This window comes from Kogia breviceps, chromosome 1 (genome assembly GCF_026419965.1).
Source record: "Kogia breviceps isolate mKogBre1 chromosome 1, mKogBre1 haplotype 1, whole genome shotgun sequence".
NCBI classification, from domain to species: Eukaryota; Metazoa; Chordata; class Mammalia; order Artiodactyla; family Physeteridae; genus Kogia; species Kogia breviceps.
The window spans coordinates 34683075-34827253 of NC_081310.1; the positions used below are offsets into that span (position 1 = coordinate 34683075).

At 39.1% G+C, this 144179-nt stretch overlaps 1 protein-coding gene across 2 annotated transcripts; it reads left to right on the forward strand.

Annotated features, from left to right (window-relative positions):
* The first annotated feature begins 27975 nt into the window (after positions 1 to 27975).
* On the forward strand, positions 27976 to 101322 carry PRRX1 (paired related homeobox 1). 2 transcript variants are annotated; one of them, XM_059083569.2, is made up of 5 exons: positions 27976 to 29018; positions 83593 to 83768; positions 88198 to 88379; positions 92184 to 92255; positions 97986 to 101322. In XM_059083569.2, exons 1-4 carry the CDS (start codon positions 28778 to 28780, stop codon positions 92236 to 92238), a joined length of 654 nt encoding a protein of 217 aa, XP_058939552.1. In that variant the 5' UTR covers positions 27976 to 28777; the 3' UTR covers positions 92239 to 92255; positions 97986 to 101322. The 2 variants fall into 2 exon arrangements, with proteins under 2 accessions (XP_058939552.1, XP_058939545.1); XM_059083562.2 differs by lacking the exon at positions 92184 to 92255 and having other exon boundaries at positions 27978 to 29018.
* The last annotated feature ends 42857 nt before the right edge of the window (positions 101323 to 144179 follow it).

Consider the following 144179-nt stretch of genomic DNA (forward strand, 5'->3'; position numbering starts at 1 on the left):
CTTGCCAAGCACTCAACCTTGGTCATCTCAGCTCTTTTCCTCCTGATGCAGATTTTCTGGATTTGTATAACTCATGTACCATGTTCTCATCATGGTAGATCCTTTGGTCTAGCATTAAATTTCCTAACAAATGCTAAATCTTTATCAACCTGATTTGTTTTCTTCAGGCATATATCACTGTCCTAAATCATCTTGTCCATATCCAGAATCAAAACAATACCACTGCTTCTTTATTATCTGTTTCATGCTCTCTACCCTCCTACCACTATGTAAGCTCCATGAGGTCAAGGATTTTCTCTTTTCACTATAGTATTCTCAATACTTTTAGAATGAATGAATGAATCCAGATGTTCTTTGCACAACCTCTGAACTTTGGAAAGCTAATTCTAGCACAAGTCTTTCCAATTAAAGTTCTATACCATTCTCACACCATAATATACAACTGAAGAGATGAATAAATGAATAGAAGAATGAATGAAGTAATTTCAAAACTGCTTTCCTCCCAATATTCCCTATTTTCAGAATGGAGTCGTCATCTCCTTTTATTTTTCTAGTCCAAGAACCTCAGAGTCATCCTAAATCTTTCTGTTCTCCTTGCTCTAGCATACCCAATTTTGTCAGTTCTACTTTCTGAATATTTGCCCTTCCTCCCCATCTCCATGACCATTGCCCTAGTTTATCTCCATCCTCTTCATCTTCTACATGTCTATCAGAGGGATAATTCTAAACACAAGTGCTATTATGTTATACTCCTGCCCAGCTCTGCCTGCAGCTCAGGCTGCATGACCTTGGGCAAGTAACTTAACCATGCTGTACCTTACAGAGGATTGTTGTGGGGCTTAAATGAATTAATATAATGAATAATAATAACATTTACAACAGAGCCTGGGATATGGTGACAGTCAATATATGTTACTTAGTATTTTTTATTAGAACTCAGTATTCTTCAATGAACTTGCATTGCTTATAGGAAAACAAAAATATGTCACAGCACAAAACAACATTTTTGCCAGGCATGTAAGACCTTTACTATTTGACCCTGCCCACTTCCCACGCTTCTCACTCTAAATTCTAGTAATACCAAATCACTTTGCATTCTCTATACATGACATGCTTCTTTATAACATTGCACACCCTGGTGTCATCCTTTTCAAACTTCTCTTACCATTTAAGTCTCAGCTTTAATGCTGTGTCCTCTGATGAACCTTGCCAGACATATCTTGATAAAGTCAGGTGCTTCCCTTAACTTTGTGTTTATGCCACTTACAGCTATTATCTTACTGTATTATTAAATTTTAAGTAGCATTTCTCATTCTTCAGTAAACTGTATACTTCTTTGGGGCAGAAATAGTTCATTTTATCTTTTTTTCCTTTTTCCTAGTACCAGGGTCTGGCATTTAGTATATATCCAACAATTATTTATTGAACAGATATATGAGTTACCTGGAATGGCCTATATTATTGATAGGGGAATAACATTTTGAATAAAAGAAAACCCCACCATTATTATTCATGACTCTCTACTGAGAAAAACTCCAATTCTGCATATTTAGTGATTTAAGTATGTAAGCTCATCTTTTGAAGAATCTCATAGCTTGTGATCTATTTTACCTTCATATATTCCTTCTCTAACACTCTTCCTTTCTTTATGTAGATACAAGTTTCTGACCTGCATTGTTTTCCTTCTTTCTGAAGATTTTCTTTAATATTCCTTGCAGTGCAGGTGTCCTGACAACAAATTCCCTCAATTTTTGTTTGTCTGAGAAAATCTTTATTTGTCTTTCACTTTTGAAGGATAATTTCACTGAATAAAGAATTCTATTTTGGTGGATTTTTCTTTCAACACATTAAGCGTTTCACTCTACTCTTTTGCTTACATGGCTTCTGAAAGTAAGTCTGATGCAATTTCTATCCTTGTTGTTCTGTAGGTAAGGTGTTTAAACTCTGGTTTCTTTCAAGATTTTTCTTTTTGTCTTTGATTGTCTGCCATTTCAATATTATGTACCTATGTGTAGATTTTAAATTTTATCCTGCTTGGTATTTTGTGAGCTTTCTGGATCTGTGTTTGGTGTGTATCACTAATTTTAGACAATTTCCAGTCATTATTGCTTCAAATATTTCATCTGTTCCTTTCTCTTTATTTTCTTTCTGATAGTCTCATTGTATGCATATTATACCTTTTGTAACTGTCCCAAAGTTCTTGAGTATTCTGTTCAGTATCATTCCATTCTTTTCATTCCTTTTTCTCTTTGCATTTCAGTTTAGAAGTTTCTATTAATGTTTCTTCAAGCTCTCTGATTCTTTCTTCAGTGTGTCCAGTCTATTGAGGAGCCCATCAGAGGCATCTGTCATTCCTGCTACAGTGTTTTTGATTTCTGGTATGTCCTTTTGATTCTTTTCTAGAATTTCCACCTCCCTAATTACATCACCCATCTGTTCTTGCAGTCACCCACATTTTTCTTTAGGGCTCTTAGCACATTAAACATAGTTGTTTTAAAGTTTCAGCCTAATAATTCCAACATTCATGTCATACATGAATCTGGTTCTGATGCTTGCTCTGTCTCTTCAAACTGTACTTTTTGTCTTTTAGTATGCCTTATAACATTATTTATTTATTTATTTATTTATTTTTTGTGGTACGTGGGCCTCTCACTGTTGTGGCCTCTCCGGTTGCAGAGCACAGGCTCTGGATGCAAAGGCCCAGCGGCCATGGCTCACAGGCCCAGCCGCTCTGCGGCATGTGGGATCCTCCTGGACCGGGGCACGAACCCGCGTCCCCTGCATCAGCAGGCGGATTCTCAACCACTGCGCCACCAGGGAAGCCCTGCCTCATAACTTTTTATTGAAAGCTAGAAATGGTGTACTGGGTAAAAGAAACTGAGGAAAGTAGGCCTTTTTGTGAGGTTTTATATTTATCATACTAGGAGTTAGGCTGTGTTTACTGTTTGCTGTAGCTGTAGATGTCAGAGGCTAAAATTTCCTATGTTGGACTTACAGTTGTCTTCCCTGTTGTCTTTGGGTTTCCTTAGAGATATCTTTTTTTTTTTAATGTCTACTGCTTCTCAGTAGAACTACAGGGAATATGCTGATATTTCCAAGAAGAAATGGCTGAGTGGTGCTCAGAAAGATAGAAGCACAGGTAATCTCACCAAGAAAGGGTTCCATGCTCCAAATATGTATGGCAGGAATCTACTGGTATTGAAAGGGTCATGCGGCCAGCAGACATTTAAATGGCTATCAATGTGGCAGAAAGATTGAAGACCACATGCCCCCTACCCAATATCTTCACCCTATGTAAAATCTACAAACTGTGACATAACCCAGGATGGAGAAGTCCAGGAAAGACTAATGCTTATGTTTTCTGCCTTATGGGTTGAAGGCTTAAAATATTAATTATATTAATTTATGATTGGAAAAACCCATTTGTGATTAAAAACTCTCCAGAAAGTGGATAGAGAGGGAACATACCTCAACATAATAAGAGTCATATATGACAAATCCACAGTTAATGTTATAGTCAATGGTGAAAAGATGAAAGCATATCCTCTAAGATCAGGAACAAGACAAGGATGTTCACTCTTGCCATTATTATTCAACGTAGTTTTGGAAGTCCTAGCCGTGGCAATCAGAGGAGAAAAAGAAATAAAAGGAATCCAAATTAGAAAAGAAGAAGTAACACTGTCACTGTTTGCAGGTGAAATAATACTATACATAGAAAATCCTAAAGATGGTACCAGAAAACAACTAGACTTCATCAGTGAATTCGGTAAAGTTGCAGGATACAGAATTAATACACAGAAATATGTTGCATTTCTATACACTAACCATGAAAGATCAGAGAGAGAAATTAAGGAAACAATCCCATTTACCATTGCATCAGAAAGAATAAAATACCTAGGAATAAACCTTGGAGTCAAAAGACCTGTACTCCAAAAACTATAAGATGCTGATGAAAGAAACAGAAGATGACACAAACAGAAGGAAGGATATACCATGTTCATGGACTGGAAGAATCAATATTGTCAAAGTGACTATACTACCCAAGGTAATCTACAGATTCAATGCAATCCCTATCAAATTACCAATGGCATTGTTTGCAGATGTAGGGGAAAAAAAATCTTAAAATTTGTATGGAAATACAAAAGACCCTGAATAGCCAAAGCAATCTTGAGGGAAAAAAAAAAAAGGAGCTGGGGGAATAAGGCTCCCTGACTTCAGATTATACTATAAAGCTATAGTAATCAAAGCAGTATTGTACTGGCACAAAGACAGACTTATAGATCAATGAAACAGATAGAAAGCCCAGAAATTAACCCATACATGTATGGCCAATTAATCTATGACAAAGGAGGCAAGAATATACAGTGGAGAAAAGACAGTCTCTTCAATAAATGGTGCTGGGAAAAATGGACAGCCACATGTAAAAAAATGAAATTAGAACATTCTCTAACACCATACACAAAAATAAACTCAAAATGGATTAAAGACCTCAATGTAAGACCAGATACTATAAAATTCTTAGAGAAAAACATAGGCAGAACACTCTTTGACATAAATTGCAGCAATACATTTTGGATCCACCTCCTAGAGTAATGAATACAAAAATAAACAAATGGGACCTAATTAAACTTAAAAGCTTTTGCACAGCAAAGGAAACTATAAACAATAAAAAGACAATCTACAGAATGGGGGAAAATATTTGTGAACGATGTGACCAACAAGGGATTAATCTCCAAAATATACAAACAGCTCATGCAACTCAATATCAATAAACAAACAACCCAATCAAACAATGGGCAGAAGATCTAAATAGACATTTCTCCAAAGTAGACATACAAATACCCAAGAGGCACATGAAAAGATGCTCAACATCACTAATTATTAGAGAAATGCAAATCAAAACTACAATGAGGTATCACCTCACACCAGTCTGAATGGCTATCATCAAAAAGTCTACAAACAATAAATGCTGGAGAGGGTGTGGAGAAAAGAGAACCCCCCTACATTGTTGGTGGGAATGTAAATTGGCATAGCTACTATGGAGAACAGTATGGAGTTTCCTTAAAAAAACTAAAAATAGAGCTACCATATAATCCAGCAATCCCACTCCTGGGCACATATATGGAGAAAGCCATAATTCAATAAGATACATGCACCCCAATGTTCATTGCAGTGCTATTTACAATAGCCAAGACATGGAAGCAACTTAAATGTTCATCGACAAAGGAATGGATAAAGAAGATGTGGTACATATATACAATAGAATATTACTCAGCCATTAAAAAAATAAAATAATGCCAATTGCAGCAAAATGGATGGACCTAGAGATTATCATACTAAGTGACATAAATCAGACAAAGACAAATATCATATGATATCACTTACATGTGGAATCTAAAAAATGATACAAATGAACTTACTTACAAAAAAGAAACAAACTCACAGACTTAGGAAACATACTTATGGTTACCAAAGCAGAAAGATGGGGCGTGGAGAGATAAATTAGGAGGTTGGAATTAACATTTACATACTACTGTATATAAAATAGATAATCAATAAGAATCTACTGTATAGCACAGGGAACTCTACTCAATACTCTATAATAATCTATATGGGAAAAAAACTGAAAAAGAATAGATATGTATATGTAAATTGAATCACTTTGCTGTACACCTGAAACTAACACAACATTGTTAATCAACTATACTCCAATATGAAATAAAAATTAAATTAAAAAAATTTTTTTAAGTTTATGATGGAGAAAACATTTGTTTCCAACCTGAATTTGTAGATATATTCACATTTTTATTAGATCCCTATGCTCTTCTTTAAAACAGAGGGTGCTTACCTACATTCAAATGATTTCAGAAAGTTTCTCCAATTCTCTTTGAATAGGATTCATCTTCCAGAAAATTAATAAATATGGAACACAGAAGACTTAGGCAAACTAGACTTTATTGCTGTAAAAACCACTTTGGATTAAACTCAATCTAAATAACTCAGTATAAAACTACAAGAATTCAAAAGGAACAAGATAAAACAACAAAATTACAACAAATAAGAAACTCAGAAAGGTCAAAAATGATAATATTTAACAGTATTATGAGCTCCTAATTATTAATTGTGTCACAACTTAGACTTGTGACACCTCATTACTACTGTAGTCCTCTTACTGTCCAATGTTCCTGCCCCTTCAAATTCTCTTGTCCTAAACATTACAGCTGCTATGGGCATCACATAAAAATTTGCTGCAATCATTGGCACTTCAGCTTAGTAATTATTCTAAGTTTTTTCTATCATCCTGGACTCTTTGAACTCCCTCAAAAATTGGTTCTCTTAAATCTCCAGTCTCCCTTACTTTTGGATCTTGGATTGCTCATCTGTTGATAACCCAACCTCAGACTATCCTGATTGTTACGGGTTAATTTTATTTCTCTGCTTCCCCTCCCCACCAAAGATATGTTGGAGTCCTATCCCCCAGTACCTCAGACTATGACCTTATTTGGAGATAGAGTCTTAACAGAGGCAATCAATCAAAGTGACTGGTGTTCAATATGACTGGTGTCCCTATAAAAAAAGGAGATCTGGATGCAGAGACAGAAACATACAGAAAGATGATGTGAGGAGACACAGGGAGAAGATGGCCATCTTTAAGCCAAAGAGAAAGCCTGGAACACATCCTTCCTCACAGCCCTTAAAAGGAATCAATCATGATGACACCTTGAGTTCAGACTTCTAGCCTCTAGAATTGTGAGATGACAAATTTCTGTTGTTTAAGCCACCCAGTTTGTGGTACTTTATTATGGCAGCCCTAACAAACTAATACACTGATCCTCATCTGACATCACGTTGGAATGCTGCTTCCGATCATTGTTCTTTGGCTCCAGGCACAGAAACCAAATGCAGGATGTCCCACCGCATAAAACACAGCAGCAAAACAATATTCCTTATGCTCCCTATCAGGAGAAGTAAACATAGCCACACCTTGGGCTTCAAGAACATTTTTCTTTATGCCTATATATGAGTAATAATTATCAGTCTCTTGCAAAACACATAATTCACTGTTATATTTACTAGCCAATGTTGTTAAAGATATTGTTCACCACATCACCCATATCCTTACATGGAATCCTGTGTGAGAAACTTGTTCTGAAATTCAGTGTTTCACAATTTGGCAATACCTATGAAAGTTAGAAATGTAATGATAATCTATGACTAAGAAATTCCACATGGCCCTTAAGGTGAATACAAGTTTGGATTGTCTAAAGATCAGGAAAAAGGCCGGTCTTAGTCTTTAGGTGCTTCAAGATGTGGATCTTTCTGAGACAGGTTGTTCTTCAACTTAGTGAACAATCAGGAGTAGAATAGAGTGAGAAATATCCCTAAAACATCAAATATTCTCTGTTTGACCTTCTTGGATACTTGGAATTTGGGGTATTTAGAATGAGGGTTTCAGTTCATCATAGATCTTGCCCATACCATGTAGCTGTGACTGTTCACTTTGTGGAGCCTCAGACACAGATCCTCAGAGTAAGAATAATGATATTCATACGAATCAGGTTACAGGGCCACAATACCCATCAGGTGTGTCTTTTAAAGTACCTCTATAGAATAGCTAAGATAGCACTCAAACTGTACATAAAACAGTAATGATAGACTGCTTATAAATTATTAATACGAAAGCTTAGAAACCTTATATGCTCAGAAGAAACAAACACTTTGCACCTGCTCCTGTAATCCTTACATAAGTGAAGGAAGAGCTGTAATTTAGACTGTTTTGTGGTTTCTTTGTCTTCTATCTGCCCCAAAGAAAACAAATACACACACAGCTGTTACAGCACTTGCTTTCTGCTCCAGAAGAGCATAAGTATGGAGTAGAAATCTTGACTGCTTGCAGACATTGCCTAATAACTAAAAAGTGACAAACACAGCAGGTCTCTCCTGGTTCCAGTAAGGAGGCAGTAATTCATTATAAAAGCAACTCTGCAGCTGCAGTGATGGCTGTTTTATGCTCATTTGTGCACCAGAGTCAGTCCATGCATAACTGTGTAAGTTTAAAGCTGAGGAAGTAACATCACTACTGTGGGCCTGGAGGTAGAAAGCACTATGATGATCCCAAATCAAAAGAGGAAAGTGACCAGTCCTACTGAGATAAAACCATTTTCCCAAGCTTGGTCCCATCAAGGCCAAGAGTGACTCCATTTGAGAGGTAGTGACCCGAGATTAAGTCAGTGCTGTTTTTAAAAATATATTTTTTATTTTTTATATTTCACAAACCAAAAATTTGTGAATTCCAGACCATGCCCAATTTAAACCTTTTCAAAGGGCCACAAAATTGCAATATAGTAAGGTGCTTGCTTGGCTGAGGTTGGTGATGTCCATGAATTTAACCCTTTTTTTTTTTTTAATTATTTTTATTTATTTATTTATTTTTTGCGGTACGCGGGCCCCTCACCACTGTGGCCTCTCCCGTTGCAGAGCACAGGATCCGGACACGCAGGCCCAGCGGCCATGGCCCATGGGCCCAGCCGCTCCGCGGCATGTGGGATCCTCCCAGACCGGGGCACGAACCCATGTCCCCTGTATCGGCAGGCGGACTCTCAACCACTGCACCACCAGGGAAGCCCTAACCCTTATTTTTTACTATTATTTCCTGTAGTAGTTATCGGTGGTATTGGTCAAAGATGTTATTTTTTTAAATCCCATTGATTATACAGAGATGGAATGTCCTTCAAAGTTCCCTTTGGAAAGCTCTTACTTTTTCTTCCTACTATAAAGTAAATAATCTTGTGATAATTTTTAAGAAGAATCATTTGACATAATATGAAGATATCAATCACAAGTGCTATGAAGCATTTCAGAAAAGCTCACTCATTCATTCATTCATCCAACCAGCTCTGATTAATTGCTGAGGTGACTTTGAAACTGACAGCTGAAGGAAGAGCAAAAGCTAATCTTAAGCAAAGTAGGTGTTATAGACAAGGATATGGCATAGGTCCTGATATGTGAAGAGAGGGGTAAGAGGTAAAGTTAATCCAGTTAATGAAAGGAAGTGTGCTAAACCCTGGGAGAAGAGAGATGAATAAGGACAAATCCCAGTGGGAGCTTACATTCCAGTAGAGGGAAATAGATATGTGAACTAATAAAAGTAATAGAATGTGATCAATTTTATGATAAGGTGAACGATGGTTCAACAGGGTCCAAAGATAGAGTGGTCAACTCTACCAGGCTTTCTATAATGCTTGAGCTGAGTCATGAAATATGGTGATATACTCCCCAGACTTTTCAGAGAATGACAAATGCTCTAGACAGAGGAAACTGAAAATGTGAAGGCAGAAGTTGAAATAGCTTGATACATTCAGGTTGCTGAAACTCACTCCATTTGGAATAAGGGTTCATTCATATAATCATTCGTTAAACAAGTTCCTTAGAATAGTGAACGAGATGTGTTCAGTCTATGCCTGCATGAAGACTACTTTATAGTGATGGAGGCAGATTTTTAAAGTACTATGTAAATAAATATATAATTACAAATTTTAAGTGTTTATAAAGAAAAAAGTGAGAGCTAAGATAGATATAAAGAAAGGGACATGAGGAGGAATAGAACTATTCTTTAAAGTCTAGGAAGTGCTCTTGTGAGAGATGACTTTTAAAGTGACATCGAAGAATGAACAAAAGCTAATCTTAAGCAAAGTAAGTGTGATGACCATTAGAGACAACTAAATGGCATAGGTCCTGATATGTGAAGAGAAGGGTGGGAGGTAAGGTTAATCTAGTTAATGGAAGGAAGTGCATGCCATCACTACACTAAGGTGTTTAATCTCGCTCTTGTAGGCAATACAGAACCACTGGATAATGTTGAAAGAGACAAATACGATCATTTTTGCTTTTTTTTTTGCGGTACGTGGGCCTCTCATTGTTGTGGCCTCTCCCGTTGCGGAGCACAGGCTCCGGACGCGCAGGCTCAGCGGCCATGGCTCACAGGCCCAGCCGCTCCGCTGCATGTGGGATCCTCCCGGACAGGGGCACGAACCCGTGTCCCCTGCATCGGCAGGCGGACTCTCAACCACTGCGCCACCAGGGAAGCCCCATATTTGCGTTTTAAGAAATCTACTTTCTTGGCAGGGTAGACAGGTATTGGCCATAAATTAACCAGTTAGGAAATTGCTACCGTGGTCCAGTCAATGGAAGAAGGATTACTGGAAGTGAAGTTAAAGAAGGAAAATAGAAGGTGCATATGACAAGCCCACATTTACTCAAATAGTAGTGAAATTCAGGAAATTTAAGGCAAAAGGAAGATCAAAAAACCAGAGGAAAACTCAGTGGATGTTACTTTTCATGAGACTTCTTTAGGGCCCCCTTTCTGACTCCAAGTATTCTTCTTTTGTGTGTGGTACACTGGCCTCTCACTGTTGTGGCCTCTCCCGTTGCGGAGCAGAGGCTCCGGACGCGCAGGCTCAGCGGCCATGGCTCACGGGCCCAGCCACTCCTCGGCATCTGGAATCCTCCCGGACCGGGGCACGAACCCGTGTCCCCTGCATCGGCAGGCGGGCTCTCAACCACTGCGCCACCAGGGAAGCCCCTCCAAGTATTCTTTTTCCTTGGTATCGAGTTTGCCTACTCAGCCTGCCTTGTTTACCAGAAGTCATTATAATTTTCTATTTTCTATTCTAAATATTTTGAAGTTATACTTTTAATTATGCCTAGGTTATATATTTTTACAAATTTTAATTTTCTATTAGTTGTAGTTTATTTTCATACTTTTCAAAAGGTAATTTCTAACTTTATTATCTTATTGTCATAAAAGACCTGTTTTATTTCTGCTTTTCTGTGGCATTCTTTTTGTCATAAACTACAGTAGTGATCGGCACTGGATTGTGATAACCACAATCAGTTCAACTCTTCTTTGTTGAATCAATCACAGAAGCCAATCTTTGACTGTCTAAGATTTATGTCTTCTGTTAACAGAATCCTGTACACTCATTAACAAGTTAGTTCACTCCTGCCTGAGATACAGAGGCAACTAAATTCAAAAGATATAATATCAGGCAACATTGTGTCTGCCTTCAGTGTCTGTAAGTTTTCGCAAGTATATTTTGGGTACTCAAAGTTTTATCACTAGCATCAAAGAGAATTAAGAATTGTAACCTGGCTCTATTCATTCAACAATGTTCTACTGTTAAACTTTATTAGTGAAACTTTTTTCAGCATACTATAGTTGAGTTTCTTCCCACTTGGGAAAAGGGAGAACAGTGTCAGCTGGGCATAGGGTGAGAAGTATAGGGTATCAATGACTGAATGGATCACCAAGCACTACTTGAAATATGCTTCTCTAGGCCTGTGTATGTGTGCATGTATTTGTGTGCACTTCCAAATATATTCCAAAGTATTCAATGTTAGTAATGCTATTTAATTTGTATTGATTTTAAGGATGATAAAGCAACATTGTCTTACAGCCTCTAAAGGTTCTTCTTTAATTAATAAATTGTATTATAGTTCCCCATCTGGTTTTCCTTCAGTCTGATTGGCTTATTGGAATAGACTCTACATTTTAGACATGTCCTTAGAAAACCTATGTTCTATCAGTGAAAATCCTGAGAAGTAATAATAACAAGAAACTTGATTGTATCTCTTGGTTCAGTTTTCCAAAAGAAAGCCAATTATAGCAATTTAATTAACTATCTTTCTCGTTCTTTTACCCTAACATGTCTACAGTTGTGTGTTCCTTCTTGGTGTTTTCATTGTAGCTTATGCATCTAAAATAGGGATAATGTATTTTAAAATATTATGTAATAGTATATAATATGTTATAAAACTACAAATATATAATCTATTTTAAATGTCATAAGAAAATAAATACACATAATATATAATAAACATTAAAATATAAACCTTGGGCTTCCCTAGTGGTGCAGTGGTTGAGAATCCGCCTGCCGATGCAGGGGACATGGGTTCGTGCCCCAGTCCGGGAAGATCCCACATGCCGTGGAGCAGCTGCGCCCATGAGCCATGGACGCAGAGCCTGTGCTCCACAACGGGAGAGGCCACAACAGTGAGAGGCCCGCGTACCACAAAAAAAAAAAAAAAAAAAAAATATATATATATATATATATATATATATATATATATATATATAAACCGTTCCCCCCCCCCCTATTTTCATTAACTTTCTATTTATTTGGAAATATCCATCTGCTGGAAATAGCAAATAGAAATGGAAAAAAAAAAAGACTAGTGGATATTCAACTCCTGACTACCAAAATGGGATTTTTGAGTCATTTTTTATGACAGTATTCTTAGAAGCCAAGCATTGTGGAAAGAGAAAATAAATCTCTAATTTTTTTTCTACTCTTTTTAAAACATCAAGAAGCAGGACAGGCTGACCTGAACATCAAATTCCCATGGGTAGAGAGAAGTCAGAAGACATACATCCTTTCCATACAGGAAAGTGAGCAAATTCTACTTCTAGCCTAAAACGTTGTGGGAAGAGAAGTTTAAAAGACATGGGAGGAGGTTCAGTTCCTCAGTAATTCTCCCCCACAAAGTACCCCCCCTCCATTTCCCAACTCCAAGAGATTTTCCCCCTTCTTCCTATTTGCAACTCTTGAAAGAGATGATCTCACATGGTGCTGTCTTGTACCAAAACAAAAACAAAAATAAAGAACAAACAAACCACACACAAAAAAACAAAAAACAATGGAAAGTCTTGGTTTGCTTATAAGACTTGAGCTAGCCCTCCAAATACTCCATCATCTCCTTTAGTGTATGAAAAAGATCCAGAAATTTGCATGCAAGGGGAGGGGAGGTAAGGAAAGCAGTTGAGCCATTGGGCTTATATGGTATTGCTGTGACAAGGGATGAGAGGACTTAACCAAAAGGATCCTAATCCTAGGAAGCCGAACACAGTGAGCTAAAACCGAGAGGGTTGTGCAATGCTAGAGTCAAACTGGAGCTTAATGAGCCAGGGTGGACCATTGGGGCCTAACCAGCTATGAGAAACAAAAGCACAACTTCATCAATAATACCTGTGAAAGGGAGGCCAGGAATAAATTCCAACCAGAAGCTTTGTCATACAGGACCTAGAAATCAACACAGGACCATAGATCTTATTTGTGGATCTTAGACTCTCTCTTTCCAGCCTCTTTGAGACTAGAAACCCCTTCCTAACATTCTCAGATGCTAATCTAGAAGAAAGCCAGGGGAATGGAAAGCAAGCTGAAAGATTGAGCATTAACATCATCAAGGATAACGAATTATCTTTGAGAAACTATTGAATCCCCAAGAGTCTGAGATACCATTACTTATTGAATTTAAGTTTTTCTTTTGGTCCTACTGGATGAAGAACTAGGGGAATAGATCAATTTTAGATATTAAAGAAATTACTTTTTTTCAGTTTGAAAAATATAGTGTTCAATCATTAACTCTGCCACACAAAACATTTTCTTAATATCTGTTTATCTCCCTTCTTAGATAGTGAGCATATTGTGGGAAGACCTGTTTTGTTGTTTGATTTTTTTTAATCTTCAGGGTTAGTAGGCACTCAGCACATGTTAAGTGAGTGAATTAGTGAATGAATGAGTATCTAGTGCAGAAAGGCCTGGGGGATTGTCTTACAAGTACCCATTTTCCTGGTTAGGATTTGAGGTAAACAGGCATGAAAAGTGCAATGAAGACAGACATCTTGTTGAGAAGTGAAGTTCTCGATGAAGAGATGAATCTTCAAATATAGAAAATCAAGCCTTACAAGGGTTACTGTGTTGAATTCTACTTGACCTTTAATCCCAAATGCCATTAAAAGCAACATAAGCAAAAAAAGAATGTTGGACTCTTCACTTCATGTGCTGTCTGACTCACTATTTATACTTTTTATTTGATCTTCAATAAAGCTCCCTTTACCTCATACATGAATAATGGGTTCGAGGTTTTTATTAGTCTTCTTGCTGCAGCAGGGTGCAGTAGCTGAAATTCTTCTTCAACCTGTACAAGTACAGATTCATTTTTCAATTGAAGCTGTTATCTCCAGAAAGAACATATTTCACCAACACATTCCAAGGGCAGAGTCATAATAACAAGTCTTCCCTATGGTCTAATAGGAATCTGGCTCCTGGCAGCTGAAGAAAATGCTGATGACAATATGCATCCTGATGTGACATGGCAAAGGAATCTTTCATTGCAAACAAAAACATGGCACCTTTCAAAATGGGGTGGGTGTGAATGTAGAGAAAAAATAATCTAAGTATGAATATCCTTTGATTTATAGGATATCTAAGCATACACTTCATAATTCTTTCTTTTCCATTGTTCTACCAAGAAAAATAGTAAGCCTGAATACTACAATACAAATTCTCTCTTAACTCCATCCCCAGAAATAAAAAGCAAAGACAGGGCCCCAAACATTCAGTGCTATCTTATTTGGGAATATGGACCCTTTGGTGAGATGGGCAAAGGGTCAGGCAAAGACATTCTCTTCTTCCTCATGATATTTCTAGTTTTTCAGTTGCCACTGTAGTGTAGGGTAACTCAAGAGGGTAAATTGAAGGCTAAAGGTAGGGAAACAGAGGGAGTCTTGGAACTAAATTTATACTAAATCTTACATTTACAGTTTCAGACCATTGAACTGGCATTTCTTTATGTCACTGATGCATACCAGCACAACACACCATTTAGCAAGGTAGTTAAGAGCACATGCCTGATTGTCAGAGAGAACCAGATACTAATCATGGCTGGGTGACTCTCCTGGGAAAATTACTTAATTTTGGTTTCCTTATCTGTAAAAGGAGATAGTAAAATCTACCTTCCAGTGTTATTGTAAAGATTAAATGAGATAATGGGTACAAAACACTTTGCACAGTGTTTGGCACATAGTAAATACTCATGAAATAGTAGCAATTATTACTATTATTACAGTTCTGAGGTTATGAAGTTGAGATCATCATGAACACCTGTAGAGCTAGGAGAAAATTGTCATGTCCTTATATACTTCAGACATCTGTTTTCAGTGCTATATACTTGGCATATCATTTAATTGAACACATAAAAGCATAGTTAAGAGTTTGCTAAATGTCCGAAGGTAATTTGTGAAAATATTTGATGCTTCTTAGACCAAGTGATATTTTAAGCATTTTTTTCTCATGATGCTACATATTCTTACAGAAATTCTCTGTGGAAGACAAATGGTAAATAAGTGGCAAGAAATGGGCCTCCAATTCCCTGCTTGAATTATAGTTTCTGTAAGCAACATAATATGATATGTCTTCAGCTTGTGACCTAGAAATGGAGGGAACCAACTTTTTACTTTTTAAAAAATGTATGGAACAAACGAAATGTGCTCTTTGTGTCTGGCATTTTTCCATCAACATTATATTTGTGAGACCCATCCATATTGTTGCATGAAGTATTTAATTCTATAAATATAACAATTTATTTATCCATGATATTGTTGTTGAGTATTTGGGTTATTTGCTCTTTGAGTCTGTCATAAATAGTACTGTTATACTTTTTAAAAATATTTCTTTTGGTACATGTTCATATGTTGAACCATCCTTGCATTCCAGGAATAAATCCCACTTGGTCCTCATGTACAATCCTTTAGATATGCTGCTGAATTTGATTTGCTAGTATTTTATTGAGAATTGTTTATTCATGTTCATAAGATATACTTGTCTGTAGTTTTCTCTTCTTGTAGTATCTTTGGCTTTTGGTATGTTGTGTTTTCACTTTCATTCATCTCTATTTTCTAATTTCCCTTGGGGTTTTGTCTTTGATCCACTGTTTGTGATTCAAACAGTGTGTTGTTTAATTTCCACAAATTTGTGAATTTTCAAGTCTTACTTCTGCTGTTGATTTCATCCTATAGTAGTGAGAGAACATAATTTAAGTAATATTTGTCTTTTTAAAGCGATTGAAACTAACCTGAAAAATGCCCCAGGTGCACTTGAGGAGAATGCATATGCTGTTATAGTTAAGCAGAATGTTCTGTATGTCTGTCAGATCTTGTTGGATTATTGTGGTAAGTCCTCTGTTCCCTTTCTTATCTTCTCTCTGGTAGTTCTATCTATTATTGAGAGTGGAGTATTGAAGTCTCCTCCTATTATTGTAGAGCTGTCTGTTTCTCCCTTCAATTCCATCAGTTTTTGCTTAATATATTTTGCACATCTGTGATTATGTATGCAAATGTTTATAATTTTACATATTCTTGGTGTACTGAAACTTTCCTTAATATATAGTGTTCTTCTTTGTCTCTTTTAACTTATTTTGATTTAAAGTCTATTTTTTCTGATATTAGTACAGCTACCCTTGCTGTCTTTTGGTTACTATTTGCATGGAATATCTTTTTCCTTCCTTTCACTTTCAACCTATTTGTGTCTTTGGAAAGTGAGTCTCTTATAGATGGCATATAGTTGGATCATGTGGTTTTATCCTTTCTGTCAATCTCTGCCTTTTTATTAGAGTGTTTAGTACATTTACATTTAAAGTAGTTGCTGATAAGGAGGGGCTTACTTCTGTCACTTTGCTATTTGTTTTCTATATTCCTTATAGCTTTATTGTTCCTCATTTCCTGCATTACTGTTTTCTTTTGTGTTTAGTTGATATTTTGTAATGAAACATTTAAATTTCTTTCTCATTTCCTTTTGTATATATTCTATAGTTATTTTCTCTGTGGTGACTATGGGAAATGTATTTAACATCCTAAAGTTACAACACCTTAATTTGAATTTATACCAGCTTAAATTTGATAACATACAAAAACTCTGCTGTTTACAGCTCTGTCACTACCTGTTCCAGTTGCTGATGTCACAGAATTACATCTTTCATGTTGTGTGCTCCAAAACCTAAACTAATAATTCTTTCAAATGCATTCATCTCTTAAACTATGGATAAGGCAACATGTAGATTTACAAACCAAAAGTTACAATAATACTAACTATTAGACAATAATTAAAAACATATTAGTCTCTTAAACCATGTGGAATAGAGAGTGGAGTTACAAACCATTGTTATAGTACTATCTTTTATAATCACCATGTATTTAACTTTATCAAGATCTTTATTTCTTCACATGGATTCAATTTATTGTCTAATTTCCTTTCATTTCACTTTTCCTTTGAGCATTTCTCACAGGGAGGTTCCAGTGGTAAAGACATTTCTCAAATTTTATTTATCTGGGAATGTCTTAATGTATCCCTCACTATGAAGGACAGTTTTGCTGGATATAGGATTCTTGGTCAATAGTTCATTTTTCCTTTGAGTGCTTTGAATATATTGTCTTCTGGCCTCCAAAGTTTCTTATGAAAAAATCTTCTGATCATCTTATTGAGTATCCCTTTTATGTGATGAATCTCTTCTTGTTGTTTTCAATATTCTCTGCTTATCTTTGGCTTTCAAAAGTTTGATTATAATGTGCCTCAGTGTGGATCTCTTTGAATTCATCTTACTTGGAGTTTGTTGAATTTTTTGGATGTTTATATTCATGTATTTCATCACATTTGGGAAGCTCTTTGCCATTATTTCTTCAAATATCCTCTCTGCCCATTTTCTTTCTCTTCTCTTTCTGGAACTCTAACACTGAATAAATGGTCTGCTTGGTAGTTTCACTTAGGCTCTGTTCAGTTTTCTTCAATCTTTTTTCTTTCTATTCCTCACATTTGGTAATTTCCATTGTCCTATCTTCAAGTTTGCTGATTCTTTCTTCTGCCTGCTCAAATATGCCTTTGAATCCTTCTAGTGAATTTTTCATTTCAGTTATTATACTTTTCAGCTCCAGGATTTCTCTTTGGTTTCTTTTTATGTTTTCTGTCTCTTTATTAGTATTTTCATTTTGTTTATACATCATTTTCTTGAGCATATTTAAGACAGTTATTTTAATTTCTTTACCCAGGTAATCTTCCATCAGGTATTTTATTTTTATTTATTTATTTATTTTTTTGCATTATGCAGGCCTCTCACTGTTGTGGCCTCTCCTGTTGTGGAGCACAGGCTCCGGACGTGCAGGCTCAGCGGCTATGGCTCACGGGCCCAGCCACTCCGCGGCATGTGGGATCTTCCCGGACGGGAGCACGAACCCGGGTCCCCTGCATCGGCAGGCGGACTCTCAACCACTGCACCACCAGGGAAGCCCGTCCATCAGGTATTTTAAAGGAACACTTTCTGACTATTTATCTTTTACTTTGAATAGGCCATACTTTCTTTTTTCTTTGTTTGCCTTATGACTATTTTGAAAACTTGATGTTTGAATCTTATAAGATGAAAACTCTGGAAATCAGATTCTCCCTTTTCCTGAGGGTTTGCTGGTCTTCATTATTGTATGTATGAGTTTGTCTGTTTGTTTGGTTGGTTATTTGGGGCAATCTCTGTTCCAAGGATCAGCCTGAGGTGTAAACCTAAAATCTCCTCTGGCCTTTTCTGAGCCTTCACCTTTCCTATGCATAGTCACTTTCTAATTTTCCCTGTATGTGCACTTGCTTTTGAATGTCTTAGGCTTTAGTGTCTGTCTCCTAAAAGGGAAAAAAGAAAGAATGAAGTGGGGAGAAAAGGCACTGGCCATTTAATTTCCTTAGAATCACTTTAGCTTGAGGGGAGGAGCTTGAACAATGGGGGAAATGTTACAACAGTTACCATCCTCCTTTTTGCACTTCTGAGATCAGAATCAGTGATCAGCATTTAGAGCACTGATTCTTGATATCTGGAGAGTAGGGTCCTTTTTGCCTACCCTTGCTTCCACAAGTTGTGTGTAGCTGCTCCAGCAATGTGTGCACAGCTGCCTGCCATGGGGCTGAGGCTAAGGTATGAGTAGTAGCTGCTACTGTGCTAAGATCTAAAATTGACTGAAATTAACCTCAATTTACTGTCCAAACCTTCCCCTGAAACTTGCAAGCCTTCAATATACTCCGGAGTTTTAAATTAATTATATTAGACAGATTCTGCCAGCAAAAGTGTTGTCAAGGTGGAGGGACAGTTTCTTGGTGCTTTCTACTCCTCCATTTCCCCAGAATTCTCTCTACTTCTCATTATTTTTCTCCTCCATACTTCAGTCTGGATATTTTCTTCTGATCTATTTTTCAGCTATTTCTCTCTTAAGCTGTGTCAAATATCCAGTTAAACTCATCTACTGCATTTTTGAGTTCACCTGTTGCATTTTTTAGTTCTATAAATTCCACTTGATTCTTATAGTTTCAGTAGTGGAATATTATATTGATTATTGTTATTTTTAAGTCCATGTCTGCTATGTCCAATATCTGGGACACCTATTTCTGTTGTGCATTGTTTCTCTTGGTCTTGTTTCTTAATATGTCTGGGTTTTTTTAAAATTCAAATGCTGGACATTTTATATGAAAATTATAGTGACTCTGGGTGTTATATTCCTCCAGAGAGGATTCAACCTATTTTAGAAGGCAAGAGAGAGGCAAATCAGCTCAATTTAATCTAGGACTGAAGTCAGTCTTTGGTAAGGTTCAGTCTTCATCTAAGTTTCTTGCATTCTTAGGGATGTAGCTTTCTATGTTTCCTAACAGAGGGCCCGAAGTGTTCTTGTGGATTCTCCTCCTTGATATGTCATAAACTTCAATTTTGGTCTCCCTGGCCTTTTTGAGTTGCCAAACTTGCTGATCTGCTTTTTATTCACATTATGTTATACTGAGCCTTTTGCCTTGTGCAGCTTAATTAGCAAACAGCTTGAGAGAAAAATGGTATTACTGTTCTTATTTGTCTCAGTCTCACTTTTCTATGAAGTCTCAGCCACCCCAAACTCTAATATGTCTTTCTCCATGGCCATACAAATGCATAAAGCTCTGCTGGATTATCTGTTCTTAACAGGTACTTTTTTTTCCTTTCCTTTCCTTTTCTTTTATTTTCTTTCTTTTCTTTTTTCTTTTATTTTCTTTTCTTTTTTAAGTCTCTTGTTCCAGTCCAAAATGTGGCAGAAAGTGGCAGACCACCCAACAATTAAGGAGGAATAGAGAAAGTTTGATTTACTTCCAAAAGCATTCTACTCTGGAACACGATTTTCAAGTCCTGACTGCCTTGGAAGCTCTTTGATATTTGGGGTGAGGAGGATATAAATAATTCAGATTTTCTAGTTGCTCTTAGAGGGAGCATTGTTGTTCTGCTACAAGCTACTATATAATAAACAAAAGTGGAAAATTTGAGCTTTTATTGAGTATTTACTATTTGCCAAGCACTCTGTTAGATCCTTACTATGTTATGCTACATTTTTTTTTCAGCAGTACCTTAGATGCTTAGACTCAGATATTGAGACTCAAAGGGACTGCATAACTTGCTCAAAGTTTTTAAGAGGCAGAATCAAGAAATATACTCCCAAGGTTTTTAAAGCTTCTACTTTTTCCATCATATTAAACTCAACATGGAACATAATAGACTATCTGGTAATGGTTACAGGTTAATGGTAGACTCCTGCTTTATGCCATTTGGTCCAAAATAACATAAAATTGGATATCTGAAATCCTGTATCATAATTTTCATAAGGAAAGCAAGACACCCAACAGTAAAGAAAATTAGAGTGATCACTAAATCTTACCCTTCACATTTTGAAGGAAATAATTCAGACTTCTGGCTTAAAGGAGCAGAAGATGCTCAAAAGAAAAATTACAAAAAGAGGAAAAGATAAAAGGTGAGTGGCAAAAGGAAGTTTTGTTTTTTTTAAAATCATGTATGTTGGTGAGAAGTGGTTCTGCTGTTTTAAATGCATAGCTGGACACCAGGTTTATGAAAAGTAAAGCTGTATTTGTATAAAAGAGGTGAATGGTGACTTAACAAAGTGTTGAAGTATTAGGTTCATGATCTGCAAAGTGTTGAAACACTACATTATTTTAGACTTTTAAAAAATCAGTTTTCTAACTTCCATTATGTAAATACTTCCTTCTTATCTGTAGTGATGAAAAGCAAGAAAAGAATGGCAGGAAAATGTGACAACTAGAGGTAATAATCACTGCAACTGGTATTATACATACACATTATCTCACAGCATCCTTTTGAGGCAAGCAAGAAAAAAATGTCACTGAAATTTGTTACCACTATTTACTGTGGAGCAAAACTTGAAGTAAGGCAGATCTGGATGTGTTTAACATGACAGATAAAAAATTTTTATCTAACCAAACAATAATATACCTAACCAGACAAGTGTAAATAGACAATAGAAGGTGCAACCAGCTTGGTTGTTGACCTATGAGCTAGTACTATAGGAAAAGTGGAGAACTGGGGGACAAGAAGTGAGAGACCTGTTCAGAAAATTAGAGATTTATGGAAGGACTCAGGAGAGGAAAGCAGGTGGAGAATGGGTTGTGCTTGACTCCAGATTTATGAGAGCAGCAAGTCCCAAAAGGCAATCCTAAGTGTCATGCCCACTGGGTAAGCACTAAAGTCAGCTAAAGAGCCTCATAAGTTTTAAATTGGCCAAATTTACCCAGGCCCAAGACGTTTTGTATCTATCCTAAAGATTCCACCCCACTTTTGCTTGGCTTACAAACAGAGCTCTAGGGCCCCAACGTTTAGGAACTTGAAGAGGCAATAAGCCAGCCTGGAACCTCAGCTCTGGTGTCTTACATAGGGCCAAGAATCCAATGAGCATGCAGGTTCTCTAATTATCAGTGTGGTAAAACAAACGAACAAACAAACAAACAAAAAACATCCACCAGGCTTGAGCATTTCCAGCACAGCATTGAAGGGTCAGCAATTGTTTCCCTGGCAGTGCTGTGTGCTGCTGTTTGCCTAGAACCATTCCCAGTTTAATGCTTCTCAGTCACATGCATTTGCCCAGGATTTTTCTAAAATAGGGAAACAGCAATAATTTAGCATCCTATTTTTTCCATGGAACCCAAAGGAACCTGTAACCAGGGCCATCTGAAGAAGGGAATTAACAGAGCAGAGGAAGGGAATTTACATTTGTTAAATGATGATTATGATAAGGCAATTTTTATGTTTTTGCTTTTTTTCTTTCTTAATCCTCCCAACAGCCATTTGTGGTTCATCTGAATCTACCTGGTGAGTAAGGCTTGAGTTCCTCAGGACAGAGAAGGTATGGCGTCTGCACATTCATATTTCCTCTGAGGGCATTTGGCAAGTCATCCTGACTACTAATTGTTATTATGTTAATATAAAGTGAACACACTATAATATTATAGCTATACACTCCCACATTAATATTGCCTATTCATTTGCTCCAGTGTTACTTAATCTTCAGCTGCAATTTGACAAGCACTTATTGACTTAGTGACAGGATTGATGCTAGTTAGATAACACAGGCAGAAATTAGTGGTTACCTGGATAAGCTGGAGGTCATATCAAAGAGGGAGGAATTTGGGGTAACTCCTAGGTTTCCTACTGGGGAAAAAGGCAGAGATGGGAAGATTAGGTTGAGTTCAGTTTTGGACATGCTGAGTTTAAGGTTCCTTAATGAAGTGCATGTCCATCAAGAAAATAGCTATTTTTTTTTCAGGGTTTACTATACGGTAAGCACTGTGTTAATGGCTTGCATGCATTCTCATTTAGTTCTCATAAATATATGTGGTAGGAGCATGGTTTATCTCATTGGAAAGATGAGTAAATAGAGGCATAGGAAGGTAAGTAACTTGCCCAGTTTGCCCAAGGTGACAGTGAGTAGATGGTAAAGCTTAAGATTTAGATATTAGACTCATTGATGAACGAGTGGTAGTTGGCCCATGAAAGTATATGAGATCTTTTAGTAACGACCTGTTTACCGGAAAGGACAGTGAGGATGAGGGACAGAACTCTGGATAATATCAATATTTAAGGAGTAAGCTGACGAAAAGGAACACTCTATGAAGGCCAAGAAGAAGTGGTCATTGAAATAGAGAACCAGGAGAAGAAATTTCAAAAAGAGAGTGCTCAATACTGTCAATTAGAGCGAAGGCATTTGGCAAAGGAAAGTCTGAGAGTACTCATTGCATTTGCCAATGTGCAGGTCCCCGGTGTCTTCAGTGGCACGTGCAAAGTCAGTGTCCAGTGGTTTGAGGAGGAGATAGCTCCAGTGAAACTGCACTAGGTCCTACACGAATATGTTGGCCCTCCCAAACTGCAACAAAATGAGCCTATTACCAGCTTGCTACCTGGAAATGTGTTTTTAGTCCTACTTCCTTTGATTACTGCAAAATCCCAAAATAATCCAATAGGGCTATTGGATGGAGGTGGGCGTGGGTAGAGAGCATTCACCCATGCATAGGAGAAATGTTCCTGAGATGCCACTTATGATAAGAAGAACCAGAACAGGGAGGGCAAAGGAGAGTTTTTTTCAAGTCTGGCAAAAAATCTCCTTTTCGGAAACACTAAAATATGAGAACCCTGAAGAATCTTTCATTTTACTCTTTTCCCTTTTTTTATTGCTAATGAATATATACTAGAATGTCAACCATGAGCAGGAAAGCATTTCCACCCCTATAGCATGTTATTTGCATGAGGGTGGTATTGTCTTGTTTACATGTCATGGAACCTACGACCTGTCACACGTGATTATCTTGTCAGCTTATTAACATGTCAGAGAGTACAACTCCTGGCTTCCACCTCAGAGGGGAAACTACTTGGGGGGGGGCGCATTCTGCTAGCCAGATGAGGCAGAGTTCTGCCAGCTTCCAGTGCCAGGGAAATCCTGGATAATAATCAATACCAAACCTAACTATGAATAGGACCACACAAGGGCACATAACTGGGAACCAAACCTCCTTCCTACTTTGCTCTGATCTCTTGGCAAGTTTCCTTACTAGTCCGAGCTTTGCTCCCACTTACTTGGGGAGGAATCTAGAAACAGGAATTATTTTTTAAAAGGATATAGGGCAGAAGGAAGGTCTGGAAAGCCACTCTCAGATCCTGGAGGGATCATGAAGAAGAGGGTTCTGGTTAATTACATGATCCAGGGCTTCACATTTTAATAATCATTGATTGATGGATGGAAGTCAAAGCAAAAGCCAGGGAAAGATCTACACATGTTTAGAGATTTTGAGTTAGAAATGCTCTCCTTCTAACTTTTCCCAAAAGGAAGTCACATGGTGAAAACAAAGTAGTGATTAGGTAACTAAACAGGCCACAGCATTCTCTGAGGACTTCTAAGTTCCCAGGCCAGGCCTGCCGCTTGCCTGGGAGATGAGCATGTGCTCCCAGCCACGGCTTCTCCTCCCCTGACATCTTTCTGCCAGATGGTCATTCTCTAATTCTAGAGGTGCTTGGCCCTCCTGGTTCCTGCAACCTGAGCCGAGAGAACTTTGATCCACGAATTTCCCCCTCCCTCCACCCCTCTGGCGAGCAGGGCCTGGCGCCTGGACGCAGGGAGAGGCCAGGCGTGGAGACCCTTGCCACTCTGAGAACAAGCTCCGTGGCCCGCCTCTATGTGCCCAAGGTACAGCATCTGCGCTGGCTCCGAGGGTTCCGTGCCAGCCTTCTCCCACCTGGCAAGCTGGCAGCAGGAACCCACGCCTTTCACCATTTACCCGGTGAATGCGCTCCTTGCTCATGAATCTCCCTGTAGGGTTATCCGGCTGGTTTTTAATTACAGTCCAGAATCTCAACAAATTACAAATGTTTTGTGTAAACATAGTAAGGATATGGATCCAATCCACTAGCAATTGTTAACAGAAAAAAATAAAAAGTAAAAAACTCCACAAAGACCTAAACAAGAAAAAAATATCAATTCTGCAGGGTCTATGCCTCAAGGATTTGCTTTCTTGGGGACCCTCCCAGAGCGTCCTCCCAACTCACCCCGCTGCCCCAGCTCCCTGCGGTGAGAACTCAGGGGCTTGGTCCCTGCAGTTGAGATGTACGGATACCCTGGGAAGGAATGGCCTTCTGGAGCGGTGTAGAGTCCCGGGAGCCTTTCCCGCAGGATTCCAAAATAAGCATTCCGGGACTGCCAGAGGGGCCCTGCCTCGTGTCTCCAGACCCTGTTTCAAGCTGGCATCTCTCTTCCCTTGGACACCCCGGGAGTCTGCCCCCTAGTTCCAACTTCTTCTGGTCTTGGAGGACACTCTGTCAGCCCTTCTCCTACCACGTAGTCCTCAAATGCCACCCCAATTCCTGGAGGAGGACTCCCGGGCCTCAGGACTCTAGCGCAGCTCCGAGAGCTGCGGCTGTGGCAGCTGGGCCATCCCCGCACAGTCTGCTGGTATTTGAGCTCTCACTCCAGAAGACATTTTGGGAAAATATTGTGCATAGAAATTTATAGATGTTTATATGTGTACATATACACACATGTATACGCATGTATATGTAATTTGGTCGACAAATGCTAAGCAAATGTGCCCGGTGTTTTTGTTGAAACCGTTAGCATCTTAGTTAGTATTGGTATAGTTGGTTGATATTATTACGAGTATGACAAGTGGATGATGTAAAGGGAGCGCCCGATCCCCTTGGAAAACACAGCGGAACACAAGTGTAGACGTCTGATTGTTTCCAACTGCCCGTATCTCCCCTGTCGCTACCTCTCGGTCACCAACCAGGCTGACAGCACACTCTGGACAAGGTAACTTCCTCCGAAGGGCGATCTCCCCTCATATGACTGAGATCAATGGGTTTTCAGGGGAAGCGGCAAGTCCTGGGGGTGTCAGAAGCCCCTTAGTCCCTTATCCAGACCTTTGTCACAAAAGGCAGTTAGGTTGGTATCAAGGACGAAAAGAAACATTAAAATACAACTGTGTAATGAGGGTGGAGAAGGAGGGAAAGGCTAGGGCCTGCTCCATTTTCTGGGAAGATTCGAAGAGGCTGACTCAGCTGCGGGGACAAACCCAGCCGTGCCTCGCGGGGCGTGGAGAGAAGAGAGAAACGGCCGGCCCCTCAGCCCTTCCACCTAAGCTCATGCAGCAGGACGCCGGGTGAAAACCTCTCTATGCGATTAAGTCACGTCCATTCCAGCCGGTGGCACTGACACATGTGCGCTCGGCTTAGGTGCGCGCAACCAACGGTTTTGGAAATCTCCGCGCAAGGCACCCGCCTCCAACGCTCCCACTCCAGCGGGCCCACCTGGGAGCTCGGCCGTCTCCCACCGGCATCCCGCTAGCCCTGCCGCGCAGCTCGCCCCAACCCAGAGGCGGACAGATGTTTACTGCTTAGAGCCCCGACCACTGGGGAGACGGAGCGACGGGCTCTGAGCACCACGAGGCGCTGGCTGGGCTCTGGGGCTCCCCGTCCGGGTGCGAGCGGGCCGCGGGGGAGGGCGAAGGGATGGAAAGAGGAGGGAGGGAGTGGGTGGGCTAATGATGAAAAAGTCTCCTCCATCCCGGCTCCTTAATTAAATGCATGGAAAGAACCGAGGCGAGCACATCTGGTTTCAATCTGCAGCCCTTTGATGGCATCAAATGTTCTTTTCCTAGATCAGGGCTGGAAGTTCTGGGCTAACTGTGGCCGTTTGGAGCCCAGAAACCATTTACACACACTCGGACCCTTCTTTCTCTCCAGTCGAGCCTCTGGGCTATAGGAGAAAAAGGGGAAAAAAGTAAAAAAAAAAAAGTTTAGTAATCAAGGGAGTGAGGGAATGTGTGTGTGTGTGTGTTTAACGAACATAAAACGCTACAAATAAACACTTAATATTGTACTTACTAGTCATATAGTAACTCATTTCTAATGAGACTATTAAAGCTGTACCAAATTCCAACAGGTCATGAAAAAATCGCTCAGCACCTCTCTGTTCCCAAGTCAGGGCTCAGCATTAGAACGACAAAGCATTATCCGTAGACTTAGATGGGGGTTCGTCCACCCCTCTCCGTCCTTCCTCCCTCCTCTACCCCCCAGGGCAGCCGGACTGTACCCTGAACCTCCGCTGGAGCCTCCGCCCGCAGCTGGCTCTAGGAGTGCCCCTGCTTCCTCCGCATCTGGGCAGCGCGACCCTCTCGGCTTAGCGTCGTAGCCTGGGGAAGCGACCTTGGCCGCACCAAAGAGGTTACGAAATTGGCCAGCGTGGGGGGAAGGGGAGCAATTATGACAAACTCCTCGAGTCCTTTCTTCCAGCTAAATAAATATGTAAATTTCCTACTGCCTGGCCCCGGGATTCCTAGCGGCGCGGAAAGACTCGAATCGATGCAGTGCCTTCTAGATCTCCCCCAACCTGCCTTCAGCCCACGGAGGAAGCGTGGCAGAGCCTTCCATTATGATCACTCCTGTCATTTTATTACATTATTTAATAGGCTGCCACTACAGGGTCAAATGTAGCCTTAATATGCTTGCTGTCTCCCTTGTTTTCAGACGCTCTTCCAGCCCTACCACCCCAAAATTGTTAGAACAGCAGGAAACGTTAAAAAAAAAAAAAAGGCAGAAAATTTGATCGAGATAGTTGTGGATTTTTTCCAACGTTTCCCCGCAGCTGTTATCAAAACATGCAAATGAGATTTTCCAACAGGATCTTAAACAAATCTGGAGGAGTTAATGCCGAAGCAAAGTAATCAGCCCGTTTGAAGGGACTATGGGTTTCAGTTCGTCTTTTCTCCCCGTGATACTACTGCAGGGGAATGATAATTAGACCTTTACTTAAAAAATCCGAAGGAGCTCTCTCCCTTTCTTTTCCCTCCCTTTTCTCCCCCTCCTCCCTCTCTCCCTCTCTCGCTCCCTCCCTCTCTCCTTCTCTCTTGCTCAGAAGTTGGCAAAGGGGGTTTTCTTAATCAGACTGTTTTTTTGGTCCGAGGGAAAGGAGGAAGAAGGAGATTGTGATGGAGAAAAGGGGTCTGTAAAACGTCAGGCACCACACAAAGGCTTTGCCACGTAATTACAGGCTCCTATTAAGTCGAGATCTGCCCTCCCAGGGGTCTCCAATTTTCTTGTATTCCCTACAAAGCCTCCTCTGCATGCCAGTTTGTGCCTTTTGAAGTGCCAGAGAGCTTCTTGATCCAACTGAGAAGGAAAAAGGAGCTCAGCAAGAAGAGGGGGAGAGGGAGAAGGGAACGGGGAAACCCACCACCACCCTCCTTCGGACTCTTGAAGCCCTTTTTTTTTTTTTTTTTTCCTTACGAAAAGTAAAGTGAGAATCCTGCTCTCCAATACATCTGCAAGACATCACCCTCTCCTCCTGAAACTTTAGTCACTCCTGAGAATCCACAGGAGTGCAGAGAGGGGGAACACGTTTTCTTGAAGATGTTTTAAAGCTGGAACAAGCCTTCTTCTGTTGGTGCTTGAACTCTTGCCTGGGAATAACTTTTTTAACCTTAAAAAAAAAAAAAAACACTTTGATTCTTCTCTCCCACCCCTTCTTCTCTGTTCTTCTGTTTGCCTAACTCCCCCGCCCTGCTGGCCTCCCCTTTTCCTCTCTCCCCCTTATTATTATTTTTAGTGTGTGCGCGTGGACGCTTTTGGAGAGCTGGAAGGGATTTTTTTCTCCTGACTTGAACATAGGGTGACTTTTAATTTTATTTTTTGGTGTGGATTATCTCTTTGGACCCCGCCGGACTTGGCCTCAGGAAAGCAACCGAGGCTGTCGAAGGCTGCTGGTGCAGAACGCTCTGCTCTACACAAGGGGGTCCCCCGCCCTCTTTCCACTTTTTTGTTGTTGTTGTTGTTCCCCTCCTTCTCTCTCTCTCTCTCTCTCTCTCTCTCTCTCTCTCTCTCTCTCTCTCTCTCTCTCTCTCTCTCCCTCTCTCTCCCTCCCTCTCTCTCTCTCTCTCTCTCTCTCTCTCTCTCTCTCTCTCTCTCTCTCTCTCTCTCTCTCTCTCTCTCTCTCTCTCTCTCCACTCCCCCCCTCTCTTCCCCACTCTTCTCCTCTCCCCCCTCGCGCCCACAGCGTTTGGTGTTGATTCGAGCGGGAAGAGGGGGGTGGGTGGGATCGGAGGGGGAGACCATGACCTCCAGCTACGGGCACGTTCTGGAGCGGCAACCGGCGCTGGGCGGCCGCTTGGACAGCCCGGGCAACCTCGACACCCTGCAGGCGAAAAAGAACTTCTCCGTCAGTCACCTGCTAGACCTGGAGGAAGCCGGGGACATGGTGGCGGCGCAGGCGGACGAGAGCGTGGGCGAGGCCGGCCGGAGCCTACTGGAGTCGCCGGGACTCACCAGCGGCAGCGACACCCCGCAACAGGACAGTGAGTGAGGGGCGCATGCCCGCGGGGGTGTGTGTCCCGGGTCGAGGGCGGGGGTCCGGGCTGGGCGGCTGGAGCCCGCCTGGGGCCAGGGGGAGAAAGTCAGGAACCAGGAGAGGTTGGTGGCAGTGGCCGGAGGAATGGCCGGTCACAGACAGAGGGGAAAAGATGAGGAAAGGAGGGCTCCGCGGAGGACGGAGCCAGGGCGGACGCCGGAGGGAGGCCCTGCGGTTGGGGTCAGGGATTCTGCCCGCCGCAGACTCTCGCCGAAGCCGACTGCGCTGCCTCTCCGTCCCGAGCGAGTGCGGCTGCCAGATCTTCCCGCTTGCGGGGCGACGAGGCTGGGCTGGCAAAGGGTCCCAGAGCGGTGCAAATTCGGGGAGCCCGCCCTGTTTGGGAAGGCATTGGGTTAAAGATGCTGAGTCGAGTCCGGAGGGCTTCTTCCGGGTGGCGTAAGCGGCTTGGAGGGCAGACGGGACAGAGGTGGCAGAGGGCACCGCGCAAATCGAGCTAGACCCGCGCTGCTCTGGCTGCGCACCGCGCGCGGGTTCCGAAGGCTGGGTGTGTCGGAGAGGCGGCGCCGGAGCGCCCGGCTAGAAAGCCGGATCCGCTCTCTGTCCCCGGAGCCACTCTCTGTCCCCGGCTGTTGCGGACACCTGAATAAGGGTTTGAGACCCCCGGTAGAATGAAAGGCCTGAATGACACGGGAAGACTCAGGCGAAGCAAAGGTAGTGTCCTTTAGGGGTGAAACTCGAGCTGCCGCCCCGCATGAGCCCACACGGGAGAGATGCGCTGGGGAAGCGCAGAGCACTGGGTCTCATTGAAGGAGCTCTCACTACTGGCCCCAAAATTTCCAGAAAAGTCCATGTATAGTCTCCCTTCCGCAACCTGCCTGATTGGTATCGCTCCCCCAAGGAAATCTCACCTCGCGTTATTAGCTGTACCTCAAAAAACGTGACTCCAAGTGTATCCATACGTCCTGGAGTCTATAACAGACCTGTCACCTGGCTCATCCCAGGTGACATGGGGTTGGATATTTCCCACACAAGGTTGCTAGAGTCAGCACTTGGCTGGAAGTTTTTAAAGGAGGCTGATCCCATTCCATGCCATTATTTGTTGACTGCTATTTCGTCTTGGAACTTGGAGCCTGTGGAACCAGGGGGTCCACTGGAATTCTGTGATTTTCAAAAAACAGTGCCAAGGTCAGACTCTCAGAAAACAGATAGCAAAGCAAACGGGACTTAGAAACAGCTGGAAGCAAGGCCTGTGCAAAGTGGTGGGAGGGCCAAGCTGAAACAGGCTGCAGGGAGAGCCCATCTCTACCGCAGGCCGCCTGCTGCTCGCCCTGCATCCTTGGTCCAGGCCTGGGCTCCCCTTAGGGTTTTTTAGCCAAAAGCAAACTGGAGCCGATCCACCCTACTATGCGCAGAGGCAGAGGGTGATGGAGAGTCTGACCTGGCCTGACACTAGGGAAAAACTGGGCAACTCTGAGGAGTGAAGATCCCTCGTGTCCCCAAGTCCCCAATAATGGCTAGGCGCAGAGCCTTCTTGTTGAGGTTACTGGTGCTTTCTGGGGAGCTGCTCAGGCCCAGCACAGCCAGGCAGCATGAGTCAACCACCGAAGGCTTAGGCACTTGTAACTCAAGAAAATGCACTGAGAAATAATATTATTTTAAAACACTTTACTAGGGAATATTTAAACATACAAAGAGTAGGGAGAATAGTATTACGAATTTCCATGTGCCTATTACCCAGCTTCACTAATTCTGCAAATTCTGCCGTTTTTTGTTTTGCCATGGCTAATTATTAATCACAACGTTTATCACTATTCGGAGAACTGAAGGCTGGAGCCACAACAGAAAACAACATTGTGAAGAAACTGCTGTATAGAAAATCAGGGTGCGGCAAGGGAGAACAGCCAGGGTTGCTTTGCCCCCAAAGCAAGCGGAGGGCTGTGTAAAGCAAGCCCAGGGTCAGTGGCCACAGCAAGCCCAGGGCCCATGCAGGCCAGGGCTGGAGAGATGTTTACGGTTCCTGTCGTGTGACTTTAAGTGGACACAAAGAGAGGGGAGTTCGAGTTCATGGTGGCCTTCTAGTGGGTACAGAGCAAGACTGGGCTTAGGAGGCCAGCTGGGAAGCACCCTCAAGCTGAGGTGGGGCCGCAGTGGTGGGGAGGCAGCCCAGGGATGGCTCTTTCAAGACCCAGGCCTGGCGCAGCTGAGGCTGCGTTGAGCACATGACAACCGCGGGATGGTTGGGGACAGGCAAAGGGCAGCAGGAGGAGTTGGGGACCGTTTGTCCTGAGGGAAAGGGATGACACCGGTGGGAACCTGCCTGCTTGATACTTGAGCACATCACAGAGTTTCTAGTAGTAAGGAGGCCTAGCGGGGAGTGACCCCAGAAAAGAAACAGATTCTGGGGGAGAGGGTGTTTGAGGAAGAATGGTAGACAAACAGTTCCAGAAGGAGGTTGCAGAATGCAGAGCGAGGTGATGGGGATAACATGATGGACGGACACCTGGGGCTGAGAAAGTAGCCGAGAAAAAACACACACCCAAACACACCCTCCCCCGCCCACACACACACACACACACACGCCACAGGCCTTGCTTTCTGGAGATGACCAGGGCCTATCCTAACAAATAGTAGTTGCTTTTAGAAGCAATGTTTCCTCAACCTCTTTCCCCATCTCTGGGATGAGAATAAGAGGGTTTGGTAAGTTGAGTGATAGCAAGTGTGCAGGAGGACGCTTGTCCTTAGTCTTGGGCCCCGACCAGGAGATGCCAAGGAAGCTGTCATGAGCTACCTAGAAGTCAGGACCAGTGGAGCCCTGCTGGGCCTCCAGTCCACTGTGGACAGTGAGGGTCAGACTGTGAATCAGAGAAGAGAGGAGTCTCCAGGCAGGGGGTTCGAGCTAGGCTGCCAGCCGCAAGGGACAGAGGAGGGCACCAAGAGTCAGGCGCTTTTAGCAGCCTTCTGGGAGTCTACTCCAGAGTGAGAAATCATAATCTCCTTCGGAGAGATGAGGAACATTTAAAAGACAGCTTTTCTTCTTAGAGCTATATAGAAACAGGTCCTTCCTAAATTTTCTGTTCAGCTGAAATAAGTAAAACAGACTCTACTTACACGTGCAGTGTTAGATCATTAATACTGCAAATTTTTCTGAATTACAAACTGGACCCATCTTAGCAAAGAAGAGCCACGTACTGTCCAAAGGGAAGGCTTCCCGCTGATCTCCTGCACTCCACACCACAATTCTGTTCCTCCCCCTTTTTTTATTCACTCCACTTTCCTCTCTCTTGAAGGATTTCTTTCTTTTACTGATACTCCCAGCCTAGTAAATTTCTCAAACTTCTCGGTTCAAATATCTTAAGTGTTTAAAGAAACGGTTCTTTAACACGGTTAGAAATCCAGTGGCTAATGGGGGAGTGTGGAGTGAGAAGGGGATGGTGGTAGAACAGGGGTAGTCAGGGAGAGGAAAGAGAAACAGGTCATAAAAATAGGCAGACCTACTTCTAGGAGGACGGTGCATCCCGCTGTCATTTCTTAATCTGAACTTCTGCAAACTCTTAAAAAAAAAAAAAAGCGCCTGCCTTCCACGTTCCCAACCTCTAAATTAGTGAAACCAGATTGTCCTAATAAGACCTTTTGTTGGAAACACATGTAGCCATAAAAAGGTAGACGGAAAGTCAATTAGACACGCGTGCACACTAGCACACATTCACAAGGCTGTTCTAAGTGTGTACCGGGCACAGCTGGACCGCGGGCCACGGCGGGATGCAAATGCAGAACAGCGGCGCGGGGAAATCGATTTGTCACAAAGGGAGAGGTGTAAACGCGGCGCGAAGGAATCACCCGCCCAATGCGCCTGCCACATTCCCGGGGGCCCACCTCTGCCGACTCTTCCAGGCCAGAGAAACGCCCAGGAGAGCGGGACCGTTCTCCAGGGCGCTCCCTGCTTGGAATTCACATCGGAACATCAATTCCACTGGAGTCTCAATATTTGCAACACCTACAGCGCCAAGAAATTTTCCTATGCGGCACCGCTCTGGGGCCCTGGAGCCGGTGCCGCCACTCTGAATTTGGGTCTCAGTTATCTCGATTCAGGGGAGGGGAGCGAACGAAATATACCGCTTTAAGCGTAGCCTGGAATTGTTTTCTCTTTAGAGGAGGCAGTGAAATCCAGGATCAAGGGAGGTCACCGAGTCCCCAGGGTTGAATGTCAAGTCCAGAAAAGAGGTTGTGAATCCTGTTTACCTTACATGCAGAAGCAAGGGGCTGAATGGCCTCCTCTTACTGTTTTGGTGAAATTCACCGCCTAGTGACTCCCTCCCGCTTTGGAGCGAAGGGCGCTTGGAGTTTGAAGTTTCGGAGAGGGGAGCCTCTAAAGTCCAAGGCCCCTGCTGCCAATACTCCCTGGGGCTCCAGATCCCCCAGGTCTAGAAGACAGTGAGTCACTGGCTCCAACGTTCACTTCACTGAGGAGGCCCTGTCCTAGACTCCGGAGCGCCTTTCCCGCACCTTGGGCGTCGCGCAAACCTGCATTTTTGCTCGGCGACCTTAACCTTCCCCGGGCAAGCTCAGGTCAGAGCTTAGGGGCGTCAGGCGGGGAGCAGTAGGTCACTCGGGTCCCTGCAATTCCTTCGTCTTCCCAGGGGCGTCATTTTAGATTTTACAACACGAGTAAATAAATCATCTCCAAACCAACAAGATGTCACCCCACTCCAGCCCCCTGCGAAAAAAATCCCCAGCAATTTCAGAGCCAAGGAGATCTTCCTACTCCACTGGCTCAGATCAGCTCAGATCCGAATTTTGAACGCCGCTCTGGTCAGCAGACACCTCCGGGAACCTTTTTCAGTTTTAAATAACATCTCTAGATTTTCAACAATGAGGATCCCTAGACCCATTTGATTTTTCTTTTAAAAGATGTGTTTCTTTTACAGTTCCTCTCCCATATCCTGTTTACCTGCTCCCTCCTTCAGCAGGGCCGACAGTCAAAGCAGACCTCCACCTCCTGGAGAACCCCTCTCCTTCACGGGGGCGCCAGGGACGCGGGTACTAGGAAGTTGCAAATCTGTGAGCGCCTGTGCGTGCGCGGCGAACCCCGCGTGCCTCTCGCTCCTGGAGGTGCGGACTTTCAATGGCTCTGAGAATATGTATTTATTTTTTACCCTTTAGGAGAGATGGAGTCAGCAAAAGCCATAAGAAGTACAATTTTTAGGAATCGGGGGAGTGTATTTCTAGAAAAGGATATAGGGCTTCCTTTTTTTTTTTTTTTTTTTTTGTCCCCCTGAGGGTGGATAAGGGACCAACTCCCTGTTGCCACTTCGTGTCCAAACATTTACAGAACTACCTGTGATTGCGCGCCATTGTAATCCGATTGGACGCTCTTTGTCGAATTCTGGGTTTTAAATTTGATGCGGGGCGAGTGCCACTCTCATAGTTTTGGTACACTTTAACTCCCTGTTCAACAACTCACAGAAGATGCATATGTCAACAGCATAATTGTTTATCCACAAGAATTTGGATTCTTGTAAAATCAAATAGTTTGGTGAGCAGGCTAACAACAGTCAGTTAAAAACCAACCATCTCAAAAAGTAATAATAGTATCAACAAACTGCCACGAACTCCTTTTCTCTAAATGCTGTTTGTTATTAAATCAGGAAATGCGGAGAAACATTGCTGAGACGTCTGAGGAGGGACAGTCATCGGTGTTTCAGGGTCAGTGGGTTTGTTTTCCAAACAAACGTAAGTTTTTGAGTAAGGAGTCTCCACCGTGGTCTGAATATTAGTAGATTCTTGGCATTGTCATTTGTCTAATTTAGTGAGGCAGCCTCAAGGAAGGAGTCGTACGGAGAATTACGGCCTATCAATTTTAGGTTTAAGACAAAAAAGAAAAATCACTACATTTCACTTGTCCTGGAAGCACTTTTCTCGGTGAAAAAATATCTGGGAAGCCGATTACAGGGGCAAGCCACTTTAGGGGAGGGGAGAGGAACAAAGGCACAAATGGTGGTGGGTTAGGGAAATTTTATGAAAGAAAATAAAGAAAACACGTCAGAGCAAATCAATCACAAACACAAGTGACTTCTCAGAAGCGTCTGAGTACAACTAGAATCAAGGATTCTGCTGTTCCCGGAGTTCTCAAATACAGGAATTTATATAGGTCTGAGTTAGGACTAGAATGCAGTGCTCGGGCACTGGATAGCCTTAGTCGCTAATGAGGGAGCTCTAATTCCCAAGAACTTTGGTCCTCATTTTTGCCATTATTGATTTCCCCAGACTCAGCTCCAAATGAGGAATGCATTCGAAAAATGTGTATTAATTTGAATCCCCAAGGGCCGAGTTATGAGACAGAACAAGGACAGGTCCTCTGGTTCCTATTTTGTCTACTTTCAAGGAGTTATTTGCAAGCGATTAGAAATGCTCTTAACTGCCGGGTGAGGAGAGACTATACCGAAACTCTCTGGAAGGAATGGCGGTCGCACTCGGCCAGAACCGCAGGCTCTCTTCGACGCTCATCTATTTGGGGAAGAGGGGAGGGAGACGTGGGGGCGGAAGTAGATTGGGAGAGGGAGAATTAATTCAGTAATTCAGTGAAAAATTTTAACTTGTGAAATAGAGACACAGTATCTTAGATTTTAATGTTCTCCATCTCTGTCGGCCGGGACGAAGATGCGAAAACCGCCACCCCACCTCCGCCCTTTTCCGCCCAGTTCCAGGGGCGCTGGGGCGCAGCGCTCGGCGAGATGGAACGCGCTCGCGAGCCTTGCCAGACGCGCCTCTCCTTGCTCTCTCTCGCCGAAAGGGGGCGCATTCCTCCCACGTCGGGGCTGGAACTTAACCCCGGCCTTCAAAAACCCTTGGACTCCCGCGGGAGAGAGAGACGTGCTGGAAGACCCCTCTACACAAGTAGCAAAAGATGGGAAATATCAATAGCGTGAAGTCAGTGCGAGGACTGCGTAAATATATGCTACACATGCGTTTTAACGGAAACATGGAAACAGCTGGTAGGCTTTGTGCCTTCCTCCACTTTGAAATGAGGGTGGTCAGTATTCCAGGGTTAGCAGGAAGGGACAGGAGGAGAATCGGGCTAGATGACCCTGGATAGGTGGGTGCTAGGGCTGATGCCTGGGTTCCAGTGGGAAGGAGAAGGTTTGTCCTTGTGGAGGTGGGTGAGACATTTCTGTAGATGAACTCCAAGTATTTAAAGAAAGAGGGGCAGTTCTGAGAGACGGAGAGCTGGCAGTAGTAGTGAGATGCTGCAAAACTGCCACAGAAACCCTCATAGTACCTGAAGTCCTTGGACAGGGCAGAACATTGGCAACCTTAGAGTTAGGCCTTGGGGTTAGGGTAAGCCTCTTCCCCTCAAAGGAAGAACAATAGCCGCCCCTGCGTCTTTTGTGTGCCTGCAACTTGGGCACTCACAACCATTTCCAACCCCTGAATCTGACTCCTGGCCTCCACTGATCCTCCCTTTTGGGGCAAGAGTTTCAAGAGACTTACAGGACAGATGAGGATACACCCTTGTACATCTTGGGATCTTCTACTTCCCTCTTGGTCTGTTTCTCACCCTGACATTGGAGGGTCAACCGGACAAGGCAATGCTGGGAACAACAAACTGACAGAGTGAATATTTTGTCTTCTTAGCATCGATGGTAGTTTATACATACCTTCCAATATAATCTTGAGCTTGGGTGTTCACTAGAAACAGAAGCATGAGGCCAGAACTGGAAGGGAAATTGCTTTCCCACAAACGTTTGTCTGAGAGTAAGAACGTTCACCCCATTCACTTAATTTCTCATCATCATTATGTCATTATACTTTAAAGGACCTCACAGTGCTGGAAGGTGGTGTAGTTATAAATAAGCATGAAAACAGATGGGTACTCTTCCAGTACTCTGAATATACATGCGGAGGCCAAATCTCTTCAAAGACGATTGAGATATACAACTTAAAGGCCAAGGGGCTCAACTCGATCAATATTTGAGCCAGGATATGCTAAGTTCAATCAGCTTGACTATGGGCAAAGTGAAAGGCCTAGCCAGCACTTCAGATATATACAGAAAACATGTTTTCTCAAGTTTCCGTTGTATTTATCCACACAAATTCATGGTAGTCTGCAAAGGTCTTGGTAGAATTGGCTTGGGTCTGTTGAGTGATAGGGAGTCAGTGTCCCGGCCTCCTGAGCTTGTCCACCATCCTTTTCTTCTTTGCATTCATTTCCTGTGCCCCAACTGGCGGTCAAAGATCTGTGTGCTGTGGAGAAAACTGATGCTAGAGGCCGCAGAAGCCTCTTAAATGCTGTTCTAGAATCCTCAGAAAAGGAGAGGGCTTTTGAGCAAAATATGTAATGTACTAGGTATTTTCATGTATTTGTCCTCTCTGATGATTCATTTTATAATAGCCAGTTAGAGACTTCTTGGGGATTGAGGTTTGGGAAACTGGTTACTATTCTGCTTCTTTTTCAAGTAACTCATAAATATATGAAGTCGAAAGTTCTAGTGGAAACAGGCATTGAATCTAAATCTTTAAACCTGGACACTGACATACATCACCATTAATCCAAACTGGGAGGTGACACTAAATAATTATGTACATTGTGACTTTTCTTTCCATTTTCTACCAGTGCTACTTCCCTAAATACTGGTCTGGTTTACATCAGTCACATACCACTGGGACAGGTGCCAAACTGTCGTCTGTGCTCAGTAAATGCTTATTAAGTGATAGAATGAGCTCCCTAAGTTTAGTGGATCCCCTTTCTAACCTAGCATAAGTACTAGGCCCCCTCCCCTCCTCTTCCCACTCTAAACCCTTTGCCTTGGAGATCTCCTCTATGTTCACCATTTTAGTAACCATCTATATACTAATGACTCCCAGGATATAGCTTCAAGGCCCCCCACCCTTGGAGCTGCAGATCTATATATGCATCTACCTATTGGACATTTCCATTTGAACAGCACAAAATGCTTCAACCTCAAAAACAACCTAAACATGGCACTAATGAGCTCCTTTTCCCAGGCTGATCCTCTCATAACTTTTTCTATTTTCCTGTATCAAAACATGTGGGTGCAGCACTCAGAAACTTCAGACTCATCCTTGACTCCTTCCTTTATGCCTCTGTCCAATCCAACTCCAAATCCCAACAATTTTACCTTCTAAAATCACTTGAATTCATCTCCTTTTTAAACCTTTACGATATCTCACCTGCACTGCTAAGCCAGCCTCCTAACTAAATGGGTCTGCCTGCATCCATGCTTGTCCTCCTCTATGTGTACAGGATGGCAGAGTGGATATAATATATCTTCAAAGAATATTGGTTGCATGAATGAGTGAATGCGAGTGCATTTTTTACAAATATATTTTTTAAAAAAAATCATGGCTCTCCTCTTCTTTAGAATTCACAATTGCTTTTCATTCTTTTCTCTCGAGACAAAATTTTTGTCCTGTTCTTTTTAAAAAATCACTCTTTACAATCTATATTTTTATCTCTGCCCCGGCAACCTTCTCATTCACACACAAATGCTGATTCGAACCATCCCCCTACTTTTCCCTAGTATGCCAGTTAGGCTAGTACATGTGCTCTAGTCTCTTTTCTGCTTCTTTGATTCTGATCTGAAATGTCCTTGCTCCCTGCCTCTTTTTTGCAAAGCTACCCATGCTACCTTTCAGGGTTCTGCTTCTATCACCTCCTTGTGACATCTTCTTTGTCTGCTTCTTTTAGACCAAGCAAATCCCTTTTCTCAATGCTTACTGTAGAAATAATCAGTTCCTCTAAAAGTATTGCTTAATTTTTTTTCTAAATATTTTAAATTGTTAATTTACCTTGAGAATTTTCTTAGGATTAGAGACTTTTTGGGGCGGGGTTTATTCCACAATTGTAGTAAGCAAATAAATCAAACGGATAAGTTTAGGGAGGTATTGTAAGATTCTTCTGTTTATGCAATCTCTAATGCAAGTAATTTTTAAAGTATGAGTAATGCCAAAGTGCAATACATGCTTATTTTAGAAAATGTATTATTTTACATTAAAAAGTTTAAGCGGGAAAGTCAACTAAATTTCACCACCCTGAGGTAGACACAGGTAACAGTTAGATGTTAAAGTATTTCTTTTTTATTTTCTACACAATGTTTGTATTAATACTCTTTTTTAAATATAAATTTATTTACTTTATTTTTGGCTGCGTTGGGTCTTCTTTGCTGCGCGCGGGCTTTCTCTAGTTGAGGCAAGCAGGGGCTACTCTTCATTGCTGTGTGCAGGCTTCTCATTGCGCTGGCTTCTCTTGTTGTGGAGCGTGGGCTTCAGTAGTTGTGACGCATGAGCTCAGTAGTTGTGGCTCGCGGGCTCTAGAGTACAAGCTCAGTAGTTGTGGCACACGGGCTTAGTTGCTCTGCGGCATTTGGGATCCTCCCGGACCAGGGTTCGTACCTGTGTCTCCTGCATTGGTAGGCGGATTCTGAACCACTGCGCCACCAGGGAAACCCATGTACAACATTCCTGATGGCTGCTTTTTCTTAATTTTTCAAAGACTGTGTTTCCCGCAAATTAAGAACACACACACACGTTGAACCCACTTGCTCTCGTCAGAAAAGTTAAACAAACACACAAACAACAAACAAAAGTTCTCCAAGAATGATGAGAGCTGTGACATCACAGTTATTTCCCAGCATTCTCAAGTTCCAGTGGGTACATTTCCAGCAGTAAAGACCTTCAGAGTAAACAGTTTCTTTTTCTTTTCTGCTTGTTCTAACTGGGAACCTTCCCTAGACATGAGCACATGTCTCCTTTTGAAATTGGAAAAGCCTGCATAATACCTAAAGGACATTCCAAGACCACAGTTGGAGAGCTACTGCTCAAAAAAAAAAAAAAAAAATCATTTTTACATGATTTAGTAAGAAAAGTGCCACAAAGCAAGTTGGGAAGAAAATATCTTAAGGGACTGAAAATTTTCTATTATTGTAGATCCCTGGATCTTGAATTTTCTTTTATTAAATGTTTTAAGAGTCATACATGCTTTTGTAGAAAAAAGAGGAGGAAAATGATATATATTTCTCTGTACCCTGTAGAATGATGATCAGGTTGGATAGCAACATATTCCAGGACACGGTAGTGTGTTTTGACAGAAGAAGAAGCACTTAGAAAAATCAAAGACAATGCATTTATCCAGATATGAAAGTCTGCAGTCCCCCAGCCCTTATTTAAAGTGATAATTGCAGAGAAAATATAAATTGTTATTATGAAGTCTATGTAAAAATCATTCCCAGGCAAAATGGTGTTGAAACATTTGCCGATGAATGCAAATATTTTCTTTAGGGAAAGTATTAACAAATGATATAACATCATGCAGAACAAAAATTTTAAAATTATGAATTAGATATAGCTAAATAATTAATCTTTCTCTTTCTCATGAAAAAGGGGAAACAGGGAGAGTAATCATCATTTTTGAGGATTAAAAATCACTCTTCCCTAATAAAAGTTTCTGCAGTTTCCCACATTGCCTAGTTTTAAAGGAGGAAAGAAGGAGAACCACCCAGAGAGCTCTTTGCCTATAACCAGATGTGCTGTTCAGCTGCTCTAATCCTCAAGTTCGAGGGAAGAACACGGATGAATCCTTAACACATTTAAGAAATAAAATGTAATTTGGTTCATTAATCACAAAACTGAAATCTGCAGTTTCGCTACATATATTCAAAGGCTGAATCCCTTTTGACAAGAGAAGAAGAAAATAATATCACTGCACGTTTGACTGTTAGGAGTCTGTTCTAGCTTCCCTCAGGGAAGAAGAGATTTTTCCACGTGTGATCATTTTTTACTCAGAATATATGAAGTGTTATTTAAATTTATATCTTTCTTTCCCTTTACCCTAACATTCTCCTTTCTCAGGGTGATGAGAATATCTGTTGTCTGCACTGTTCTGGATTTTTCTTTTGTGTGTGTGTGTGTGTGTTTGAAGATTCAGGGCTACCTTGAACAGCCAGGAAATTCCAGCTGTGCTTGGGTAGGCCTTAAAAGTACAATTGTTTAAACTGAATTAATATACTCAGGCTGCTGGTTTGCTTAATTCTTTTCCCTTATTACTTGTATAAATTGATGACTTACTTGTCTTAAAGGATTAATAACATTAATAATAGGAATGATAAAGTGAGATAAAATATGAAACTGCTTCACAAACTCTAAGAACATATGCCAGTGCTATTATGTTTTATAAAGGCAATTCTAAAAAGTAGGTAGGGGTAGCATAATTATTTTTATTTTACAGATAAGAAAACTGTGGCTTGGAGAATTTTAGTGAGCTACTGTTGAGTGACCTGAATCTTGATCAGGAATCTCTCCTGACACCATTTTAATTTTTTTCATTGTATCCCACCACCTTTGATGTCAACCAGATTCTCTTAGATACATTATTATCTGGAGAAACAACACTGAGGAAGAGGGACCCCAGCATGCCACTTCATGACACACTGCCATGCTGCACAAATCTCTTTTAATACCTCTGGCTCTTATTCTTCGTTATAAACTGGGCATATAACTTCATTATAAACTGTGCCTATCTTCCTCATGGGAATGTAGCAGGCCAAAAAGATATTGCATCTGTGAAAATATTTGAGAAACAAAGGGCTAAATTTATGTACATTAATATACCATAAGGAATCAAATGGAGGCTTTTCTAAATTAAGTTATCAAATAAAGATCAAAAACAAGAATGTATTTCAATACATTTATATCCAATTCTCAAAAGCAAAATTACTTAATTTAGATTTAGGGGCACTTGGAGGTTCAAAGCATTTTACTTTGTTTATAGACAAATCCATGGTCTGCAATTTACTTACTGGTTGACTTCAGACAAGTCTCTGGGTCTTGATTTTCTCATCTAAAAAACTGACACATTAATACCTATCACACAGGTTTATTGTTTGGAATGATGAGATGATGTAAACAAAGACCCTGAATGCTTGCCCTTTCCCTGTTCTCCAATTCTACAACCTCTCTGACAAGTTCAGGCTCAGTTATGTATTCAATATGTTTTCCCAATCCATGCTGGAGGTCATTTAATGTTACTGAAATTAGGAATATTCCCATCCTCCAAAAGTCACAGTCTTACAGCATGTCACTTACCAAGTGACTAGGGAGACATCCGTTTTTGATCTACAGTTCAGAGCTGATGCCTTAGGATTTTTAGTGACACTCCTAAGACTACACCATAAGTTCCTGGCAGAGCCAGGAGTCTGGCTCGGATGTTCCTGACTATGGTCATCTCTTGCAGGCCACCCTCCCCTTCTTTAGCATGAAACAGTATTGCACATCTTTTTAAACTTTGACATGGGACCAACCTTTCATATTTCCACGTGCTTCATCCATCACTGAAGACTTTTTTTTTTTTTTTTGCGGTACGCAGGCCTCTCACTGTTGGGGCCTCTCCCATTGCGGAGCACAGGCTCCGGACGCGCAGGCTCAGCGGCCATGGCTCACGGGCCCAGCCGCTCCGCGGCATGTGGGATCTTCCCGGACTGGGGCACGAACCCGCGTCCCCTGCATGGGCAGGCGGACTCCCAACCACTGCGCCACCTGGGAAGACCCATCACTGAAGACTTTTTTGTGACTGAAGAAGACAAACACCCACCCCCAATTTAGACACTGAATTTAATGGAGAATATATGACATATGCTTAGGCTACCAGCTGTCAAGACTTCTTATCCCAGACCTGACATAGCCAGTAAGTTTCCAGGAGACCAATCACGTTAAATTGTCTCGGTAGTATAATATCTCTACCATAGCACTGTCATACCACTCCTCTGAGATTTCTGTGGGGTTTACTTAATTTTTTTGTACATGAATAATACTAAGTTAAATGTGATTATATATAAAGTCGCCATTCTTTTGCCAACTTAGATTTCCTATCCAGTTGAGTAAGATGAACACTCTGTTCTCAGTTTGATATGTGACCTGCTTTCATATGTATGGCTTTGAAATCTGATAAACCTGGAAGACATACAGACTGCATTTCTATATCATGAAGCATTCAGGACTCTTTTTTTTTGCCAAGCAATTAACGATTAAATCTCCCTAGCATTTTTCTGTAATAGAACAGCATGGCTAATGCTTGTGGTGCATGTGGAGAAAATGGGTCACTGTGGGTGAGGCACTTTGAAGACGGTTTATTGCAAGACGTGTGCTAGCTGTCTAGAGAAGCAGGGTACCATGTACCTTCTGCACATGATAGATGAGAGGCAGATCATCTCTTAAACATGCTCAGTGGGTATTAGTCAGAGATTAGGAGCACAGCTTTGTTGGAAATATCAGTTCCGACATATGGAAAAGTGTTTGTGTGTTTGCTAAAAATGCTTTGTGTACTTTACAGTGTTATGTAGTCTCTAATTGGGGGTGTAGATAACTGGGTTACTGCTTTCCTTTGGGGAGCATGGAGCCCTTCCTCATCCAGGAAAATTATCCTTTGGTCCTTATAGTCTTCCTTTCTTTCTCCTATATATGTCTCTCCCATGTGCAGTTCATTTCTAATGATTTAGAGAAAAAGGATAAAGAGAAATAACAGGTAATCCGATTCTTTCTCTAACGCACTTGCCCTCTAATCCTGTGTATCTTAAAGTGTGATCCCTAACTAACCCTCATGCATCAGAAAGAAGCGTTTGAAAAGGCCCCACCCACACCCAGTGAATCAGAATCTAACAATCATGTGCATTCTAAATATCCTGGATGATTTTTATATACCTCAAAGTTTGAAAACACTGACGTACACCACTTTCTCTCATAGTAATTGGTATTGAATGATGTTTCTTTGTGACATCCACTGTGTTTTATGTGTTCCATTGTTACTTAACTCTCCCTAAGTGTCAATCTTATCTTTTCAACCAGGTGTATAAAGTTTTGAAGACAAGAGCAGAGAGGCAGGTATTTTATAACTTCAGAGTGCTTATCATGGTGCTTTTCATGTTGTAGACGGCTTAATAAAAAGCAGTTATTAAATAAATGAATGCATGAACAAAGTGGGAGATAAAAAGAACACACATAAAGCACTCACTAGGTGCCTGGCACTGTTTTAAATGCTTCACATAAAACAAAGAAGAACAGTTTGAGGCAATTATTGGGGGGTTGTAAAAATCCTATGATAAATTTTCAGTGATTGTTATCTCAGCTCTTCTTCTAGAAGAACAATGTTAAAGAAGGGGCTATCTATCACACAGATACTAATATTTTCAATTTCACTTTAGTTTTAAGTAAGTTTTCAGATGAAAGCGTGCCACATTTAGGAAGTTATAGTTCAGTATTTTGTATCTTTTTTGTTTTTTACAAAGTCCTTCCTTTCTGATGGTTGATAAAGTACAGTTTTTCTAATATTTATGCAATTTTGTGTACTTATCTTCTACATGGTCTGAGAAAGCCAAGTTTTAATTTACCCTTTTTTCAGACGTTGACTATGGGAAGGTTGTATCTTGAAATTTCAATATAACTTTTCCAAGTTTGCCATGTTTAGAGACAAATTTATTCCATTAGTGGGCACATGCATTAGCTTGGCACATACATTAGCTTGGCACATACTAAGTTACATCTCAAATATCTCCTTTTAAGGTGTGTTCCAGGGCGTTTGCCCTAAATGGATTTTTCTGCTAAATATCAGGCTTTGCTTTTTTCTACTGAAGTATATCTAATTCATAGCTTGCTGTTCAAAGAGTGTGGAGGAGATGTGGATGGCCTCTTAAGCGACAGACCATTCAGTGAAAAAGGAACTGCATTTAGAAAGGCAGGGTTAGTGTGATTTTAGAAAGCTCAGAGGAAGAGAACAAGAAAGGAGAACCTATGCAGAGATGAGAAGGGGCAGAAACCAAGGGGAAAGGCTTTCCTGAGGTCATATCTGCCGCAGAGACCACTGCTGAGTTACAGGCCTCTAAGCTCATCTGGGATTCTTTGATGACCTAAACTTTGCTCTAGTAGTATATGACATCACTGGCACCCCCTTAGTGGAATTACAACTTCATAATTTACAGTTAGCTGTTGTTTATTTTATATTTAATCATTTGTGGAGCATACTGGCAGTATACTCAGGGGGGCTATGTGGTTATGCTCCTGCAAATCTTGTTGTTGCATAATTAAGTACGTAAGAAGTCATTCACCCAGTGTCATAACATCCCATATTTCAGGTCTTGCAGATGCTGGCCTTGGTTGTGATTGTCCTGAAAGTTAGCCCTGCTGACTCACCTTCTCAATGAGTTTTTCTCTGGGCTGAACCGTTACCAAAGACAGCTGGGCTTCCTGGTTTGAATACAGTTTTCTAAGTTGCAAGCATAATGCTTCCACAGAAAGATAATCCTCTATGTGATATTCACTTCTATAATGTAACTGTAAAATGTGTTTCTATTCCTATTAACCCAAAAGAATGTAAAAATGTATCAATGATATAACAAAGAAGGTCCTTGAGTTAGCAAAGGGAATTTGGATTAGTCTCTATATTTCTCTGTGTTTGGCCCTGCGGCTCAGAGACGATACCACTTATCTAATGTCTTTGGATCTTTCGATGGAGGAAGGGAGCCAAGGGAAAGAAATTAAGATTTATTGAGCATTCATCATGACCAGGTACTGTGCTGGGTGATTTATACTACTTAATACTATTTAAATTTTCACAATAATGCTGAGTGGTAGATATTGTCATGCCCACTTTACAAATAGGGTTTTGAGACTCAGAGGGGCTGAGCAACTTGCCTAAAGCCTAAAAGTTAATCCTGACAAAACCAGAACCTGCTTTGACCCCTCTGGTAACCCGTATTCTGTTATCCTATCACTTATCCTCCAGTGGCTAGAAAAGTGGAAGAAGATGACTGAGTTGAATGGCTTTTCTGTGACGATTAGTCCGTGACACAGGACTCCTGTAACTGGGGTACTGGACCGTTCACTGGGCTTACAAGTTAAAAAATGCAAATAGTCCTTTAGAAAATTATAGTTTTGCAAACAAAACCCCTCGTGTCACTGGATACTTCAATGACAGTTAAGCAGCAAAGTTGAGGTTAATTACAGGGCTCAGTGAACTTGACTGAAAGGGTGAGCTGAAGATAGTACTAGAGAAGAGATTAGGAGAGCCAGAGAGCTTTCCTCAAGATAAGGACTTGATTTTGATCTTGGCTCTGACCTTGAACATGCCACCCAACCCCTCTGACCTATAATCCTCTCAAATAGAAAGCATACCAATATAGTTTTTACAAGTCCATTGAAGATTAAATCGGGTATATATGGATCTTCTTTACCTTATCTCACGAGTGGTACAAATCTTTTAAATTGTGTCAGGTCTAATACTGGATTAAATACTGCATTAAAATATTGAAACAAAATGACAGGTCCAAAATTTCTGGTTATATTTTTTCCTGCTATGGAAATGATTTGTTTTAATAGCAAAGAATAGGGTTTTATTTGAAAGAGTCAGTCTGAATTGGTTGTTTGGAATTAGAAATTCATTTTTCCAGATGCAATGTTATAAGTGGTGATTAGGGTCCCAGGAAGCCTCCAACCGACGAGTAAAAGTATGATATAGATGAACAGTAGTGATGATGGAGGCATCCAGAGGGTTGTGTCCTGGAAGGAAGTGTCTTAGGGGCTCGATAGTGAGGAGGAAAAGGATGTCTTTCCCTCTTTACTGGTATAAGACCAGTGCTGGGAAAAATTTAGAACTGGATGAATTTTATCTCTGGCAGCCTTCTTTAGCACCTACCCCCTGACCACCAATGTATGAATTCAGCCCTTCTTTCCTGGTGCTCTCATGTCATTTATGGTGTGGTCTCTTTGCCCGGTTTCTTTAAGAATGCGACTGAGGTTTTGGTGCCTCAATCTTCCTGGTCACCCCTCTTCTTTCTTAGTTCCCAGTGATAAAGATAAACACACGGAACAGTAGTTTAATGGGAAATGATATACTGAATTTTCATCATCTGGACCAACACTCAATAAACCCCGGGCAGTCCAAGGCCCCATCTTCAGAGATTTGCTGATGAAACAAAGTTGGAGTCCTAAGTTTAAGTCTGTCATGATTATGGAACAGACTCCCATTCCACTGTCTTTTCTGTTCCTCTCACTCATTTTCTCATGTTTGACAACTATGTTTTGAGTACCTGCTGTGTTTCAGTCACTATGCTAGGTTTTAGGGATGAAGCAGTGAAAAAGACAAATTGTTTCTTCTCATAAACCTTACATTCTCCTGGGAAAGAAAGGTGATAAACCTGTATATAAACAAACAACTAGATAAATGATTCAATTACACATGATGCTAAGTCCTATAAAGGAAATGAACAGGATTATATGAGCAAGGATATAATGAAAAGAAGGAACTAACCATGAGGAGATGAGAGTAAAGAGCCTCTCAGGCAGTGGGAATGAACAGCAAGTGCAAAGGCCCTGTGGCAGGTACACACTTGATAGGTCCAAGGAACAGAAAGAAGGTCAGTGTGACTGGAATATAGCAGGTGATAGGAGTTTGGCAGATGAGATCATAGACATAGGTAGGGGCCAGGTGATAGTGACCTTGTTGGTCACAACGAGGAGCTGGGCTTATATCCTACGTGTGATGGCAGTGGGAAGCCAGTGGAGAGATTTAAGCTGGGGAGTTTTGTAATCTGATTGATGAATTTAAAAGAACAATATGACTGCTGTATGGAAAATAGATATTAGAGGGGAAAGCGGAAGCAATTAGGAGGTTATTGCAACAGGCCAGGTCGGGGGCGATGGTGTTTTGAACCAGCTGTATGGATGAAAAGCTGAGTATCGGTGGCAGGCACCCCGACTGTGCTTACTATAGGGGCCTAGGAGGGAGCCAGCTGGCTTAGTAGATAAAAGAGGCCTTGCCTGGAGGACTGACCCCAGGTGCTTACTTTCCTTAGCCTCATCTTTTCTGTATTTCCTTACCCATGTTTTCTCTCAAACTTGCAAGCCTTTTCTCAGGGAGCTCCCTGGAATCAGTTGACAAAGAAGAGGGAGTGGTTGGGTGCAGTGCAGTGTGAAACGTGGGCAATTTTTTTCTCAAGTTCGTGATTTGAAAAGTTTGAGCCTGTAATTCAGGTACTGCCTGTAATTTTCCCAGAAAGGAAGGATTCTGTTTAAAGATTAAGTTCAAAAGCAGCCTCTTTGTAATTTAACAAAACATCAGAAGGTAGTATTACTAACAACCATAATTCAGATACGTGATAACTGAAATGCCTTGAGACGTCATTTGTGTTTCCTAGGTTGGAGTTCCTCCCCTTTAGTGTGTGTGTATCCATGCAGTCAAAGGTCAGAAGTCAGTGAGGTCTTTTCTCCAAACAATGAAATAGTAAACAGAGTTCAGATGAGCTCAAATCAGAACATTTTACCTACCACTGGTCATCCAGCTAACAAGCATTTATTGTGTCCAGCACCATGTCAAGCACTTTGGAGGATACTAAAGATGCATATGACATGGGCTTTTGCCAAAAAAAGCCAATCATCTAATTGGTGAGATGAATCTAATACTGGCCCTCACATAGCTCACCTTCAGTGTAATTTTAACATGTCCAATCCTGAGATCGCCAGTCCCGCATACCTTTTCCTCTTCTTTTCCCCATCACTCAAGGGTACCTCAGGCTACCAGGTGGAGCCTGCTCAAACTTTCAACAGCAACTGCAGCTCCTTCCTGTCTTCTGTTCTACATGCCTGTTTCTTGGGGCAGACATTTTGTCTCACAGGGGCTTGATCAGATCTTTCCTTACAGTTCTTTACAGATGGAATTTTCTATGACCTGGAAATGATTCTAAACTGGAGGAAGAATTTCAAACATGTAAGAAACCACTAGTTGGAAAGAAGAAACTTTGAATAGATACATCTTGCTTTTATTTATTTTTTATTTTTAAAAATTGTTATTGGAGTGTAGTTGATTTACAATGTTGTGTTAGTTTCAGATGTACAGCAAAGTGAATCAATTATACATATATCTACTCTTTTTTAGATTCTTTTTCCATATAGGCCATTAAAGAGTGTTGAGCAGAGTTCCCTGTGCTATACAGTAGGTCCTTATTAGTTATCTATCTTATATATAGTAGGGTGTATATGTCAATCCTAATCTTCCAATTTATCCTCCCCCCCCTTACCCCCTGGTAACCACAAATACGTTTTCAACATCACCTCTTGCTTTTAAAGAATATTTTGAAACTCCAGTACTTTAAGCATTGTGCAGCTTATAGTACCACAAGAGTTAAGAAATACCTCATTATCTCATCTTCCTCAGCATTCTAAACCTTCTAACACTTCTCATGATTTTCAAGTTATTTGGCAAATGATGTTATAGTCAACATAAATGTACAAGTATGCAATCAATTAAACAGACCACACAGAAAAGTTCAGTAGTTGGAAAGAAAAACTGGACTTCACATAAACTGAACCTTGGAACAAGATGACAGTCCCCTAACTTTGAGACTAGAATTCAGAGACGGTTTATTAATTTCTTAACACAGGGAATTTAGACAATATTTTTCCTGAGGCTGAAATATTGGCTTTGCAACAGGGCTTACTTGAGGTTTTATTAGGCTTCTCACTTCTTCTGAGCTTCCACTAATGTCCTTATTAATGATCTGAAAAAAGGAGCAGAGGAAATTGGGTCAGGATAAATCATTTTACACCAGTGGTGGCTGGAACCAGCCCTGCACGTCTCCTGATGCAGGGGGACACAGAGGACAGTGTGAGGTGGGGAAGCACTGCAGCCTGACAAGGCCGGTCATAGTCAGTTCAGACCTGGGAAGGCTGGTCAAAGGGTAATTCAAGTCCTAACTAGTAGCTGACTAGGGAACAACTTAGCAGTTCTCGGAAGGCTGATTCCAAGCCAGAGGATTTATGGAGGCAATCTGCAAGACACAGTTAAGAGGGAAGATGATTTGGGCATTACAGTGCTTTCATCCAGACTAGGAAGTTTAAAAAATATTTGTTTTGGTAGGTGAAGAATAGAAGAATTTGGAATTTGAAATCAGAACATCTAGATATCAGTCCTGCCTATGTGTGCCACTCTTGGCCTCTATTACCCATCTTTAAAATGGAATGATAATGCATGCTTGATTTGTCTTCTTTTTTTTAATGGAGTCTTGAAGGGGGTACAACATGGAAGAAAAGATGTATATGAGGAGAAACTAACACAACATTGTAAACGAACTGTACTCTAATAAAAATTAAAAGAAAAAAGATGTATGTGGTTTGAGGTCTGATCAACACTACTATAAAACTCTAGTATAACAGAAGGGTAGCAAACTGCTAGGGAATCAGACGGTGGATTTTTCAAACTAACAGAGATACATGAGGAAAGGCTTCCTGGAAAAGGCAGCATTTGAACGCGACTTGGGTGTAGTAGAATTCTTTTACAAGTTGGAACATTGTGAGTTAAGAACGATATAAACACTAAGCAAGCAAATTTCAAATGGACATGTACCTGGTTCAATCCCACAAGGACGCTTGCAAGCAGAAAGGTGAGGCCTGTGAATTTCCTTGGCAGTAGCTGACATTGCTTCACTCTGTTATAGTTAAAAATATAGACCCTCTGCCTCCAGGCTGTCAATCTAGGCACCTTTCAACATTACATTAAAAAAAAAAAGCCTGGTAGATTTTTAGTCAAGGGTACAAAAAGCAAGTTGCTGTTTGTGTTCCAGATATTTTTTTTAAAAAATATGGTCTGGGCTTCCCTGGTGGCGCAGTGGTTGAGAATCCGCCTGCCGATGCAGGAGACACAGGTTCGTGCCCTGGTCCGGGAAGATCCCACATGCCGCGGAGCAACTAAGCCCGTGAGCCATGGCCGCTAGGCCTGCGCATCCGGAGCCTGTGCTCCGCAACGGGAGAGGCCACAACAGTGAGAGGCCCGCATAACGCAAAAAAAAAAAAAAAAAAAAAAAAAAAAAAATATGGTCTGGTGAGTGGAGAATGGCAGCTTGGAAAAAATGCTGGCTTTTAGAGGACCAGAAAACCTAAGAGGGCAAAACCCGGCAGCTCTGCGTTTTATAACCCAGGTTTTCTTTAAAAGGAGCTATTGGAGACCCGAGAAAGGGGGGAAGGAGAGAAGTGGGGAAGAGAACTCATTCAAATAATCCCATGGTTTTCAGCAAGGTCAAAAGTCTGAAAGTTCTGTGGTACCTTGGGGAGTGAGACTAAGGAAAATGTGACTTGGCAAGGTCAGCAATTTCTGACACTCATTCAAATTCTAGCCTTAGGAGGGTAGCTATTTGATGAGAACAGAGGAAGAGGTGGCATGAATAGATGACATTTAACATCGGTAGGAGACAGGCGGCTGCAGCAGCTTGTGCGCTCAATTCCAGGAGAGACATTTCCAGAGCAAACAGCGTCACCTCTTAATTGCCTGCATATGGATTTCCCACTTGGTGGATTCTTTTAATGTCGATGGTTGCTGTCTCTAACTTGCACACTCCAGCGGTACTTCATTTCATTATCCCAGAGACTGCACGCTGAGAACCCAAAATCATCTGGAAACTAAACCTAGGCAAAACTTGTTAGAAATGTTTACCTCCTAGGTAAACGAAAACAAAGAAACTATATAATATTTTTCAAGCGTAAATACAGAAGGCTTCTGGACTACCTTTTGTTTTGGGGAGCTAACATTCATTGGGTACCTTGTAAATGGTCATGGCTTGCTGCTCTTCATTAGTTAGAACAATCAATAATTGATTGGACACTTCCTCATCCCCACCCCAAATACAAGTCATTTAAGCGTTTTTAAATTAATACTAGGCTCTTTCCAGAGTAACACAACGTTAAACAAAAAGCATCGTTTCTGTGATATTAAGAGCTTCTTTTAGAAAGGTCACCTTGACCACTTAGGATTCTTTTTTTTTACAGGTCAGAATATTGTGCGTGAAGAACAATATAAACGGGCAAATTTCAAACTCCATACATGAAAGCTGGTTTTTATTTTGATTTATTTATTTTTAAATAAATTTATTTATTTTATTATTTTATCTTATTTATTTATTGTTTCTGGCTGCATTGGGTCTTCGTTGCTGCACACGGGCTTTCTCTAGTTCCGGCGAGCGGGGGGCGACCCTTCATTGCGGTGCGCGGGCTTCTCATTGCGGTGGCTTCTCTTGTTGCGGAGCGCGGGCTCTAGGTGCACGGGCTTCAGTAATTGTGGCACGTGGGCTCAGTAGTTGTGGCTCACGGGCTTAGCTGCTCCGCGGCACGTGGGATCTTCCCGGACCAGGGCTCGAACCCGTGTCCCCTGCATGGGCAGGCAGATTCTTAACCACTGCGCGCAACCAATAGTGAGAAAGTGTTAGCGTCATACATTTACAGTCTGTTGCTATATTTGGTGAACAAGTTTGTGGGAAGTACTCATGGATATTAAACAAGGAGGACTCTTGGTCTACAAACCTTCCTCTCTCACTTCTTAAAGGAAATTTATTTGGATGTTCAGGGATGCTCCACAACTTCTGTGAATTCTTTCCTCTGTATCCTGCGCTAAGCCAACAGGAGACGAGTTTTGCTCTGAGAGAGAGGCAGGGCCCACTGACTAAGAATGTGGACTTAGTATAGCAGCCCATTCCCTCACTTCATGTTCAGTGGTTACTCTCTGAGCTCCACCTTCCTTTTCTCCAAAACGAGGAGTACAAAACCCCCCACATAGGGCTATTGTGAGCATTCAGTGAGATAATGTATTGAGCGTGGTTAGCGCTGTGCCTGGCATGTAGCAAATACTTGCAGAATGGAAGTTATTTTATAATAAGCACTTGATCCTTATTTTACAATTGAGCAGACACTGTGGAGTCCTTTATCACTCAGCCATAAAAACTGTGTGAATATTTCCTTGAAATATTTGTAAACATCTGGAAACAATTTAGTCCGAGGACACTTTAGGTAACTAAAGGGACTCATTCTTAAAATGAATATATAGTCTCAGGAGACTCTGGGGTCGGAGAGCAAGTGACCAAATACTTCTACTCAATCCAGAAAGCTTTGTGGTGAGAGAGAGGGAAAAGAATGAAGGAGAAAGAGATCGGGTGGGAGAGAAATAGATTTTGCTTAAAGCTAAGGATCAAGCATATTTTGTTTGAGAGGCAACATGTTGCTTACTCTATAATTTAAAAGTCAGAACATCTAGGCTATATATCTATTTATTTTCTGAGTGACCTCTAAATCCAGTGGAGTACCTCTTATTGTTATTATTATTATTAAATCTATTAACCTAGAGATCTTGGGAGATAAAGCCTAGAACTGCCTGCTGAATTTGGACCTCGAAGCGGTGTAAAATCACTGAAGGGAAACATTAGCACTCAGAGTACAACGAGGATCAGAAAAATGTAATGTTACATAGTGTAAAGAGATATCTGTGAAATTGGGCTATACTTGCAAAAATGGAGGTATTTGGGTTTTTTCCTACTTTTCTTAGACATTGCCTTTTTTTTAAACCAATCCATTTGAAAAAGCAATTGGATTTTAAAATTTTGCTCTTAAAGATAACACAAAGCCAGGTGTGTTTTGAGGGTTCCCAGCTTTTAGCCCTTCAAAATTAATTTCAGATCCATGCTCGGGATAATCTAGACTTTAGAAATTTATTTAGTTGTAAAATTTTATTCAAAAAATTCTGAGCATTCTTACTTATTTAGACAAATAAGGATATTTATATAAACTTCCTACTCTTTTCTGACTATATTGTTTCATAAAGAAAAGGATACTATAGCACCAAAATAATAAAATGACTATAATCTCAGAATAGAACATATGGGTGCATTTAACTTATGAAGAAACTCCCTGCTTTGTACTTATTTCCTCCCCATTTTATATTGGAACATTGAAAGCTTTGTCTTTGTTCTGAGGACTGTTGACTAGGAATCTCTGACCTAGGTATTTTTTGCCTCCTATATCTTCACTATATAATTGCTGATTTTGTTATTGAAACTCATTTGATGATTTCATGATGACCCTAGTTCAAGTAAAATTCATATTATTCTTTAGCTATGCATTTTCAGTTCTTAGTTCTGTGACAATAAAATTATCATCAATATGCCTTAACAACCAATTACATATCTAAAACCAGATGAAAGATAATCTGAATAGAAAGTAGACATTTGAGACTTTTTTTTCAGGAATTATTGATTTGAAGCTTTACTCAATCCATCAGGATCTATTTTTTCCTTATCCACTGGTACCCAAGTTCAGATTCCCCAGCGTCTTAGGGGCAGTGATAGGAAAACTTGACTAATTTTCAGTTATTTCAAAACACCTAATGAAAATATATGTTTACTCTCTACAGACAAAGAAAAAACTTTACGATTTCTTGATTGGATTGATATTAATTTACTGTCACTCTGTGGAGCACTGTATAGCTCTTAGAATACAGTAGGGACTCATTAAAGAGCTGATGGAATGCATAAGGAATGATGATATTCCTGGCTATCACAGGCTAAACGACACCATAGACTGACAATTTTGAGTTTACTTAATGCAAATAACAAATTATAGTTTATTTTCTGGTAAAGTTTTTAAAACATGGAATCTATGGTGGGGGGAAGGTAGTCCATGGAACTGAAAAGATTGACAGCATTCTTCTCTTGTGTGAAGATATGAGTGGAAACAGGCTGTGCTTTGAGGGAGTTTTGTGCACTTAATCTTTATGTTTGTGACCAGAAGTCTATGCCAAGAAGCATGTGATTTTTTTAAACTTTCAGTATATGATTCTAAGGTCCTGATATTTATCAGCTCAAAAAAAAATCCTTTTCGTTTCTTAGATATTTTTCTTGCTTTTGGACACCAGGTGGCGACATGAGGTGAGATGTGGGGAGTTTGGGGCCCTGAGGCTGGATTATGTCACAAGACAGATAAATTTAAAAAGGGAAGGCGTTTTAACGATTTGGCTGTATTTTGGCTGAGAAAGGCTAGGTTGGCATTTATCATCTGTATGAAACACTTTTCTCACCAGATTTCAGGCAATATTTCACTTGGAAAATTCAGGAGCTACCAGAAGGTCTGTAGCTCCTGCTAGCCATTTTTGACTCGTATTTCATAATATATAAGACCTGCCCTCCTCCCATCTCTCACATTCATTCAACATTTACAGAGTATCTACAATGTTGCACGCACTGTTATAAGCACTAGAAATATTGTGTTGTATAAGGTCTGGGCCCTGCCCCCTAGGACCGCATAGTTTAGAAGAGGCAGACATATGAATCCTAAATCAGCAGCATGTCATGTATTCTAGGATGGAGTCAGGATCAAGGCAGGATAAAGAAGAGTCACAAAGAAAGAAGTTGTCAGCCAAATGGCTAAGGAAGAACTACATGGAAGATATGAACTTAGGGCTGAATAATGAAAAATGAATAGATGTTAATCACTTAGAACGGATTGGGGGAAGGGAATTCCCTTTATACATAACAGTCCATTTTGCCACCACAGACAGTTCAAGTATGTGTGGTATGTACAAGAAAAGTTGGTTGGGTCTTAGCAGTTAGTCATAGTGATACCCCAAAGCAAACTTGGTAGTTAACATTAGTAACCTAGTTTTTGGATTTGAAAATGTGAGAGAATACACTGTTGGCAAAACCCACCACCTCCTCCTATATATGAGAATTTTTGTGATAAGAGTAATTGTAATATAAATTGGGTTTAAACATTCAAATGTTTTTACAGGGTCAGGATGGTTTAAATATGGGCCACCTGGATTTTGTGTCAGTAAGGTCTGGACATGTGATTCTTGGAAGAGTTTGAATAAAAAAAAATTTAGAAACTATTCAGAGAGTCGGAAATTTCAGACGATGTAAGAGCCTGGAGAGAGAATACTAAGTTAGCTGGATGCAAGCACTGCCATTGGGGTCAGAACCAGAGACTACAGGGATTGATCAGAGATAGTCCATTAGAAAAGGTTTGATCGCAGGGAGAAGGTACTAATGGTTTTTTCTGGGCAGACAAAAAGAATTTAGAGAGGATAATGTGATGAAAAACATGCTTGCTTGACAAAATTTGGGGGTGGATAATAGCACTAGTTTGGGTTTCAGATGGCTTTGGAGAGAGTCGGGTAATCCTTTCAACTGAGAGACATGTTTTGTTCGCCACTATTTTTCCAATGCCCATCACAGACCTGGGAAATTGTTCTTCAAAAAGCATTTGTTGAATAAATGAAATAAAGCAGATGAGTTGGGTGCCAGCAAGCAAACTCAGTTTGGGTTAAAAAATGTTTATTAGCCAACTTAGGCATGAAATATAAAGTAATGTCTTAGACACTGCCAATGGATTTAATCAGGTCAAATTTAACCCAAGTAATGAGAACCAACTTGTTTTTATAGAGTTGCCACTCAAATGAATTCTGACTTCGAGAAGAAATTACATTCATTTCTTCCTTCTTTCTTCTTCCCTTCCTCCCTCTTTCCTTCCCTCCTCCCCTCCCTCCCTCCCTCCCTTTTTTCCTTCTTTCCTTTATTTTTCTTTCTCATGATTTTGCTATTATTTCAGGTACATTGAATTATTTTGTTTTCCCCAGTTCCCATCTTTTCTGCCTGTCTCCTTCTTTTTCTCTCCCTTTTCTTCTTCTTTCTCCCCCCATTCTTCTGCATTCCCTCCCCCACCCTTCCTTTTCTCCTCCTCTCCTTCCTCCTTCTCCCTTCTCCTTCCTCTCCCTCTTTTTCCTCCCTTATTCTTGTGTGAGTGACAAATATAGAATTGAAAATAAATAAACTAAAGGAGCACAGTCCCAAGGGTTTAATGTAAAATGGAAATATTTTAACTCTTGTGCTCTGGTGGCTGACAGAGTTCTAGCTGCAGGTTTCAGGGGACCACTCGACCTTCTGTTGGGGTGGGGGAAGCAATGCCTTATTACAACACTTAAACCTACCTTATTGCAACATTAATCCAAGAAATATTTAATGCACCAACATATGTACATGGTACTGTGTTAAGCACTCTGAGAACACAAAGTTCTTTGTCCCTCAAGAAACTTGAGTTGATGGATGGGTCTAGAATCTAGGCTCTAGATTAGATAAACACAAAATAAATATAACATTAAATGGAAAGTGATGTTATAAGAGAGGAACACATTGTTTGGTACAGGAGTTATTTTTATCTGGAAGTCCAAAATTGGAGTAGGATTTATATTTCTGGGAAAGAATATGCATTTATATTAATGATTGTCCAGGATCAGGAAGTTCTTCCTAATAACTGACAATCTTTATGGGTTAAAAATCTAGTTATTTTTCCATAGTTTCAATATTTTTTATTAAATTCTTAATTTGAAGGGTTTAACTCAAGAGAAGAGCCTTAAAAATCCCAATAAATGGGGTTAGTAAGACTGTTGGAATATTCTTCCTTGATTCACTGTTGAATTATGTATTAGAATGTAGCTAACTTTCTAGAATGTAGTTAAAAGATAACCTTACATTATTATTATAACCCTACATTATAATGAGCATTATAACTTTATTATTATTATTAAGTTATGCATTACATGTATCTGATGAAAAATCAAAGCTGTTTTTATTTCAGGTCACTAGTATTCTCTTATTATTTAAGAATTATATTTGTCCTAGTTGTGGAATCATTTTTTTTTCAAGATAAAAAATGATAGTCTGTGACAAGTATTGAGGATTTAAATGTGTTCAGTAGAGAACTTTCATGGAAATAAGTTAAAGAAATCTTTAAGTAATTAATTCCCCACCATGACCCAACACACACTCACCCCTACCTCTCTTACATTTTTCTGCATTGGGGGCTTTTGGAATTTGTATATCATCAAAAAGCCTTACCTTCTGCAGAAAGCCGTTGACCTTGAGGTACCTTGGGAAACTTTAGGAGCTTGCTTAATCCTATATATATTCCAGGCAAATTTTGACAGCCTTATTGCTTTTCATCATTAAGTGATCCTGGAACTTTTCCTAAATAGTTGGGCATATTAACACCAGCATCTTGATTCATTTCCAACCCAACCATCAATTTATTCCACTTAGGCTAGTCATAGCATTCTTCCCTGCTCCTTCTGTGACCTAAGCCATTTGGGAGAACAGTGTGTGCTGTTAATATGTGTAGAGTTCTCTGGAGACAGAAGCTATAGAAAAGCCAAATAGCATGGTTTTGTTATTATTACTAATCACGGGGCTCTACCTCAAAGGAACGAGGGTGAAAAAAGATGAAATAGCATTGATAAATGACTTGCACAATAAAATATGCTGTAGAAAAGTTCTAAATATTACTATAAAGAGTGGAGACAGCATGCAAATGTGATTAAGGAGGTGGGGCCAGAGGGCAAAAGCTGGAATATGGGTGCACTTAGGGTCAACGAGACTGAATTCTGCTATGATGTAACTTCCCACACATACCAATCTCAGAGTCATGTTTTCAGGAAACAGGATATTTGATATGACAGCAGTGCCTCACTTGCGAAGGGGACCAGGAAAGAACAACAGTTAACTTTCTTGCTGGGCTGTGATCCCCCTCTTACCCTACCCCTAACCCCCAGTAAATTCAACAATTACCATGGTAAATAATTTAAAATTGGTGTTGCTAGGTAGAACTTGCTCAGCCAGACTCTTAAAAGGAGAAGTTTTAGGAATGAGACGTTTGATAGTACAGTTGGTATGATGGAGGATGGGTAATGGGGTTGATGGGGCCATTTATTACTTGGAATTTCTTGGAAATTGAATGAAAAAATGAGAAGATCAGACCTTGAATTGGACTAAATTTTGAGATGAGACAATCAGAAATCTGATCTGATTGGAGGGAAGTGAGATGTATCAGTAGTAGCAAAGAAACAAGTCTACATAGTATAAATTGCAGGTGAGTTTTTGTCTACAAAATAAAATGGTTGGGAGTAATAATTCCATTTTATTTCAAACATTTGTTGCCTAATTTCCATGTTTTCTGCCTGTGAGAAGCGGGAATAGTATTGTTCACCACACATAGATACCATAGAGTTTTAGTTTTATATAGCACTTTGCAGTTTTTTTGGAAGAAGGTTGCTGCCACAAAGCATTTTATTACCACATACTTTGGTTTCTAGGTGCAAATATGTCCAAAATCCCAGGTGCAAATGTATCCAGATTTCAGCACCACAAGGTTTTAGTTTCTCATTTGTGTTTGTTATAGTCCCTGCCAACAAATGAAACACACACAATAAAAAGGTTGGGTCATTTCTAAAATGAATTAAGGAGAAAATGGTAACTTACAGAATCTCTGAACTCACAGTTGAAAGAGAGTTTATAAGTGATTGAATCAAACCTATTCTGGGATCTGGAATTCCTCCTCTGGTATTCCTGGATTAAACAAAATCCAGGGCTTGTTTAAAGGTTTTCACAGCTAAGGAGTGCACTATCTCACAGAACAGCTATTTTCTTTGTAGGGTGGAAATTACTTTATACAATTTATATGAAAATTTTGTACACATACATGCTTGTGTGCATGTATTATACATATGCCCATTTAGAAGAGGCATATTCCCTATATAACTTCATTTTCTTATTCAAAAGCTAGTCACATGGACTAAAAAGTGTGAGCATATTTATGGGGAAAATAGGAGAATTGGAATAGTGCTTAAAATCTGGGAAATGTGCCCGAAGTATTTACCACTCTTTTAAGAAAGCATATTTAGGCTTTTAGTACCAAGCACATCTTTTTATTAACTCAGGAACTTATACTATTTCACAATGAAAGCAGACTGTAAATAAAACGTTACTGATTTTCTTTTTTCCTTTTCCTGTAGTAACCAAATGCTTTCAGCCACTGGAGTCTAATGAATAACAGCTGTGCTTGAAGTGTTTCTATAGATAAAAAATTTTAAGTATGATAACATCTAAGGATTTTTTTGTTGTTATTAGAATAACAATAGGTGCGGGAAACTAAGTGGTGGCTAAAGACATCAGTTCTTCTAATTTGTCATTCAGCCTCTTCATGAAGTAAATTAGGAACTGGCAGAGTCTAACAATCCAGTGCATTGGGAGAGAGGCCCGGGGCTCTCTGAACCTGCATGTAGTTGCAAGAACTTGCAATGGAAGAGTCTAGTTCACCCACTGGGATGTCTTTGGGGGCTTGATTTACAAGATATCTGATATTACAATGGCTAAATGCAATAACTCTACCCCCATGGACGATTAGAGCTACAAGGGGCTGGAGAGGGTGTCCTTCCAAACCTCTTATTTGCAAAATGAGGAATCTGAGGTGATTTACACAAGATCAGGTCGCTGGTGGCCGAACTGTGTTTGCAACTGGAACGCCTGTTTAATGCCCATTATGTTCCACCAGTGGCTTTTCCATAGCTGCCTTCTGGTTGTAACCGCTCAAAATAAGATGCTGTATAAATACTACATACCTAAATATTCAATCAATTGTCACCCCCCCCCAACCTTTTAGCAAAACCTTTCCAGAATATATTTGATGCTAGTGTCATGTGTCTGTTCACATACACTTAGTGAAGGAATACTTGTCTTTGGGTGGAAAGGTCATTCTTTCATGCTGGGAATATGTACATGCATGAGATTCTCAGCCACAGTTAGATAGAGGAGAATAGTTTCTTCAGAGTCAGGATCAGAATCCTTTATACCGCCAGCTGTGCTTGAGTTCTTTTCACTTGGACATATCAACTCCCAGTCAATTATATTTCCTATTAGTTCAAATCATTTCCTATCATAGTATTGTAATACTTATATTCAATACTACCTAATATTGTAATACTTCAATTAATAAATAAATAAAAATTAAAAACTCAAAAAGGAAAGTAGAGACTATTGCCACCAACATTTTTGGATTTGTATGCTGGCAAGAGTCAAACATCAAGGAAATTTTGCTGCAAAGCTTTTAGATTTGGATTTTGTTAAAAAAAAAAGAGAGCAACTGAAGTAGTGCTGGTTCATTATTTTAAAATATTAAATCTGCAACACATAATCAGTGATTTGATTAACAGTGGCTAATAATTATGGATGTGCTTTTTTGCTCTATTCAGTGAGGAATCATTTTTAAAGTCTTTGTGTGTGAACTTATAGCCTCATATTGGCATTAGATATTATAAGAATAATAGTTACTGATAAATAACAAAAAGAAAACATAAAACTAGATGTATTTAAGGTCCTGAAACTATTTTATTATTTGATCTTTTATTTTTTTAATTAAAATGCATATATATTCAAGCTAAAAAAAAAATCACTTCCTGTTAGTTCCTGTTAGAAAGTCACACCTCCAGTCAACAAGAAATCTATAAGAGGTATGAAATCACACCCTTCCCTCCAGCTATCCTAACTGCCTCTTCTCTTTTCACTTCTTTTCCTGGATATACTTTTTTTTGCTCTATTCTCTGGGCCCTTATCTGGAACCCCAGTTGATGTAATGTAGCATAGGCTTAGAGCGATTTAGGATGATTTTTCTGGGACCTTCCAAATGTTCAGTGTGGAGAAATAAAATATAGACGTGCTTCCCTCTAGACTTCAACATAAAAGGCTTGAGCTTTTAGCTTCCTCTCCCTGTAGTGGTACGTGTCCAAAATCCAGCACAAAAGAGAGACAGAGAGCATCCACACCTCACATCTGCACGGGTCACTCATGCAAGGTGCCAGCTAGGCAGGAGCAAAGGAGAGAGTGACACATGAAAAGTCCCAGGGCCACATGACAGTAAGACCAGCCTGGCATGCTCTTCTAGAGCGATTTGGAAACTCAGTGAGTGTTACACTTCCACAGCAGGAAGGGTGCTAAAATGCATTATTAGTCATGGCCAGAGGTGACGTGTCTGTATTAGAGAAAAAGAGGCAACCTTGGATCTCAATATCATATTTTTTGTCTTACTTTGCCTATTCCCTAGTGTGCAGTTCTCAGAGAGGAATGTGCCATAGTATTCCAATGGTTATGAAAAGATAGCATAAGTACAGCTGGCAGTCCAGAAACAATGTGGTTAAGATATAAGCCACTTGAAGTCCTTTATAAGTAAAAATACCTCACTCAATGGCTCTTTTTTTTTAAACATCTTTATTGGAGTATAATTGCTTTACAATGGTGTGTTAGTTTCTGCTTTACAACAAAGTGAATCAGTTATACATATGCATATGTTCCCACATCTCTTCCCTCTTGCGTCTCCCTCCCTCCCACCCTCTCTATCCCACCCCTGTAGGTGGTCACAAAGCACCAAGCTGATCTCCCTGTGCCATGCGGCTGCTTCCCACTAGCTATCTATTTTACGTTTGGTAGTGTATATGTGTCCATGCCACTCTCTCACTTTGTCACAGCTTACCCTTCCCCCTCCCCATATCCTCAAATCCATTCTCTAGTAGGTCTGTGTCTTTATTCCTGTCTTGCCCCTAGGTTCTTCATGACCTTTTTTTTTTCTTAGATTCCATATATATATATATATGTGTTAGCATACAGTATTTCTTTTTCTCTTTCTGACTCACTTCACTCTGTATGACAGACTCTAGGTCCATCCACCTCACTACAAATAACTCAATTTCATTTCTTTTTATGGCTGAGTAATATTCCATTGTATATATGTGCCACATACTCTTTATCCATTCATCTGTTGATGGACACTTAGGTTGCTTCCATGTCCTGGCTATTGTAAATAGAGCTGCAATGAACATTTTGGTACATGACTTTTTTTTTTTTTTTTTTTTTGTGGTATGTGGGCCTCTCACTGTTGTGGCCTCTCCCGTTGTGGAGCACAGGCTCCAGATGCACAGGCTCAGAGGGCATGGCTCACGGGCCTAGCCACTCCGCGGCACGTGGGATCCTCCTGGACCAGGGCACGAACCTGTGTCCCCTGCATCGGCAGGCGGACTCTCAACCACTGCACCACCAGGGAAGCCCACATGACTCTTTTTGAATTCTGGTTTTCTCAGGGTCTATGCCCAGTAGTGGGATTTCTGGGTCATATGGTAGTTCTATTTTTAGTTTTTTAAGGAACCTCCATACTGTTCTCCATAGTGGCTGTATCAATTTACATTCCCACCAACAGTGCAAGAGGGTTCCCTTTTCTCCACACCCTCTCCAGCATTTATTGTTTCTAGATTTTTTGATGATGGCCGTTCTGACTGGTGTGAGATGATATCTCATTGTAGTTTTGATTTGCATTTCTCTAATGATTAATGATGTTGAGCATTCTTTCATGTGTTTGTTGGCAATCTGTACATCTTCTTTGGGGAAATGTCTATTTAGGTCTTCTGCCCATTTTTGGATTGGGTTGTTTGTTTTTTTGATATTGAGCTGCTCTTATGATTCAATTTTCCAGTTAAAAAAGGGCAAAGAACACATTTTGCCATTTGTGCTAGAGATTAGTATCTCTTTATTTACATGCAAATTACTTTAAAAGCTAGGAAAACCTATAAAATCTTAAATATTCCACACCAGGGACTCAAACTAAGAGTCTTTGTCAAATAAAATGAATTCTCTGAGATCTGCTTTGAGCTACTTTCTTTGCATCTAAGCACAGCCTCTCTTAGAGGAAGGAAATAGTAAAGTTCTCACAGGGAGAGAAAACGTTTACTACTCAGTAAAAATCCTGGGGCCTCGCTGTATGAAAGCTTTAATTTAGCTCGGCTCACTCCTCCATGAGTTAATTTAGAGCACTAATAAAAGGAGATTATTTTTGGACTGAGAATCTGCCTGGTACATTCTTTGAACCTAATAGAGCTAAATAAAGCCATCCAAACTCCTGTGATTTTTGGAAGAGGTCACCCACAAGTGATAGCCCTGTGATAGTTTTTATGAACATAGCAGACCAAATGTGAAGGAACATGCTCTAATCTGGAGAGATTAGGAGCCTCATATATGAATAGACCGCTTCTTAAACCCACAGTAACTGGGAAAGATACACACACACACACACACACACACACACACACACACACACACACACACACACATCAGTGCAGGAGGCAGCAAGGAGAAAGGGAAAGCACATAGACCTAGAAGTAGAATAAACCGTGTCTCAGCTTTGGCTGTAGTACCTGCCCGGTTTCTATTGGGCAAATCACTTAATCTCTTTAAGACTCAGTTACTTTATTGTAAAAATGGGAACAGTCAAAGGGTTATCATATTGGATGTGAAAAGTATATACATTCACAATCACCTTGCAAGCCTAATCTTTTAGTTTTGATTCTTTTCCTTGCCTTTACTTTTTCTGGTTTTTTTCTCATAATAAATGTAAGACAAGCTCATCATAGAAAATTAAAGAAGAGTATAGAAAAGACAATATGAGAAAAATATCTATTATTGCATCACTCAGAGGTAAATACTCTTAACATTTTGATTTATCGCCTTCCAGTCTTTTTTTGCTGAATATTGTTTCACACAGTTAAGAATATACCACATGTATAACTTGCATTCATATATATATGGATATATATGTTCACAAGTGTTCTTTCATAACATTAAAAAGGCTTTATAAACACAAATCTTAATACTGCATATTCCCCCTCCTCCTCATCTTTATCAGCATTATTGCCAACAGCATCATTATTATCATTTATTGATCACTATATACTAAACAAAAAATAAGTGGTTTACATATATTCTGTTATTTTACTTCATTCTGATAAAATACTGATGTTTGTATACTGAGACAAATATAGTCAATAAAAGCAAAATATTGAAGGGAGTAATAATATTAATCTGTAAGCCTCTGAGAGAAACTCCAGGACCATTTAAATTAAATTAACTGGCAACAAGGTGATAGTAATACTGACAATGACCTCATACTTCTCTGGAAAGTTAAATCTAAATAAAGATATATACACACATGTTTCTTGAAAAAGATGTCGTGCCACATATATGCACTTGAGGCTAAATTTTTTTTAAATTTTAAAGTCTGGAAAACAAAGCATCTCTTTGTTTTTCTGTTCCTAAGGAATGAAATCATTTAAAGATGGTTTAATGCCTCAGTGAAATGCAAAAAGGCTTCTTCCAAGAATACATAGGCACCATTCAGGGTTTGGGAGGGTGTTTTAGAATCACAGTAGAGGCCTTTTGCTTATTAAAATTCACTATTTTTCTGACCAGTTAGCCTCTAAATGAAGCAGCTGAGAGGAATAAGACCATATTATTTCTTTAGTTTTCAGAAACCAATCTTGTCATTTCCATTTTTATCAACAGAGCTCATTCAGAGCAGAATTGGAGCAAAGTTGCTGCTGACTTGATTTGGCCAAAGATTCTTAAGTAAGGCCTTTCACAACCATTGCATCTTTTTGCTGAAAGCTTGCTGGTGAAGGGAGAGAGTGCAAGAGATGGGAGAGTCAGCCTTTAGAGGGGAAGAGGCTGGGCGAGGAAGGGTCGAGGGGGGTCTCTGGGGAAGGGTCTCTTGGTGTTTAATGTTCTAATCCTCCCTTCAGAGTGGCCCACTGGCCGCCAAGGCTGGTGTTATTATCCTGTGTGCAGTGTTGATGGTCTGTAATCCTTTGTCAGAGTAATTGATGGTGAAGTCTGCACTTTTGCAGCTAATGATAAATAGGGCTTTTAAAGGTTATAATTTCTTGTTTAACTGATGCCAGTTGCAAATACTTTGTGCTGAGGAATAATTCCTCTCTGCCAAATAAAATACAGTGGAAGTCTGGGGCGTGTTTTTCAGCTTATTGTTAATCACAGCTTGCCTGACAGAGCACTTTCTATGCAGGAGATAAATGCTCAGGCCGTCTGGCTGCCAATTTCAGTACAGAAAGGACTTTTCTTGTGGAAAAAGCTTTTCTGTTTCTCCAGCAAACATTAATACGGCTTGTTTATTTTTATTTTTATTTTTTTTACTTTTGATTTTTGTTCTTGTATAAAACACTTTCAGAGGGCTAAATGTTTAGTTCCTTGAAAAGAGAGGGATTCTTTGAGTTTCTGAATGTGTCTCACTTCTTTCTCTGTTCCATTCTGGAGCCGTGGTGTGCACATAGATCCTCCAGATAAATGGCAAGAAGGCAACTTTCTCAGTTCACAGAAAACTGAATTATGAGCAGTGGGGTTGGGGATGAGGACCTTGAGGGGTCTGCCCATTTCAAGGCTGAAGGAAAAGTTATAGTAAAAAGGGCTGGAGAACGGCAAAGAGAAGAGAAATACGGGTTCCTGTGGGCTCAGAAGGAGACAAGCTTGCCTGGATTTGAATTGGACAAAGCAACGCAAAAATATGATGAGAAATGCCAGTTTGCCTCAAAGTACAAATGCATGCATTTCTGGGGTTTTCATATATATATAATTATACTTAAAATATACCAATAGAGTTAGCAATTTTAAAATATCCTGTGGTCAATATTTTGTCATATCTGATATTATATTTTTGGAAATTTTCTTTCTTTTCTTTAATAAATCAAGTTGCTTAAAGTGAGACTCCTTAAGAGCCTGGGAAGTTCAGTAGGTCTCAGGTGGAATGTTGGAGGGTGGAGGCAATACCAGGTAGTATAGAGCCTTTGATGGGTTGTGTTACTGCAGGTTCCTAGTAGAGGTGTGCATGGACTTTTTGGATATACATTTGGACCATTTGGAAAGTCCTTCAAAGCTCTGCCATACAGTAAAAAATTGCACTTCTTCATGTCCTCAATTTGTACTTTGCATCTTTTGTAACTCAGATACACATACTTAATAGATTGAAAGAAAGATGAGCAGGGAAGTTAAAAACGGGTACATACCGGCGAGATAGTGAGAGATGATGGACAGAGATATTATGGTGGAAGTTTAAGAATCAGAGATGCCTAAAGCATCCTGAGCAATAAAAGTAGCAGGATGGGCCACATTATTAGTACTGACTTTTTGAATATATAAAGTGTCGATGTTTGCCTCATGCCCAGCCAAAACCACACTCTATGCAATTAGCAGGATGCTATCTGAAAGGCAAAACTGCTCCTGTCACCCACTCCCCTGCTGAAAAATTCATTACTGACTCCCCTGCACTAAAGGATGAAGTCCAAATGCATGTTTTAGGAGGCCCTCCACCATCTGGCCCTACTTTCCCTACAGCTCCATCTTTCTCAAAGCTCCCAATGCTCAGCTTTAGCAACACAGGAAAGTCAAGATCATATCACTTACCAGCCCTGCATTCTTGAGATGTCTACTTTTCTGAAACTCTGAAATTAGGACAATGACATGCTCCCTCATGGGCTGGAATGAGGAATAAATGAAGTGAAAATCCTCTAGTAGGAATGAGTAACACTGCTTTCTATCAACTTGCTCCATCCATTACAAGCAGTCATCCCCCCCAAGTCAAAGTGTAAATTTTTTCCTTGAAAATCCAGTGCGATTTGTTTCTCCTTTTCTGTGACTCTTTTTTTCATGTGTTAAGATGCAGTTGATCCCTCCTTTGTTCCACAGCTTTGCAGTGTATGCCTCCGTTATTTTACTTAGCTCATTTTTTTTGTGAAGTTATCTGTTTATAGATCTGTTTTTCTCACTAAACTGTGAGCTCCTTGTGGGGGTGAAGGCCATTGACCTTTCATACCCACCAGCCCCTAGGTGTTCAATAAACATATGTCACATTGAATAGAAAGAAAACACAAGATAGGAAACCTGAACTGATTCATCATTGCAACTTTATTTTAATTCCATGGTTTAAAGGCTCGTACACACCTTGGGCATGAACTCAGTTTAATTTGTGGGCTACTGATTATCCCCTCTCTACTCAGGCCAAATGCTTTGTTTGCTTTGTTCAAGAATTGCTCACTTGTCAGACTCCCCCTGTGGAGTTGGCCTGTGTGTGAGGCGCGTGTGAGGGAAAAGCAGAGGCACATTTCTGCTAACAAATGTAGTTTCCATCACAAAAGAACTAAAAGGAGAACTACCCAACTTAATTTCTTAGTGGGTCTCACCGGATCCTTCAATTGAGGTGCTTATCTACGTTCACATCAGGTGATATTGAATTTTGATGTTTTTTCTCATGTTTTCCGTTGTTCTATCACATGAGCACCCTCTGGAGGATAAACACTTACATTTTAAATTTTATTTTGATAGCACTTAAGACAAAGAGAGTATAATATGGTTCTTCCATAAATGGCAATAGTGGAGTATTTCAAACAACGTGGGGATTCCAGAAAGCTGACGTCTTGGCACTTCAGTGATTGATGATGCTGAGTGTAACGGATGGGTACTAGATCTATGCAATTATCTTGTTTCCACTGGCCTTGTGCATAATCGGATTTATGCTCTCATGATTCTGGGAAGAATTTGTAACTAGTTGATCAGGAGAAGAATAGAAACATCTTGTAAGCTGTAACTTCAGTGTTTAACATTTTGCCAAATCAAATGCTCAGAAGTGTTTCTCTGAAAGAAACACCTCTTGTACCAATCATATGACTGCAACCCAATCATATATATCAAGAAGTTGGTGTATTTATTTATTTCAAATTCTGAGTTAAAGTTGTATCCAAAACACACTCACAAATTTCTATGCACTTCTTAAAAGTTCTTTCAGTTTTTGACAGTTTTAGGAAGGACATTTTATAACCTCTGCATTCTTTCAGGAAAGAATGCTGGTTCTATGAAAGACACGCAGAGTAAAGAGTTTCAGAACTTGGGCTCTGTAGCCAAACTACTAAGAGTCAAGTGTCAGCTATGTGCCCCTGGTCAGGCTGCTCAATCCCTCTCAGCCTTGGTTTCTTCATTTGCAACATGAGCATAATAATAACATGACCTATTAAGGTAATGAAATATAAAATATTCCATGTAAAGTACTTAACAGTGATTCTTAGAAAATAGTAAGTACTCAGTAATTGTTCATTATTAAGAAATATTAATTAAGTACTTACTTGGGAAATCATATTAACACAACATCACATTAGATCCTGGAAAGTAGGTAAGACAGTTACAAAATATTGTCTCTGCCTTCACAGGGTTTACAATAATAATGCCTTATTTGTATGCATAGTAGTTTTTAGAAAAAAATCTTATTTGAACCTCACAACAATCCTTTAAGATTTTTTTTCATTTGTTAGTAAAGAAACTGGAGCACAGTAAGGCTGCGAGTTTGTTGAATGACAGTGAGGGACAGACACAGGTCGGGCACTCAAGGCTCTGTCTTGAGTTAGTGTCATTTCCAATACACACCAATCTCTCCCTTTGAGTAGCTATTGACACTAAAATACATAGAAAACAAAGAAGACAATGTAACAGTGTATAACAATGTGCTAAATTGTGTGAATCAAGCACTTAGTGCAATTATAGTTAAGAAAAGAGAATAACTCATATGATCTTGAGAAGCTGGAAAAAGTAAAATAAAATTTTTAATTAGAAATAAAAACAATGAACTCACCCACTAACCATTTTTAATTCTGAATGTTACTGAACATTGGTTTCTCTTGTACATGAAATTAAGTAAATGTTACTTTACTTAGTTTTGCTAAACTGTATTACATTATTAATATATTTTTCCTTAAAATTGTATTAAGTGCTCTTTTCTTATACTGTAAACACATTTGGAATATAAATGAAATAGCATATGTGAGGTGTTTTATGATCTTTGGAAGGAAGGCATCATAAAAATGCAACCCTCAGAAGTTATGAATACAATTACATTGTCTCTCTCTAATGGAATTCTATTCTCTCCAACTGCACTGAAAATAAAGTGGGGGACATAGATTTCTAGGTCCATTCCTGAGGTTTAAAAATCTCTAGGCTGTGGTTAACTTTTGGCTTGAGACCACAAAAAACACACTCCAAATATTTGTCATATCCAAAGGTTAAGTAGGGTACAAAGATGTAATTGATTTATTGGCCATTGGTCACTGGAGTCATTGTATAGGACTGTATGCAAACTTGCCTTCTTAGCTGTACTATATTCTTAAAGGCACCTTGAGAAGCAAGCTAGACTTGGGAAAGCCAGTGACATACATCTTCCTGTCTCCCGTCCTGAGCTCCCACAAGGGATGATCTTGGAGAAACTCACCATCATGATAGTCTTTGTTGAAACAAATAAAATGGTAGACGGATTTGCCCCAACAGATCTGCACCTTGTGTATAATAGACTATACACCAAACTTTTCTTAATCCTAAATGTCAGAGTTTTTCTCTCAGCCTGGGAAATAAATTGTTTTTCTGAATGCCCTCCTTTTGGAAGAGGTATCAACTTGGAATCTAACTAACAGGCCTAAATTCTGTTGTTACTGGATCCTTTGCAACATTAGTTTTCCAGCCCTGACAAGAAACTGCTTTTCTAGAGGGACCCATAAAATCTACCTAGTGTCTTTGGTCTGGATTTTGAAACATATACTGCAAATGGTTCCAAAGGCTCACATATTGCTTGGATCCTAGTGGGATGGTGTTAATGTATAAACACTCACAGTTTAATGGAAGAGCATCCTTAGTGATTCATCTTTAATGCACTCCTACTCCTTTTGTGCCACTTACCCTCCTCTATGTCTGCATTATGCAGCAATTTAAGACCCCATTGATATAGCATTTGGTTGTGCCAACCAGCACAACTTGGCAATTGACTTACTTGGAACCTTACACACTCTGCCTTGGTTTATTTAAATTTTAAACATCTGAAATATCTATTTAAGATATTTTTTGTTTACAGCTGAGTCCAGCTGGCACTGATATCACATGAGCCATTGTCGGGGAGCTCCTACCTAGAAACTAATATGTCAAAGTGAGTTACCAGATATAGCTGACATGAGACTAGGTAATGCTGATAGGTCCTAACAGTTTTAGTGGGCTACGCGGAAAGCCCAAACAAGTAAAATCTTTCACAATGCCAGAGGTTGGTCCTTCCCACTGTGGGCAGTTGGATCTGCTTCTGGTTCTTATGTTTATAGCACTGTTGCAGTTCAACCCAGGATTCTCTGAGCTGAGTCACACACACACTCATGAAGACACACACACCCACGCACATGCACATGCACACAGACTTTTTATAAAAAATATGTCCCCCACCTCTAAATGTCAGATTATTTTAAAATTCCAGAACTTTATAAAATGGTTTTTCATCTTTGCTCTCTTCTCAACTGTTTGAATACTTGCTAAATCTGAACATTTTCTTTAAAGTTTATCTAAAAGAAAATAAGCATCTATGCAATGCTGAAATAACCCTGATATCCACAAAGCTCATCAGTAATGTTATTTAAAACATCAAGAACACTGCAGATTTGACTACAAAAATGTGTGTCTGTGGAGTTATATAATATCTAGTTAGTCATAGATTCCAAAATTGGAGATAATTAGTAAGTAAATATATTATTCTTTACTATATACCTCTTTGAGGGCACAGATTTATTCATTGGTCAAGTATTTGAAGAAGAATTTATAATTTAAAATCAGGAAAAGATATTTTAAAAATCTAATAATATGCCACATTTGATAACAATAGAAATGGAAACCCAGATTGGCAAAGTTACATGCTTAAGATTACATGGCTGGGAAAAAAATCACATGATTTTTAGTACCAGACAGGTCAAGAACCCAGGTTGTCTGACTTTTAATCCACTGGAGTACCTCCCCAACCCCTGCCCCCACCAATTATATAAAATTGTCTTTATAATAAAATTCTATGAAAAAACATAAATATTGGATTTCTGGGGAATGGTATAAAATCACTATCGTGAAAATCTGATCTGGGGCTATGACTAATTAGAGATAAAGTCTGATATAAAACTAGACTCTCTCAAGTCAAGAAGTTAATTATACTAATGTCATTTGGTGGCCACCTAGGCTTAGTGGCAAGCAAAGTTAGTGCCCTTTTGGCTTCTAGGAAGATCTGAGACTGGTGCTAAAACTAGAAGTCTCCAGGAAAGAAAATCATGATAATCCTCTAGTGAAGGAGCTTTACTTCCAAACTGACAGACCTGTAGTAAAGAAAGAAGTTTAATTATGCTCTCAAGGGAGGTACGACCACTACTGGAAAACCTCAGTATGAAAACAACCAAACAGAACACAATGAAGGAGCCCAGCAGGGTTCTGCAAAACACAACTGAATAGCAAGAAGGAAGTTGATTTCCTTGTAGGTAACTCCCTCTTTGGCTAGATAAAAAAGTATAAAACTACAGCTTAGGATGGTCTCACTTTCCCAGATCAGTTACCATATGCACACTTCCTTCAACAAATTTATGACAAACATTATGTTTATAAAATCTTATTTTCTAAAATCTCTTCTCCCACCTACACACCTAATCCATATTATGTTTTTTTGAGTCACCTGAGTTCATAAAATCTTCCAGTTTATTCCTAAGATGCTTTATTTTAAAGGTGCTGCCTTCCCAGTAAGCTAACCACATCGTCAAACCCTGTGCCATTTTATCAACATTGCAGAGGAATAGAGAAGAAATAAGAAGAAAGCCAGCAAATGAAAGTTGAAGAATGGTTTTGTAGTGGAATTAACACTAGTTTTGTAGTGGAATTAAACACTAGTTTGTCCTGGTTTGTCCTTCCTCTTGGTTCAACATATTGCTATCAAAGTCCTTTCTTGAAAATAACTTAAAGGTTGGAAAAACATCTAAAGGTAGGGAAAATCTGTAAAAAGACGTAAGGATGTGGAAGGAAGAATGGCTGTATTGGCAATGGATGCACATTGGGAACAGGTTTCAAAGAAGAGAATGATTTAGGTGGTGACTAAAAAGCCATTGTTCTTACCCTTGGTTATCCTCCTTTTCTAGTTACCTTCTTTTTAATCAATAAAACTTGTTATTAGGTCTTTCCTCCATCCTGGCTTCTTCCTGTTATGAGTTGAGCAGTATAAAGTCTTCTTGCCAACTTTCAGATGATGCGGAGTTGGAAGTGGTGGCCATGACATGAGTCACAGGACACATAGATTACTCACAGGTTTCCACTCTAGGCAGACAGAATCACCTACAAACAAGGAGTTCTTTAGGGTTGTTCAACAGCAGGGGACATGATTCATTGGAATAAGATTATTCCACATGGATTTTTGAGTGCTTTGCCCCAAACCTTTTTTCTCTCATATGACCTTAGTGCATCAGCTTTCTTACCAGTTAAAAGTCACATATCCCTGGAGAGGAAATCACCATATAATTAAGGTTTAGGTGTGGTTGACAGACAGTAATGTTCTTGTATGTTGGCAAATGCATTAGTCATGCTTTTGCCCAAGCTCCTTTACCAGTGAAAAGGAACAGAAAACACAGAAATAACTAACTAGAAGAGAATACAACCTAAAGCTAAAAATATGTATTTTTGAACAGAAATAACTGTATCAGGTCACAACTAAAATGTTCAATAATTCCATAATGTGTCATCATTACCAAAGTCAAACATTTAATGAGTGTTACTGAGATGTATAGGGCTCTGTTCTACACACTTATTCACCTGCCTCAAGACTCTCTTCTAACTGGGCTGATAATTACAGATGCAAAGTCATGTACAAAAAAAGTGCATGAAAGACCTGGATAACGCATGCTCCTGGAATTTATGTGCCTTCTAGAGATTACAGTAACGCTTCATAACAGGAAATTTTCTGTGCCAAGACTTTATAGAAATTCATCCCTGAAAGGGCTGTCAGGTTTGGTGGCTGAGTGTGAATCAACCAGGTGTACAGAATAGGCATTTTCACCAAGCACAGTTAAAACATTCATTAGTCATTCAAAGAAAAGAGCCTGAAGTATGCCAGGCACTAATGCTAGAGGCTGGGATACTACAGTTAACAAGTCAGAAAAGGTTCCTGCCCCCATGAAACTCATATTCTAGTGTGTGAGCCAATCAACAGCAATAATTACAGGTTGTCACAACTTACAAAGCAGATGGTTCATTCCGATTCTGGAAGGGGAATAGTTATAGAAAGGCTACTTCTGCTTGGTGATCAAAGAGGGTCCCTATGGAGAGTTGACAGGAGGAGCTTAACTATGGAGGTTGACTGAGACTTGGAGGAGGAGAAGGTGCCATCAATATAAAGAGTCAGTGGATAGGGGAAAGGCCTAGTATGTGTGGTTAGGCAAAGAGAGACGAGGTCAAAGAAGAGTATGAATGACAAATGAGGAAGGCATGATTTGTCACCATCATCAGATGGACAACCAGAATGGGGTGAATGGAATGACAAGTCATAATGCAGCTGAAAAAAGGATTCTGAACTTCACATGTGACAGGGAGACTCATGCTGACTGTGTCTTCTTACTTGCCACCCACCTTGGTGTCTCTGTCCTCCTCCCTCACCCATTACTGGCTCTGATGGCCACCACATCTACTGGAATCTCTTTTCTTTGTTCTTACTTTACTTTTCAAGTGCTCATGGCTTCATTTCCCAAATCAATTATAAAGTTCCTTGAAGGTGGACTGCATGTAATATTTGTCTATTTTTCAGAGCACCTGCTTGCCTGGTGTGTAGTAGATGCACACTTAATATTTGTTCAAATGAATGAATAAGGTGATAGAGACAGAATGTGAAGGTCAAGAATAAGTGTGACCATTGTTAGTGGCACCAGTTTGGGGATTAGTCTAAAGTGGTTGACATAGACAGTGTTTTCAGAAAGTGTACTGTCACCCAACCCACAGTTAGGTGATCAAAGCTAGTAGAAGTAATAATAGAAATAGCAGTTATTCTCATTTCTGTTAAGTAAATTTAAATGTTAGAATAACTGTTTCTTAGAAACCTCTCAGGTTTCCTCTTTTTCTTGACTGTAATTATAGGTGAATTAATTTCCTTTAAAATAAATATTCACATTAATTTCAGTTTGGAGACATATCTGTAGAGTACTCTGGACATAGAGGAATGGGTCAATCACTTCAGCTTCCTCCAGGCATGAGTAATTACAGAATAGTCTTCATCCAATATGCCATCTAGCCAAAGGTTTTCCAAAACAAAGACAAGAACAAAACAAAGCAAAACCAAAAACATAACAACAAAAACCAGAGGACATGATTCAGTCATTGCCTTAAACAAACAATTATTAAAAGTGTTCTATTGGGCTAGATATCGAAAATATAAAAACAATCCGAAAAACCCACAGTGCTGGATTTGAAAGAGTTATTAGTTGCCTAGTCCAACCTATAATTTTTCCAGTAAGAACACTAAGGCCAAACATCACATATTTGGTCAGCAATCCTGCTGAATTAGGATCTGAACCTCCTGATTGCCAATCTAACGCGCTAATTGCCAATTTCCACAATTGCTCCATAACAGAATTTAAAGCAAAATAGAAGGAAATGTGTACATACCTAGTTGTTATAATTTTTTAAAAACATGTATTGTTTATGTCTTAAAGCAAATCCATTTTACAGATAAGAAAGTTGAAATCCAGAGATGTTACAGTGTGACACATTTCTCAGAATATGTCAAGCTTTAAACCACCGTTTACACTTTGGCTTTTCTAATTCTTGGAAAAGAATTTTAATTTCCTTTCACTTAAACATTGTTTAAAGATATCAGGCTTCTTATGTTGACCATTTTGGCATATTTTAGTCTTTATATTAGTTTGATGTCAGAGGCCAGAGTAACACCTGAGAGGGGCTTTAATATCCTCTTTAGCTCTCTTCATTTACTCTATACAGTGTTACAGAGTTATTCCTGGCTCCATCTTTATTTTGATGGAAAGCTAATTCTCTGTTCTCTGTGGCTTTCTCTGCTATAGGCATTTGTCCTTTTAACTTGAGATGAAAAAACATAAGGAAATACAAGTCATGCTTCTATTCTTAAGTGTTCAAGCCTCATAATTGTCTTTTTATCCAAGTAAAAGAGTCTTGTTCCACCACTACTGTCCTTTCAAGAGCTGAGCTGACTCATTAATCATGTATATTTCCTTCATTGCTATTTGCTGCCAGCTATGTTTGTTTGTTTTTTTAAAAAAACGTGTATTTACCATATTTTTCTTGAGGACATTAAAATTTATTACCCGAAAAATGAATCATTAAAAAAAATGACTTATAGCGGTTGCCTCCCATGAAGACACCAATTTCCACTGCTAATGTTAAGACTGATGTTGTGTCTTTTACAAAATAACAAGTCTTACTACAAAGGGAAAATGCTACCCAAAGAAGACATGAGCTTATAACTCTTCTAGAGCTTTGTTTGTAATCCTACTGAAATACCTGGCACTTCCAAGGGGACCACACACCTGGAATACTGCAAGTTTAGAAAGCTTTTAAAATCTCCATCAGAACTCACTCTTTTCCCAGAATTTGCTTTCCTTGGTTTCTTTTTATCCCTTTGGAATTCACCAAAATGCTCAGACATTTAGAAAAAAAAGTCACTGAATAAATATTGAGTAGTATGACCCAACTTTTGTGTTTTTAGACATGTGGCAACCAAATTAGTCAACCCCAGGCAAACAGGCTGCAAAATCATTGAATTTTCATAGCCAGGGTTTAGCCCTTGGATGTCTTCTTCCTTTTTCCTGTATTTTTTTTTTTAAACTTGTTTCTAGTGAGATTACTTGTTAAAGGAGCAGGTTGCTTAATTGTCTTTGAGTCTTAGGATCTGCCTGCTTTATGAAAGTTTCTTTTCAAAAGTTTAATTGAGAAAGGAAAATTGATTGCCTTGTTAGAAAGCCAGGAATTGACTAGCAGTAGAAAAGTGACCCAAACTGCACTGATTTCCATGTGCAATTTTGGGTCTACTGTCATGTTTCAGTTCTTTTTAATTTATAAAGTTTTTACTCATTTTTCATGCTCCCTAGATCTCAACTATGCTCTCCATCAAACCTAACTAAGCCAGATCAACATGTTTGAATGTTTTTCTCACTATCTTCCCAATTATGCTATGATAGAGATCTTAGTGAATAGTTAGATACCAACAAACAGTAAGCAGAAGAAAAAAGGAAGAACAGCGGTGGTTTTGACAATCCACCTCCAAGGAGAAATTGCAGCAGCAGTGGTAGCTGTAAAATCCACCACTTACAAAACAACTGCTATGTGCCAGACTATCTGCCTGCTCTGTGTTCATTATATTTTCAAGTGACCCTAGGAAGTAGGTAGTCTTACTTCCATTTAATTGTTTTGAAACCTGAGGCTCAGAGAAGTGAAGTGTCTTACTCAAGGCCACACAGCTACTAAAGTAGCAGGGCCTATAGGAGAACACAGGTCATTCTGATTGCCAAGTCAGTGAACTTTCCTCTCTATTCCACTGCACTCCCTCCTGATTATAGTGTAGTTGGCTCGGAGTAAAACAGTCTCATTTTCCACTATTTTTGACATCCAGAAATGAATTGAAAAATGAGTAAATAAGTGATTCATCCATAGAGAATTGGGAGTAGGTTACATATCTGAAGCTGGAATTTTATGTCTTTATTGAAGATAAGGTATTTCGTGCAGTAACTGAACTCCTATGATAATAATTCCAATATATGAATATTTTATGTCTGATTATTAATTTGTATTCACTGAGCATTGATAAGAGCTTCAATTAAATACACATGTAAACTTTGTACTCTGAAGTTATAGTCTGAAACAGACCCAGAGTCACATGGAAAAATGATAGCATGTGGAAAATTGTCGATATAGTCCCAGAAGAAAGCTAGGGTTCCAATATAGGGCTGCATCGGAAGGCTTGCTTTGTATTGGATATCCTCAAGGTTCTGGTCAAGAATCCTTTCAGAAAAATGTCTTAAGAGAGTTAAAGTAGATAAGATGATATGGATTGTGTTGATATTTTTGACTGTATGGAAATGTATTGGTCCTACAGAGGTGAAAGCAAATATGTGAGATGAAGAAGTGAAAAGCAGTACAAACTGTATTGTGATACCTCATATTCTCCAGTATTTTCTATTTCAAATGAGAGTTGGTTATATTCAGAGAGCTCAACTTTGAGCTGTATCTGCTTGAAACCACTGTAGCTTTACACAGAGCCATTGATCCATCTTTTGGGTGAAAGCCATTCAAAATAACATTATTTCAAACTTTTTAGAGCATTTTATTCTCCAAAGAACATATATTCCCCCAAATGTTTAAGGTGTTTTAATGCTATTTTCTAAGGTTTAGGACTCATACTTGACCAAAAATAAACCATGTCTATGCCAAGTTGACAGTAAAGGAAAAAATATACTCATCAAAGACCATCATGCAAAGTTCAGGTTCTGGCAGCCATGACCCTAAGGTGAGTAATAGCTGTACAGTTGGGCATTTGTATCGGCTGCAACCTGGTCACTCTTGACAGTTGCTGGGATTCAGCAGTGGAGGATACCAGGTATGCTGCAGAGAAGATGCGGATGTGCTGCTGAACTTGGCTTTGGTCAGTGGGATGTGCTAAACTCAGTCTACACTCATCCCAGTGAGGACCTATGTGCCATTTATCGGGACACTTATTAAAAGGATGCTGTCCTAATTACAATTGGAGCTTAGTGTAACCAAAGAAACTCAAATGAATGCCATAGCTGTATCTCACTGCTTTTCATAAGCCTTGCAATAAAAGCTAAACAGTTTTTAGTGGCTTTTACAATTATACTTCCCTTCAATTTTTCCAAAGGTTACAGGGCCTGAACCACACAAATCCCATTAAAGTAAGTAGTTGTTGTGCAATATAAGTTCCTTTGAAAACATTCTTCAATGCCCATAAAATGATCAGCAGGCTCTTTAGATCCGCTTGCCTGCCATGTTTTTAGCCAAAAGGCAGATGACAAGCTTTGATGTGATGGTTGGTTTCTGCTACTGACGCTGGCGTTTTATCTTCTTGCATCAGATTTCTTCCCAAATTGATGTGACTCACGCATACGAAACACATTTTTTTCTTCAGATTTTATTCCTAATATATGTTTTTGCTGTACCTTTAAATTACATTTGGCTGACTGATTTTGGAATCTCAAGTGTCCCACAGGGTACAGAGCAGGAGAGGGTAAGGGCCTTTGGGAGTTAACGGGAGCCTGCGCAGTGAGTGCAAACCTTAGTGAGGAGGGACCACAGTGTGCTGCGTTCTCCTCATGCTTGAGGATGGCACTCCTCCCTGTCTTCTCCACCCTCCCTTCAGTGCAACTTCAGCAGCCACGAGTGAAGTTCAGATTGAATTTCAAGCTAGAGCCAAGGACAGAGCTATTGTTCTCTTTAACTTCTACTTGAAAGCGTGAGGGGTCTCCTCCCTAGAATTTAAGGCTTCCTTTCCTAAAGAAGTGTTTGATAAGTATTCTAACATCCTGTTCCATAGGAAACACCATTCTCTTTAGTAGCTCTTCCCCCTGCGTGTTCCTGTTTGTTGAAATCATTCATTTATCTTAGATCTGCTTTTCTTGTAGGGAATAAAAAAGAAGGACCAGCTCCTTCATTTACGGAAGAGTCAGACCCACCCAGCTTTCTCCCATCTCTCTAAATCTGGTGGTGAACCTGTTTGAAAAAGAAACATGGTAAAAAGATTTTTTTCCTCCACAGGTAAAATTATCCAGGGACAAAAAGATAATGTTAACCTAATTATTTACTATGCACCGTTAAAAATAATAATTGGAATTCAGAAGTTATTCAGCCCTCCAAAACCTTACTTAAATCACCAAGGTTCTAATTTTCTGGGACTACTTCTATACCACAATACTACTATAACTCTTTCAAATTGTATTGTCATTTAATCTATCAAAAGACCTTATGTCTTTTATATAGGAATACTTGACCGCAGCGAGGTGACAAAACATTTACATAAAAAGAAATGAACCATAATTTTTAAGAAGTATTTGATTATGTACTAAAATATGTTTAGGAATTTAGATATGGAGAAATCAATATGGATTGGCATTATCAGCAAAGTTTTATAGAGAAAGTAGGATTAAGATGTGTCATAGGAGACAGAGATTTTGAACTGTGTCCTAAAATGAAAGAAACGGAAGTACTAATATGAATGTGAAGAGAAGATGGAAGATGAGGGTTTATTACTTTGCTAACGTAACCCTGCACACACTTAACTGATGAAGCAAGGACTTACAGAGGCCTTTGAAAAGTGAAATCCAAGAACATCTGGATCAAAGTTACTGTCCTAGATGAGAATGGCTGCATTTTTTTAATGGCTCTTCTGGCAGGAATAACAACAGGTGATACACGTGGACCCTCTTCCTGAGACCCTCTTTATACAGCTAGTTTGGATAAACCTATCTTTCCCATGAAATTTTTTCCTAGGGTAGTGGTTTTTTATTTATATCTCTGGTGAGTCATTACCCCTCTCCTGCACAAGGTGTATATTGTCATTGGCACTTAAAAGTAGAGTGGAATTAGAAGTCCTGGTTTCCACACTACTATATATAAAATAAGTAACCAACAAGGACCTACTGTATAGCACAGGGAACTATACTCAATATTTTGTAGTAACCTATAAGGCAAAAGAATCTGAAAAAGGATAAATATATATTCTTTTATATATTATATATATATATATCTGAATCACTTCGCTGTACACCTGAAACTAACACAACATTGTAAATCAACTATATCTTAAATTTTAAAAAAATAGAAGTCCTGGCTTCTAGCTCTGGCTCAGTCACAGCTTGTATTTTGATTTGAGGCAAATCACTTCATTCTTCTAAGACTCATTTACCTCATCTGTAAAATAAAAGGGTTGAATTAGATAATTTCTCTGGTTTCATGTGGTGCCAAAATTTTATGACTCATGAATCCAAGTGAAAATTAACCTGCTAATAAGATCATTTTTCTTATTTTTATTTGAAAGCATGGCAGTAACTGCATCTTTACAATTTACTCAATCATTCATAACATACATAATCATCCATAAAATCTGTAAACACCTTGGAGTTGAAACATGATTTTGCTAAAAATGTATCCATGTACCCTGTGGTTATCCTGCAGTTTGGTGAATCCTACCCACTTCAGAATTCCAAAGAATTAGCTATTTCCTGATGGCCAATTGGCTGTCAGCATCCTTGGACAGCATCTTTCAAAATCAACCTTTACAGTAGCTGTTTTTACAAGAAAGATGATATTCCAGCAATGATAAAAATACACTACTTTCTCTACCCTGTATTCAACCAGAGTTCAGAATCTGATAACAGTCCTTATCCCAGGTGTTTCAAATACCCCACATTTGTAAACCTGTACGATGTTCACATTTTCTCTCATGCTGCTGATGAGATTGTACTGATCCTGTTCTGTGTTCTTGGGGGAAAACAGGGAGCTCATAGTTGGTGATTAGTGAGCAAAGACAGACGAGCCGAAGGGCTGCCACTCAAGCTGTCTCTGTTGCCCCCTCACTGTCTCTTTCTATTATACTTGTGCTCTGAAGGACATTTGCCAGATACACTCCTTGGACCCCTGTTATTTGTGTGTCTTTTCTCACCTTCAACATGATCTGGACTGGTGTTTTCATTTGTTAAAAACAACAAGAACATTCACTGGGAAACTTTTGCTGGAATCATTTCAGGTCATCATAGCTATTTATTCTCTGTCATAAACTATAATTCTTCATTTCCCTTGCTCCCATGTCAAGGGAGTTGGTGGTTTACGGTGGACAGGCAGTGGAATTTGAGTGAAGAGTGGAAGATTTCAAAGAACTACTGAAAAGCTATGCAGCAGGTTGTAGTACTAACAACAAAACATAAAAAAATTCTTGTTCTCCATCATAGTTTGGCAGTACAAGAAGAAATGGGCTTACCAAACAGCATAAAGGATTTATAATTTGTGGTTATACCTGAGAAAGCATTTTCTTTGAGGAAAGAAAGCAAATCATGGGATTGGCTTAACAAGGGATTTCCTTTATATGATTAAAATAGCCTAGGGTCTAATTGGTCTCAGTCTAGGGTTGGTATGGAAGCTAAAGATTTTTTGCAGACTTCTGTTTAATAGGAGCATGAAATACAGTTGTGGTGCTGTCAAAAGTCCTGAATGACTGAGAGAGACCTGAAGTGCAAGACATAGAACTGTAAAAAGATTTAGAAAGAGAATGGGAGCAACAGGAATGCCTTCAAATATTCAGATAGGAAGGAGCATACACATGCAAGGCAACAGCGGAAAGATGTATGACCCTAGGTGTTTGAACTCTAGTGTTGACATTATTATAAACTAATTTTGCTAATAGCTAAAATCAGGGTTGTTGGATGGAATATTCCAGGCGTTGATAGATCCCAGAAATCATGATAATTAAATTGGCTCCATTCTCAAGATGCCACTGATCTGATCTTCTTATTGAGAGTGTCACAAAAGTGGCTTCAAAGCAGGGCTCCTTGTTGAGGTACCACAGTGGAAGAAACTAGAGAGGTGGTAAACTCTGAACACAACCATAAAGCTGAGAGAATGGGTGTCAGCAGCTTCTCAGCTGGGGGAATGTAGTTGAGATCATATGGCTATTTTTTTTTTTTTTTTCCTACAGAAACAATTTTCTCAAGACAGGAAAAGTTTCACATTTTCTCTGGACACAAATTCAACAAGCACTTACTATATCTAGGTGCTTTAACTATCAGGAAGGAAAGAGCAGTCTCTCTTCTGAGCTCCAAGGGCATCACTGATGAAGCAGCACTCATGAAGAAGGGGTCTCGCATCAAAAAGTCTTGGAGGCCTCAGTTAGGCACTGAGAGATCTGAGCTAGGAACTCCTAGATTTAAGCTGCACTTTGAATCCCCACCCAAATCTGGAACATGCCCTCAATTTGTAATAATACTACTATAGCTCAGGGGTGGGTCACTCTCCTTGGGGCATTAGAATTCATGCTGGTAATTTTCTTGAGTGTTTTGTGTATTTATAGTCAGAGAGGATCAGGAGACTTTACATGTTGGAAAAAATAGCTGAGAGCTACTTTCTGTTGAATGTGGAGCGAGTGGCCATGCTCTTCTTTCTCTCCACACTCACTCTCACTCCTCATATTTTTCTTTGAGCTGAGTGGGGAAAGTGATTGGAAGTGTGAGTTCAGTTCATCAGGCTGAGCATGTGACTTGGGCCTGAGCAGCTCGAGCTATAAATCTCTGAGTGCTACACGGGCTCTGCAGTGGCTTGGGCGTCAGGGTGAGGGCTTGATGGTGGTGTTAGCACAACTGGTATTCCGCTCAGCTTCACACATCCATCATTCCTGTCTGGGCTGAAGGAGGATGGCAAGACAGGAGCACACTACTCTCTGACTGCCATGGGCAACCTGGATGATCATCTTGCCAGGGTGCCTTTGGGGGTACTCAGAGAAAACCAAGGAGGAATCTTGACAGGTGAAAACATGGGGAAATGATTTGCCAAAGGTTCCCAAGAGCTCAAAGCCTTAGAACTCAAATCTGGAGTGAAACAGTTTCAGAGATGTTTCAGGACTGTTCTTGAGTTCTTAGAGGGTGAGTCTCAGGTCAGTGTCAGCTTTTGATGGTGTTATAGCACTAGCTCTGATCTAGGCTGAGGCCCCTGAAGCCTGCCTCAGCAACAGGATGGAGCTTTGAGCAAATATATTTAGGAGTTACTTGCTGTTTCCAGGAAAATGCATGGTAAAACAGAGATCCTTCTAATATTGTCTAAGACAAATGAGGTACAAAGCAATCTACTCTCCTTCCTCCATCTACAGAGAACATGAAGAGGAGTTAAATTTTCTTTTAGCCCTCTTTGACAAAATAGGCTTCAAAAAAATATTGTTTTTTCAGCATACAAAAAATATCCCTCTGACAGTTCAGGTCTGGTCCCAGATTTAGAAGCAACAACCAAGCATCAGAACTGCTGCGGGTTCTTGGCATATGAACTTGATAGCACCAATGCCTGTATTTGCACACTGAAAGTGGCATTTGGCTATAGCACTTTGATAAGCATGTGAGCCAAGGAAACAATCTCACTGTAGGTACACAGTAATGAAGTGTAAACCAGTACCTCCAACGTGACTTTTTAGCTCCTTATCATCAATTTCTTCTATTCCAGATGATCAACTGAACTCAGAGGAAAAGAAAAAGAGAAAGCAGCGGAGGAACAGGACAACCTTCAACAGCAGCCAGCTGCAGGCTTTGGAGCGTGTCTTTGAGCGGACACACTACCCGGATGCTTTTGTGCGAGAAGACCTCGCCCGCCGGGTGAACCTCACCGAGGCCAGAGTGCAGGTAACCGGAGTATTCCCCTCCTTAGAGGCACATCTCTGAAGACTGTTGAAAAACACAACTTGTAGGTTTCAGACCAGAGCTGATACTAAAAAGAATTATAAATGGACAGCATGAGAACAGAATCAGTTTCTAATTGTGTTTCTTTTGGCAGCAGAGTATTTTTAAAAATTGAAGTGAATGCCTTTCAGTAGGGCAGAAAATGCCTTGCTAGAGGTCTCATTCCTCCCAATGTTTCTCACTCTTCCAGATCCATGTTATAAACATTGTCCTTTGGAGCATTTGACTCTGCACCCTCCCTCCTCCACATCCCAGCTTTCAACTTGAGCTGTAGGGTGGCCAGAGAGGTGAACTCTCTGTCCTCCATCTCAGTTTTCCTCCCCAGACTTTGGGAATATCCAAATCTTCAGGAAATGTATTATAAATACACACAATTATGGACATGGATGCGAGTGGGAAATGAACACACCAAAGACCTTGCCCTTAGGAACTGCATTAAGAGCACATTCAAATAGATGATTTTGTGTCTCTATGAAGTAAAGAAGGGTAAGGGCATGTAAGACAGGGGAAAGAGAATAGCATGTGTTTCTAATATGAATGCCATGAGAAATCAACTACAAGCCAGACATCTAGAAATAATACAACCTGTTATTAGGAATAATAATGATGATAATCATAACTAACACTAGTTGAGCCCTTACATGCCAACTAGTTTTTGTAGTTACATAAACTAATCTGTCTAATCCTCGCAACAATTCACTGAGGTGGATAACATTATTCATCTTGCAGATGAGGAAACTGCGACTCAGCGGTTAAAGTAGTTTCCCCAATGTCACACAGCTAGGAAGTGGCTGAACTAGGATTTGAAGACAGATATGCAGATTCAGAGTTCATGATTTTAAGCACTACAGTAAATTTTAAATAAATAAGAGTCTTCTGGCTAAATGCTTTTTCAAGCAGTGCTTTGCTATCTTTGCTGAGAGTCAAGATTTTATTATTTTCCATATTGCCAGTGGTAGGCTGCTCTGTTGATAAAGAGGGGTTGTGGGCCAAATCTGTCTTGTCTTCCTGAATGAATTATTGTTTGCATATCTGTGTTCAGTCTGGGCTTAAAGGGTTTCTTTCTGCAAATAATGACCCTCTTGATGGGGACTTGAGCTAGACTCGAAGGGTGTGGAGGGTAGGAACTGTACCTAGGACCCTATGCTATGAGAGACATTTGTTGAGTTGAGGGAGAGGGTCCTAGAGGTCCCTTCAGCCTGAAGAGAGTGTGCAAGAGTTTTCCCCATGGGAAACAGGGACTTCACCTAGAAGTGTTCCCCAGGAGAAAAAAAAATGTAATTGACAGAAGGGGAAAGTTGCCTGGGCACTGTGGTGCCCCCGAGGGTAGGTGAGAAGAAGGCATACGTGAAGATGTGTATGTTACTGTGTGGCGGTCTCTCCGGGCTCAGATGAGAGTGGTCCACAGGCACAAACTCAGTTCTGCTCTCTCCATCCTGCAGTCCAAAGCAGAACTCGGAGGTCTGCCTTCCCACATCTTCTTCCCTCATGCTGCTCACCACAGTTTTCCAAACACGTTCTCTGTTTCTACTCTTAAATCCCTTCCTCTCCTTCAAAACCCCATATGTTTTATACCCCAGGCTTGGCCTGCAGTGGCCTAGTAAATAATTTTAGGCCAATAAGCCACAATTCCTGAAAGTACCATTTTTGCCATGGCGATCTGAATTTTAAATAAGGAAACCTGGACAGGGCAAGGCTGGAAATTTTTTTTTAAATGTGAAAGAACAATTTTGGGTTGAGAGCTGTTTTGGCCCCATCACAACAATGAGCAAATGACTTTCTCATATGCTGAAACTGTTTTATCTTCCACCTTTTCCATCCTACCACATTCTAATGTCTTTTAGAGTTGTGAACATTTCCCACGTGAGCAGGACAGAATTCTCCCTCCGTGACTTTATTCTTCCTCCATGAAGTCTTACCCTTTGCCAGTGTGAACCACTCCCTCTGACTCTGGCCTTCTTTATATTTATGGCTTTTATCACAGCATGACATGTATTATATTGAGTTGTATGTGGGCCAACTTCCCCAACTAGACTGTGAAGTCCTCTTGGATGGAAGCCATATCTTATCATCTTTGCAAAATTCACTTTTTTTCCCTCAAATATTTATCGAGCATCTGTTATTCACTTGGAACTGGTTTTGGTTTGCTGGGCATAAATAATACACTGGCCTCTCTCCTTAAAGATGTTACAGACTGGGGGCAGAGAAGACAGATGTGCATATCATACTATTATCATAGAGTAAGATGATTCCTACACTAAAGGAATGTTCAAGAATTAGTGATAGACCAGAGGTAGGAATGACTAAGTCTGCCTGGGGAAAAAGAGAATACATGAACATTAAGCAGCCATTCTGAGCCAAGTCTCACAACAACCTGTGAGTAGGTATAATTATCTTCATTTGATTGGAGGACAAGGGATCAGAGAAATTAAATAACTATCCAAGGACAAACCTTTAAAGTCATGGAGCCAGTGTTTTAATCCAACTCTGTTAGACTTTAAAGTTATGTTCATTCCACTACAACATTTCACAAAGAAGGGGATACTAAAGTTAAATCTTAAGAAACATGTCTTTGGCATGTGGACAAAAGGGAAGAATATCGCAGGCAGAGAGAACATTCAGTGAATACACGTAGGTGGGAAAATAACCAAATATATTTGGGAGTCTTAAGCCCAGGTAGGATTGGAAATGATGAAGGGCCAGTGCATGAGATTCAAGTGATACAGGATGTGGCAGACTTGGTGGACAATATGAGCTAATTCTTGAACAGTCTTTGTTCTATGGTAAGACTTTTTGATTTTAATCTGTGGGTGAAGGAGAGTCAGCGGATGATATAAAGCTAAAGCGAAGCCCTAATACAATTATATCTGCATTTAAAATGATAACTCTAATAGCAATATGAAGGACCCATTAGAAACAAAAGAGGTGAAGGCAGAAAAGATTCTTCCTCTACTGATGTGCACCCTGGTCTTCCATGGGGCACCAATCACGTGGTATTTTATGTGAATGTTACCAACTAGAACTGTGAAATTGTCCCACTCCGCACCATAGGATTTCTTTCTCCCACACCTTGGCATGCGTTTCCATAATTGCACTTAAAATTCTTGTAATATTTCAAATTTACATGTCTATCTTCTTTTAATAGATTGTGAGCTGCTTATGAACAGAGAATAAGTCTCACCTCTCAATTCCCAGTATTTAGGCCAGGGTCTAGAACACAATCGCCATAAAGATTTCTTGAATGAGTAAATGAATGAATAAAATACCACGGCAGTCTGGAAGAGTTGTAGTATCATGAGTCAGATGTTCTTAAGCTCAAAAACTCAGCCATTTATTACTTGTGAGAACTTCAACAGATTACTTAATCTCATTGAAATGGTTTCCTCAACTCTGAAATAGAAATAATAATACCTAATTGTAGAATTGTCATGATAACTAGAAATAATGTAGGTAATGTGCTTATATAAGTTCCTAGCCCTAATAACACTTAATAAATGGTAGGTTTATTAGCTGTAGTCAATGATACCAGTACTGCCCATTTCCTTGGAAGCCTACAATTAAATATACTACAGCCAACTTCCAATTTTCAGTATCTGCATTTCTGTTTCACAAGTTTCTTTCTAGAACTTCGGGAGACGTGCCAGAAGTGTTGGAACATTTATAATCAATGACTGACAGGAGCCAGTGTACAAATCCACAATTCTCTCACCCCTCCGGTGGGAGGAGTGTGCCCTGCCTCAGTCCTTAGAGCCCCTTAAGGACTCAGCTCCCACAGAGGAAGCTGGTTCAGTAGCACAGTTAGAGGTTGCTTTTCTTCTATTACTTCCTCCCTCTCTTATTGATATTCCTTGCACCTCCCAGATAAACTATTCACTTCTTAAATCCTTGTCGCACAGGCTACTTTGGGGAAGATGGAGAATTTTCTTTACATATCCAATAAGTATTATGAAAGCAGTTGAAGTTTTTGCCTTTTGAAGAATTTTGAAAAAACTTTTAAAATGCCATTGTATCTGTGCAGAAGTCTAACGAGATTTTTCTTTTTTAAAAAATTACAATTACAACAAGGATTATAATCCATATTTTTCTGTCACATGGGTTAGTCATGGAGCCCATCTCTGGTGGCTTGATTATTGGAAGAACCTCATGGTCCTGTTCTAATAGTCTTTGTCCTTAATAGCCCTGGAACATGTCCCACCAGGGAAGGATTATGGCATGTTTTCTGTTGTTCTGGGAAGAATTCCATACTTAGCCTATATCTTCCTTGGGAAGGTATTTCATGGTAAAAATCAACCAGGACTTTATTCATGGAACCTCTTCTTTTTTTTTTTTCTCTCCCTCCTCATGCTCTTCTCTCCTCCCGACAATCTTCCAGGTGTGGTTTCAGAACCGAAGAGCCAAATTCCGCAGGAATGAGAGAGCCATGCTGGCCAATAAAAACGCTTCCCTCCTCAAATCCTACTCAGGAGATGTGACTGCTGTGGAGCAGCCCATCGTACCTCGTCCTGCTCCAAGACCCACTGATTATCTCTCCTGGGGGACGGCCTCTCCGTACAGGTGAATGACTGGCCCACTCTCCCTTGCTCCACTTCCACACGTTTCTCAGCGGTTGGTCACGTTTAAAGCTGCTTGTGCAGCTGGCTGACATTTCTTACTGGGTTAACCTCTTCAGAGACATTCAACTTGCTGACATCCCCAGATTTTCACAGGAGATTACTAGTTGCCCCAGGAGCAGGGTTTGGGGCAGAAGAGAGAGGGGCAGGCCATCAGCAATCTCCTCTTGGACTCAGGAACTCTTGCAAAGGTTTCAAAGATGGGGAAGAATCTAAAAGAAAAGATCATTAAGCTATGCCCAGAGTCCCTCTTGTAATCATTCTGGAACAAAACTTTACTCCATTTCCAAATCTGATAGATTGGTTTGATTATATGCAAGTAGGAATTTAACATGTAAGGCTCTAAGTGTAGGGCCAAAGGCAAACTTCACAACAAAACTGATTTTGAATGAAAAGAAAAGAAGTAAGGAAGGGAAAAAAGAAGGAGAGAGACAGAGAGAGAGAGAAAGAAGGGGAAAAAACCCAAGATCATTCAGATAACTTTCGTGGCCATAGTTCTTTGCTAGTAGGTGGGGATGTCTTATGATCCAAGATGCCTTCCTAATCTATTGCTAATTCTTGTCTACGTATCTGAAGTTCTTTGAAGGGGGTTAGTTTGTGCGTGTGTGGTTTTTTTTAAAAAATATAAAAACAATGTATACTTTACACTAAATTTTTATATTTAAAAGGTGAAAAATATTAAGGAAGCAAATAACAGAGTATTATTTCAATGGCTTGGAAAGACTTTTAACCTCCATTTATTATGCTGTCCAGAATATACAGATGAATGCCAGAGGGAAGCTGAAACACATGTGCCTAATGCATTGTCATTAGTCTAAAGTGTCTTTATTTGAATCTAAACCTGAGTATTCTTAGAAACCAGATCAAGGCTATGTGTTCTCTGGCTGATTGCAGTGGAGGAGGAAGTATTTACAAATTCATTTATTATGCTTCTGTTTACCTTTTTATTGCTAAGGTTAATTAAAAGTTTAAAGAGAGGTTTCAAACTAATTATGAGATTATCTCCCAGTTGATGCTGAGCTACTGATGTGAAATGCAACATTAGTGAAATGCAAATACTTTCAAAAGTTGATCACTCTAATCAAAGCAAAAAACCTTATCTAAATACTCTCTCTGTTCCAAATCAGTTCCTTGAAAGAAACATGATAAATGGATTTGAAAATTTCTTTTAAATTCCCCATTGTGAAATTAGCCTGAATTGCTTTGGTCTTAGTACATGGAGACTCTATGCATAGGAAACTGGAAATTTCTATTTTTCTCAGACATAGTATGCTTTGCTGATTTCAAAAGATTAATCATATCTGTGTGTCCTACTTAAAATTTAGACTCCTATCCCATAGGATTTACTAAAAACATAGTTTGAAGACCATCGTGAAATCATATATTCTTTAATATTTTAAATAAGTGGAAGACTGCTTTGTTTTTCAGATAAATACTGATAGTTCATAGACTCATTAAATGGCTTGGGAAATGGATGTGGATCAGAGCTTGATGTTTCAAGGTCTCTGGTTTGAATGTGGTCACAACCAGGAAGTTCAGCTCCTTTTTCTTCCTGGATCCTAGTGAGGAAGTTTTCATACCAGCTGTAATAACCCAGATGGCTGTCACGTGGTCCTTACCAGTGAGAGGCAGAGGGCAGTACACTGCATGAGTGGGGATGAAATCTTCCCTGAATTAATGGCTAGATTACCTGGTCCTCAGCAGAAGTTCAAATCCTGTGCCTGCATTATACATACTACGTATATGGGCATCTAACTGAAATTATTATGCAATTTATGTGTGCTATTTGGGGAAGTGTTCTATTTTAATTTGAATGATTATGTAGAAATACTAGATACACTTAAAAAAACTCATAAGTCCACCATCTTGAGATAATTAGTGTTTATTTTTGCAATTAGAGTTCAGTATTTTATATAGTATAGACTTAGTATAAATACTATTTCGTATTCTGCTCCTTTCACTTAAAAACCATATAACCTAGTACTTCTTACTCAATTCATGGTATACTTTTATATCATTTCTCTCTTAGACACAGAGTTTGTAAAAAATAATTAATTAAAAATTTCATAGAATCTGATTGTTCATATTCTGTATGAAGAACAAATTAATATGAAGAATAAATTAATCTCCAGATTTAAGTAGAAAAATGATGGTTTAAGCAGTAATTTAATCAATAGTAATGTTTTTTGACCCAATGTTGACTGAAGTGTTTATATTTTGATTAATTTCTAAAAGTGGCACAAAGCTATTTTGTTTCTTGGAGATTTTTCTGCTATGTTTAGAACCAAAATACGTTATGATTTCACATTTTGAAGCTTGGTAGGAAATATAAGTCTTGTTAAGGAAATATAAAAGAAAACCAAGTGATGAAAAGCAAAGGAAATGATAGATCTTTTGTGTTATGGAAAATTAACTTGCTATTTCTGTTGGTACTATTATGTCCAATTAGTTATCTCACATGTGACATTCATTAAAAGGCATTTCTCTTGGTTAATCCTTGGATGCTCCTGTGTGGCAGCTCTGTCCTTGATCTGGTTCCAAAGAACAGACCCAACACTTGCCCAAGTTTAAGCCTTCAGCAAGCAGAATTAGAGCCAGGGCTCATGACCCCTGTTTCTGTCCAAAGTATTAGGCCACATAACCATATTTTCATTCAAATTAAATCTTACATGATATTGAAAATAGTAAATAGTGTAAGAATAGGAAACTACGTAAACACGCCTGTTTGATTCAGGGTTTGTCTCAGATCTGTGAAGCATGCCTGCGACTGAGGTCCACATTCTGGGGTGTGCGAGCAACCCCTGGGATGAGTGAGGCAGCTTGGTCATGCAACCCAGGGATAGTGGAGCAGACAGTTTTGCCAGAGAGGACAGTTTGCTCACTTCCACAGCAAACTGTGGAAGAAGAGAGGAGGAAACCAAGACTCAAAGCAGATAGCGTGCATATGGTCAGCATTATGGGATGGGAAACAGCCAACATATTTTTTTCTGGGTGTCTTTTATATCAAGAGTGGTGGCTGTATAATTTATCATCCAAACTGGGACACTTTTGAAGTAAAAGGAGAGTGCTATTAATAATGACACTAGGACAACAGGCATAAACTGGATTGTCCCTGGCAAACTGAGACTTAAGGTTCACTCTATTTATAGCATGTCATGACCTCCTTCATTCCCTCGAGGGTGTTAGAGGTGATGATATCAGGTAGGCAACTGAGTCACCAGAAGGAACAAAGCATTCCTTATCAGGACACTACTGTCCTGGCAGGTGTCTTCTTTATCTACCCCTGGACAGTTGAAAGAAGCTTGTCTTTGGCACACATGCTCACTGCTTAGCTCAGGACTGTTTCCTTATGCAAATGAAAGCATACACAAGCACTAGAGTTATTAAGACTCATTATCTTGTACTGCTTTGCCTCTCGGATAGCAGTGATTTACCAGGTCCTGGACTTTTGACTGTTGTTTTAGATGAAGTAGTCAAGAAACCTTTCTGCAGAGACATCCCTTCCTATGAAAAATAGATAAAGAATGGCCTGGCTCTGCACTGTTGGTCTGGAGTGCCATTTCCAGAGGGAGGGCTGGGCTTCAAAGAAAACTAATGACAAGTGAAAGAGAGGCCAGCGATCCTTATCCACAATTTCCCTCCCCCCACCTTCTCCTCCTCCTCCCCTCATTTGATCGTGGTCACGGTGCTGCCTGACATCTGCTGAACGCATTTGGCTCATTTCTCCCTTTCACACTTTCAAAAATAGATCCTCGTCCCTCCCAAGATGTTGTTTACACGAGGGGCTTCATAACGGATTCTAACGGAAGACACTGAAAAGGTAACTTGTCAGAGGGGGAAGAGGGCGGCTGCTGGGGGTAGGGTTTAAATGGGAATTAAGTATATTCAAGAAAGTGGGGCTTACCAGTCCTAGAAATGAAAGCAGTGAGGTCCTCAAGTGGGGAACACCATTGGAAACCAAAACTGCAAGAAAATACATTCATAGAGTTAAGGGTAGTCTGATAGCCTAGAGCAGGGCTCTGCAAAGATTACTGGGTGTATGAATCACCTGGAATCATGGTATGATGCAGAATGAGATTCAGTAAGTCTGGGGCAGGACCTGGAAAAATGTACCTCTAACATGCTCCCATGTGATGCCCATGCTGTTGACACTTCGTACATACTTTGAATAGTGAGGTTTTAGAGGTGATGGGACAGAAGTCAGAAGAACTATGTTCTTGTCCTGGCTCTTGTTGTTCTTCAGGCCAGTTGGGTCATGAATCTCTTATGTAACCTTGTATCTAAGCTTGAGCTAGTAATAGTTTCCCTATTATATATCACACAGGGGCGTTTGGAACATACGGTTAAGCAGTGTGCATTTCAAAAAGAGAAACAAAAATCATTGAGACAACAGAAAGATGCAAGTCTTCATATATAAAACATTTCTAGAAAGAAAAGTTTAAAATGGTGGAAGCACTACTGAACATGCAGTGCAAACTGAAGGCTTAGTAATGAAATATGGCCCAAATGTGTCCACTTTAAGAGCTAAATGTACGTTTAAAAAATCAACTTCTGAGTTTTAAAAACAGAAGTTGGAAATGATTATTTAAATCACAAAAGATCACTTCCAAAAGGATTTATCGGGTCTCTCTTTCAAAGTAAATTTTCTCTAGGAAAACTCATATTGAATTTTCTTAGAGGAAGCAAGTATACCTCTGCTGTTCTTGCACTGACAAAAGAACAAACCAAAGAGATGATCTCCAACCTCTAAACATCACAGACAGTCATGAAAACCTCAAGCTCTACAGCCTTTCAAAAAATCCCAAGCTGGGAAGGCTTAGGATCTCAGGAAGACACATAGACTTCTTGGGCTAACAGATCTGTCTTTGGGGTGAAATTTTCCATAGCTTGTCATCATTTTGTCCAAAAGAGCCACATAGAAAACAAAGTTAGAGTTGAAAACTGAGTCAGGTAGTATTTTTCCCCCAGGTCTCCTCAACTGTTTCATGATTTGTGGGATATACACTCTGGGTGATTAGAAAGCAGAGGGGGAGACGTTCATAAGTTTCCTGGCTTTAAAACCATACCATGTATAGTATTTTCTATACTTCCTTGGTGTTTGGCAGTCATTTTAACACACTACCCCTCATGACAACCTCTCAAGGTAGATTGAAATTATCAAAAATGATTTGTCCCCAGTGAAAAGAGAACTCTAACCCTGATGGTGGTTAGCATTCTGCTGTCTGTGGCTGGGCTCCATCTGTTAGGAATCTCCAAATAAGGAGAGGGAAAAATTTCAAGCTTTCTTAAATGTGTCAGCTCTGTGCAAGTCCCAGAGCAGATTTGCTGAATCAACAGATGGGATACAAGTATTTCATTTTCATCTCTCATTCCTCAATGTCCTGTACACGGCAATGTCATTTCTTGGTCACAGACACAGAGAACTTTACATTCTTCAAAGCTAAATAGATATATTGCTTTGGCCAAACCCTATAAGCCCAGTCTTAGTACTCATCTCATGTCTGCATCCTGATAGAGGAATAGGCAGAAGGCAAGACCAGTGGACAGGATCTCTACGTGTTGTAAAGCAGGCTCTTGGTGTTATCATGTGCTTAATAAATTACCTAGTTTCAACCTCATCCCTTTAGCCCATGAAGCTTAATCCTGTTTAGGAAGGAGAGGTCGTTTTACATGGTGTGAATGGCCCCATTAATTTGGTTGAAAACAGCTTATTAACCTCATTGGTTTCTGTCTTGTGAGAAAACATTTCAGGGTTCTAGTTCTTTTCCTAACACAGAGCTTTAGAAGTTTTGGTGACATGGAGAAGAGGTGGTCATGAACAATCTTTCAGATTGACAGCCACTCAAGGCTCTCTTGCATCTGTTGTCACTTTTGGAAGTGAGTCCTCTCCATCACACTTCTAATGCCTTTTTAAAGCATGACTAAGCTGCTCTTGGATTAATTTTGTCTTTTGTGACCTGTAACACATCTTGTTTATTACTGGTATGTCAAAGGACTGGTCCCTACTTGCCTAAATGGCAGTTTTAGTTTAAGTTGAGAAACTAGATTCATGTCAAACTACTGGAGGGAAAACATACTCATTTTCTTTAGTGTGTGCACACAATATCACTTTAGCCTCTACCTATAAAGTTATGTACTCTAAATGTTTGTTTAGAGGCTGTGAATTAAGATGGTCTCTGTTCTTTTATCCTATTTCTTATGGCTATGCAATGCTGAAATAAGTTAGACCGATTTTTGAAAGTTTATAGCTTTCCTAAACGTTTATAGAGTGAAAACCTTATCACTTATCAAGTGTATAGGATATTGCAAAACTCATTCATTAATATCAACTGCTTTTGTATTCTCACATCCCTCTAACTTGAGAGCTACATATAAGTCATTGTCATGGTCTCACTAACACAGTGGTGTCCTTAGAACAGCACCACAGTACAATTAGACAAGGGTGCTGTTCTCAACTCTGCAAAAACAGGTTGCTATTTAAGGAAAAATGTCTCAGTGAAAATCCAATCTCCTGTGTAAAGTATAACTCTAATTTCATTAATTTGGTTTTGAGATGGGAAGTGGATCAACAATCTCATCTGGGATATTAACATCTGGCCTGTGTTAGAGAATCTCAGTATTTCCAAGATATGTGTTACCATACTAAGTCTTCAAACTAGAAAACCAGATGATACTAGCAAATTATGAAGTAACTGCAGCAAAATGGTTGTATAATAGATAATATTGAAATTGCAAATACAGTAGACATTTCTAGAAAACAGTAACAGCATCTTCAGTAAACTAATTTTCCATGGTTCTAATTCCCTTTGTCTGCTAAGGAAAGTGGCCACACCTTTGATCATCACAAAAAGAGAGAATCTCTATTAAATAGGACTTTGTTTGTCCAGAATCTCAAAGGATGGAAAACATATCCCCCAAGAAACTGGGCCAAATACGTAAAAGCACAATACTCCATGACAATCTACAGTTTGCCATCAGAGAATTTTTATTTTCCTTCTGCTCTCTCATGAAGTTTTAGCCTCCTGTTTTCAGAAGCCATTTAATTTTATTCTTAGTACTTAAATAATAATACAGATAACTCAAAATCTCAGCTTCTCTCCTATGCATTTAAAATTGTACTATGTACCATCTTTAGGACTTAATTCTCTCACAGAAATCTGGCTGAGAAAGGCTGATTTGGTTGATGTCATAATCTATAACTTAGGTACATTTCCCAAATCCAATTATCTTTTTTCTTAGCTACTTAGATCTTTTATTTCTTTGAAATCTTAGATTTCAGTATATCCTAGAAATTTCTTGAGTATGGGATTTATGGATTTGCATATATTTCTGGTAGGGTCTTGAATGGAAGCATGTAATTCATATAGAACTTAAATGATAATATGTATATCGGTTTTGAAAATAAATGAGACTTCTTGGTATATTGTAACAAAGAAAAAATCTTGTCCCATTTTAACAGGTTGTTCTGATTATTTATCTCACTCCTAATTGAAACCTACATGAATTGGGACTCTTTCTGTCTTTGTCTTTTGGTAGACAGTAGCAGAAATAATAGTCTATTCTATAAGTCTAACCTGCACCAATATTTGTTCACTTTTTACTGTTAAAAGCTATTTATGGTGGATTAAGAATATGCAATCATCAGTCTTGCTTTTGTCATGTCCCTATAGATTTTGCACATTCGATTAAGATAGCAAAATTAATGGGAAGGATTGGTTCCTTAAAATAAAAGCATGTTTGGTAAAATATTTTTAGAAATAATTACTCACAGCAGGATGACAGAGATCACTGATATTGAGCAGGAATCAGTTTAATCATACAATATCTAGATATTTGTCAGTTACTTATCTATTCATTAAATACTTTCTTGAATGCCAAATATGTGCTAAATATGGTGTTAGTTCTACCTGGGGACACGGTGGTGAACAAGGCAGATGTGGTATCTCATCTATGGGGCTTAAAGTATGAGGAATTAAAATAAGTCCTAAAAGGAAAAGTACAGGATGCTATAGACAAATCTAACTTTGTGTAGACAGTTAAGATCATGTACCCAGAAATGAATAAGAGTGAAACACACAACAATGAAATAGAAGAGTGTAGGGTTATTTTGGAACCCTTCTGAGTCTTCCCCCCCGCCATAGGACACAACCATAGACACTCACACTCACACACATACCAGTGTTATAAGGGTCTTAAATTAAGGATTATATTTCTGGAAAGACCTAATTATACATTCTAACCCAATTTTCCTGGGTTAATTGCTAGTAACTGATCTGAAATAGTCTATTGTGAGTCTTGACTATAAGTCTTGACTGTAAATCTTGACTATGTGGTGTCCCAAATAAGTATTAATGATACAGTCTCTCTATTTGTAGAGTAGCTTTAGTTTTTTCTTTCTGGTCTGTCACTTGATCCCCAGAACCACAAACTCCTGTGTGGCTGACAAAATTGCATAGGAATGCAGGCACCAGAAGAGCACATGTCGTTCCATTTATAAGTCTATCTCATTCCAGCCCTCAGTTGAAAGGTATTTTGCTAATCTTAGAAACAACTAGGAACATTTTCATTGAATTAAAATGAGTTCCCTTATAGCTGTTTAGTATCAAGTAATGGATAATTTGCACCCAAGTCTAAGAAACCTTTACTTTTCTTTTAAAAGAAATTCATGGATACAATTAACAGAAAACCACCAATTATGAATTTCTGCCCAGTGGTATTCCTAGGTCTTAATTACAGTCTCTGACAATGAAAAACAACTTTGGGTTTTTCTCAGTAATAAGAACAGTCAGAAACAGTTACCTCTGAAGTCAGGAATACTGAAACTGGAGCATATGCTAGTTTATCTAAGAGATTTAAACATTTCCAAAATAACTGACCCAAAAAACAGTGTAAGCTGCTCAAGTATTTTTGAGTAAGTTATAAAATCAAGGCCAATTGGAATGGAAACCTCTTGATTTGGCAGTGCTTGGTACTATCAACCAGTGGATCAACAAAGGCAGAGAAGTCATCTTAGATTATTTAACTGGCTCTCCAAGTACACTATTTAATATGGTATTCAGTGATTATCTAAAATATGTTAGGATTAATGTCAGCTACCTAGAATGAGGAATGAAAAATGCCCCTTAGTTTCTTTTCAAATGCCTCCTTCTCTTCCTCCTCACTCCCACAAGCTGGTGATGTAGGCAAGACAAGATTAAACACTGTTTTAACTGGTCAACTGAGGAAACACCTGTTATCCACCATAAGTAGCTTTCTTCTCTCACCCCAGAAATAAATCATTACTCACCGTATCCAACACAGAAAATACTTTTCCCCTCCACTTGTTCCACGCTCCACTGCTTTTCCCTGCCCTTCAAAGCACTGCCACCCTTTTCCAAGGGCCTTAGACTAATGGAATCTGGGGCAGTAAGGGACCTCAGAGGTCATGTAGTCCAACCCACCTGTCCCTACCTGCCCCCATCCTGAGACTTGTACCCATCTGGGGCACAGACTTGCAGCTTTATGAAACTAATGCCTTTTATTCTCCCTGCTCTCTCCTTTGTCCCTACAGCGCCATGGCTACTTATTCTGCCACATGTGCCAACAATAGCCCTGCACAGGGCATCAACATGGCCAACAGCATTGCCAACCTGAGACTGAAGGCCAAGGAATATAGTTTACAGAGGAACCAGGTGCCAACAGTCAACTGAGGAAAAAAATAATTAAACAGGCCTAAGAAGAAATCAAAATCCATAAGACACCTATCCTGCTCTGTCATTTCTACATCTGCTGGAAAAAAATAAAAACAAACAAACAAACAAACACAGAACTAAACTATTGGGACCATGGCAGAGAAAAGCAGGAGAGGAGCAAAATGAAAATTAGTTAACAAATGTTCCTCCTCCCTCTGGGATACCACCACCACTTGTTTCTGTGTGTGTTAATTTTGTTTTTCCTTCTATTCATATGCTTTGCTTGATATACTCTGAGCTTCTTCAGTTAAGTTCAGCCCACCCACCCCCATGATTGTATGGGTTTTAAAAGAATCTACAGCAGCCAAAGAAACCATATATGTATATATATTCAGAATAATTGCCTATAGTCTCCTCATTGACCTGTTTGAACCTCAGTGTCTTACACTATCCTTCTTCCTAGTTCTCTGTACAGAAGCTCTAGGAACTTCTGAAAAGCCAAAGTCTTTCTGAAGAATCTGTGCCAGACATAATTCCCTTTCTCATTGTCTCCATCTCTGTTGGTCATGGTAAGCTTGTTCCATCAGCTACTGGAAAGAAAAAGCAATTGTATACAACATCTGGTCACTGGCCTGTCTGATCCAGTGTGATTGGCTATGTCTGGCTAATTCTAAGCTCTAAATTCTAGATCTAAGCTCTAGATTTAAGCTGTAAACTATAGAGGATAATATTACCATCACTACCACCCCTCACCCCTATCCAATCAATCAGCCATCCTAAGTTAAAGATATTTGTTGTTTCTTGAATAATTTGCTGTCATAGGCTATTTGATAGAAGACATATTTTTCACTTGAGAGAGGGAGAGACATTTCTCTAGGAAAACAAAGACTAAGTTGTGAAAGGCATGGCCTATATCTCTTTGGTGCCTTAAGGGTAGTCAGATGCACACTTATATATATACTGTATATATTTATATATTATATATATATAAAATATTCTTGCAAGCTTGAGTTTGCAGTTTCTCAAACACTACAAAGAGCAAATTTCACACCGTCACCAGTGTCTTTATTTCTACAGTGATAAGACTTTTTATTAGGGATCTCATTTCCTTTCTTTCTCTACACAAAATTCTCATTACAGCCAGAGCAATTGATAGGGCAGCTGTTTGAAAACAGGTCTAATTTTCACATTAGGGTTTTAAATAAATTAGAAACTATTTGAGGCTATGAAAATGTCCTTGAATTTGGCATCTGAACTCTGGTGGAATGCTGATACATTCTGATCGATCATGAGAATTACACTTAGAAGAGGGAAAGCCGTTTAGTCATCTGTCCTTTTTCCACTCAACAGAAATCTGAAAGATACATCTTTAAGTGGAATACTTAAAGGTTTATCTAAATTCTAAAAATTTAAAAGACAATTGTGGGCTATTTTTATCTTCTAATATATTGAAATAAAGTTTCGTATCTAGGGCTAGGAGCCAGGACTGACCTTTTCTTTGTTTCTTTCTCTTTGTTTCCACCCGTGCTTTTGTAACTTGTCAGGTAAACTTGACCAAACCATGTTACCATGCTGTGCCTTGGTTTACCTTTTTTGTAAAATGGGTTTAACAATACTTACCTACCTCACAGGGGTGTTGTGAGGCTCTAATCATTTGCTTCTTCATTCTTTCCTGTATTCTCTGTATGTCCAGAGCTTTGTAGCCATGGGAGGAAAGGGAATATAAAAGTATACCATGTTAATAGAAGGCTGCTGTACCCAGAAGCCTCATTTTCTAGCAAGGAAATGTTACCTTGCTGTAACTACTTATAACCTTGTATTTGGAAATGAGAAATAGGCTTATATTTGCAGACCTCTCAAAAAAATAACATAATTTGACCAAAGAATAATTTAAGACACACAGAACAGACATATCTTTGACTTATGTTTTCATCCTGACCAATTTGGATTTCTAATAATTTTTATCAGTAATTTGAAAATATTTAGATTGATTTTGGCCAACTCTGAGTGACAGGCAAGGATTTGGGATTTAAGATGCACTTTCAGTACAGATTTATTATTTTCCCTGGCATATCAGATTAAGCTAATGGTGGTATTTTTTCAGTCAAACAGCCACCAATCTGAAAATGTATTTCCTATGTTGATTCTGAACATCTTTTATTAAGAAGGAAGCCCATCTTATGCATTTTGCTTTCATCAGCTGATTCCCTCTTCTTTTAACATACAATTAAAACATTTCTTACTAAATGGTTTATGTAGGCTGGCTGAACAACACACATTACTTGCTTCCTAAAGTATTCTTCAACTAATTCTTTTGTCCCACTAGCTGCTGCAGATTATCAAGTTTCAAAGGAACAGTGTATCCTAACAGATTAAAACATTCTTTGTGAAATGAGTGCAGCCCAAGAAATTGGTGAACTTTTGGAGTTTGGGGAGAACAGCTAAAAGAGGATTTCGGTTATATAGTGCAGGGAAGAGACATCATAGGTGAAAAGATTTTGCTAAAAAGGGGGAAATCCTAGAAGAGGGAGTAAAGGGATAGAGGATCATGTAAAACAAGGTCATTTGAATCTTGCATCCTGACATTCATTTCCAGTGGTGAAGAGAAAAGCCTGAACCCATAATCCCAGTGCTGGATGACATTAGGCAATTTTACCCAACACCTGGGCAAGTGCTGTCCAGGAATATGATAGGGTAATCAATGCTGTCTGCCACAGGAGCTTTTATTGCTAATGAATCAATACCACAGATATCTGTTATGTAAGCATCTGATGGAGAAATGTGCACAGGGTACAAGCACTCAATTTTGTTCATTCATTATTGATTAAAAAAATAGAAGTTTGATATGTGATTTGGAGGAGTAGCCTTCTGGCTCCTAAACCAGATGTCAACAGAGGGCCTCAGGGACACAAAATTCAAAGGCATATCCCTGTTCTTTATCATCTATACCCAGATAACAGATGAATACATACAAACTATCTGTCTGTGTCCCCAGTCCCCCCGCCCCAAACAAGGCGCTGATTTGTAGGGTACTTGGCAGGTTAAATCAAGCAGGAAGAAGTGACGGGATAAAAAAGGGAATGGCATTTAGGTTATAAAGATCTCATAAGAAATGTAATATGTAAATTATATCTTGCTTTATGATGTAAAATATACATTGTTTGCGCTAGAATAGAAATGATTCCTTTTCAATAAAAAGAAAGAAGGATACTACTATGTCTGCTGAGTCTGCTGGTTCTTTTCTCTTTGACCTTCGAAAACACATCTGCTAAGATCTAAGATTGCACTCAGAAAAGAGTAAAGGTAAGAGGGATTTATGAACAAGAGAACTATTATCAGAGTGTAATAATATTTTCTAAAAAAGGGAAATAATCTATTGTTCTCACAAACAAAGACAAATTGTGGGAAAAAGAGGGGACTTTTTTAGTATAATGGATATGTGTAAAGTGGATCTTTTAGGAGAGTTTTGCTATTTTTCATCCACATCTTTAGTATCCACAATAACAGATATCATTAGACAAAACAGATTTTATATAAAGCACAGCCTTTTCTTTTAGAAAAAAGAAGTAACAAAGTAAAATGTCTTAAGCACCTATTGTTATAACATTTTGTGTGGTAACTGGTGGAGGCGTGATAGAAAAACTAAATAGGAATCGAGTTTTTTCATACAAATTAAAATCTGATTTAAAAGGCAACTACAGCATGAACAAACTTATGCAGTAGTTCAAGACAATAAATTAATGTGTCAAAGAAATAGAGCAAATGGGAGTTCAGAAGAGGAAGCAAGAAAACACTGTGAACTGGAATGGGAGAGGGTTTCATGGAGGAACTGGGACTTGTGTTTCATCAGCATGGATTTGGGCAGGAGAAGGGAAAGTGATGGCTTTCAGTTAGGGGGAGTGGTATGCAGAAGAAAGGATGAAGGCAGGGATACGGGAATGAGGAATTTGTTGAAGGAGCACAGCAAGATGGGCCTAGATGGGATAGAGAGTTTATTTTCAAGTGGAGTAGAAGAAAACACTGAAGATAGAAGCTGAGTCTTCATCTTGCAAGGTATTATGTGTCAGACAAAGGAGTGTGGACTTTTCCTCAGGCCATAGAGATTCATTGAAAGTTATAAAGCAGGAAAAAAGAAATGCCATGCAAAAAATACTTCTTTAGCAGGATTGCTGTGGTAAAAGAATAAAGGTAAACTCGCACAGAACAGAAACTGGAAGCAGAACAGAGAGAAGGGGAACAAAAAACAAAGGATGAATAGGAAATATCTTGCAAGGAAAGAATCAATAGGACTTTATGATGGGAGAAAGAGAATGGAGTCAAAGACAACCCTGATTTGAAACCTGGTGACTAGGGGGATGAATCACTGACAAAACTGACAAATTGCGCACCTGTGTGCGCATGTCTACTTTTGGTGTGGGATGGGGCTGAGGTGAGAAGGGAAGTGGGTAGGCCACAGGCTGGGGGCTAGATCCTGGCCCTTCCCTATACTGCCATGTTCTGAAAGAAATTACAAAGCAAATAGTCTGAGAACTCTGGATGTGAACCTGGTTTTTCTGGTCATTATGGAGGGATTCATTAATGGAGGAGAGTGGAACATAATTATTTAGCAGTTTGTTAGCCTGATTATAATATAAGTGTGTGGATGTAAGTATGCGGACCTTCATTTGTACTCTTGCCTGAGTATGGCTCTAGCATACACATGGATGAGAGACCTGGCTTGGCTGCCTTTTGATTTAATTTCTGGAGACTCCATTAACTAGAAATCAGTGCCAGAAAGCTTTTTGAGTCATAAATTTTGAATCTGAACCCATCCTGACCTCACTTTTTTTTTTTTTTTCCTTTTAGAAATAGGACTCAGAGTTCTGTGCATCTGTAGGACTTCAGCTTGAAGGCTTCTTTCAAATCTTCCTTGGGACAGGGTGACAGGAGAATTTGGAACAGAGCTAATCTGCCCCCTATCAACCAACATCTCAATTTATTGTGATTTACATGGGTTGGGGTTTGATACCTTACATCAGGTCTATGGAGAGAGAGAACAGCAGAGAGCTTTGAGAAGGGGCCAAGAAGGGAGATTTCAGTTATTGCTTTAGCTCCTCTTAAGCCCATGTACTTTCCACTGTGTTTCAAACTTCCTGACTTCGCTTAAAAAGGGGAAATTTCTTTTTCAGTTCACAGAGTTTGCTATGGTCTGACCCTCGGGAGTCTTGGAGATCTGGCAATGGGTTGAGATCCTCCTGGTTGCACAGAATACCTCAGGTCATGTAGTTCTAGATTTGAGGGCCTATAATAAATGACACTCCTCTTTTACTTACCCATTTCTATATTGTTGGGTACATTTCTGTTGCAAGTGGCAGAAACCCAACCAAAATTAAGTTGAGGCAGTTTAATTAGGGTGTTTATTGGATGGATGGGAGGTAGGCCAGAGGAAGAAAAGAGGAGCCGTGGGAATCAGGGTAGCTCTGAGAAGCTCAGCTACCAGAAAAGACTTGACATCACCAGAACCCTCTGTCTCTCATCTCTGCAGGCTAATTTTCTCCATGGAGTAAGTAAGGTGGCTGAGGGCAGAGGCAGACTTACATCCTTTCAGCTTTAGCAGAAGGATGTGAGAAATCAGGTCCTGTTATAAATATCCTGGGAGAGGACTTTAATGTCCTGGCTTAGTTTATGCACACTCATGACCCAATCATTGTGCCCTGGGGGTGGAGGTGTACTGAGCCTCCAGACCAGAGGTGTCTGCCTTTTTCAGGCACCACTTGAGCACCAGTGCAACTCCTCTTGTCCTCACTTCTACCTCTAGTCACTACTGAAACACTCAGTCCCCAGCATATTTCCAGAGTCTTGTAGACAAAACATAAACTAAACCAATGTATAAATGCTCCCCACTTTCATTTTCAGGCATACAATTATTGAACATCAGTCCCCATAGCAGTGGTGGCCACCTTGATAATGGATCCTTGTGTTGGTTTCCCTTTTTTCCTTTTTATTCCCTAAGCCCCTCAATCCTGCTCCCTGGGATCATTCTCCAAATAAACTACCTGCATGTCAGCCATTACCTCCATCTGTGCTTTTGGGAGGGTGGGGTAGGGGAGGGCTCTGACTAATATGAAGCTCTATTCTCTTTTGCTAGGGGAATCCTCTCCAAAATTATGTGGATTGAATGTTGGGGACCTGTTGTTACCAGATAAAAGAGAAGGAAATGAAATGTAGGCAGATAAAAATAACACAGGCAGGTTGTCCTGAGCAAGGAAGGAGAGAGAAACATTTTTGACTATAAATTGCTTTCCATCTCAATTGATATTAACTCTTTCTTCTCACTAATGTTGGCAAATGTTTGCTGCAAATACTTCAGTTAAAATCATACCACTTCCTTTCCTCATTCTTGTAGAAGAGACAGTTAGCATTTCCACAAAGTCCATTTACTCTTCTTTCTGTGCACATGGGTAGGTCTCATTCCCCAGCATCCCTGGCAGTAAGTAAGGTGGGGTCTTGTGACTAATTTTCAGACAATGGAATGAGAGAAGTGATATTTGACAACTTCAGTCCTGGCTCATAGCTCCCATCTATGCTATCCCTATGCTCTTCTTCCCTCTGGCTGCCTGATATGACAGCCTCTGATCAACAATGGTAACCACATTTTAAGGATGGTAAAGCAACAGTCAACCTGGGACTTGGAAAAGTGACTTCAGGAAGCAAAGCTGCAACTCTCGCTGACCTGGAAACATTCTGGAGTGTTATATGGTGGGGAAATAAAGTTTTGTTCTGTCAGTCCATTACATGACAAGGTCTATATGTTAACTGCAACTCAGCCCAACCTAATACCTCCTCCCCCTGTCTCCTCCCTTTCCATTCTTCCTTCCTGCAATATCACATGCATTTCAAGATCCTTGTAACTCATTGACTTACTGTTTTCCATGAGCACACATTCTTATTCTCCCATACTGGACATTTGAATATTATAATATATAGTTTTATAGCATCTTGTGCCCTTTGGATAATACCTAATTAATTGAATATTGTAGTAAATGAGTACACTAAATATCACTTTCAATAAATTAGTGCCGGACACTCTGGAGTTCCTGGAAAATATCTCAAAATATTATTCTAGTTATAAAAAGGCAGCATTCTTGAAAGTAAGATAGCCCGGTCATCTACAAATTGAAGACATGTGAAAACTATTTCTTAGAGTCACATATTTATTTGCTTAGTGTCACTCAGTTACTCAGAGGTAAAATAAGGCTAGCAATCCTGGACAGCTAGAGAAACTCACACATGTGCACAGAAAGATGTGAACAGAAATGTTCATTATAGCACAGTTTGCAATAATAAAATATTGGAAACAAATAAAATGTCCACCAAAGAGAGAATAAACAAACTGTGATATATTCATACAATGGAATATTCAGAAATAAAAAATGAATAAATGAGAAATGGCTACACATATCTACTTGGAGACCTCTCAGAAACATAAATTTGAGAAGAAAAAATAAAAGTTGCAGAAGGATATATGACACTCTTTATATAAAGTTTAAAAATGCACACTAAAATATATTGTTTATAAACACAGATGCATGTGGTAAAAATGCACATACATATAAATAAATAAAAAGATGAAATGAAAAACAATTTCAGAAAAGGCAATTTCTGAGTAAGGAGGCAAGGCATAAGATTGGAAGGGGCACACAGGGTGCTTCAAGTAAATCAGAACCACTTCATTTCTTAAAAAATATGAAGGTGTCTGCTCTTCTGCTGAGATGGGGCCAGGAGACGCTCTCCTCACCTCCTTGCCTGGGAGCCAACAGAAAATCTCAATTGAGGGTCCCACTGAGTTCCCCAGTCAGAGTGCTGTAGCTGAGGACAGCGGCTGCTTGGGAATCCTGCTCAGGCACTGCAGAAAGTCTTCTTGGAATCTGACATGTTATCACTTTGGGACCGTTGGGCTGCTGCTCCTGACTTGGCCACATGAAGGCTCAGACTGTCCCAGTCTCTCAACTGAAGAGAACCAACACTATTAGCATACCTCTCACCACCATGAATGCAAGGTATTTCAATGAAGAGTATCAGGAGGACACCTACAAATCCTAGACTGGCATGTACAAGTTCTGAGGAATGGTAGAATAACCCAATGTATCTGGGTGACATTTGGGGACAGCTGGAACAGAGCTACAACAGGGCAATGGTTGATACTGAACTCATAGCCCACCTTCTCCAGCCATGTTGCTGACAGGCTCTTGGTGCTATGGCTGGTTGTCAGACCTGAGCCTCTGAGGTGGGAGAGCTGAATTCAGGACATTATCCACAACAGACCTCCCAGCCCAGAGATCTCTGTCTCAACACTAAGACCCAGCTCCACTCAACGACCAGCAAGCTCCAGTGCTGGACACCCCAAGCCAAACAACTAGCAAGACAGGAATACAAACCCACCCATTAACAGAGAGGCTGCCTGAAATCATACTAAGTTCATAGACAACCCAAAGTGGTCCTGCCAACCAGAAAGACAAAATCCAGCCTCATCCACCAGAACACAGGCACCAGTACCCTCGACCAGGAGGCCTACAAAACCCACTGAACCAAACTTACCCACTGGGGGCAAACACTAAAAACAACAGGAGCTATGAACCAGCAGCCTACGAAAAGGAGACACCAAACACAGTAAGTTGAGCAAAATGAGAAGACAGAGAAATACACAGCAGATGAAGGAAAAAGGAAAAACCCACCAGACCAAACAAATGAAGAGGAAATAGGTAGTTTACCTGAAAAAGAATTCAGAGTAAAGATAGCAAAAATAATCCAAAATCTTGGAAATAGAATGGAGAAAATATAAGAAACGTTTAATAAGGACCTAGAAGAACTAGAGTGTAAACAAACAATGATGAACAACACAATAAACGAAATTAAAAATTCTCTAGAAGGAAACAATAGCAGAATAACTGAGGCAGAAGAATGGATAAGTGACCTAGAAGATAATATAATGGAAATAACTACCACAGAGCAGAATAAAGAAAAAAGAATGGGTTTTCCCTGGTGACGCAGTGGTTGAGAATCTGCCTGCTGATGCAGGGGACACGAGTTCATGCCCTGGTCCAGGAAGAGAAAATTTTTTCCTGTATTTGATATCTAGTCTTATAGCATTGTGGTCAGAAAAGATACTTGATACTATTTCAACTTTCTTATATTTACCAAGGCTTGATTTGTGACCCCAGATATGATCTATCCTGGAGAATGTTCCATGAACACTTGAGATGAAAGTGTATTCTGTTGTTTTGGATGGAATATTCTATAAATATCCATTAAGTCCACCTTCTTTAATGTGTCAATTAAAGCTTATGTTTCCTTATGTATATTTATTTTGTATATCTGTCCATTGCTGAAAGTGGAAATTCCCCTACTATGATTGTGTTACTGTCGATTTCCCCTTTTATGGCTGTTTGCATTTGCCTTATGTATTGAGGTGCTCCTATGTTGGGTGCATATATATTTACAATTGTTATATCTTCTTCTTGGATTGATCTCTTGATCATTATGTAGTGTCCTTCTTTTTTTCTTGTAATAGTCTTTGTGTTAAAGTCTATTTTGTCTGATATGAGAATTGCTGCTCCTACTTTCTTTTGATTTCCCTTTGCATGGAATATCTGTTTTCATCCCCTCACTTTCAGTCTGTATATGTCCCTAGGTCTGAAGTTGGTCTCTTATAGACAGCATATATACAGTCTTATTTTTGTATACATTCAGCCAGGCTATGTGTTGTGGTTGGAGCATTTAATCTATTTACATTTAATGTAATTATCGATATGTATGTTCCTATTACCATTTTCTTAATTGTTGGGTTTGTTATTGTAGGTCTTTTCCTTGTCTTGAGTTTCCTGCCTAGAGAAGTTCCTTCAGCATTTGTTGTAAACCTGGTTTGGTGGTGCTGAATTGTCTTGGCTTTCACTTGCCTGTAAAAGTTGTAATTTCTCTGTCAAATCTGAATGAGATCATTGCTGGGTAGGGTAATCTTGGTTGTAGGTTTTTCCCTTTCATCACTTTAAATATGTTCTACCACTCCCTTCTGGCTTACAAAGTTTCTGCTGAAAAATCAGCTGTTAACCTTATGGGGATTCCCTTGTATGTTATTTGTTGTTTTTCCCTTGCTGCTTGTAATATTTTTTCTTTTTATTTAATTTTTTATGGTTTGATTAATATGTGTCTTGGTGTGTTTCTCCTTGGATATATCCTGTATGGGACTTTCTGTGCTTCCTGGACTTGAATGACTATTTCTTTTCCCATATAAAAGAAGTTTTCAAGTATAATCTCTTCAAATATTTTCTCAGTCCCTTTCTTTTTCTCTTCTTCTACTGGGACCCCTATAATTTGAATGTTGATGTGTTTTATGTTGTCCCAGAGGTTTATGAGGCTGTCTTCAAATTTTTCATTTTTTTCTTCTTTTTTTTTTTTGTGGTATTTGGGCCTCTCACTGTTGTGGCCTCTCTCATTGTGGAGCACAGGCTCCGAACGCACAGGCTCAGTGGCCATGGCTCACAGACCCAGCCTCTCCGTGGCATGTGGGATACTAAAACCAGGAAAAGATGTCACAAAAAAAGAAAACTAGAGGTCAATATCACCGATGAACATTGACACAAAAATCCTCAACAAAATACTAGCAAACAGAATCCAACAGCACATTAAAGGGATCATACACCATGATCAAGTGGGGTTTATCCCAGGAACACAAGGATTCTCGAATATATGCAAATCAATCAATGTGATACCCCAAATTAACAAATTGAAGGATAAAAACCATATGATCATCTCAATAGATGCAGAACAAACTTTTCACAAAATTCAACACCCATTTATGATAAAAACCCTGCAGAAAATAGGCATAGAGGGAACTTACCTCAACATGATAAAGACCATATATGACAAACCCACAGCCAACATCATTCTCAATGGTGAAAAACTGAAACCATTCCCACTACGATCAGGAACAAGACAAGGTTGCCTACTCTCACCACTATTATTCAACATAGTTTTGGAAGTTTTAGCCACAGCAATCAGAGAAGTAAAAGGAATAAAAGGAATCCAAATCAGAAAAGAAGAAGTAAAGCTGTCACTGTTTGCAGATGATATGATACTATACATAGAGAATCCTAAAGATGCCATCAGAAAACTACAAGAGGTAATCAATGAATTTGGTAAAGTAGCAGGATACAAAATTAATGCACATAAGCCTCTGCATTCCTATACACTAATGATGACAAATCTGAAAGAGAATTTCAGGACACACGCATATGTACCATTGCAACAAAAAGAATAAAACACCAAGGAATAAACTTACCTAAGGAGACAAAACACGTGCATGCAGAAAACTATAAGACACTGATGAAAGAAATTAAAGATGATACAAACAGATGGAGAGATATACCATGTTCTTGGATTGGAAGAATCAACAATGTGAAAATGACTGTACTACCCAAAGCAATCTACAGATTCAATGCAATCCCTATCAAACTACCAATGACATTTTTCACAGAACTAGAACCAAAAATTTAACAATTTATATAGAAACACAACACACCCCGAATGGCCAAAGCAATCTTGAGAAAGAAAAACAGAGCTGGAGGAATCAGGCTCCCTGACTTCAGACTATACTACAAAGCTACAGTAATCAAGACAGTATGGTACAGGCACAAAAACAGAAATATAGATCAATGGAACAGGATAGAAAGCCCAGAGATAAAACCACACACATATGATCACCTTATCTTTGATAAAGGAGGGAAGGGTATACAGTGGAGAAAAGACAGCCTCTTCAATAAGTGGTGCTGGGAAAACTGGACAGCTACCTATAAAAGTATGAAATTAGAACTGTCCCTAACACCACACACAAAAATAAACTCAAAATGGGTTAAAGACCTAAATGTAAGGCCAGACACTATCAAACTCTTAGAGGAAAACATAGGCAGAACACTCTATGACATCAATCACAGCAAGATCCTTTTTCACCCACTTCCTAGAGAAATGGAAATAAAAACAAAAATAAACAAATGGGATCTAATGAAACTTAAAAGCTTTTGCACAGCAAAGGATACCATAAACAAGACCAAAAGACAACCCTCAGAATGGGAGAAAATATTTGCAAATGAAGCAACTGACAAAGGATTAATATCCAAAATTTATAAGCAACTCAGGTAGCTCAATAACAAAAAAACAAACAACCCAATCCAAAAATGGGCAGAAGAACTAAATAGACATTTCTCCAAAGAAGATATACAGATTGCCAACAAACACATGAAAGAATGCTCAACATCATTAATCATTACAGAAATACAAATCAAAACTACAATGAGATATCAGCTCACACCAGTCAGATTGGCCACGATCAAAAAAATCTAGAAACAATAAATGCTGGAGAGGGGGTGGAGAAAAGGGAACCCTCTTGCACTGTTGGTGGCAGTGTCAATTGATATAGCCACTATGGAGAACAGTCTGGAGGTTACTTAAAAACTAAAAATAGAACTACCATATGACCAGCAATCCCACTACTGGGCATATATCCTCAGAAAACCATAATTCAAAAAGAGTCATGTACCACAATGTTCCTTGTAGCACTATTTACAATAGCCAGGACATGGAAGCAACCTAAGTGTCCATCGACAGGTAAATGGATAAAGAAGATGGGGCACATATATACAATGGAATATTAGTCAGTCATAGAAAGAAATGAAATTGAGTTATTTGTAGTGTGGCTGATGGACCTAGAGTGTGTCATACAGAGTGAAGTGAGAACAAGAAAAACAAATATTGTGTGCTAACCCGTGTATATGGTATCTAAAAAAAAAGGTTCTGAAGAACCTAGGGGCAGGACAGGAATAAAGATGCAGAGGTGGAGAGTGGACTTGAGGATATGGGGACAGAGAGGATTGGACCAGGATGAGGTGAGAGAGTGGCATAAACATATATACACTATCAAATATAGAACAGATCGCAGGTGGGAAGCAGCTGCAGAGCACAGGGAGATCAGCTGGCTGCTTTTTTTTTTTTTAACATCTTTATTGAAGTATAATTACTTTACAGTGGTGTGTTAGTTTCTGCTTTATAACAAAGTGAATCAGCTATGAATAAAGATATATCCCCATGTCTCCTTCCTCTTGTGTCTCCCTCCCACCCTCCCTATCCTGCCTCTCTAGGTGGTCACAAAACACCAAGCTGATCTCCCTGTCTATGCGGCTGCTTCCCACTAGCTATATATTTTACATTTGGTAGCCTATATAAATCCAGGCCACTCTCTCACTTCATCCCAGCTTACCCTTGCCCCTCCCCCTGTCCTCAAGTCCATTCTCTACATCTCCAAATTTATTCCTGTTCTGACCTTAGGTTCTTCATAAGCATTTTTTTTTAGATTCCATATGTATATGTTAGCACATAGTATTTGTTTTTTGCTTTCTGACTTCATTTTGTATGACAGACTCTATGTCCATGCAACTCATTACAAATAATTCAATTTCTTGTCTTTTTATGGCTGAGTAATTTGTATATAATTGTATATATGTGCCACATCTTCTTTGTCCATTCATCTGTCGATGGACACTAAGATTGCTTCCATGTCCTGGCTATTGTAAATAGAGCTGCAATGAACATTGTGGTACATGAGTCTTTTTGAATTATGGTTTTCTCAGGGTATATGCCCAGTAGTGGGATTGCTGGGTCGTATGGTAGTTCTATTTGTAGATTTTTAAGGAACCTCCATACTGTTCTCCATAGTGGCTGTATCATTGTACATTCCCAACAGCAGTGCAAGAGTGTTCCCTTTTCTCCACCCCCTCTCCAGCATTTATTGTTTGTAGATTTTTTGATCATGGCCATTGTGACTGGTGTGTGGTGATACCTCATTGTAGTTTTGATTTGCATTTCACTAATGATTAGTGATGTTGAGCATTCTTTCATGTCTTTGTTGGCTATCTTTATATCTTCTTTGGAGAAATGTCTATTTAGGTCTTCTGCCCATTTTTGGATTGGGCTGTTTGTTTTTTTGATATTGAGCTGCATGAGCTGCTTGTATGTTTTGGAGATTAATTCTTTGTCAGTTGCTTCATTGGCAAATATTTTCTCTCATTCTGAGGGCTGTCTTTTAGTCTTGTTTATGGCTTCCTTTGCTGTGCTAAAGCTTTTAAGTTTCATTAGGTCCCATTTGTTTATCTTTGCTTTTATTTCCCTTTCTCTAGGAGGTGAGTCAAAAAGGACGTTGCTCTGATTTATGTCATAGAATGTTCTGCCTATGTTTTCCTCTAAGAGTTTTATAGTGTCTGGCCTTACATTTAGGTCTTTCATCCATTTTGAGTTTATTTTTGTGTATGGTGTTAAGGAGTGTTCTAATTTCATTCTTTGATATTTAGCTGTCCAGTTTTCCCAGCACCACTTATTGAAGAGGCTGTCTTTTCTGCATTGTATATTCTTGCCTCCTTTATCAAAGATAAGGTGACCATATGTGCGTGGGTTTATCTCTGGGCTTTCTATCCTGTTCCATTGATCTATATTTCTGTTTTTGTGTCAGTACCATACTGCCTTGATTACTGTAGCTTTGTAGTATTGTATGAAGTCATGGATCCTGATTCCTCCAGCTCCGTTTTTCTTTCTCAAGATTGCTTTGGCTATTCGGGGTCTTTTGTGTTTCTATACAAATTGTGAAATTTTTTGTTCTACTTCTGTGAAAATGCCATTGGTAATTTGATAGGGATTGCATTGAATCTTTAGATTGCTTTGGATAGTATAGTCATTTTCACAAGGTTGATTCTTCCAATCCAAGAACATGGTATATCTCTCCATCTGTTTGTATCATCTTTAATTTCTTTCATCAGTGTCTTACAGTTTTCTGCATACAGGTCTTTTGTCTCTTTAGGTAGTTTTATTCCTAGGTATTTTATTCTTTTTGTTGCATTGGTATATGGGAGTGTTTCCCTAATTTCTCTTTCAGATTTTTCATTATTAGTGTATAAGAATGCCAGAGATTTCTTTGCATTAATTTTGTATCCAGCTACTTTACAAACTTCACTGATTAACTCTAGTAGTTTTCTGGTAGCGTCTTTAGGATTCTCGATGTGTAGTATCATGTCATCTGCAAACAGTAACAGCTTAACTTCTTCTTTTCTGATTTGGATTACTTTTATTTATTTTTCTTCTCCAATTGCTGTGCCTAAAACTTCCAAAACTATGTTGAATAATAGAGGTGAGAGTAGGCAACCTTGTCTTGTTCCTGAACTTATTGGAAATGATTTCATTTTTTCACCATTGAGAATAATGTTGGTTGTGGGTTTGTAATATATGCCTTTATTATGTTGAGGTAAGTTCCCTTTACACCTATTTCTCAAGGGTTTTTTTTAATCATAAATGGGTGTTGAATTTTGTCAAAAGCTTTTTCTGCATCTTTTTTAGATGATCATTTGGTTTTTATTCTTCAATTTGTTCATATGGTGTATCACATTGATTGATTTGCATATATTGAAGAATCCTTGCATTCCTGGGATAAACCCTATTTGTTCATGGTGTATGATCCTTTTAATGTGCTGTTGGATTCTGTTTGCTAGTATTTTGTAGAGGATTTTTGCATCTATGTTCATTAGTGATATTGACCTCTAGTTTTCTCTCTTTGTGACATCTTTGTCTGGTTTTAGTATCAGGTGATAGTGTCCCCATAAAATGAGATTGGGAGTGTTCCTCCCTCTGCTATATTTTGGAACAGTTTGAGAAGGGTAGGTGTTAACTCTTCTTTTAATGTTTGATACAATTTGCCTGTGAAGCCATCTGGTCCTGGGTTTTTGTTTGTTGGAAGATTTTAAAACACAGATTCAATTTCTGTGCTTGTTTTTGATCTGTTCATTATTTTCTATTTCTTCCTGATTCAGTCTCAGAAGGTTTTGCTTTTCTAAGAACCTGTCCATTTCTTCCAGGTTTTCCATTTTATTGGCATATGGTTGCTTGTAGTAGACTCTCTGATCCTTTGTATTTCTGTAGGGTCAGTTGTTATTTCTCCTTTTTCACTTCTAATTCTATTGATATGAGTCTTCTCCCTGTTTTTCTTCATGAGTCTACCTAATGTTTTATCAATTTTGTTCATCTTCTCAAAGAACCAGCTTTTACTTTTATTGATCTTTGCTCTTGTTTCCTTCATTTCCTTTTCATTTATTTCTGCTCTAATCTTTATGATTTTTTTCCTTCTGCTTAGTTGGGGTGTTTTTGTTCTTCTTTCTATAATTGCTTTAGGTGTAACTTTATGTTATTTATTTGAGGTGTTTCTTGTTTCTTGAGGTAGGATTGTATTGTTATAAACGTCCCTCTTAAAACTGCTTTTGCTGCATCCCATAGATGTTGGGTTGTCACGTTTTCATTGTCATTTGTTTCTAGGTATTTTTTGATTTCCTCTTTGATTTCCTCAGTGATGTCTTGGTTATTAAATAGTGTGTTGTTTAGCCTCCATGTGTTTGTAATTTTACAGATTATTTTTCTGCAATTGATATGTAGTCTAGCCTTGTGGTCAGAAAAAATACTTGATATGATTTCAATTTTCTTACCAAGGCTTGGTTTTTTACCCATGATATGATCTATCCTGAAGAATATTCCATGACCACTTGAGAAGAAAGTGTATTCTGTTGTTTTTGGATGGAATGTCCTATAAATATCAATTAAGTCATCTTGTTTAATGGGTCATTTAACCTTGTGTTTCCTTATTAATGTTCTGTTTGGATGATATGTCCATTGGTGAAAGTGGGGTTTTAAAGTCCCCTACTGTGATTTTGTTACTGCCGATTTCCCCTTTTATAGCTGTTAGCATTTACTTTATTTACTGAGGTGCTCCTATGTTGGGTGCATAAATATTTAGAATTGTTATATCTTCTTTTGGGATTGATCCCTTGATCATTATGTAGTGTCCTGGTTTGTCTCTTGTAATAGTTTTTATTTTAAAGTCTATTTTGTCTGATATGAGAATTGCTACTCCAGTTTTCTTTTGATTTCCATTTGCATGGAATACCTTTTTTCCATCCCCTCACTGTCAATCTGTATGTGTCCCTAGGTCTGAAGTGGGGTCTTGTAGACAACATATATATGGGACTTGTTTTTGTATCCATTCAGCCAGTCTATGTCTTTTGGTCGGAACATTTAATCCATTTACATTTAAGGTAATTATCAATATGTATGTTCCTATTACCATTTTCTTAATTGTTTTGGGTTTGTTTTGTGAGTCTTTTTCTTCTCATCTTTCCCACCTAGAGAAGTTTCTTTAGCATTTTTTGTAAAGCTGGCTTTGTGGTGCTCAATTCTCTTAGCTTTCACTTGTCTGTAAAGAGATTAATTTCTCCATCTAATCTGAATGGGATTCTTGTTGGGTAGAGTAATCTTGGTTTTAGGTTTTTCCCTTTCATCACTTTAAATATGTCCTGCCACTCCCTTCTAGTTCACAGAGTTTCTGCTGAAAGATTAGCTGTTAACCTTATGGGGATTCCTTTGTATGTTATTTGTTGCTTTTCCCTTGCTGCTTTTAATATTTTTCTTTGTATTTAATTTTTGATAGTTTGATTAATATGTGTCTTGGGGTGTTTCTCCTTAGATTTATCCTGTATAGGAATCTCTGTGCTTCCTGGACTTGATTATTTCCTTTTCCATAATAGGTAAGTTTTCAAGTATAATCTCTTCAAATATTTTCTCAGTCCCCTTCTTTTTCTATTCTTCTTTTGGGACCCCTCTAATTCGAATGTTGGTGACTTTAATGTTGTCCCAGAGGTCTCTGAGACTGTCCTCAATCCTTTTCATTCTTTTTTCTTTATTCTGCTCTGTGGTAGTTATTTCCACTATTTTATCTTCCAGGTCACTTATCCATTCTTCTGCCTCAGTTATTGTGCTATTGATTCCTTCTAGAGAATTTAAAATTTCATTTATTGTGTTGTTCATCATTGTTTGTTTGCTCTTTAGTTCTTCTTGGTACTTGTTAAATGTTTCTTGTGTTTTCTCCATTATATTTCCAAGATTTGGGATCATCTTTACTGTCATTACTCTGAATTCTTTTCCAGGTAGACTGCCTATTTCCTCTTCATTTGTTTGGTCTGGTGGGTTTTTACCTTGTTCCTTCATCTGCTGTGTGTTTCTCTGTCTTCTCATTTTGATTCACTTACTGTGTTTGGGGTCTCCTTTTAGAAGACTGCAGGTTCTTAGTTCCTATTGTTTTTTGTGTCTGCCCCCAGTGGCTAAGGTTGCTTCTGTGGGTTGTGTAGGCTTCCTGGTGGAGGGGACTGGTGCCTGTGTTCAGGTGGATGAAGCTGGATCTTGTCTTTCTGGTGGGCAGGACAGTTTCTGGTGGTGTGTTTTGGGGTGTCTGTGCCCTTAATAAGATTTTAGGCAGCCTCTCTGTTAATGGGTGTGGTCGTGTTCCTGTCTTGCTAGTTGTTTGGTATAGGGTGTCCATCACTGTTGCTTGCTGGTCATTGAGTGGAGCTGGTCTTGGCATTTAGATGGAGATCTCTAGGAGTGCTTCGCCATTTGACACTACATGGAGCCCTGAGGTCTCTGGTATATCAGTGTCCTGAACTCAGCTGTCCCATTTCAGAGATACATGCCTGACACCTGGCGGGAGCACCAAGACCATGTCAGCCACGTGGTTCAGAAGAAAAGGAGAAAGAAAGAAAGAAAGAAAGAAAGAAAGAAAGAAAGAAAGAAAGAAAGAAAGAAAGAAAGAAAGAAAGAAAGAAAGAAAGAAAGAAAGAAAGAAAGAAAGAAAGAAAGAAAGAAAGAAAGAAAGAAAGAAAGAAAGAAAGAAAGAAAGAAAGAAAGAAAGTTATTAAAATAAAATAATAAAATGTAATTATTGAAAAGAAAAAAATTTTTAAGTAATAAAATAAGAAGAAAAAAGGAGAGCAACCAAACCAAAAAAACAATCCATGAATGACAACAAGTGTTAAAAACTATACTAAAACAAACAAACAAACAAAACACAGCAAAAGAAATGGACAGACAGAACCCTAGGACAAATGGTTAAAACAAAGTTATACAGACAAAGTCACACAAAGAAGCATATACATACACACTCACACAAAAAGAAAAAAGATATATATTTCATTGCTCTCAAAGTCCACTGCCTCAATTTTGGGTTGATTTGTTGTCTATTCAGGTATTCCACTGATGTAGGGTACATCAAGTTTATTGTGGAGATTCAATCTGCTGCTCCCGAGGCTGCTGGGAGAAATTTCCCTATCTCTTCCTTGCTCACACAGCTCCTGGGGTTCAGCTTTGGATTTGGCCCTGCCTCTGTGTGTAGGTCGCCTGAGGGCTTCTGTTCTTCACTCAGACATGACGGGGTTAAAGGAGCAGCTGATTTGGGGGCTCTGGCTCACTCAGGCCGGGGGTGTGGGCAGGGTACCAAATGCGGAGCAAGCCTATGGCAGCAGAGGCTGGTGTGACATTGCAACAGCCTGAGGCACGCTGTGTGCTCTCCCAGCTCTGTGCTTTGTGACCACCTAGAGGGGTGGGTTAGGGAGAGTGAGAGGAAGATGCAAGAGGGAGGGGATATGGGGATATGTGTATACGTGTGGCTGATTCACTTTGTTATACAGCAGAAGCTAATGCACCATTGTAGAGCAATTATACTCCAATAAAGATGTTGAAAAAAAAATGAGATGCAAATATGACAAATATTAAAGTTTGACAAAAGCTGGGTGGCAAGCACAGTATGTTTAAGATACTGATCTCTGTACTTTTCTGTGCTTATTATTTTTCAAAATTTGCTAAATGTGGGAAAAAATAATGAGCATGTATACCTTACAACCTCAGCAGGGGGACATGCAAGATTGTGGTGGGTGTGTTTGTGTAATCCTAGACTTTGCTCTAGCCAAGAAGGGAGGAAAGATGCTATAATATATTTTTAAGAAGACTTTTTAAAAAATCCTACATAGAACTTATCTCACCCAATCAAGCTTCTAGGCATGGAAGAGGCAATGCCCCTTAAAGATTCATATCAAAAATATTTTCCTTGGTTTTTTACTGTAAACTTAAATTTCTGCCTTTATTGTTTGGGTTTCCAGGAGTCTCCCATTATCTTGGCTGTATGAAGTAACCCATACCTTGAAGTTATTATTAGCCATTATAACTCCTGCATGGTGTTGAAAGCATAGGGCATAGTTTTGATGTATGTGATGGGAGCAGTGGAGAAGTATGTGTGTGGGGTATGGGAATCCTGTTGCAGAATAGCAAACATTGATGGGAACTCTACAGAGGGGAATTTTAGGGGATAACATGATGTAATGGGAAAAGCATGGACCTTGTTTCCAGTGTCTACTAACTTATTTTCAGTGTAATCTTGGAAAGTTATTTATCCCCTAGGAGCCTTTTCTCTTTGTAAAGTGATACCTACACCATTGGTTGGTGGAGGGATTAAACAAGGCAACACACATGAAGGATTAACATACTACTTGAATCACATTGTAGATTTCCTTTTTCTTCCATACTTCCAAGGGACAGCTCAGATTCAATGGAGAGTCATGATTTTTAGGTTAGTAGGCCCAGACTCTCTGTGTGGCAACATAGCAGGAGGAATTCAAAGATGAGAGAAGTGTGGTAACCGATGAGAGAAGGAAAAACATGGACAGGAAAGGACGGAGTGTATAGAACGTGTGTGACTGCCCTACTTTTCTCAGAAGTATATGCAAGACGTTTCTCCTGTTGTCTAGCTACTCTTAAAATTGAAATTGGCTTCCCCCACCTCCTTTGGATACAAAAATGAAACTCAAAGTTTCGAAGCCTCTTTTCCCCACCCCTTTGGAAATTCTACAGAACAGTGAGTGAGGAGAGTTCTGATGAATTTCTTTTTTCTCTTTTGTAACACAAAATAGCCCAGCCCCAAAGTAGTAGTACACAGAGCTAATTTTTGAGTGAAGACAAAGTCCCCAAAGTATCTTGCTTCCATCCCCTTTCCCTACTGCTTCTTGTCTGTGCAATGCCCCTTTTTGTCAGGAAAGGAGTGTTTGATGCCGGTTAGCTGTGAACAACTTGTCTCATCCTGGACAGCACTCCCTATTCCTCCTGACCCCCAAACTTTCCATTCTTGTCTCCAGGTGAGTTTTCAAAGAGTTTTCTTGAAGTTAACTATTTTTGTGTCAGTGAGGAAAACAGCAGTCACCATGGATGCCTAAGAATGATTACAAAATTGTCCTTCTTCAAGCTTCAGAAAAATGAAGTCTGGGGCTTTCTCCCAAGTGCCCCTGCTGTCTCTATCACTAGGTACCTAACTCAGCCCCTGCCCTCCCAGGGAAAGAATGAACCTCCTTCCCCATATCACCCCAACACCATATAAATTGCGGATGGTCAGGTGGGATTAAAAATATACTGCAAATACGCTGTTGACAAGAGATGCCCAAAACACAAGGATGGAATTTTGAAGAAAATATAAATCAGTTGAATACTAGGCCAAAGAAACCTGGTGTATACATATTAATGACAGATAATACAGACTTTGAGGCCAAGAGCACTATTAGGGATAGGGAGAATCATCACATCATGGTAAAAGAACAACATGAAACCTTAACAATGTAAAATAACACTTAACAAAATTTAATGACACAGTCTTAAAATTTATAATCCATACATTTACAGAATTCCAAAAAGTAATTTAGAAATTCATAATACCGATTGGAAAATTTTTTTTTCCAATTGGAAATTTTAACATACTTCTCTCAGTAAATGATAAAGACTGAAAATTAGAAAGCTTATAGAAGGGTTGAACAAGACAATTTACAAGCTTCATCTTTATACATATTGATAATATAAGATAGATTTTAAATATCAAAGAACTCATATAAACTACCTTTTTATTTTAAATTAATTAAATGCTATATAATTAGCAAAAGAAATATAATGGGGAAAACATTATAGGCCATTTTTGAAATTCATAGACAGCAGACAGTATTCCAGAAGAGTAGGCTCAGAAAGATATTTCAACATTTTAAGGAAGGGAGATAACAGGCATTATACCTATATGGGTATAGGGGATAAGCCCTACAACCAGTCAAAGGTCCTGTTAGTTGGGCTCCTGGAGACATCAGAGCGATTGATCCTTGTACTGATCCCACTGTACTGAGTTCAGGGACATACCTGGACTAAACTCATGTTGGCCTACAGGGGTTGAGGGAGATGCTTGAATGTACTATATTGAACTGCTGTCAGTAATAATATTATATAGTATCTTATATAACGATAAGTTTGATGACCTCATGCATATATTCCAACTAGCCTACACTCGGACTTCCTCTGGCCTGTATAAGACTGAGAATGCTCGGTTTCCTGAACAGTGATATTACCCTCATTCACTTAGACATTATAATCCATAACTGCAGTATTTTAGGGTGTGGAAATTTGCCCTTCCATCTGTCCTGGAAAATGTGCTGTGTATCCTGACATCGCTAACTTCCTTAAGGATCCTTTAGAAAAATGAATCCAGCTTGATTTCCTAGAGCAACGTCTGTGTTTGATATTTTGTCAGTTTAAGCCCCCTAATAAGACTTATTAAGTCCTGTTTGACTTTGCTTCCCAGAAAACTACTGAGTGAATGCTTTTTGAGACAAAGAAAAAAAGAGAGAGTATGGCCACAAGAGGATAGGATGTAGTCATGTACTTTATGCTTCTTTAAATAGGCAGGATTTGTAGACTTGTAGCTTGGGATATTCCAAAGTACTTGTTCATCTTCATTTCTGGAAGCCTTTTAAAAATTAGGAAACTTATTATGGCAGGGCTTCTATACCTTTCACATGATGACTTTATCCTCAGACTGGTAGCTAGAAAGTTGAAAATGTCCCAGAGAATTTTTGAGTAAGTTTCTCATTTTTCAACAGAAAAATATAAAGAAATAAGAGATAGATAATGATATAGTACAGTTGGATATAATTTTTGACTGGCTGAATAATTGTATCCAAAGATTGTGTTTTTTTCATTAGCACACTTCAGAAATTTGTTGTTTGCTCAATATATTAAACAATTCCTAGTATAAAGGCAAGAAAAATGTTATGCTGATCAAAATTTCAAATGACCTAAGCCTTGAAAGAATAGCTAATACACTTGAGTCACAGGATTAATTTCAAGATGGATTCATTTCAATATTAGATAATGGATTAGTAGGCTCCTAATTTCAAGAAAAAAACCCCTACCTAAAGAAACATCTTTCTTTAGTCTGATTTCCACTACACACTCTTTAGAATGGCTAAAATTAAAGAGATTGTCAATATCAACTTTTGGTGAGGATGTGGAGCAATTGGAAATCTTACACATTGCTGGGGAAGTGAAAAATGATATAATCACTTTAGAGAACAGTTTGTCAGTTTCTTATCAAGATGAAAATATAATTACCATAAGACCAAAAATTTCCACTCCTAGATATTTATCCAGGAGAAAATAAATATATGTAAAGACCTATACACAAATGTTTATAACTGTTTTGTTCATAGTAACCCCAAATGGAAATAACTTAAATGCTCACAATAAATGGATAAACAAACATATGTGTGGTATATTTATAAAATTAAGTACTACTCAGTGACAAGAAGAAACAAACTATTGATTCATGCAACAACATGGATGAATACCAAAAACATTACGTTGGGTGCAAGAAGATGGAGACAAAGTATATATGTATGATTCCATTAAATGACACTCTAGAAAAGATAAATCTAATCTATAGGAATAGAAATTCAGTGGGCTGCCTAGGGCTGGGTTTGGGAGGACTGATTGCAAAGGTTACAAGAGATCTTCCTGAGGGCTCTACCCTGACTGGGGTGATGGCTCCATGACGGCACACATTTGTTAAAACTCATCAAACCATAGTCATAAACTATGTATTTATATGTAAATTATGCTTCAAAAAAGATTTTAAAATAGTATGATTGTAGAACTCTAAAAAAATGTTGGCGATATCAATAAATCATGCAGCAGTAGAAGCTCCTTGAATGATTGTGTGATGAAAAGTTTAAGTTGCAGGAAGGGGTATCTAAGAACAGTTGTTAATCAATGGCTTGAGCTGAAGAGCAATGAATAAACATTTGGTATGTGTTAGTTACTTAAATTAATTGGGCATCCATACCAAAAATAAATTCCCATTGTGACTTCAGAGAATATTATGTATTCAGAATTGCTCTGAAGGCATAAAGGACTAGGGTCTGCAAACAAGCAATGACAACTATTATCATGATCTTAATTATTATTTTTGATTATATTTGTACTTCTCTTGGTGAATAATATATCTATACATTCACATGAAACTTTCCTGAAATTTAAACACAATCTACTGTTGGAAGATAATAATGTTGGTACCAAATATAAACTGAACATGATTTTCCAATATGAGATAGTGTGTTTCCATTTCACGTGAAAGTAAATCATTTTGTAACTCACAGAAGGCCGATAAGGAAAACTTAAGGTGTTACTTTAAAAAATCAAAATTCAAAAATGAACATCAAATTATGAATATGAAAGCCCTGACGGTAACTTAGGTAAAACCACAGACTGATCCTTAATGCTAAAATTTTCTCTGCTGAGAAACAGTCAGGTTAGTTCTAGGATCAAAAGCTTAAATCAAGAAGGATTATATATTGTACTCTCTCCAGATGGAGGCTTACCAATTTGGGTAATGGAAAAGTGACTTCTACATTTCATTCCAATTTTGAATTAGGTATCTATATGATGATAATATTAAAATACACTTTTTAATAGTATTATGACGTGTTTTCAATGGCTGAGTGGCATGGCACAAATATGAGTAAGATGCCAGCAAGATGCCAGCTTCTGGTTAGCTAGCTGTTCTTTGGGTACACTGTGGAGTATGCCAGCTCCCAAGTTTGTTTGAGTTTCCAAACCTTTTGTGGCAAAGTTAGACTCAAAAAGGAGAAAAAACAACCCTCACATATTTTGCTTGCTGGGCAGTCCTATCACATAGATTCAGAATAAAATCATTAGTGTTGATGAATTTTCCTAGTTATGCTTGAGAACTTAACACACAGTTTTGAGAGTTGCTTCATGTTGCACTGTCTAGCTTGAACTCTAAAAATTGTGCAGTTGCTAAACCAAACATGCCCCAGGTTTGCCAAGGAAAATAATCTATTTCCCGTGCTCCATCAGGGTACAAAACACAGAATAAGCCAAAATTTCTCCACAGTGGGCTTGCAGTCTTAAGGAGACCATTATTTTCAATTCAGAAAGTCAAATATTTTTTCCAGAACCAATTTTCTTGCTGACCACACCGAGCATTGAGAAATCAGTGAGAGCCTTCCTGGGAAAAATTGAATTGAAGAAGGAATTTGGCTTTAGAAAACAGGAAGTGGGTTTCTATTACTGTATAAGGCCAAGATAGAAGGACTTCTAGACCACATTGTCAGAGGTGTGTGAATAATCTCTGGAGGCAGTGACTATTCCTTTTGATGCTTATCTAAACCAAAGCAAGGTTTACCCATTACTCCTCATTTAATGACAAAGCTAGGATAATACTGATGGACTTTTCTTTCTTTTCAAGGAGGAGGAGATCAAGTTGGGAAAGTCCAATTCAACACTTTTAAGAAGTCTTTAGTACAAACATATTTCATCCATTAGGTTAATGTTTTTCTCAGGCTTGTCCAGGAATAAATCCCAGTTTTCTCCCCTTAACATCCCAAAGGCACAGCTGATTTGTTTTTAGTTGGGGCAATGAAATGTTTAAATGGGAAACACATGTCCATTTGGTCTGGAGAGGACAAGCTAGGAGCTTCTTGTTTACGAGGCCCCCAGTCAGCAATAATCTGACAGCCACAGAAAGACTAAACAAGCAACTAGCAATTAACTCCTAAATAATAGTTCTTCCTGGGAAGATAGTGGATGTTAAATCCTTGTAGAACACTCAGTACCTAATTTAAGGTTTAAAAGGCTCTTTATTTCAAAAAGGAGGAAGTTCTGTTATAAATCTTACTTCGTTGTTGCCCTTCTCTTTCTCGGAACACAAATAATTTTTTTTTTTTTTTTTTTTTTTTTTGCAGTACGCGGGCCTCTCACTGTTGTGGCCTCTCCCATTGCGGAGCACAGGCTCCGGACGCGCAGGCTCAGCGGCCATGGCTCACGGACCCAGCCACGCCGCGGCATGTGGGATCTTCCCGGACCGGGGTACGAACCCGTGTTCCTGCATCGGCAGGTGGACTCTCAATCACTGAGCCACTAGGGAAGCCCAACACAAATAATCTGACCTAACTCTTCCACCCTAATGTTCATGATCCCGATCCCTGCATCCTAGGTAGCGTTCCCACATGGATATTTCTTTCCATCCTTTATTTTACCTTTATATTCTTTTCTAAATTCTGAATCCCAAGCACAATCTGGGAAATGGGAAGAAAAATATTATCTCCTGAGAGAATTACACTGAATAAACAACATAGAGAAGTTGCTGAATCAAAGGAGTCTCAGAAGATTGTGACATGCGGAGTGGAAGTTTAAGGTCAGCATTTTTGGTACCAGGACGGGAACAGGTAGGAGAGATCACAGTCTAATCAGTCTTCCTTGTAGCTGTTACCATGGCCCTGTGTGCTGTTAAGAGTGAGTCTTTCTTGTAAATAAGATAAATATAGTAAGTTTAATCACATGGAATATTTTATACAACTGCTATGAGTAGTGTTTCTGGAAATAACAGGTTTTAGAAACTAAGTCCTTAACTTGATAACGTTGACATGTGATTTTGTATACTGCCTTTAACCTTGTTAGAAGATGTAAATGTTACATTATTTAAATCCCACCCGATAATGTTTTCTGGTGTTTTCCAATGTTTGCATATTTGCTATAGACTGTAGTTTATATTAGTACTATTAAACTTATTATCTATGATATATTAATAATGAACATTAATAAGTCATAATTAATAATGTATTTATAAACAAACGTGTTTTAGATATCCATAATAAGAAGTAAAGAGTGTACAGAGTATTGAAAGTATTTTAAGAATAACTTATGACTTTGCCAATTCTCAAGAATTCCCAGGAATTCTAATTTCTTGTTCCCAAATCCTAAGATTAATACTTGTCGGGAATTTGAAACACTATTCCTTGGTGGACCTAGGAGGAAACATCATTCGTGAATAGAATACCGAATTCCAGTATTCAGTGCCTTAGTGAAGAGTGGTGAAAATGTTTTGAACTTGGGAATTAGAAGAGCTAGATTAAAAACCTTATTTCAGAGACTTGTCCTCTAGACAGCCTTGGGCAAGCCACTGGCAATATGGAAATATTAATGCTTTACTGGGTTGTTGATGAGCTCAAATAAGATTAAGAAAGTCACTTTGTACCCTTTTACGCACTTCAGATAAATTCAGGCAATTATCTCAAATAATCTTGCCAAAATTTGCGTGCCCACTATACTATAAAATTGGGAAGACCCAAAACTGGGCTGGAAGACTGACTGGGAAATTGGTAGAAAGAGCTTTGTGGCTATAGTTCCAAGTATTGCTCCTAATAGTCTTCTCCATCTGCAAAATAGGGTCAGGAATGGGTTTGGTGAACGGCTGATGGATTCTGAGATCCTGGAGATTTCTGCTGACTGCCTCCAGCAAGGCTCCAGATTCAGTGTCCTTCCTTTTTCAATACTAGAAAAAGTCTAATGGGAAAAAACACAAAAAAGGAATCAGCCAGAACAAAAATATCAAAGATCAAATGTGACTGAAGAGACTGACAGGTACACACTGCTATATTTAAAATAGATAACCAACAGGGACCTACTGTATAGCACAGGGAACTCTGCTCAGTATTCTGTAATAACGTTTAAAAATAAAGAAAAAAAAGTGACCCAAGAATGCTTCCCAAATATTTAAGTTTATTAGGACACCTTAATCAACCCGTTTTTCCACTGTTTCCAACTTCAATCATTTAAGTACTGTATTATACTTTCTACAACATCTGCATACCATCTGTACTCATTCTTTAATATTTTTCTTTAATTTGGTCCATTTTAAACTTAATCTTGTCCCAAACAATAATAAACATGAAATTATTGATTGACGTGCAAATTTTATTTCCCTAAAACACATTTGCATAACTATTACATATATCATAACACGTTGGTACATAACTATTAAAACAAATGTCCATCTGTGTACCATTTCAAATCATATTGCCTACCACTGGACCACAATTTGAGAAAGAGTTCTACAGACCATTTTCACTATGTTTACTAACAAAGCCTAAGGAAAGGCATTTTGTCTTAAATGAGTAAATGGAAACAGGCCTGTGAAGTCACACAGGACCCCACGCTCAGAAGGGCCTCATGTTTGGTTTAATACTCTGCTGTCACCCTTCTAAAATTCTTAATAATATTTGTATTTTAAAAAAATATTATTTATTTTTGGCTGTTTTGGGTCTTTGTTGCTCCCCGTGGGCTTTCTCTAGTTGTGGCTAGCGGGGGCTACTCTTCGTTGCAGTGTGTGGGCTTCTCACTGTCGAGGCCTCTCTTGTTGCGGAGCACGAGTCCTAGGCACAGGCTCAGTAGTTGCAGCACGTGGGTTCAGTAGTTGTGGCTCACGGGCTATAGAGCACAGGCTCAGTAGCTGTGGTGCACAGGCTTAGTTCCGTGGCATGGGGGATCTTCCCGTACCAGGGCTCGAACCCGTGTCCCCCTGCATTAGCAGGTGGATTCTTTTCTTTTTTAAAAAATGTTTACTGATTATAAATTTTTATTTATTTATTTATTTATTTTTGGCTGTGTTGGGTCTTCGTTTCTGTGCGAGGGCTTTCTCTAGTTGCGGTGAGCGGGGGCCACTCTTCATTGCGGTGCGCGGGCCTCTCACTGTCGAGGCCTCTCTTGTTGTGGAGCACAAGCTCCAGATGCGCAGGCTCAGTAGTTGTGGCTCACGGGCTTAGTTGCTCCGCAGCATGTGAGATCTTCCCAGACCAGGGCCCGAACCTGTGTCCCTGCATTGGCAGGCAGATTCTCAACCACTGTGCCACCAGGGAAGCCCCCACGGATTCTTAACTACTGTGCCACCAGAAAAGTCTCCTCTGAATAATTTTTAAAGAAGCCCCACATTTTCATTTTGCACCACGTGCTACAATTTATGTAGTCAGTCCCAAAGGCATAGAGGAATAAAAAAGGATTGGCATCAGAACATAGCTCAAATGTGACATTGAAATTTCATTAATTTAATTCATAATGTATTTCATTAACAACTTTTTGCAATCAATCGTTAAGTAGTTTTTTACCCTAAAATTATGCAAGACATCCATGGAAGATTTTAAAAAGAAGTAAGATATTTGTTACCTTATAGTAGAGCTTGTAGTCAGGTTGGGGATTTAAGATGATATTCATTAATCAATTAACTACTCCATAATGAAGAGTTAAGTTGAATATTATGGATAATTGTAATAGTAGTTTAGAAAAGAAAGACATCTCAAAGTAGGAACTGTTGGAGAAGATGTGAAAGGGAAAGATTTGAGCCACTTATCATCTCAAATATCTAGTTTTAGAAATGTCTATGCTAAACTGTCATGTAAAATTCTCTACAGTCTAGTCCCAATCTTTCTTTCCAGCTTCTTCTCTAACCTGTTTCCCCAAATACAGATCTGTCCCTAAAACTTAAAAAAAACCCAGGTCAAAAGTATTAATGGAGGCTCACATACCATGTATTCAGATGTTTAAAATTTATGAGGCAAAGTAGTAAACTGTTAAATAATACCTGTCATAGTATCCTGCACTGATTATCCTATCTTTATGGCAATCTGGAAGGCTACGTTCTAATTTAGATTTCCTGGACTCCTGGGAGTTTCACTCTTGAGCTTGGTGGGGTGGGAATAGCTGGCTCCCAGCCTCAGGCTTGCAGCCTACTCCCCTTCTGTTACTGTATCCCACTACAGCCCACAATGTGAGGGGCCTCATACATACCATGAGGACTCCAGCTCATATACCTAGGCTCATCCACACCTCCCCTCAGACACCTGCCTGTTGTCCTCACTTCAGTGTAGGTGAGTTCACATCAGCAGCATGATCTGCCTTGGGAAGATGAATTTGGGAAAAAGTCTGTGCAGGCCCTCAAGCAGGTTTGGGGCCATTTGGGCAAGGAATTCTGGATTCCAGGAAACCAGAGTGGGGTCTACAAAGGGCAGTGGGAAGGAGGGTTATAGGGGGTGGGCATGGGCTCTGCGTGGGCATATTTTCTTGCTCATGGTCTTCTTGTTTCATGGAAGGTTTGTAGTTGAGGAGGGCTGAAGCCTCATCCTTCAATACGCAGAACCTCAGGAAGGTACAGCCAATATACCCTATGTGCTACCCACTTCCTAATTTCTCCTTTTCCCTAAAAAGTGTTTTTAAGTATCTCTTTGTCTATACATACCACTCTGCCTTTCCTTTTCACCTAGAATACCCACACCCACTCTGTTGAGTATCATAAGGACTTGGTCCTATGCCACCTCATCTTTGAAGCTCTGCAAACTCTGTTAGGCACAGATAGTTCATTTCTGTGGTCCCTTGACATTTTATTTGTGCCTCTACGATGGCCTTTATTATCTTGCATTGTAAGCACTATCTTCCTCCACTGGACTGTGAGTGCTTTGTGCATGCTTGGTCTCTGTACCAAAAGAGGAACTAGTGACACACAGTACTCTCTCACAAACATATTTACTGAGAGAATAAATGAATGAAATATACTCTTGTGGCCCCCAAATGTGCCATGCTATGTAAAAGTTTGTTTATCTTGGAGCATTACCGGTCTCTAAGAGTACACTTGAGCATCTATATGGCACCATCCTGGTGAAAAGTGGAAACATTCAGTCATCCAAATGTTAGGTGTCATATGGATAAATCCCCAGACGATTGACTGAATTTTCCCATTTTCATTGGAATGATTGGCATTGTGTATATAGGGCCTTGTGTTATCAGCCCTTGTACTCCCACCACAGTGGGTTCAAAAAGTTACTATTACAGACACAAATGCTCAGCAAGCTATGAATGGGATGCAGCATTCTTCATCATGTGCTACTCATGTGAAAGCTGACAAGTTCGGTGCCAATGTGATTTCAGTTCATCAGTCCTCATTGTCATTAGCAGCTAGCATTTATTAGGCAGTCGCATGTGCAGAGCACATTTTCAAATGAAAGACATCATGACAAACATTAGCTGATGAGAGTTTTTTCTAAGCCACAGAATCAGCTTTCCTGCCGCCTACCAAGCTATTTTATAAAAATTCTGCCTAAAGGATTCAGAGCATGTACTACGTTTTGATTTTTTAAATCGCATTCATGTCATGGAAGTCCTCTGTTTCCCCAATTCCCTGCCTTTTGTTATGCCCCTGTCCTTGTCTTTTATCCCAAACTCTAATAATTGAGCATGCATTTGTTTGTTAGATTCTGCCTCTTAGAGTGGGTAGACGAGGTATAGTGGAAACGCAACGTATTAAGAATCAGAAGCCCGACTTTCACCTTGCCTCTGTCATTTGGGGATTTGAAGAAAATCACTGAACCTCTCAGAAGTTCAGTTTCCTGATGTGTAGTTAGTAATACCTGCCTTAAAGAGCTGCTGTGAGGGTGAATAAAATAATGTATGAGAAAGCACTTTGAAAATTCCTAAGTAATATAAAAATATTCAGGGTTATTATTCGTTGCCTTAAGTGCACCTTTCTATTTGATTTGAGGCTTTGTCTCTTCAAAAACAAGTTTAGATGGCGTCTGAGCATTGGTCCTTGCAGGTGTCTAGATACAACATCAAAAACCAAAAAGTTAAATGAAGCATAATAAACAGTAATGATAGTGATTGTGATGGGTAGGAAGGATAATCTTTTAAGCACAGATGGGAAATTCAAGCCCTGGAATTTTCCAGAGGTTTCCAAAGAGTTTCCACGACTTCTGATGCAAATTCCAAAGTCAGTATGCTCCTTCTACTGTACTGTCCTCCCCCAGCCATAGTTCTCCCTTAGGGAGTTATAAAATGAGACCTAATTTTTCATGTGCTTTTATGTGGCTCTCATGATGGAAGAGCTGGAGAGAGTCAAAGAACTAGTTCTATCCAGTGTGTCCAAGTGGTGCGATCTGTGCACAGGCCATGGGGGTCTCTCACAATGGGGGCCAAGCACTGCTATTCCGTGTGGTGCTGTGATGAAAGGTGGCAGCCAACAAATATAGAATTGTCCCTCCTCCTAGAAGCAATGACATGGGCAAATGTGCCTGGCAGTTTTATCTGAACAAACGCATTTGGCCACCCATTTCCCTCAGCTTCTAGAGGAATTTCAGAACATAGATATTTAAAAAGTCCTACATCATGGGGAGAATATAAGTGCTTATTACAGAACTGACAGATAAGATTCAGGAAACATACTCTTTCGATTAGAACTAGTCCAGGGAAAGGCCAGATTGCTAAAAGCAGCAGCTGTTTTAATTGCACAACGATACCACATGGTGGCTCCGGAAAGAACTGCACTGAGAAGACAAAATGTCTAAAACCAGTTTACCCCCCAGCAGCCTCTTTCTCCAAGGCATTGTGAGAATTTCACAAAACAGGTGCAATTAAAAATAGGAAATTTGCTGAATATCAGAAATTGCTTCCTAAATATTTCAAAGAAGTATTTTAAACTATCCTATTTTATGAAAACTTCTCTGATAGTCCTCAGATGGGTCGGAGTTTCACAGCACTGGGTGTGTGATAATCACCCACTTTACTTGTCTTTCTCACCCAGGAGATGGTAAATCCCTTGAGGACAGAGCAGTGTCTTTCATCTCTGAAAAGCAGGCTAGTATAGTGGAGAGAGTTTCTGTGAGACACCAGCCTGTTCCAGGGTTAACTGTGACCTTCAGAATATTATACACTAACTAGACTTAGTTTCCTAATTGAAAAAGTGAAGATCAAAATAACTACTTCAAAGAGTCACTGCCAGGAAGATAAGTTCATGGGTGAACACTGCCCAGTATATCACAGATACTTCATCGATATCTATTGAATGAATATAAGATGCATCTGTAAAACATCTGCTATTGTACTTTCCATTTTGAAACCCATGTCTTCAGTATTTTTTTAAAAATGCAATTAAAAACAGTATTAAAACTTTCTCTTTGTATATGTTTCCTATTCTTTCTTTTGATCTTCTGTCATATCACCTCTTCAGGAAGATACACCTTCCATTGTGCTTATATAATTTTTTCAGCCTGTCCCTTTAATCTCTCCTCTTATAACACATATCAATATGTTAATAGATTTATGACTTGAAAATATTCCCTTGACCTGCAACTCTATCAGCCTAATCTTTTATCTTTCTCCACTTTACTATCAAAATTGTCAAGTTAACTTTCTCCTTCTAATGCTTCTCTGTGAAGACATACTACGAATTTTCAAAACTGGCTTATTACCAACTATGCTACAGAAAGCAAATATATTCTTGAACATCTCCAATGACTTTGTAATCATTAAATTTATGGACTTTAAAATCTTATTATTATAAAAATTTCTTAACAAATTCCCTTTTTAAGAGTAAAAATTCTATGTTTTAGATGCAAAGCCACAGTTTATTAGTTTTATGCTATAAAGTGAGTCTCCTTAAAGGCCTTTGGACCTCAGCTTCTAAATATATATACTTCACCAAGTGGTGAGAATAAAGTGAGACAGGGTATATGAAAGTTCTTTGAAAATTGTGAAGTGTTGTACTCATATTAAGAATTATTGCTCTTATTACTGTTATCAGGGACACAAGACGAGTTAGAAAAATATCCTGCTCTGGAAGACCCTACTGTCTACTTGTGAGGAAGACCTATGCAAGATAATTTAGAAATAGACAAATAAGTGCCAAAAGAACCAGTATAAAAGTTTTTTGGAAAACCTAGAATGGAGTGACTAGGTTGGAGTGGATAAGGAGTAGGCATTTGATTACTGTTGGAGTTGATGAAAGAATGATATTGATACAGAGAATAGATCTTTGAGTAGAATCTTAAAGATGAATAAGAACAATGGTGGGAGGATGGTTCCAGGCAAATAGCCCTGTAGGATATATATGGTGCAGTAGAAGGTGAAGATTCTGGAAAACTAGGCAAGAGCTATATTGTTCAGAGAACGTATACTGTTATTACATGTGCTCATTTCTTACAAATAAAGTTCTAGAATGGCAATAAGGACAATTGTTTGTTAGTACTTCCTTAGCCTTTCCCAAATTATATTTCAATAGTAATTTATCTTTCTTTTAACTTCCTCTAGGACAGTTGTTCTTAACTGGGAATTATTTTGCCACCAGGAGACATTTGGCAAAGTCTGGAGACATTGTTTGTTGTCACAACTGGTGGAATGCTACTGGCATCTAGAGTGTAGAGGTCAGACATTCTGCTATACATCTTACAATGTATAGAACATTCCCACACAACAAAGAATTATCTGACCCCAAATATCAATCATGTCAATATTATTTTTCTCCATAATAAAACAGTCTCATGCAGAAGAATTTAGCCACTTTGTTTCCAGGCTTCTGTCCAGTCAACCTCCATGACTGTAAAGTCTTACCTTGGACTCCAGGCTGCTTATTAGAGTATTTTCTTAAACAAAGAAAATTCTTTCTGTAAGAGAAGATCTGGTGCCAGCTTTTAGGATAGTAGACTTTCATATGCTAGGTAGACTCAGATAGAGGAGAAAGGTGTTCTACCCATGTTTACTTAGAACACACCAGCCCTGAAACCCTGAAGATGCACAGATTGAGGAGCATCATGTGACAGCACCATGGATAGCCGGGGGAGCAGCTAAGGAGAACTGTCCTATCCATGGCTTAGTGAGAAGACATCCACTGACAGGGGAGGAGCCAGGGGGAAGGAAAGGAGTTAAGCAGGAAAAACCCAGCAGTTGTGTGACAGTGGTTGTAGTGGAGAGACTGATTTGTGAGCCTATCCATCACTGATTGGAGATTCTTAGACATAACTGGGAGAGAATGGAAGCCAGAGGTCTCCCATGAGCAAGTAGGCGCAAAATACAGGAAAGTTACATCACTATATAATTGTGATACAACTACATCACTATATAATTCCAAATGAGTCTGAAGATATTCACGTGTTATATAAGTGGCCAGAAGTCCAATTCCAGGGAAGCAAATATCCAGGTTGAATTACTTTTGGGGTCATGAAACATTCCTTATAGCTGTAGAATAAGTGTGACTTTTTACGGTACATTAGCATTTTAATTTAAGCAGAAGAAAGCAATTTCTGATTTACTATATAGAAAATTAATTGAAGAAAGACTAATATTTCTTAGTAGTTTGTTATAGTTTAACCCAGCAGACTTGACTCCAGGGGAAGGTCTTGTGGAATCCAGTTCTTACCCCTTTACTTCTGTTTTGTAGCTATCATGGCTGTCACTCAGCCAGAATGGAATCCCTAATGCTAGAGAATCTGGTGTTCCAGGAAAGCTGCTTCATGCTGAGGCTTGGGGAACCTGCCCATCCTCTACGCAGCTCTGATAGCTATAAATACATGTGGGTAGGACAGTGCCATAATCTGGGAAATAAGTACAGATTCCTGTCATGCTAAGAGAGAAGAGAAACTTACACATACATAATACATGTATATATATACATAAATGTCTATTTGCTAGATTAGAGGGGTGGATTATAGCCTGTGGAAATGTATTGGAATTTCAGAGAGAAAAAAGTTTTGTTACTTTAGAAAGAATAGTTATATATTAAAAATATGTTGTTTATGTATTTGTATAGTAACAATGCACATTAACAGTAGTGTGCTATTTAAAATACACAACTGAAGCATCAGTATTTAACAACACTTTTTAGACTTAATTTTTGTTACATCTGAATTAGAAAACAATCTGTTAAAAAAGTTTGTTATTTTGAGTAGTCACTTCCTTCACTTTGTTCACAATTGTTCAAATTTTTACTGTGTCTTATCACAGTGGCTATTTTTATTTTTGAAGAGTAGCTCTATTTTCTACAGAAAGATGAGAGAGATATGATTTTTATAAATGGGGCACTAGATTAGAATAGGATGTCCAAATTTCCATCCTGACTGTCATAGCAGAACTATTTTTGAACTAGATTAAATCGTCCTGCCCCATGGACTTCAGCATCCTCATCTATTAAATGAAGGCTGTACAACCCCTAAGTTCCCACCAGCTCTGTGATCCTCTGAAATTATTATACTTCTCTTGTTATTCTCTCTTCTACTCTCATTACTTCTATTCTTTCAAATAAGAATTTTGCCAACCTTGTTTATTTATCTGTTCTTTTTTTTTTTGCCACCTTTATTTTGCTCAGCTTATTGAATTATAACGTCACATAAGATTCACCTCTTCTAGGTTATGTTAATCTCATATTGATTATTGAGTTTCAGTTTAACATTATTTAAAGAGCAGAGGAAAAAAAAAATAAATAAATAAAGAGCAGAGGGTTTGGAGTCATGTAGATCTGGGTTTGAATCCTGGCTCTTCTACTTATCGTGTGACTTTGGGCAAGTCACTTAAACTTCTTACCCACCCGGAGAATACGGTTAAGAATGCCTTCCCTTTAAATTTATTGTGAGAATGACTTGATCTGAATACTTAGGCCAGCATAACCAGCTTTTTCTTATTGAGCTTCTTGCCTTCAAAGCCACCTTCTTCTTTCAGTCAAAAAATATTAATTCAGTGCTTTCTGTATGCAAGCATGCTTCTAGATGCTTGGGTACCATTTTCTTTTTTTTTGAATTTTTGAATTTTATTTAATTTATTTTTTTATACAGCAGGTTTTATTAGTTATCCATTTTATACATATTAGTGTATATATGGCAACCCCAATCTCCCAATTCATCACACCACCACCCACCCAACCGTCCACCCTCCACTTTCCCCCCTTGGTGTCCATACGTTTGTTCTCTACATCTATGTCTCAATTTCTGCCCTGCAAACTGGTTCATCTGTACCATTTTTCTAGGTTCCATATATATGCGTTAATATATGATATTTGTTTTTCACTTTCTGACTTACTTCACTCTGTATGACAGTCTCTAGAGTCATCGACGTCTCTACAAATGACCCAATTTTGTTCCATTTTATGGCTGAGTAATATTCCATTGTATATATGTACCACATCTTTATCCATTCGTCTGTTTATGGGCATTTAGGTTGTTTCCATGACCTGGCTATTGTAAATAGTGTGCTACAATGAACATTGGTGTGTATGTGTCTTTTTGAATTATTGTTTTTCTCTTGGTATATACCAAGGAGTGGGATTGCTGGGTCATATGGTAATTCGATTTTTAATTTTTTAGGGAACCTCCATACTGTTCTCCATAGTGGCTGTATCAATTTACATTCCCACCAACAGTGCAAGAGGGTTCCCTTTTCTCCACACCCTCTCCAGCATTTTTTGTTTGAAGATTTTCTGATGAAGCCCATTCTAACTGGTGTGAGGTGTTACCTCATTGTAGTTTTGTTTTGCATTTCTCTAACAATTAGTGATGTCGAGCAGCTTTTCATGTGCTTCTTGGCCATCTATATGTCTTCTTTGGAGAAATGTCTGTTTAAGTCTTCTGTCCATTTTTGGATTGGATTGTTTGGGTTTTTTTAATATTGAGATGCATGAGCTGTTTATATATTTTGGAGATTAATCCTTTGTCCATTGATTTGTTTGCAAATATTTTCTCCCATTCTGAGGGTTATCTTTTCATCTTGTTTATGGTTTCTTTGCTGTGCAAAAGCTTTTAAAGTTTCATTAGGTCCCATTTGTTTATTTTTGTTCTTATTTCCATTACTCTAAGAGGTAGATCAAAAGAGATCTTGCTGTGATTTATGTCAGAGTGTTGTTCCTAAGTTTTCCTCTAAGAGTTTTATAGTGTCTGGTCTTACATTTAGGTCTCTAATCCATTCCTAGTTTATTTTTGTGTATGGTGTTAGGGAATGTTCTAATGTCATTCTTTTACATGCAGCTGTCCAGTTTTCCCAGTACCACTTATTGAAGAGACTGTCTTTCCTCCATTGTATATCCTTGGCTCCTTTGTCAAAGATTAGTGGAGCATAGGTGTGAGGGTTTATCTCTGGGCTTTCTATCCTGTTCCATTGATCTATATTTCTGTTTTTCTGCCAGTAAAATATTATCTTGATTACTGTAGCTTTGTAGTATAGTCTGAAGTCAGGGTGTCTGATTCCTCCAGCTCCGTTTTTTTCCCTCAAGACTGCTTTGGCAATTTGGGGTCTTTTGTGTCTCCATACAAGTTTTAAGATTTTTTTTGTTCTAGCTCTATAAAAAAATGACATTGGTAATTAATAGGGATTGCATTGAATCTGTAGATTGCTTTGGGTAGTATAGTCATTTTTCACAATATTGATTCTTCCAATCCAAGAACATGGCATATCTCTCCATTTGTTTGTATCATCTTTAATTCCTTTCATCAGTGTCTTATACTTTTCTGCATACAGGTCTTTTGTCTCCCTAGGTCGGTTTATTCCTAGATATTTTATTCTTTTTGTTGCAATAGTAAATGAGAGTGTTTCCTTAATTTCTCTTTCAGATTTTTCATCATTAGTGTATAGGAATGCAAGAGATTTCTGGGCATTAATTTTGTGTCCTGCAACTTGACCAAATTCATGGATTAGCTCTACTAGTTTTCTGGTGGCATCTTTAGGATTCTCTATGTATAGTATCATGTCATCTGCAAACAATGACAGTTTTACTTCTTCTTTTCCAATTTATATTCTTTTTATTTCTTTTTTTCTCTGATTGCTGTGGCTAGGATTTCCAAAACTTTGTTGAATAATAGTGGTGAGAGTGAGAGTGGACATCCTTGTCTTGTTCCTGATCTTAGAGGAAATGCTTTCAACTTTTCACCATTGAGAATGATGTTTGCTGTGGGTTTGTCATGTATGGCATTTATTTTGTTCAGGTAGGTTCCCTCTATGCCCACTTTCTGGAGAATTTTTATCAAAAATTGGTGTTGAATTTTGTCAAACGCTTTTTCTGCATCTACTGAGATGATCACATGGTTTTTATTCTTCAATTTATTAATATGGTGTATCACATTGAGTGATTTGTGTATATTGAAGAATCCTTGCATCCCTAGGATAAATCCCACTTGATCATAGTGTATGATCCTTTTAATGTGTTGTTGGATTCTGTTTGCTAGTATTTTGTTGAGGATTTTTGCATCTATATTCATCAGTGATATTGGTCTGTAATTTTCTTTTTTTTTTTGTAGTATCTTTGCCTGGTTTTACTTTCAGGGTGATGGTGGCCTCATAGAATGAGTTTGGGAGTGTTCCTTCTTCTGCCATTTTTTGGAAGAGTTTGAGAAGGATGGGTGTTAGCTTTTCTCTGAATGTTTGATAGAATTCACCTGTGACGCCATCTGGTTCTGGACTTTTGTTTTTTGGAAGATTTTAATCACAGTTTCAATTTCATTACTTTTCATTGGTCTGTTCATATTTTCTATTTCTTCCTGGTTCAGTCTTAGAAGGTTATATCTTTCTAAGAGTTTGTCCATTTCTTCCAGGTTGTCTATTTTATTGACATAGAGTTGCTTGTAGTAGTCTCTTAGGATGCTTTTTATTTCTGCAGTGTCTGTTGTAACTTCTTCTTTTTCATTTCTAATTTTATTGATTTGAGTCCTCTCCCTCTTTTCTTGATAAGTCTGGCTAATCATTTATCAATCTTGCTTATCTTCTCAAAAAACCATCTTTTAGTTTTATTGATCTTTGCTATTGTTTTCTTTGTTTCTATTTCATTTATTTCTGCTCTGATCTTCATGATTTCTTTCCTTCTGCTAACTTTGGGTTTTGTTTGTTGTTCTTTCTCTAGTCTCTATACGTGTAAGGTTAGATTGTTTATTTCACATTTTTCTTGTATCTTGAGGTAGGCTTGTATTGCTATAAAATTCCCTCTTAGATCTGCTTTTGTTGTATCCCATAGGTTTTGGATCATCGTGTTTTCATTGTAATTTGTCTCTAGGTATTTTCTGATTTCCTCTTTGATTTCTTCAGTGATCTCTTGGTTATTTAGTAATGTATTGTTTAGCCTTTATGTGTGTGGTTTTTTTAAACGTTTTTTTCCATGTAATTATTTCTGATCTCATAGCATTGTGGTCCGAAAAGATGCATGGTATTATTTCAGTTTTCTTAAATTTACTGAGGCTTGATTTGTGACCCAAGATGTGACCTATCCTGCAGAATGTTCTGTGCTCACTTGAGAAGAAAGTGTAATCTGCTGTTTTTGGATGGAATATCCTACAAATATCAATTAAATCTATCCAGTCTATTGTGTTATTTAAAGCTTGTGTTTCCTTATTAAGTTTCTGTTTGGATGATCTGTCCATTGGTGTAAGTGAGGTGTTAAAATCCCTCACTATTATTGTGTTACTGTCAATTTCCTCTTTTATAGATGTTAGCAGTTGCCTTATGTATTGAGGTGCTCTTATGTTGGGTGCATCTTTATTGGAGTATAACTGTTTTACAATGGTGTGTTAGTTTCTGCTTTACAACAAAGTGAATAAGTTATGCAGATACATATGTTCCCATGTCTCTTCCCTCTTGCATCTCCCTACCTCCCACTCTCCCTATCCCACCCCTCTACGTGGTCAAAACCACCTAGCTCATCTCCCTGTGCCATGCGGCTGCTTCCCACTAGCTATCCACCTTACGTTTGGTAGTGTATATATGTCCATGCCACTCTCTCACTTTGTCACAGCTTATCCTTGCACCTCCCCTTATCCTCAAGGCCATGCTCTATTATGTGTGTGTTTTATTCCTGTCCTACACCTAGGCTCTTCATGACATTTTTTTCCTTAAATTCCATATACATTTGTTAGCATATGGCATTTGTTTTTCTCCTTCTGACTTACTTCACTCTGTATGACAGACTCCAGGTCTATCCACCTCACTACAAATAACTCAGTTTCGTTTCTTTTATGGCAGAGTAATATTCCATTGTATATATGTGCCACATCTTCTTTATGCATTCATCTGTTGATGGACACTTAGGTTGCTTCCATGTCCTGGCCATTGTAAAGAGAGCTGCAATGAACATTTTGGTACATGACTCTTTTTGAATTATGGTTTTCTCAGGGTATATGCCCAGTACTGGGATTGTGGGGTCGTATGGTAGTTCTATTTGTAGTTTTTTAAGGAACCTCCATACTGTTCTCCATAGTGGCTGTATCCATGTACATTCCCAACAGCAGTGTAAGAGTGTTCCCTTTTCTCCACACCCTCTCCAGCATTTATTGTTTCTAGATTTTTTGATGATGACCATTCAGACCAGTGTGAGATGATATCTCACTGTAGTTTTGATTTGCATTTCTCTAATGATTAATGATGTTGAACATTCTTTTATGTGTTTGTTGGCAATCTGTATATCATCTTTGGAGAATGTTGATTTACGTCTTCTGCACTTTTTTGGATTGGGTTGTTTGTTTCTTTGTTATTGAGGTGCATGAGTTACTTATAAATTTTGGAGATTAATCCTTTGTCAGTTGCTTCACTTGCAAATATTTTCTCCCATTCTGAGGGTTGTCTTTTGGTCTTCTTTATAGTATCCTTTGCTGTGCAAACACTTTGAAGTTTCATTAGGTTCCATTCGTTTATTTTTGTTTTTATTTCCATTTCTCTAGGAGGCGGGTCAAAAAGGATCTTGCTGTGATTTATATCATAAAGTGTTCTGCCTATGTTTTCCTCTAAGAGTTTGATAGTGTCTGGCCTTACATTTAGGTCTTTAACCCATTTAATTTATTTTTGTGTATGGTGTTAGGGAGTGTTCTAATTTCATTCTTTTACACGTACCTGTCCAGTTTTCCTAGCACCACTTATTGAAGAGGCTGTCTTTTCTCCACTGTATATTCTTGCCTCCTTTATCAAAGATAAGGTGACCATATGTGTGTGGGTTTATCTCTGGGCTTTCTATCCTGTTCCATTGATCTATATTTCTGTTTTTGTGCCAGTACCATACTGTCTTGATTACTGTAGCTTTGTAGTATAGTCTTAAGTCAGGGATCCTGATTCCTCCAGCTCCATTATTCCTTCTCAAGATTGCTTTGGCTATTCGGGGTCTTTTGTGTTTCCATAGAAATTGTGAAATGTTTTGTTCTAGTTCTGTAAAAACTGCCAGTGGTAATTTGATAGGGATTGCATTGAATATGTAGACTGCTTTGGGTAGTAGAGTCATTTTTACAATGTTGATTCTTCCAATCCAAGAACATGGTATATCTCTCCATCTATTTGTATAATCTCCAGTTTCTTTCATCAGTGTCTTATAATTTTCTGCATACAGGTCTTTTGTCTCCTTAGGTAGGTTTCTTCCTGGATATATTAATCTTTTTGTTGCAGTGGTAAATGGGATTGTTTTCTTAATTTCACTCTCAGATTTTTCATCATTAGTATATAAGAATGCTAGTGATTTCTGTGCATTAATTTTGTATCCTGCTACTTTACCAAATTCATTGATTAGCGCTAGTAGTTTTCTGGTAGCATCTTTAGGATTCTCTATGTGTAGTATCACGTCATCTGCAAACAGTGACAGCTTTACTTCTTCTCTCTGATTTGGATTCCTTTTATTTCTTTTTCTTCTCTGATTTCTGTGGCTAGAATTTCCAAAACTATGTTGAATAAGAGTGTTGAGAGTGGGCAACCTTGTCTTGTTCCTGATCTTAGTGGAAATGTTTTCAGTTTTTCACCATTGAGAATGATGCTGGCTGTGGCTTTGTCATATATGGCCTTTATTATGTTGAAGAAAGTTCCCTGTATGCCTACTTTCTGCAGGATTTTTATCATAAATGGGTGTTGAATTTTGTCAAAAGCTTGTTCTGCATCTATTGAGATGATCATATGGTGTTTCTCTTTCAGTTTGTTTATGTGGTGTATCACATTATATTTTTAATTGTTATTTCTTCTTCTTGGATTGATCCCTTGATCATTATGTAGTTTCCTTCCTTGTCTCTTGTACATTCTTTATTTTAAAGTCTATTTTATCTGATATGAGTATTGCTACTCCAGCTTTCTTTTCATTTCCATTTGCATGGAATATCTTTTTCCATACCCGCACTTTCAGTCTGTATGTGTCCTTAGGTCTGAAGTGGGTCTCTTGTAGACAGCATAAATATGGGTCTTTTTTTTGTATCCATTCAGCCAGTCTGTGTCTTTTGGTTGGAGCATTTAATCCATTTACATTTAAGGTAATTATCGATATGTATGATCCTATTACCATATTCTTACTTGTTTGGGGTTTGTTTTTGTAGGTCCTTTTCTTCTCTTGTATTTCCTACTTAGAGAATTTCCTTTAGCATTTGCTGTAGAGCTGGTTTGGTGGTGCTGAATTCTCTTAATTTTCCTTGTCTGTAAAGCTTTTGATTTCTCCATCGAATCTGAATGAGATCCTTGCCAAGTACAGTAATGTTTGTTGTAGGTTCTTCTCTTTCATCCCTTTAAATATGTCATTCCACTCCCTTATGGTTTGTAGAGTTTCTGCTGAGAAATCAGCTGTTAACTTTATGGGAGTTCCCTTGTATGTTATTGGTTGTTTTTCCCTTGTTGCTTTCAATAATTTTTATTTGTCTTTAATATTTACCAATTTGATTACTATGTGTCTCGGCATGTTTCTCCTTGGGTTTATCCTGTATGGGACTCTCTATGCTTCCTGAAATTGGGTGGCTATTTCCTTTCACATGTTAAGGAAATTTTCGACTATAATCTCTTCAAATATTTTCTTGGGTCCTTTCTCTATCTCTTCTCCTCTGGGACCCCTATAATGGGAATGTTGTTTTGTTAAATGTTGTCCAAGAGGTCTCTTAGGTTGTCTTCATTTGTTTTCATTCTTTTTTCTTTATTCTGTTGTGCAGCATTGAATTCCACCATTCTGTCTTCTAGGTCACTTATCTGTTCTTCTGCCTCAGTTATTCTGCTATTGATTCCTTCTAGTGTATTTTTCATTTCAGTTATTGTATTTTTCATCTCTGTTTGTTTGTTCTTTAATTCTTCTAGGTCTTTGTTAAACATTTCTTGCATCTTCTCGATCTTTGCCTCCATCCTATTTCTGAGTTCCTGGATCATCTTCACTATCATTATTCTGATTTCTTTTTCTGGAAGGTTGCTTATCTCCACTTCATTTAGTTGTTTTTCTGGGGTTTTATCTTGTTCCTTCATCCGGTACATAGCCCTCTGCCTTTTCATCTTGTCTATCTTTCTGTGAACGTGGTTTTTGTTCCACAGGCTGCAGGATTGTAGTTCTTCTTGCTTCTGATGCTTGGTTCCTTGATGGAGCTTATGTTCCAGAGACAGAGAGTAAGCAGTGTATATAATAAAATAAATTTCATAATACATTAAAAGATAATAATTGCTACAGGAAATAGAAAGAGAAATCAGAGTAAGGAGTGTCAGAAATGCCAGGGGAGGAAGCAGGTTGTAATGTTAATGTAGTGCTTGCCTCTGGAACAGAATAAGCATTATATAGGCTGTTAGAAGATGACATCAGAGAGCTAATGGGGAGCCAGATCATACAAGCCCCATAGGTCATTGTAGAAAGTTTGGTTTTAGCATAAGTGACACGGAGAAACTTTGCAGTGTTTTTAACAGAGGATTGCCCATATTTAACTTTGTTTTTAAAAAGTTTTACTCTAGCAGTTGTGATGAAGATAAACAAGGATTTCTCAACCTCAGCACTACTAACATTTCAAGTCAGATGATTATTTGTTGTGGGTGCTGTCCTGTGCATTTACAGTATTTAGAGCATCTTTGACTTCTACCCACTAGATGCCGGTGACACCACCTCCCCAGTTGTGACCATCAGAAATGGTCTTCAGATATTACCAAATGTCCCTTGTGGTGGCACAAAATTGCCCTCAGGTGCAAGCCACTTGAATAGATTAATGAGGGGTAAGAATAGAAATAGGAAGATTTTTCATGGGGCTACTATAATAATCCAACCTAGAGATCATGGTAGCTCAGAGCAGGATGGTAGCAGAAGACGTGATAAGTAGTGGTTAGATTCTGGATAGATTTTGAAGATAAAGACAAATAGAATTACTGATGGGTTGGATGTATGATGTGAGAAGAAGAGAAGAGTCAAAAAAGAGAAGAGGCATTTTTGAGAATGACTCAAAATTTTGGCCTGCACAAATGGAAGGATGGAATTGCCATTAACAGAGATATGTAAGGGTATGGGAGAAACATGTTTAGTGAGAGCAGCAAAGAAAATCAAGAGTTTAGTTTGGGACAGGGAACACTACAACACTGAGACGTAAGGAGACCAGGAGAAACCAACAATAGGCAGTTGAGAAAGAGCAATAACAGGAGAACACATGAGAAAGTTGATGTGACAGCCAAAAAAAGATACATCAAGGAGAAGTTATCAGTAGTCTCAAATATTGCTGGTTCAAGTAAGATAAAGTCTGAGAATTGACCATTTGGGTTTAGCAATGCGGAAGCTATTAGTGACCATGTCAAGTGTAGTTTTGATCAGGGTGGAGGTAATAGCTTGACTGAAATCACTTCAAGAAACAAGGGGAGGGCTTCCCTGGTGGTGCAGTGGTTGAGAGTCCACCTGCCGATGCAGGGGACACGGGTTCGTGCCCCGGTCTGGGAAGATCCCACATGCCGCGGAGCGGCTGGGCCCGTGAGCCATGGCCGCTGAGCCTGCACGTCCGGAGCCTGTGCTATGCAGTGGGAGAGGCCACAACAGTGAGAGGCCCGCATACTGCAAAAAAAAAAAAAAGAAACAAGGGGAATCAGAAACAACAATTATAGACAACTCCTTGCTGCAGAGGGAAGCAAAAGAATGGGGCTAGTGTTGATAGGTGAAGCAATATTTTTGTTTTTGGCCTTAAGATGGACAAAATAAGAAGGTATTTGTATGCTGATTGGAATTTTCCAGTACAAAGGGGAAAATTGATGTTGTAGGAGGTAAGGGGGAGAACTGGAGCAATGTCCTTAACAGAGGAGAAGGGATGCTGTCTGTGTAAGTAGATAACATGGCCTATGTAGGAGGTGAAGACAGGTTTAATATTAATATTAATATTTAATAATAAGCAGCAAGGCAGAGTATATGTCTGCATATGCTTATAGGAAAGTTGATGTGATGATGGGAATCTAAAAATTCTCTTCTGTTGCTTCAGTTTTCTCAGTAAAGCAGGGAGCAAGGTCATCAGCTGAAA

Bases quoted from the DNA above. Each gene is read 5' to 3' on its own strand.
- PRRX1 (XM_059083562.2), top strand. From the start codon at position 28,778: ATGACCTCCAGCTACGGGCACGTTCTGGAGCGGCAACCGGCGCTGGGC. The intron at 83,769-88,197 runs GTAACCGGAGTA...ACAATCTTCCAG, and splicing joins TCACCGAGGCCAGAGTGCAG to GTGTGGTTTCAGAACCGAAG. The intron at 88,380-97,985 runs GTGAATGACTGG...TTGTCCCTACAG, and splicing joins GGGACGGCCTCTCCGTACAG to CGCCATGGCTACTTATTCTG.